The following is a 109,935-nucleotide window of genomic DNA, read 5'->3' as shown; positions in this document are numbered from 1 at the left end:
ACTTCATAATCCCTTGTGTGTTTATTCGGAGGTAAGCAACGGGTGAGCATACATAGGACAAGATTAACAGGCCTTGAATCTCGAACTGACCAGGACATATTTTAGTGCCCAAGCTACAGAACACCAACAGCCTTGTTGCTTACAATAGGGTTTCCAGCAGGAGCTTCAGTTCAAGGGGCTAGGCTTGCTGCTGCTGCACCCTTGATAATAGTATTCCCACCTATCCATTTCACCCCAGGCTGGATGCAAAGCAGCTAATTTCTGTGGGCATGCAATGGAGTGCCAAGGCAACCGTAGTGGGGCTTGGGGGGGGGGAGGATCTTCTGCCACGGCTGACAGTCAGTAGTTGGTCTGGCGTGCGAAGGAATTCTCAGATCATCTCTTGGCTGTGGGTGGTGCAGAGAGTACGGCCCCCCTTTTCAGATTCTTCCACCTCAACAAAGAGAAGTGGATGCACCAGGGTGTCGAATGAGAACGGGTTTTGAGATGCTGATGTGAGGTGTGTTGTGCTCTCTGCTGAGAAATAAAACATGCAACTGCACCAAAAAAAGGGAAAGATTGAATTCTGACTTGTTGATTACTCAGATCCAATCAAAATTACACGTGCCCTTTGTTTGAATAATGAACACTTACAGCAGAGGGTAGGGGATCTCAGGCCAGGGAATGGTTGGATGTGACGCTCCAGGCCCCCTAGACCCTCCCCAGGCCACACTCCATTGCTGTCTCTGCTTCAAGGTCTCCTTGAGGGCTCTCATGGACAAGAGGATGGAGAAATTAAGGCACAGAAGCCTCTCAAGGTTTGCATAGCTAGAAATGTAGCCTACTGCACCTATCCATTCTTAAGGAAATCAGCCCTGAGTGCTCACTGGAAGGACAGATCGTGAAGCTGAGGCTCCAATACTTTGGCCACCTCATGAGAAGAAAAGACTCCCTGGAAAAGACCCTGATGCTGGGAAAGAGGGACAGCACAAGGAGAAGGGGACGACAGAGGACAAAATGGTTGGACAGTGTTCTTGAAGCTACCAGCATGAGTTTGACCAAACTGTGGGAGGCAGTGGAGGACAGGAGTGCCTGGCGTGCTCTGGTCCATGGGGTCACGAAGAGTCGGACATGACTAAACAACAACAAGTACAAATGAAAGAGTTGTATCCATTGTCCTGCCCACTTTTGCCTCTGGTGCTGCCCACCACTCGCCTGCAGCTCCCAGAAGGCTGCCCACAAAGGGATGCAGCCCTTGGGCCAGAGAAGGTCTCCTTCCTTGCTTTAATGTGTAGGACTGTAGTCTCAAGAGCTGAAAATTACATTCAAAGAAAGAAATAAAGAAGAGCAAGCAAGCAAACTTGGGTTACTGAATGCTGTGGTTTTAATGTGCTTATGCAGGGCTCGGCAAACTTTTTCGGCAGGGGGCTGGTCCACTGTCCCTCAGACCTTATGGGGGGCCGGACTATATTTTTTTTTGGGGGGGGGAAATGATGCAAGAGCCCCATGAGCCCCAGTGGCTGCTTACCTGTGTCTTGTGAGCGACGGGCTGGCGGCGGCGGGGGGACGATGAGCAATGTGCGAAAGGGCTCTGGAGAGGGGCTGCTTAAAATGGCCGCCACTCGAGCACTGCTGCTGCTGGCACCAACAAAGCCTGTCCGCCTTCCTCCTCTAGGCAGGGCGGGGAGAAGTCAGGAGGGAGGGAGAGGTGCCACCGGTGCCATGAGAGGGAGAGGGAAAGAATGTGCATGCTGGTGATCCACGCGGCAATTCCCGGACCGTCTGTGGGCCAGATCCAGAAGGCAATTGGGCCTGATCTGGCCTGTGGACCTTAGTTTGCCGACCATATGCTTATGTGAAAGCGGGCTGAGGCATTATCTTTATCCTTTTTCAAATAAACATAGGTTTCATAGACTCTTAGGGCCGAGGGCTCCTTGGAGGTCATCAAGTCCAACCCTCTCTGCCAATGGAGGAAACAACTTCAGTATCCACTGGTATTCAGCCTCTGCTTAAAGCTGCCCAGCAAAGGAGAGCCTACCACCTCCTAAGGCACTTTGTTCTTCTGTCCAACAGCTCTCGCTGTTAGGAAGTTTTGCCTAATGTTGAGGTGAAATCTGTTTCCCTGTGATTTCTACCCAGTTGGTATTCAGCTAAGTGGATCCACTGGCCCCAACTTAGTCGCTAAGTGCAAAAATTCATTTTGTATACATGGTTAAGTTTTTTAAGAGGAACCCCATGTAGCCAGAACAGTGCAAGAAAGAGAAAAAAAAACAGAGAGAAAGATGTCTGTTTAGACAGTATGAATGAACTACCATGCTGTAGTCTATGCTGTTGGATTATTGCTTAAATTAAGAAAGCATGAATATCAAAGCCCTGGAACTTCAGTCCTCCCCGGAGTAATACCTAATCTTGTTGGCATAGCTGGTTAGAAACCGCAAATGTACTGTTTTCTAGGGAAACCTGCTGATGGCAAAATAGCCATCAGCAGCAGAGGTTACTGTCCACTGAGACTGGTAGAGCAGAAGGCAAGGAGTCCAGACAGCAGTACACTCAATAATTAGTGGAGCCAACTCATCTTAAGCTTTGTTCCTGTTCTCTTCTCTGCTGTGTTTTATAAGGGCAACACTGAGACTACAGATGAGGGAGATGATAGGCAGTTCCACCACACTGGGCTCATTGGAAGATGGGCTGGTGGGGGCTGGCTGAGGGCAGACTAAGGTTGGTGGAGCAGTGATTCATTTGCCCATATGGACTAGCCTCCACTGACCATTAGAAATATTACATTCAGTGTCTACATTTTGTTTGCATTTCTGTTGGCCTGGACAGGGGGAGTTGCTTGGAGATGTTTCACTTCTGCTTCTCATTTATTTCAAACAGTTTCCATTGTTCATAGTGCCACCCAGGCTATAAATAAAAATGCAAACAGACTATTGCTTTCGACACAGTCTCTGAAAGAGAGATTCTCATACCAGGCACACTTATTATTTACAAGTGATGTGCTCTTTACCAGAGCTATGACGAGTGCCGATGACTGCTGGACAGATCACTGATTAATGCGTTCTATGTTGGCTATCAAGATACCTCAATGCAGGCTTCAAGGAAGGAAACCAAGGCGCAAAATGAACACTCAAGTTCTTCAAGATCCTATTAAGTGGGATTGCTTCCAAATTACTCTTAAGGACCACCAGTGTCGAAGCAATGATACTTCAACATCAACTTCGTTGCACTGGTCATGTTGTGCCGATGCCTGATTATCGTCTTCCAAAGCAACTACTCTATTCCCAACTCAAGAATAGAAAGCGAAATAGTGGTGGACAACAAAAGAGGTTTAAAGACTTTCTCAAGGCAAATCTTTTAAAATGTAGGAGAAACACGGACAATTGTGAAACACTGGCCTGCGAGTGCTCCAATTGGAGAACAGCCTTTGGAGATCAGTCGTGGGCTTTGAAAACGCTCAAACTCAGGACGAGAGGGAAACATGTTAAGAGGAAGGCACATTTGGCAAACCTTCACTGTGATCAGTTCCCGCCCAGAAACCTATGTCCCCACTGTGGAAGGACATGTGGATCCAGAATTGGCCTTCACAGTCACTTACAGACTCACTGTTAAGACTGTGTTCATGAAAGACAATCTTACTCGGATACAACTGATCACTAAAGAAGAAGAAAATTTATCTTTCATCTTTTCCCCTGAAAGGGACTCCAGTCCTAGCGGCTTACGGATAAAACAGGACCAGCTAAAAACATAGGTATGAAAAAAACAACAAAAAACTACAACAATTAAGCATTGATAGATTCAAAACTATAAATATAGTTCCCAAAAATGTTGTATGTTACATCACAAAAGACTCCTGAGTAAGCTTGGCACCCATGCAACAAGGGGCGAAGTACTCTTGTAGGTTAGGAATTGGTTAAGTAGCAAAAACCAGAAAGCAGGAATAAATGTAGAAATGTAGAAGGTGGAGTTTCCCCAAGAAACTGTATTGGGACCTGTGCTTTTAACTTTTTCATATATCATTAGAGTGAGGGGTGAGCAGTGAGGTAGCCAAGTTTGCTGATGACACTCAGTTGTCCAGGTCCATTATAACAAAGAGAGATTGCAAAGAGCTCCAAAGAACCTTTTCAAATAGGCAGTAAAGCAGCAAATGCAATTCAACGTGCCCACCTGTGCGTACAGACAACATAGCTAGTAACTGCCATTTTAGACTACGTTATCGTGCAAAGGCATGCAGGATTGCAAACCGCTATGTACAAAAAATGCTATGACCCATGTGTGTTTTCAAAGGCTACGTATGTATATACAGCCTGGGGCTACAATCTTAGGGGGTTATTGGGTTGCTGTTTTTATTTTGATTATATATTTTGATTTTGTTCTGTGAACCGCTCTGAGACCTCCGGGCATAGGGCAATATATAAATTCAAATAATAATAATAATACCCATTTGCCAGGGAGTAAACTACATTGAATTCTACAGGACTTACTTCTGAGTAGACATGGCTATGACAATGTGCTGTAAGAAACTAATTATGGCGCAAGCCTCGGTGGACCTGATGAAAAGCTTATGCCATATAAAAAAAATAGAATTCTGTCATTTAAAGTGCCCAAAGACTCGACAACACCAAGGTTGGCAGAATCCCACTCCTACGATGCCCATCCCGGCTTTGGCTCCACCCGGAAGTCAGTCTATACTATAGTTCTATGTTTATTTTCCATCATGACATCACATCCTGGAAAACCGGGCGGACTTCCCCCCTCCCCCGCCCTCCAGGAAAGAATTCCGGAGTCGCCGGCGCCTGTGGTCGCCATGGAGACGCTCGAGAGCCGCCTGTCTGTCTCCGAGACCCTGGAGGCCTTGAACGCTGCTCTCCGAGGAGAGGCCGGGGTCGATGCTCGCGGCCCGGTCTGGTTCAAGGAGAGCAGCGCCCGGAACTTACGTAGCAGGGATTTCCTGGCTCCGCAGGCTGCCCTGATGGCGATGTTCGCGGACGGACAGGTAAGGGGGCGTGTCCTTCGCGAAAAGGGGGCGGGGCTGCCTTGCCTGTATCCATTTATTGGTATGCAAATAGTTAATTCCCCTGTGAGGTACCTGCCACCTCCAGCTGTCAGGTGGTGCTTTGTGATTTACTATCATTATTATTTCTGCATTACAGGGGGTTGGACTAGATGACCCTAGGGGTCTCGTACAACAATTCTATGGTTGTAATAATAATAATAATAATAATAATAATAATAATAATAAATTTATTATTTATACCCTGCCCATCTGGCCGAGCCTCCCCAGCCACTCTGGGCTGCTTCTAACAGAATATTAAAAACACAATAAAACATCAGACATTAAAAACTTCCCCAGCCTTCAGATGTCTTCTAAAAGTCAGATAGTTGTTTATTTCCTTGACATCTGATGGGAGGGTGTTTCACAGGGCAGGCGTCACCACCAAGAAGGCCCTCTGCCTGGTTCCCTGTAACCTCACTTCTCGCAGTGAGGGAACCGTCAGAAGGCCCTTGGCGCTGGACCTCACTGTCCAGGCTGAACGATGGGGGTGGAGACGCTCCTTCAGGTATACTGGGCCAAGGCTGTTTAGGGCTTTAAAGGTCAGCACCAACACTTATCACTCCATATTTTATTTATACTCCTCTTTCCAGCTATCTTAGACATTACTTGACTGGAGAAGTCACCTACTAATTCTTTCCCTGCAGCAGATTGTTTTAGTGAACTAGAGACCAGGTTTTGATACATCACCCACAGCATTTTAGCTTCGAAAGCCTAGCTGTGATCTATTTGTGCTTGAAACTTGGCTTGGCTTTTTTTTAAAAAATCTAACTACATGGTGAACTGCTTTGTTTCTGCTCCTGAACAGCCCAAACCAGGAGGAAGCCGACGCTCCTTGACTCTTCTGCCTTTTCTTGTATCACAACAGGTTCCCGATGGCGTTGCTGAGAGTGTGTCTTCACTTAAACGCCCAGGGTTGCCACCCGTCCGGAGTTGCCAAAAGAGCCCAGCTGGACTGACTGTGCAGTTAGAGAGGCCTGCTGTCTTTGAGCAGATCCTGAAAGCCATTCCTGTGTATGCGGAGCTCCCTCAGACTGCCCATGGGCAAAGCATCCTCCTGAACTGTGTGCCCCTGCACAGCTGCAAGGGCCTGAACTCGCTGAGTCTGAGTCACCTGAGAGCCATTTTGGTCACTGACCACCTCGCAGGCACACTCCGAGCTCAAGGGTTAGTAGATGCAACTCGATGAACCTATTCTAATTGTCAGTCACGGATCCAGGAACATGTGTGGCTTTCTTATGTGTTTATTACAACTTTACACACAATGAGAAGTAGATGCAACAATGTTCAGTGGGGCTGTCTTTTAAGTAGGCATGCAGACGATTGCAGCATTTGTCCTCCCCACAGTTCAAAGCTGCTTATATAGCTGTGAATGTGCTGTGTTTTGGAGAGAACAGTACAGTGGTACCTCGGGTTAAGTACTTAATTCATTCCGGAGGTCCGTTCTTAACCTGAAACTGTTCTTAACCTGAAGCATCACTCTAGCTAATGGGGCCTTCTGCTTCTGCTGCGCCGCCAGAGCACGATTTCTGTTCTCATCCTGAAGCAAAGTTCTTAACCTGAGGTAATATTTCTGGGTTAGCGGAGGCTGTAACCTGAAGCGTATGTAACCTGAGGTACCACTGTATTGTCCTTTCTAGGACTTCGGCAACATTCTGAGAATCTTACCTGCTTTTTAAGAGAGCTCTTGGTTCTGACCTTCATTTTTGTAGAGGAGAAGTTCAGTTTTGGAAAGCAGTGCTCTGCCGTCAAGCCTTTAAATACAGCACTCAGTCCATACTGGACCTTTAGCTGTTCTTTGTGTAGAATATGGAGAGTTTTTCTTCTGCTCACTTTGACAGTTGTATGGCCAATGTTATGTGTGGTTCTTTGCCTTTCAGGATGGATGTACACCTGGTCCCATCTTCGGTTGATGAGGAAATCCATAGATTCTTGCATCGGCTACGAGTTGAGTGGCCTTCAGGTTTGGAAGCCTCCCAAAGCCCTGAGGATATTCAAGCCATGAAGGAAAATCTTCGCCAATGTTCTCATGCCACTTTTGACCAGACGGAGCAGAATGCGTTTGTGTGCAAAGTGCATTTGAAAGGGTTCCTTAAGGAGGAACAGGAAGACTTGGAGGGCTATGACCCTAATGTGGACGTCTTTCTTGGTAGGCGCTTTATTTTATCGTTTTTAAACAGATGCTTGCCTTATCCCTAAGACAAGGATCTTTTTGTATCTACCTTCACAACAATGTAGGTTGAGGATTGAGAAGATGATTTGCCAAGCTAATATGGGAGCCACTGTGGTGTAACGCTTAGACTTGGACTAGGGGACCCGGGAGAAAAAGGTTTTAATTTTTACTGAGTGACCTTGTGTCTGTCACTTTCACTTAGCCTAACCTATATAAAATAATTGGAAACCCAGTCCAATGCTGTTATACCAAGTCTAGTGACCTGACGGGTGTTTTTATCAAGGAAATAGCTGTGCCTGGATCATGGTTAAATTAGTTCCACTTGGTTGCACTAAGCCCTAGGAAACAAGAGCTCTAGAGCTGCAGAAGCAGACAGAGCAGAAACTGAACCTCCATCACACAATATTTCTTGAGAGCCATTGTGGCATTGTGGTTGGAGTGCTGGACTGGGGCTTGGACCAGGGTTCAAGTGCTAACTCAGACATGAAAATCACTGGGTAACCTGGGGCCAGTTACTGACCCTCAGCCCAACCAACCTCACAAGGTTGTTGTGAGGATATAATGGGTTGGGGCGGGGCGCATGGGGACAACCATGTATCCCACCTTGAGTTGTCTGTAGGAAAGGTGGGGCTGGGGCATTGTTTGGGGGGGTTGTTGCTGTTGGGGTTTTTTTGTATTTTCATTTTATATTTTGTTGTGATTGGCATGGAAAATTTTCAGCTTGGTTTTGCATTTTTAAAATTTATCGGATTATGAGTACTTTTCTTACGTTATAGTTATGTATTTTTTTATATGTTGTAAGCCACTTTGAGTGTGGTTTGAACTGTGGAAAGGCAGCATGCAAATAAAACTATGTATAATAATAATAATAATAATAATAATTCATTCCTTTTCAGTGACAGAGGAAAAGCTGCGTCATGTGGCTGAGCTGCAGCGTGTGGCCCTGCAGTGCACAGTGAGTAGACAGGTGAAAACCTTCAGCCAGGGGTGAACTGAGCAACCCCCTTGTGTGGTCTCTGCATCTCATGTGAGCTGCTGCTCTTTTGCAGGTGGCTGCACCAGTAAAGCACTGTTGCATTGTGCATGTGGTGAGCAGCGAGGAGGCCTTCCAGCAGCAGAAGGTGGACTTGCTATTGAGGCTGCTAGCCCCACAAGTGCTCACAGTTTCACAGGTGAGGAGTGCCCTTTCTTTCTAGGTACAAGCTGTGTGTAAAGCTCTTCCTGCTACGTTGGGTTGCTGCGGGGTCAGATTGGGACCGTGGCTTAGGGGAAGGGACTTTTACCTTTGACCTCACTGCAGCTCCATTTGGAATTTCCTCCTCCGTTTTTTTTCTTTTTTAAGAGAGGAGGAAAGCTCCCATTTATACCAATTGGGGAGCTTTCTTTCTGTTGCAAAAAGCAGGCATGTGGTGGTTGCGGGCAACTAATGCTTTGTTATCTATTTTTTCCCTAGAAACACCTTGTCTGTGGGCCTGTCAAAGTCACTCGCTGTGCCTCTGCCATGGGTGCTCTTCAGTATTTCCAGTAAGTTGCTTCTCTCTGCCAGGACCCTTCCTACACAGGACCCTTCCGCTTTGCTAATAACAGTGGAGCGGTTATTTTTCTGCAAGGACAAGCTGCCGATGAAAGCACGCTCTTGCTTGCGCTTACCTTCTGGGTTTTCTGCGCTTATCTTTTGGTCGCTCATGGAAATCGCTGCATTACAGCTGCTTAATAAGCAGCTGGTTTGTGATGCTGTCTCAAGCACTCATACTTGACTTTGGACAAACAGCTTTGTTTCCAGAGTCCTGAGTGTGGTGGGGCTCCTGGCATTGTGGTCCAAAAGAATGCATTGAGAAACTTTGCCGGTACAGTCATACCTCTTGTTACGTTCGGTTCAGGTTACGTCTTTTCAGGTTGCGTCCCGTGGCGACCCGGAAGTACCGGAAAGGGTTACTTCTGGGTTTTACCACTCATGCATGCGCAGATGCTCAAAATGATGTCACGCGCATGTGCAGAAGCGGCAAATCGCGACCCGCGCAGACGCAGGTTGCATTCTGCTCATATTGTGAACGGGGCTCCAGAACAGATCCCGTTCGCAACCAGAGGTGCCACTGTACTGAGCCTGCACATGTGGATGGGGTCTCTCTCCCCACCTTTCCCCACCAGCACTAGTATTATTCAGCATTTGGTTTTGCACCCGTGGCACTGTAGGTATGACATGTTCTCTTTTCTGAGGGGCTGCATCATCTCCTTGCTTACAGGCTGCGGAACTCCCAGATGTATGAGGCTTCAGTGCTGAAATATGGAGACCTCTCTCAAGGTAAAAGTTTGTCTCTTCATTTGTTGCGTGCTCTTCTGTCTCCTTGTTTCTGCTTCTGGGAGGTTTAGATGTGTCCTAACAGCTGGCACGTTGGGAGTTGTTCTTCCTATTATTCTGAGTTTCTTGCCCACTTCAGTTGGATGTCTTGCCCAACTGCTTGAAAAGGCTTTATTATGAGTCTACTGGGCTTTCCTTTTACCCTATCGGACAGGGGAACCATAAGCATTTCCTCCTGGATGCGCCCCAGCTCCCAAGTGGTCTCTTCCACCGAACGCTCCAGTTCCACTGAGCTCCATTTTAATTTACAGTATTTATAAATTACTTATCCAACAAATTTATAGCCGTGCTTTCCCCCGCCATAAAGGAGTCAGTCAGAGCAGCTTACAGAAATGAAAGCAAACATTAAAACAACGGTTAACCCAGTCATTGAAACATATCAAACTAAGAAACAGCAGCAAAAGAGAAGAGCCCTTAAGTGGTAATAGAATCAAAAGCTTCTTTTAAAAAAGGAATGCTTTCAATTATCAATGGTTTTGTAACTGCTGGTCCGTTTTTTTGGCTTCCTTCCTTTAGACGACACCTGGACGGAAACAGTTGGCGTCTTGACATCAGCTGCCATCCGGTTTGAGATGCTGAGCACGACCCATCGGAACCAGGTAAGCGGAGGAGTCCCTTTCAGGTGTGCTGCGTTCGCAGTCAGGAGGCGATTGGGTTGCTCATGGGTGGAAGTGGTATAATTTCAGCTGCGTGGAACTGCTTTCTTTGGGACTACAACTCCCATCATCCCTAGCTAACAGAACCAGTGGTCCGGTATGATGGGAGTTGTAGTCCCAAAAACATCTGGAGGGCCGAGTTTGCCTATGCCTGGTTTAAAACATGACTCACGCTTCATGTTGTAGCAGTTACCACTCCCTCAGTTTACTGTCCCAAGTTACAGCAGCTGGGAATGTCTCACTCCAAAACAAAACAAAAGAAAACCCATAACCCTTTCTTAACAGAGTAATTAGGTGCGCAGGTATGGGGACAGTGGGCAGAGGCAGTGCAACACTGGGGAGTGTAGATGAATTTGGGGACTTAGGAAGATAGCAAACTGGCTTAGAGTGAATCGGAAGAATGCAACAGGCAACTTTGGGCCAAGGGAAGGGGGTGGTGATTATCATCACCTTGACAGATGTGGATGTGATGGGCCATGAATAAAGGACAGTTGCAAATGAACAGACAAAATTAGCCTTATGCAGGCGGATTTGTCAGAATCCCTCTCTTCCAGGAGGAGGGAGTCTGGGTTGGCCTGGGCAAGGCCACCCTTTCTGGAAAGTGGAAATAGATAGATGGTGGCCGGTGCTCCCTTCACTTTCATTCTTTGGAGAGGAGCACCTTGGTAGCTTGTAGGGGAGGCCAGGGCCTTCTTGGGAATAGGGCTAGACCTGACATTCTGCGCCTGCTTCCACTCCCCCCACCCAGCATTGATTTTTGCATCATCCTCAGGTTCTCCTGGATGTGGAGGAGACCAGCATCTCCACCAAAGGGACCAAGAGTGGAGCCTTTGTGATGTACAACTGTGCTCGGCTGGCCACACTCTTTGAAACATACCAGCGGGCAGTAGAGCAAGGTGAGAGCTCTCCCCTCTTCACGCAGGCTGTGCCACAGCGGCCATGATTCTGTGAATTAGTTGACAATTGGCCTGGACCTTCCCTGAGAAGCTGGGGCAGTACTTAAGTCGCCTGATTCAGGATTCAAGGAAACAACTTGATTGTGGAGCTGTCGTGCTTGTGGGGTCCCGTTGGTCCTGGGACTAGGAGCAGCCAGCCTGCCATGGTTGTTATCATAATGAATTTTCTGGAGCAGGGAGGGTCCCTTGCATTGGCCAGTGATTTGTAGCAGGTGGCCAGAAACTATGGATCCTTGGCTTGGTTAAAAGCATTCAGAAAGGTACCCGATATTAAAACTTTCGCCATGTGTGGAATTGTGACACTTTCCCCTTACACACACACACACACACACACACACACACACACACCCCTCCTGACTACAAAGGCAGACTTTGAAACTTGCACGCAGTGTCTCCCAGACTTAGAACCCAGAAGGGCAAAGTGGTAGCTCTAGCGGTTGAGGGATGGTGTGCCCACACACTGCCTTCAGCTCATTTCTACTCAGCGTAGACCTGCTGGAATTAGTGAATTTAGGTTAGTCAAGTCTATTAAATTCAGTGGGTCTACTCTAGAGCAGAGCTCGCATTGACTATAACCCTTTATGTCTTTCTCCACGGCCCAAGCTCCTGTTCCCTTTTATGCATTGTTTATTGCTGCTCTCCCAAAATGCCACGCAGCCCTTTATTTTGCCCTTTAGAACTCCTAAATATTGCAGCTTCCCCACCCACTTTTTAGTTGCAGTTGGAATCCATTACAAAAAAACTGAGCAAACTTAGGAATGTTGGTTTAATCTGCATGGCTATCTGTAATTGGCAGGTTTGCAGTTTTGCTGCAGGAAATGTGAATCCTCTGGTATGGCTATCATTGCGTCCCCCAAAAGGCTTTTGCCTAAGATGCTCCTATGGTAACAAATTTCTCCCATCCAATTCCAGGTCTGTACCCAGCCTTTCCTCAACCTTCGGAGCTGAACTACGCATCTCTCAGAGAAGAGGTAAACAAAAGAATACAGTCGGCGACCATTTTAGGCACATCCAATTGATGCGAGGTTTTCAGTGCGTGGATCCTTTTGGACCTGGAAGAAGGCAGAATGGGGGCAGCGGGCATGTATACATGCTCCGCTGACAAGCACAGGGGCCAGAAATGGAACCCCTGTGTGAAATGGTCACCACCTGCACATCTATCCAGGCCTGCAGGGCTGCTCCTGTAGGATCAGCTGGATTTGTTGGGAACACAAACATCATTTGGCAGGTTGAGCCAAGTTAGGGCAACTGCTAGAAAGCATGGAGGGGGGTCTGAAATATGCAGAGCCGGCCCACCCATGAAGCGGGGTGAAGCAACCGCTTCAGGCAGCGGAAAGGCAAGAAGCGGTTCCCCTACAGACGCTCTGTGCTGCCCCCTGCAGGAGCAACCCAGGTAAGGGAGGCTTTGGCCGGAGCAGAGCAGCCGAGTATTCCACTACCCATCTTTGCTGCCCCTAGCGAATCTAACCCCCCCCCCCAGCCTGGTAGGGTGGCAAGGCTTTGCAAGGGCTTTTCCTCGAAGGGAAGCCCTTGCAGAGCCTCGCGCCCTCCCAACATTGTGGGTGCAGCAGCAAGGCGTTTTGCCTCGAGGGCCAAAACGTCTCGGGGCGCCCCTGAAAACATTTGTCTTGTCCAAACTTTCTTCTACAAAACAGGCCTCAAGACACCTGCCTTGCACAAATCAGCTCACGGAATCCAGACCGACGTGTGCTTCTATACCACAGTCAGGTGCTTGTGCTTCTTGTGTCTGAAATCTCATTGCTTGGTTCCCTTCTTGCCGATTAACAAACTGGGGGATGAGTATAGGTCTAATGATGATTTGGACTACAACCCCCATCAGCCCCAGAAATCACGGCCAGTGGTCAAGGATGATGGGAGTCGTAGTCCAAAACATCTGGTTGGGGAAGGCTGGCCTACTGAGACTCCCACATGTGTCTTCTCTTTCTGCAGGGCGAATGGCTTTTGTTGTTCAACAGTATCCTGCCTTTCCAGGAGATCTTGGGCCAAGTGATGCAGGTGCCCATCTCCAGCGCTGGGCTCAGAGTCACAGCCAGCACGGAGTCGGTGAGCTGAGTTTTCAGATACTGTGAGGTGGGGCTGTTGGGCTGCCTTCCCCCCTCCCCTTTATCAGTTTGGCTTCCTCTTATGGGTGTGCCCGTAGGTGAATCTGGCATCGCTCCGCTTTGCGTTGCAGATTTGCAAGTTCCTGATCCAGCTGAGCATGGACTTCAGTTCCTACTACAACCGGGTGCATATCCTAGGGGTAAGTGCTCTGGGAGGAGAGTCGCTGCGATATACAGTGAGTTGCAAGTCCACACTGCATCGGCTCAGGCTATTTCCATATAATGAACACCTGGCCAGAAAGGTGCATTCGCTACAAGTCAGGTAAACTTGTAATAGGCTTGTTTTGAAACATACTGATCTTGAATCCTCAAATCTGGATTCAAGGCTCGGTTTTTGTAGAGTTGCGAAGCCTAGGGAGTGGCCAGCTTCAGGTTTGTAGCTCCCTGACTTCGTATGCCAGAAAAGGTCTTGAGCTCTGTCCACCTGCAGACTGCTCCTTAGCAGCTATTTCGCTCCTCCTTTAAGCCAGGAAACTGAAATTAACGGTGGTGTCCTGTTGTGTCTGAACTTGGAACTACAGTTAATGATTTCCAAATAAGCCACAATCTGCAACCCATCTTTGAGCAGCTTCACATCTTTGCTTGCTTAGAAACCATCAATCATGGTTTCCTGGTTTGTACAGAACAGGAAACTATGGTGAACTTTGGCTTCCTTGTTTGTTTAACCATTTTCATAAAGGGAAGAGTGAGGTGCAGCTTGGGCATAACTTGGCATATTTTATTTATTTCTGAGTCAGGAGGCTGTGTTGGCATCTTCAGCCATCCATGCTAAGGCTGTACTATACCTAGTGGAAAAAAGAAGCCCCGCTCTATTTTATATCCTCTGCATATATTTTTTCTGCAAGAATCGTGATAAAGAGGAAGGGACGCAGGTGGTGCTGTGGGTTAAACCACAGAGCCTAGGACTTGCCGATCAGAAGGTTGGCGGTTCGAATCCCTGTGACGGGGTGAGCTCCCGTTGCTCAGTCCCTGCTCCTGCCAACCTAGCAGTTCAAAAGCACGTCAAAGTGCAAGTAGATAAATAGGTACCGCTCTGGCGGGAAGGTAAACGGAGTTTCCGTGCGCTGCTCTGGTTCGCCAGAAGCGGCTTAGTCATGCTGGCTACATCACCCGGAAGCTGTACGCCGGCTCCCTCGGCCAATAAAGCGAGATGAGCGCCGCAACCCCAGAGTCGGTCACAACTGGACCTAATGGTCAGGGGTCCCTTTACCTTTACCTTTAGTTTTGGAGCAGAAGGCTCCAAAGACTTCTGTTCCCACCATGTGAAGCTCATTTCTGAAGCTTTGCTAGCTAGAAGCATCCATTTAGGATGTACTAATATTTTCAAAACGTTAACTAAGGTGAAGAGGTAGACAAAAGGATCAGCTTTATGAGCCTAAACCCACAAGTGTAATTTGCCTTTCAGTGAGAGTGACAGGCATCAATTTAATAACTCAGAGTCAGCTGATGCTGTCACTGACACCGCTGTCATAGCATAGAACGCTGTCAATAACATAATTTCCAGCACATTAGCCTTCGTTCCCACGAAATTCAGGTCTACACAGCGCCCTCTGCATGATGAAGGGGGCCCTGTTCGTGCGCACTAATGGAGAAATGCACCTATTAAGGGAAGGCACAAACCCGCCACTCAGCCCTCAGAGCAGCGGAGAGTTGCACCAGGCCCCTGTGACGATCCTGTTTTTGCTCCCAACAGGAACCACGTCCCCACTTATTCGGTCAGATGTTTGCCCGGTTGCAGCTGATGAGAGCAGTGAGAGAAGTGTTCTGCAGTGCCCTGGCCACCCTCCACTTGCCTCCTCTGAGCCAGATCTGAGCAAGCCTGCAGGGGGTGACTACAGGCAACCAGCCCCAGCCCTCCCATTGGCCAGCTCTGTTGCGAGGAGCAATGGACAGCGCAGTCACATGATCAAGAATGGGGAGAGTGCGTGTGGCCTGTTGCTGTTGGACAATCACCCCTCACAGCTCAGCCTGACCCGGATACATGCAATGTTTTGGACTTGAACCAAAGCGACCTGAGCATGATGCTGGAGAGGAGAGAGGGCACAGACTTCGCCTACATTCCGGATGGTGGGGGCCTGATGAAATTCTTTGTGGAGCCAAAGTTGCGACATTCCAGTTAGGAACATAGAGGCTAAAAACTCCCCCCGGGGGGCGAGCCACAGGTTAAGCACTGTAGTGGTTGCATTGCTTTTATCCCTCCCATTTTGCTCCCAGCGGGCCGAAGGCACAACAAAAGCTGGCATATGAGCAATCCAAAAGAAAGCACAGAGGATGGATGCAAATGGTGGTTCACTGGTTGTTTTTATTCTGTTCTGAGCTGACTGACACCCCATCTAGGCCATGTCCTACCCACATACGGAAAATCTTTGGCACCCGTATCAGAAAAGAAAGCTTGTAAACGAAGTTGCATAGCCTCACACCAACACAGATGTCTGCCTGCCATTTGGGCAGAAGGCAAAGTTGTTGCTTAGAGCAGGTGGGGGTTTGTTGTCTATGGCAGTTGCAAAGATTTGCTCTGTGCATGCCAGGGTGGGCAGAGGCTCCTGTCTGCAGCATCAGCTTGCGGCTTAGGACAAGGATAAGGGAGGGAAAGAGGACTCAGATGTTGCCAGTGTTGGCAAATTGTCCAGCGTCTCCTGTTAGCAGCTTCATTGTGGAGCAGCGAGGCAAGCTGATGGAATGGGGGCTGTGCGTATCATATTTCTGTGGGCCCCACCATAACCGGGAGGATGCTCTCTCCAAGGCTCGAAGCTGAATTTAGCATATCTTCCTGTGAGAGGTGGTGCAAGTTGCCCGTTCCACCCACCGCACCTGGCGGCCGTCCCTCTTGTTTTGCACCCAGCGCCCCACAGGTAGGCCAGGGCTCGCTACTGAAGCTGCTTCATGAGGAGGCGGATGAGCTGCTGTCGCTGCACCCAGTACTGGGGGCCCTGATGTGGAGGCAGCTCAAAGAAGGAGAAGGTGAAATTGCGGCTGAAGTTGAGGTTGGTGATGCTGGGCACGGGCGGCAGCTTCACCCCCTGCCACTTGCTCCGGAAGTGCCTGGGCGAGCCTCTGCTCCGGCTTGCCTTCTGCTTCGCCTTGCCTTGGAGCTGCAGGGTCCTCGGCCGCTGCCCCCCTTCGGCGGCCGGCGCCTTCTCTCCGAGGTGGTCTTGGAAGAAGCTGCAGGAGCTGGGAGTTCCTGCTGCCGAGAAAGGGACACTGTGCAAGAAGGACACCACAGGCTTGAAAAGGGCATGGAAGGAGGTCTCGGACTGAGAGGGCCCAGTCCAGGGCGCCATGTCAGGAGTGCCCAAAGGGGCTGCTTTGGCGTGGGAGAAGCGGGCAGGGAGGCCTGGCAGCTTCTGGCCTGGTTTCTCTGAGGCGAGAGAAATGGGAGCAGAGCAAGTGTTAGTGAGGCGCGAGGCAGGAGACTCAAGCCCTGGGCTCAAGTGTCAGCCTGCACCCCTTTCCTCTGAGAAACAGAGGTGCTCCCTGCTCCCTCTGTTCTGGCTTGCATTCCCCGCAAAGCCCCTTGCCCCTGCATATGATCTCTGTGCCCTCCACAGAGGCCAGGGACCCAATGGACGCCCCAACATTAAGCAGCCCTAGAACCTGCTGCGTTCCCCTCACAGCAGCCCAGCCTCCTTCCAACTACCAGCAAGAGAGCATTAGCCCAGCGCCAGGCTCTCTGCAATCCTGCCAGTGGCAGGTGGGACAGTGTCAGACACCAGAGCCTCACCAAAGACCTTGCCTCCTTTGGGAATCTGGGGAAGAGCCATCCTGTTTTGCCTTGGGGTTAAAGGAGTCTGGGGAGCAGTTTTATTCTGGTGCTTGTTTGCAGCTCCTACCTGGACGTGGGGGGGGGGAGAGATATAGGAGATTAAGTTTTGTAGTTCAATAAAGCAAACAGCAATCTGTGAGAGACGGGTTGTGACTCTTGGGGTATAACACCTGCACATACTAGAAGAAGAGTTTGGATTTGATATCCCACTTTATCACTTCCCGAAGGAGTCTCAAAGCGGCTAACATTCTCCTTTCCCTTCCTCCCCCACAACAAACACTCTGTGAGGTGAGTGGGGCTGAGAGACTTCAGAGCAGTGTGACTAGCCCAAGGTCACCCAGCAGCTGCATGTGGAGGAGCGGGGAATCGAACCTGGTTCACCAGATTACGAGACTACCGCTCTTAACCACTACACCACACTGGCTCTCTATTCAGTTTCAGTCCCAATATGCAGCTATTGTGAGTCTTGGGCAGGTGTAAACGGGACTATGTGGACCTCAAACTCTCTCTTATTGGTGGGCAACTGTTTTGATGTACAGCAGTGGAGTTTGTACTGCTGGTCAAAAGAAGAAGAAGAAGAGTTTGGATTTGATATCCCGCCTTTCACTCCCTTTAAGGAGTCTCAAAGCGGCTAACATTCTCTTTTCCCTTCCTCCCCCACAACAAACACTCTGTGAGGTGAGTGCGGCTGAGAGACTTCAAGGAAGTGTGACTGGCCCAAGGTCACCCAGCAGCTGCATGTGGAGGAGCGGGGAAGCGAACCCGGTTCCCCAGATTACGAGACTACTGCTCTTAACCACTACACCACACTGGCTCTCAAAAGTCTTAGGAGAACACCACGAGCAGAAAGCATGCATTGCCCTGCTGCAGGGAGGAATAATACATAATCCTGATCATTCTATCTATTCCAGCAACTCTGTAATGGGACTTCAGTAAAGCTGGAGCATCTCACACAGTCCTGCAAGTACATCCCAGCCTCAGCTAACACACCCCTTGTTCAGCCTTGTCAATGGCCGGTCCTTTCCTCTGCCCTGAAACCAGTAAACCAGAATGGAGGGATGCAGAAGCACCGCCGGGCAGCTTTCTTCTCCAGCACAGGCTCAGTACCAGGGCTAGCGCCATGACCTAGTGAATTTTAAAGCCCTAAGGGTATCCCTTGTGTATCCTAATTGCCTAATGACAAGCGTAGCCAAAGTTGCTGGACTGCAGCGCCCATCACCTCTAACCATTAAGTCTGGCTGCCTGGGAGTTGCAAGGCCAACACCACCTGGAAGGCACTGTCTTACTATAAAGGAGGAGTGAACATTTGGCAAACGGTGCCCTGGAGCCAGGTATCCACCAGCAAACACAGCTGTGCTGTGAAGGCAGGAATATTCATGGATGCTGGTCCTCTGCATCAATGCCATCCTGACTTCTGACCTGCCTGAGTTTAATTCCCTGCAGAGATACATCTGTCCCTGGCAATGCACCAATATCTCCACTCTGCCCCACCAATAGGGCTTTCCCTACCTTCTCCAGCCAGCCTGTGCACTTCCTTTTGGGAGGATCTTCTCTGGTCCTTGCATGGCCCTGGCACCTCCTGAAGCCGGGGGTCACACTCATCCTCATGGCGCAGCCGGGGTGGGTGGTGACACTGGCTGTGGGCAGGGCTGAACCTCGCTGAGCCACCGAAGGGAGCAGGCCTGTTGCTTCCAGGGGTGCCATCTCCTGTGGCTGCTCTGAGCCAGCCCCTCTCTGCCTGGATTTGGGGACAAAGTGCGGCTGGAACGGCATTTTTGAGTGGACCGAACTGTAGCATCCCAGGTTTGTTGGTGGCAATGACAAGGAAGCAAGGTGGTCCACACAGCGCCTGGAGAGGTCTGGAACGGCCTGGAGAGCTTGCTACTCGGCGTCCTTCTGGTACCTACACCACTGGGTGAATCCCACTATCAGTGCAGCTTGGGACGGCATCGCCCTGTTTTGCAGCAAGCTCAGCTGTTCATCCAGGAGCCAAATAGATGGAAGGCCATTGGGAATCGGCAGTGCGTGACAGCAGCGCCCACGTGCTGAACTTGCAGACAAAGGGGCCTTGGTGTGACCTCCCCGTTGCTGCAATCTGGACCATGAAATATGCATGGCGCTGCTGGGGGGCCAGAAACCCCAGCCACTCCAGGGCTCAACCGCTGAATTATTGAGTGCAGGACAGGAGCAGCATACTCCGCGCAACCGAGCAAATCCCTCTGAACAGGTGCCACAAGCGGCAGCAGCCGAAAAGTGAAAAGTCCTGACTCGGAAGAGGAATCTTGATTGGTGGAAATAGAAATTGTGTTGGGGGGTCAGAGAAAACTCAAAAGCATTTCCTATTGTAATTGGGACGGACGGACAGAAAGCTAACCATTTCCCTGCAAGTCTGTACCTCCAGGATATTCTCATTCCATCCCAATTCCTGCACCAAACATGGATCATATGATTGAACTTCCCACCCCAATTCTACTCCATATGTTTTGTGTTTTTCATCTTGCGTTTTTATGCTGTGAACCGCCCTGAGATCTACGGATGAAGGGCAGTATGTATACAACTCTATTTTATTTATTTATTTTTTAAAAAAACACCATCTCTCACCTGGGTAGACATTCTGTGAACATCCCCACTCCTCCGCAGTCCTCTTCTATCAGTGCTACAGTCTAAATGGATGTCATTCAGCAGATGCACACAGGAATGTCGCTGCCCATTGAACTGACTAGCACCTGACACTCCAGTGATCTTGTAGCAATTCTGAGCCTGTAGGCAGTGGGACAAGAAACCCTCCTCCGCAATGGGAGGATGGGTCTTTAAGTTCTGTGGGCCCAGGGGACTGCAGGCACCAGGTGATCAGCTCTTTCTCCAAATCCATGTGAATGGGATTCATCTGGCCATCCTGCAGGCTGGGATTAGGTCTCCTTAAGGAGTAGGATCACAGCTCAGAGGCGGAGAACGTTATTTGCACAGAGAAGGTTCGATCCCCGGTATCGCCAGTTAAAATGATCAAATAGGCGGTGCAAGGGGAAAGACCCTGGAGAAACCCTGGGGCAGTTGGACAAAGAAGTCTGTCCTGGTATAAAGTAGCTTCCTATGTTTCTCCGCGGTAATCAGAAGAGGAGGCTGAAATCCAGGACATATATTTGCAAGGAAAAGGCATTTTAAGCCATTTAACCAGCGGAGGCAGAGGGACTGGCATCGGGTGGGCTTGATTTATTACTGCATTTCTCATCACAGGCCCTCTGTCAAAATAGGTTGGCGAAGCTCCGGTATGACTGCCCACAAGTCACAAGGCAAAGAAAAGCAGGCAAGCTATATCGTATCAGGGACAGTATCTGCATGGTTATGGCGGAAGCAGTTTCTCTCTGAAGAGAGGGGCAAAGTATTTTTATTTATTTATTGTTATTCCCGTTTTATGCTGTATTTTATGCTGTTTTCTGCTGCATCAATTAAGCGTTTTAAATTTGTTGTTAGCTGCCCTGAGCCCGGTTTTCTGAACCGGGAAGGGCGGGGTATAAATAAAAAATTATGATGATTATTATTTATTATATTTCCTACGGCCCTTGCTGCTTTCGCATGACAGCCCTCTGTGCCCTGGTTGGTGTTGGTGCTGACCTTTAAAGCCCTAAACGGCCTCGGTCCTGTATACCTGAAGGAGCATTTCCACCCCCATTGTTCAGCCCGGACACTGAGGTCCAGCGCCAAGGGCCTTCTGGCGGTTCCCTCATTGCGAGGAGTGAGGTTACAGGGAACCAGACAGAGGGCCTTCTTGGTGGTGGCATCTACCCTGTGGATGTGAAGGAAATAAGCAGCTATCCTATCTTTAAAAGACATCTGAAGGCAGCCCTGTTCAGGGAAGTTTTTAATATTTAATGCTGCACTGTTTTTAAAACACGATTGGGAGCCGCCCAGAGTGGCTGGGGAAACTCAGCCAGATGGGCGGGGTATAAATAATAAATCATCATTATTATTATTATTGGTCGCTCAAACTCCTCTGCACCCCAACAGAATTAGGCGGCTGCACAGCCCACACTCCTTCATACACCATTTTCTGTTTCTGCACCTAGCACATCTAGGCTGCAGCGGAGGATCTCCAGCCCCTGCCCACAGATCACGCTGTGGCAGTCACGGGCCTCAGCCTCCCAACACTCCAGGCCAGCCACATCGGCCACGTGGCAGAATTTGCTGCTGACGAAAGACAGGCTGTCCTCGCAAAGGTGCCAGAGCGTCAGCCGCTGGTCCACCGAAACTGAGAGGAGAAAGTCCGGCTGCAGGAGCCTCACCCCCGTCACGTGAGCTGCATGGGCGCAGAGCCTCAAGGAGTTTCTGAGAAGGCGGATGCCGGTCCCGGCGACGGCTTCCTGGTCGGCGTCGCTTCCAGCATCCACTTCAACAGCGCTGAGAGAGATGGAGCCGTCATCGCTGCCACTGGCCACTAGGAAATGCCCGGCAGCTGCTTGCTGGATGTGGAGGCTGTTCACTCCACAGCTGTGAGCCTGGAGGGTCAGGATTGGGGTACCCAGGTCTGGAAAACACACACAGGCAAAGGAAGTGTACAAGGCTGGGAGTAAGCGCAAAGGGTGATATACACTTGAAAAAGAAGGAGGGTCTTTTTCTTATACGCGACATCTGCAGCAAGAATCCTGGAGGCTAAGTATTGGAAAGGGAATCAGTTACCCACTAGGAGAGAGTGGTTATGTAAGCTTTCAGAATACTTAGAATTAGCCAAATTGACAGACATAAGACAAAAACCAAAAAGTGAAGTAAAAAAAGAACGTGAGTGCCTAAATGAATACCTTAAAAGTCAAGGTTTGAGGACAGAAATCTGGCTGAGTCTGGAATAACCTTGTGAAGTGAAAGGATAAGAAAGAGGGATTTATATTGAGATGATAGGATAGAGATGATAAGGAAAACAGGAAGACACAATGAGAGCTAAAGGAGGTGCTGTGGGATTGGTGGAAGTCAATGTTTGTTTTTCTTTTTAGTGTTTATATTATTAGCTTGTAAGATATGGATTTGTTTTTTTGGTGTGTTTTAATGTTGGTTTTTGTGTTTTGTGTATTGTTATTTTTCTGTATCTTTCGTGTTGTTGTTGTGTGGAAAATACTAATAAAATTTATATATTTTAAAAAAGAAAAGAAAAAGGAGGGTCACAAACAGGGTGAGCAGGTACGGGGGACTCCCTGCTTCTGAATGGGGCAACTGTGCCCCTGAAGGACCAGGTGCGTGGCCTGGGGGTCATTTTGGACTCACAACTGTCCATGGAGGTGCAGGTCAACACTGTGTCTTGGGCGGCTGTCTAGCTGCTCCATCTGGTACGTCGGCTGAGACCCTATCTGCCTGCAGACTGTCTCACCAGAGTGGTGCATGCTCTGGTTATTTCCCGCTTGAATTACTGTAATATCCTCTACGTGGGGCTACCTTTGAAGGTGACCCAGAAACGACAACTAATCCAGAATGCGGGTGCTGGGACCATATAACACCGGTCCTAAAAGATCTAAATTGGATCCCAGTACACATTTCCGAGCACAATTCAAAGTGCTGGTGTTGACCTTTAAAGCCATAAACGGCCTCAGCCCAGTATACCTGAAAGAGCGTCTCCACCCCCATCATTCAGCCAGGATACTGAGGTCCAGCACCGAGGACCTTTTGGAGGTTCCCTCCTTGCGTAAAGTGGAATGCTCTTCCAGCAGATGTCAAAGAGTTAAGCAAATATATAAATTTAGACATCTGAAGGCAGCCCTGGTTTGGGAAGGCTTTAAGATTTGAATTGTATTTATTTTTGCTTTATTCATTCTTTCATTGGGAGCTGCATCCCCATAGTGGCTGGGCAACCCAATCACATGGGCTGAGTATAAGAAATAGAATCATGGTATCACAGAGTTGGAAGGGACCACAAGGATCATCTAGAGAGCCAGTGTGGTGTAGTAGTCAAGAGCAGTAGACTCGTAATCTGGTGAACCGGGTTCGCTTCCCCGCTCCTCCACATGCAGCTGCTGGGTGACCTTGGGCCAGTCACACTTCTCTGAAGTCTCTCAGCCCCACTCACCTCACAGAGTGTTTGTTGTGGGGGAGGAAGGGAAAGGAGAATGTTAGCCGCTTGGAGACTCCTTAGGGTAGTGATAAAGCGGGATATCAAATCCAAACTCTTCTTCTTCTTCTTCTTCTTCTTCTTCTTCTTCTTCTTCTTCTTCTTCTTCTAGTCCTACCCCCTGCAATGCAGAAATCTTCGGCCCAACATGGGGCTCAAACCCACAGCCCTGAGATTAAGTCTCATGCTCTACCCCAGGCTTCCTCAACCTCGGCCCTCCAGATGTTTTTGGCCTACAACTCCCAAGACCCCTAGCTAGCAGGACCAGTGGTCAGGGATGATAGGAATTGTAGTCTCAAAACATCTGGAGGGCCGAGGTTGAGGAAGCCTGCTCTACCCACTGAGCTGTCCCGGTTATATAATAAACAATAACAACTTTAAGGGTGCACGAACAGGGCAGTCAACACAACCACCTACCCAGAAGCTTCATTTCTGTGCCTTCCGCCTTCAAGGCCTCTGCAGCAAGCTTAAGAGTAGGGGCAAGATCCCAGAATGCAATGCTCCCGTCGGTGGCAGCGCTGCTCAACAAGTGCCTTCTATAAAAGAAAGATGAATGGGTAAAATTAGCTTTCTAGGGCCTGATGGGTCGGCAGTAGTAAACTCAGGGGAGGTGCATCTCAAGCACACCGGGGGTGGGGTGTAGCCACTCCATCTCACCTTCCTCCACCTGCTGTCTTACATGCAAACGCCTGGACCTTCAGGACGCAGTGCTGATGGTGAAAGGATTCTGCCACAAGCCGCAGCTTCTGGGCATGCTCAAGCAGCAGGAAGAGGCTATGCAAACATGAGAGCAGTGAAGTCAGTACAAGGAAAAGAGTCTCCAACTTTAAAGAGGAGGAAAGGGCCACATCCTTTGTACCAAGGGCTACAGCTTCTTTTCTGTTCATGTTCCCTTCTCTAGTTTGGGGAAAGTGCTGCTCCGGGAAACGTAGGAAGAAGCATTTACTCCATTCTGCCCCTCGTCTTCCCATCTCTGGATTTTTGCCAGGCAGGTGGGAAAAGCCCACCCCAGCTATACAGGCCCCTAAAAGGGAGAGCCCAACCATCTTCCTTACCGGACAGAGCCATCACTGCAAGCAGCAGCTAGGAACAGCAAGGGACCAGGAAGCTCTGGGTTCTCCACACCAGCCAGGACCTCAATAGACATATACCTGGAACACAGAAGTTATCAGTTACCTTCTCTGAGACACACTATCCATACCCAGAGCAGTGAAAAAGTTACAAACACACACACAAAAGCTGGAAAGTGGCACGTGTTCCCTACTATGGACTCGGCGCCCAAAGTCCTCCCTATTCTCTCTGTACTAATGTATTCTTTAGCACGAGTACAGCAGAACAGGGAAGGGGGGAATTCTGAGACTGGAAAATTAAGCAAACAGACCTTTATATATTTTTTGCTGCTGTTATTCACATTGTTTTATCCTACTGGTTTTGTTTTTAATCTCCTGTTGCTACAATATTGTTAGACCCGTCTCCGTATTTTGGATTATTATTATTAATTTGATTTCTCACCCGCCTGTCATCATCTGATTTTGTGCTTTTTAATAATACTGTGAACCACTCTGAGATCTGTGGATGAAGGGCAGCATACAAATTTGATAAATAAAATAAAATAAACAAGATCTGAGGGCGGGTTACAGCCATTTAAAAATATGTTAAAATAAGTTTAAAACAAATTGCAGCCAAAATAATTGGGTAGGGTCTAGTCTAGTCTATGTCTGTCTGTCTGTCTGTCTGTCTGTCTGTCTGTCTGTCTGTCTATCTGTCTATCTATCTATCTATCTATCTATCTATCTATCTATCTATCTATCTATCTAAAGTCTTCCAGGCTGGATGTGAATATTGTGCCCACTTGTGTGACAATAGGAAAAGCCTGTGTGTGTGTGTGCTTGTGTGTGGGGGGGGTGTTTGTTGGTAAAGGGGTTAGCAAGAGAGGGTGCAGGTTTCACATTCCCTATATGAGCATCAATAACATCCCCAGTGTGGGTTGACTGCTCTTTGAGAACCCAGGACCCTTGCCTAAGAATACACATTCCTGGGAAAGGCCACAGCTACTACCTGGTCTCTGGGTCCATTTTGACGAGCTTGTGCCTGTTCTTCCTGCGGTCCCACTGCTCATCCAGGCGGTGAGAAGCCACGTGGACCAGCTGATGGACCACACCGCCGCTAGAGCCATGGCTGGGGCTGAGCAGAATCCGGTAACACTCAATCTGGGCACGTCCTCCAGCTGAGAAGAGGATGGCAGAGATCCCTCCTGCCTTGGGCTGAGTGTCCTTGGCCACAGCCAGAGCTCTCACGCTTGAGATGTGGTCTCCCAGAGCCGCAAGCTGGGTCACCGTACGAGACTGCGCCCTGTAGGTCAGAATATTGACCGTGCCGTCCTCGCTGCCGGTGGCAAGGGTGCTCAGCGGCTCCTGCCCGGGTGCCTGCAAAACCCCGATGTGGCAAACGCATGTCAGTTCCCGCCCGTGCAGGGACTCCTTGAGGATGCGCTGCCCGCCTTGTGCGTCTTGACTTTGGTGCACCACCACATCCCCGGATTTGACGTAAGCAAAGGTTCCCACCTGGAGGCAGTGGGCGTAGCTCCAGGAGCGGTGGCCGCCACCGCAGGCGACAGACAGCAGCATCTCGTTGCTGCTGGCGCTCCAGAGAACAAAGCAGTCAGCGTGGAAGCCCAGCACCCACATGCTCCCATCGGGGCCGAAGCGCAGCTCCTCCAGCCACTCCAGGCCCTTGCATGGCCTGTGCTTCCTCAGCACGCGCAGCTGGCGGCCTTGCACCTGCAGCTGGCGGTAGCAGCTGTCCCGGCCGGTGCTGTAGACGAAGTCCTGGTGGCAGGTGATGGAGGTGACGCTCAGCTTTCCATGTAGGCCAAAGAGCAGAGAGACGGGGCCCTCAGCGAGCGGCTCTTCCCCTGTGAGAGGAAAGGCCGGGCCAGGCAAACCGGAGACCTCCTCTGGGTCCGAGGAGCCGACTCCTGCTCCTCTGCTCAAGGCCTGAGCTGGCTTGCACTCAAACAGCATGAGGGAGCCCCTGCGGTCGCCGCAGAGCAGCCGCTCTCCCTGGGGCGTGAAGGCGGCGCACGTGTGCCATCGCTGCTTGCAGAGCGGCAGGCGGAAGCATCGCTTCACCATCACAGCGACTCCCTCGGGTGGGCCAAGAGAGACCTCCAGCCACAGCAGGGAACCGGCTGCTCCAGAAACGAAGAGGCTGCAAGCGCCAGGATCCTGCCCTGTGTAGGAGGCCCAACTCAGGCTGTGCACTTTCCCCTCGAACAGCTTCAGCTCCTTGCTTTCTGCAGGGCTGCAGAGAGGGAAGACTTTAACCTGTCCCAACAGGTTGCCCATGGCACACACCGCGACGCCGCTGATGAGCACGGAGACTTCCAGGAGGCTGTAGGACCGATACGCAGCATCTTCAAGGACCAACGCCCAGGCTTTAGAGGTCAAGTCATAGGCGTAGACGGCCCCAGCGTCCGTCATCACAAGGAGGTGGTTTACATCCACCAGCTTCACCGCTCTGGGAGATCCTTTTCTGCGAGGTGAGGGGAAGTCCAGCCGCACAAGGCTGTTCCCGCCGTCGCCCTGCCCTTTAAGGAGCCACTGCCTGATGCCAGAATCGGCCCCGCCTGTGAACACCCAGCCCCGCCTCTTGTGGGCGGCGACTGCCCGGAGGCCGCGCCCCTTGTGCCCTTTGAAACGGTGAACGATCTCGCCCTGGTAGTTCCACACGAGGCAAGCGGCGTCTTCTCCAATGCTGAGGATGTAACTGCTGAGCAGGCGCACCGCCCAGACCCGAGACTGGTGCCCGTAGCACACCAGCAAGCATGGGACAGGGTCAGGGGGCGACCTGAGGTCGCCGACGCCCCACAACCGCAGGCTCCTGTCATCTGAGGCCGAGGCCAAGATGCTTTTGCTCTCAGAGAAACAGATGCTGAAGATGACGCCCTTGTGCCCGTTGATCCTGCTTCGGGGCTTCACCCTGCCTGTGTCGTCCGGCGGGTCGGCTGCGCGCCAGACCACCAGCTGGTTAAAGACTGTGCCAGCCACCAGCACCAGCGTGTCCCAGCTGCTCCCAACCAGGTGGGCTGAGTAGAGGATGCACTTCTCCTGGCAGTGCACTTCTCGAAGGGTCCTCTGGCCAGCGCAGTCATACAGTGCCAGTGAGTTGTGGCCCAGGGCTAACGCCACACAGCCAGGTGCCTCCAACCACTGCAGGTCCCAGATCCAGTCGTGCAGCTCGCGGAAAGGAAAGAGTTTGGCTAGTTTTGCCGTGCCGCCCTGGAAGCTGAGCTCTAAAACGACGAGGCCTTTGCCTCCAAAGACAGCTAGGGTGGTTGGTCCTGGGGCCGCATCCTGCTGCTCCTTGATACCATGGACATTATGGTTTCGAAGGACCTTCTTATGGCATCTTGATGACTGGCTGGCATCAGGCTCCAGGGAGTAGATGGCAAGGTAGGGTCCTTCACCTGGAGGAAAAGAGGCTAGAATCACCTCATTTGATCTATATATATAGTGTACTCTTCCCAGTAGCATCCATCCTCACAAACATGATCCACACACAACCTCCATACCAGGCCAGGTACACCTTCAGCAGCGCCTGGTCCCAATATGAAAGATACACCAAGGCCGAATCTGGTATTGCTTCTGATGGAGGTTTCGCACGGCCTCTTGTCAAACTGTCCCTGTGGAATCACGTTACCCACAACTTTTGCCTTGCTTGATATGGGAACAGGTTTCTGATAGATCCCCCACTTCCCATCATCTCTAGGAGCATCATTTCCCCAGCAACAGGACTTATGAAATCCAATAAACCAGCTTGCAGGAGCTCTGGGCTCCTCCCCTGAGTTGGTGCCTGCCTGTCCCACTGTAATGCACTATCTTGCTGTGATTCCTGCTCTGCTTGGCTATTCAGCTGGGTAGAACCTGGCTTTGAAACAAGCCCTCCATTATCATGTTTCATTTCACCAAGTGTTCAGTGCCATGGTGTGGTATCTGACACACTTGACATAATGTTACCCATTGCCCACCGGAAAGGACTCTGCTCACCAGATGTTGCAACTCACACCACCCCTGACCACAGCTGCGGCTGTTGGGAGTTGGGACTCCAGCAACACGGGAAGGCTACCTTCTGGGCTGCCATTGCCCCAGGATATTCTGGCCCTACCGCATACCTGCAACAAGGTGATCATCCACAATCTCCAGAGCTGTGATAGGAGCCAGCAGCAGTTCAGTTTCCATCGCTGAACAAGGATCGGAAGTGAGGGCTCCTGTCGATTTGCTTCCTCTTACATAAGACATCTGAGGAAGAAGGGGGTGGGAAGAGTAATAAATGCTGCAGATATTCCACAGCTTGAGGTGATGGATACAGAAGTAAGCTGCTTTTTGGCTTGGAAGGTAGAAATTGTTTGGAGCGGGATTAGAGCTACTCCAGATAAAAGTCAGCATGGTCTAGCTAGCAGGTAACTCACATCACTGAGCACTAGGGATGGGGTGGGAAACCTTGTTCCCTGGCCTAATTTCATGCAGATAGGAAGGAAGGAAAAATGGAAGAAAAAGGGGTAGCCAGGAAGAAGGAAGCGAACCGGGAGAGAGAGAAGGGAGTGCATTGTCCACTTTTTGCTCCAATTTTACCCACCACCACCAGCCATGTGCCCCCCCCCAACTACCCCTGAGGGAATGCAGCCCTTGACAATAAAAAAGGTCCCCACCCCTGGCATGCAGGGATGAGATGCCACCTGCTAGAGAGAGAGCAAATGTAAATGCTGTTCTCGGTTTAGATCCGAGAGGCCTCTGTTCAAATCCCACCTCAGCCAAAGTCTTGGATGAAAGATGCTTTGCTGGTTCTAACCAAAATCTGTACAATGGGAACAAGCCAACTTTGCTCAGTTCTTATGACAAAGAAATGATTTAACCTCCGAAGCACTTGGTAAACGACCGGGCTTTTTATTTGATAGTAAAAGTGGTCTGAACAGGAGTGTACTTGCCCGTTCTGAGAAGCCCCTGGATGCCGCTGCACAACAGTATTTTTTGTGTGTGGCAAACTTTTGGTCAGCTTCTTATATTGGCAGATACGAAACAAAATCAGGGAGGGCCGTTGATTGAATATATAAATGGGAGAGACTGGATAAATGAGCGCGCTCGCCGTGGAGGAACAGCAGGCACAGAACGAATGGGATGCTTAAGCCGGAGAAACTGCGGATTTGTTGGGACACATTACTGCCCGAAGTGGAAAGGGCAACACACTTATTGTGGCAGAAGCTTCCACAGACCAGGGCTTGCAGGAGGGAAAGTGGGCGTGCATGCGGCAGTGCGGAGGGAGGCTACCTATAGTCGGCAGCTGCATGAGGTTCAAGTCAGGGATGGGGGGAGTCTTGACCCAGCAACACCTGGGCGCCCCCAGGACCCCGTCCTGGTTTAAGCCACAGAATGCTTCTAGCCTAATGCTTAGCGAAGCGGGGGCGCTGCAGCCAGAGCTTCGTGCACAGCCTGGGGAAGAGGCAGGGAAGGTGCGCGCACACGCTCGCAGAAGCCAGACCCGCGTGGCAGCGCCGGGAGGGAGAGAAGCAAAGCAGGGGCCACCATATCGCGAGAAACCAGGTCGCCCTACCTCGCTCTCTCTCGCGCGCGGGCGCAGACCCCATGAACCAATTGGGAGGCATCTTCCGAGCTCCGAAGACACGGAGGGATGCTATTGGCCAACGGAAGTTCTCTCCCAGGCCGCCGAGACTGATTGGTAGTTAAAGGCCGGCAAAGGCAGGAAGATAATTTCTTAAAGCCACAGCTCTATCTAAATAGATAAATACTGTATATACATAGCTATATTAAGGCAAAAGGTAAATAGAAAACCTTTATAGCTATACACACAGTACACATAATATGTACACACACACACACACACACACACACAGTATGTGCATATATGTGCCAAAACAAGAAGAAAATAAAATTTAAAATAAAATAAAAGTAAGGTTACCAGCTGACATTAACAGTGATAATTTCCCATCAGTGGGGGGGGGGGGGGGTTTAAGTTACTTGAAAGAACACTGTAAACAACTGAAAACATTGGCAGGTTTTTAAAAACACTTGCAACGAAGTGAGAATTATGATAAAAATTGAGATTTAAGAAAATATGGAAAATATGATATGATGCAGTTTGAAAAGAATATCTGGGGAAACTACGGATGGGGTGGAGGGAAGTTTGGGGATTCTGAGAATCCTATTTGTAAAATTATTATGATTTGTGTATGATGATAAATGTTAAAAGTCTTAATGATATTTTTTTAAAATCCCATCAGTTAGGGTTGCCAAAAACCCACAACTTGCCAAAGATCCAGAACAAGCTGCTGCCTTCCTGAAATTCCCCTTGGATGTCCCTTCCGCCCTTAAAATCCTGGTAATGTATGGATGTATGGCAGCCCTACCATCCATCCCAATTTAAACATATAGGTAGGCAATCCATGTGTCCAAATAGCTATCTAAATGAGATTGACAATGGCAAGCCATGCATTCAAATGTATAAAGGGCGCTGAGATATTGAGACCACTGAGTAGATGATGATAGGGGTTTTTTTTTGTCCTTCCAGCATTCTGGTATATCTCAGCCACCACCGCAGGGTTCCCCCCCCCCCCCAAAGCTCCCAAAGTTCTTATTCAGGCAATGTTTTTATTAGGCCAACCAAAAGGTCCACAAGATAGCAAGTTTTTGAGTTCTCCAAAACTCTACAGAAACTCCCAGAGAGTTCATCCAGCTCAACCACCAGCCTATGCAAGAAAATCAACAGCTCTAGCATGCCTCAAAAGTGGGCAACTATTCCCTGCTTAAAAACCTCATAAGGACGCAGTGTTACCTTCCAAGACATTCTCGTCCACTGTTGAACAGCTCATACGATCCCATTCATAGTGTAGAACCATTGAAATTAATCAACACACCTAATTTAGGTCCATTCATTTAAACGGGTCTTCCTCTGAGTGGAACTTGGGCTATCTGGGAACCAGGTGCCGCAGGGTTCTTGCTGGGTCATCACATCACATGCGATGAAGCGGTAGCTACCACAGCCACATCTCCAATACCTTGAGTTCATTAACTCCCTCTACATGTGAGCGGCATGTTGATGTTGCTTTCAGTAGTCCCTGATTTGTACTGAAGGAGTTTCCAGGGACACGTGGGGTTGATTTTAGTTTTCTTACCTGTATGTGTTTTCCTCTCCTGTTCTGGGTGGAACACACATTGGATATAGTGCAGAGACAGTATCTTTCTGATACTGGCATAATTTAAATACAGGATTTATCTGGCTGTTACTTATCAAAAAGGTGACCTAGTTGACTATGTAAAAAGCCATAAAAACATTCCCCATGCAGTTTTCATATCAAGACATGCATTCGCAGAATATAACCAAGATTGTGACTAGATTGGAGCTAATAAAAGTGGGACCAGGGTTGAAAAACTGTCAACCTGTCATTTCCACAATATAATCAAAGGCTTTTTTTTTTATAGCCTGCTTTAACTTTGTGTTTGAAGCACTAGGACATGGCTCACAATAAAGGTCTACAAATGGAGCATTTGCTCCTAAAACTGGATCATGGTTCCAGTTACAGATGGGTAGCCGTGTTGGTCTGCCATAGTCGAAATAAAAAAATTCCTTCCTGTAGCACCTTAAAGACCAACTAAGTTAGTTCTTGGTATAAGCTTTCGTGTGCATGCACACTTCTTCAGATACACTGAAACAGAAGTTACCAGACCCTTCTATATATTGAGAAGGTGGGGAGGGGTATTACTTAGAAGGGTGGTGGGAATCGGAGATTGGCAGATAGCTGAGATGAGCCTGTTGACGACTCTTAACGACTGTAATAGGTCTTACAGGAAAAGGCAAGGGGTGAGAAGGTGAGAAATGGCTTAGTCATGTATAATGAGATAACACAGAACACTGACCACCAACTACCACTGAAAAAGTGTTACACAAAAAGGGACTCCACATGGACCCCTCCTGATGGACGCAATACCACACTGGACTTGTACATTGACTGCTTCCGCCCAGAATCCAAACAGATGTAACCAGAAAACACCATCGCTTACAACAAAATCTAAACCATGCTGAAAGGAGAGCCATAGATAATCTCAGAAACAACCCAAACATTATAATTAAAGAAGCAGACAAAGGGGGAGCTGTCGTCATCATGAACAAAACTGACTACATTCAGGAGGCTCGCAGACAACTTTCCAATACCGCCTTTTACACAAAATTGGACTCAGACCCCACACAAGAATACAAGAAAGAACTGAACAAGATTGTTAAGGAGCTACCCCCACACATCCAAGAACAGATCCTCACCAACACACCAACAGAACCTCGACCAGGAACTTTCTATCTTCTACCTAAAATACACAAACCAGGAAATCCAGGACGCCCCATCATTTCAGGTATTGGCACTATTACAGTGGGTGTCTCCGGTTATATGGACTCTGTTCTGAAACCATATGCCATCAGTGCTCCCAGCTATGTACGTGACACCACAGATTTTCTGAGGAAAATACAATCTTTAAATAATCTTCCCAACAATACTATACTAGCTACTATGGACGTGGAATCTCTGTATACCAACATCCCACACAACGATGGTTTACAAGCTATAAGGAACACCATTTCAGATAAAACCACAGCGGACCTTGCCACCAAACTCTGCCAATTTGTCCTTACCCACAACAACTTCAAATTCAGTGATGACCTGTTCCTTCAGATCAGCGGCACAGCAATGGGCACCCGCATGGCCCCACAGTATGCCAACATCTTCATGGCAGATTTAGAACAACGTTTCCTAAACTCCTACCCACTCAAACCTCTCTTGTACCTACGATACATTGACGATATTTTTATCATCTGGACACATGGTCAACAGACCCTGGACACCTTTCACCAGAAATTCAATGATTTTCACCCCACAATCAACCTTACAATGAATCAATCTATGCAAGAAATACATTTTTTGGACACTACTATAAAAATACAGGATGGACACATAGACACCACCTTATACCGTAAACCAACTGACCGACAAACATATCTACATGCCTCTAGCTACCATCCCAAACATACCAAACAGTCCATTGTATATAGCCAGGCACTACGTTACAGCCGCATCTGTTCCAATTCTACAGACAGAGACTCTCACCTAAGAGATCTACAGCAAACCTTCTCAGAACTAAAATACCCAGCAGATGGAGTTAGACAACAGATCAACAGAGCCAGACTGATACCCAGAGAGAACTTGCTGCAAGACAGACCCAAAAAAGAAAATAACAGAACTCCACTAGTCATCACATACAGCTCCCAAGTTAAAACAGTTCAACGCATCATCAGAGATCTACAACCTCTCCTGGACAATGACAGTTCTCTTTCTCAAGCTCTGGGAGGAAGACCTTTCATTGCCTACAGACAGCCACCCAATCTTAAACAACTCCTAACCCACAATAATACTACAACCAGACTTAACACGGACACTGGCACCAGAGCCTGCAATAAACCCAGATGCCAACTTTGCTGCCACATACACCCGGACAACACCATTACTGGCCCCAACAACATCACACATACCATCTCGGGACTATTTAATTGCTCATCGTCTAACATTGTGTATGCCATCAAATGCCAACAGTGTCCTTCAGCTCTCTATATTGGACAAACAGGCCAAACCTTACGCCAAAGAATAAACGGACATAAATCTGACATCAAGAATCACAAAACAGAGAAACCAGTAGGAGAACACTTCAATCTCCCAGGACATTCTATACAAGATCTCAAAGTAGCTGTTTTACTACAAAGGAATTTCAGAAATAGACTGGAAAGAGAAGCTGCTGAATTACAACTCATTACCAAACTTAAAACAATGGAGAAACCTGGTCTGAACAGAGACATCGGATTCTTATCTCATTATACATGACTAAGCCATTTCTCACCTTCTCACCCCTTGCCTTTTCCTGTAAGACCTATTACAGTCGTTAAGAGTCGTCAACAGGCTCATCTCAGCTATCTGCCAATCTCCGATTCCCACCACCCTTCTAAGTAATACCCCTCCCCACCTTCTCAATATATAGAAGGATCTGGTAACTTCTGTTTCAGTGTATCTGAAGAAGTGTGCATGCACACGAAAGCTTATACCAAGAACTAACTTAGTTGGTCTTTAAGGTGCTACAGGAAGGAATTTTTTTATTTGGATCATGGTGTAAGAGACATACAAGAGATTTTATCTTTCATGAGAATAATAATAATAATAATAATAATAATAATAATACCTTTATTGCCAATGTACAACCTGTGTACAATGAAATTAACCGAGCCTCCCTCTTCTCCCCACAAACACTCAATCTCATTGCACTCTGTGTGCTTGTAGCACAACACACCAACCCCTTTAGTCAGTTGCACTATATTATTTTCCGTTCAGCAGCCTAACAGCCCACGGATAGAAACTGTTTTTTAGGCTGTTGGTACGACTGATTATACTTCCATATCTCCTGCCCGAGGGTAGAAGATTAAAGAGGTGCTAGCCGGGGTGTGAATCGTCCAAGAATTTTTCTCATTCTCCTAAGGCAACGATCCCTTGCTATGTCATCTAGCGGGCTCAGGCGACAGCCCATGATATCATGGGCTGTGTTCACCACCCTCTGTAAAGACTTTCTGTCCGTGGCTGTCAAGTCAACGTACCACACCATGATACAATATGAGAGGTCATCAATTGTTCTTTAACATTGTTATTTCGCAAGACCCTGAGAAAATGGAGTCTCTGTTGGGCCTTCCTAACCACCTGAGTTATATTGTTTTTCCAAGTGAGGTCTTCACTAAGGTAAACTCCCAGAAAAAGCTGCATCTGGCTTTATCTTAATTTTGTAATTTAAATGCTTTAGGAATAACACCACTGGATATAAAGGAAAACGGGCAAGAACATCATCACTTTAAAAAAATAAAAATCTTATGCTTATAGAAAAAGCATTTTAATCACTTACAGTCAGAGAGAGCAGAAAATAAATAGATGAGTGGGGTGGGGGGATTGCTTTCAGTTTAACGCCAAGCCTGGAAATTCTAGGCACCAAGAGACTAATGAACAGAGACTTGCTTTGGGCCCCACTACAAAATTAGATGGTGCCCCAGTTCTTAAGAGTAGAAAATAGTAATCTGTGGAATGCATAACTTCATACCCCAATGAGGAATGGGAGGCGCAAAGAAAATGTACAGATAACAGCTAGGTTTCAAACTTTTATTTGCAGGATAGACAAGCTACCTGACATCTGTGTGTGGAAAACAATAAATAAAATAAATATTAAATAATAAGGGGGAAAAAAACAACTTTTTGCAAAACACACAAGTGTAGGGAACACACAGAAATACAAAATCCAATGCTGACCAGTTACCTATCAATGCAACCGGCAACATCAAGTCACTTATATTAGCTAAGGTTAGCAAAGGGTTCAGCTGTGGGCTTGGATACGCATGTCATGCCTTTGGGGCAATTAAGGACATGATTCACAAAGCAAACCTCTCTGCTAACACCACCCTCCCCCCACTCCAGTACAGGTAGCTGAGCCCAGGCAAACATCCATGCGGTCCTGGGTGTGGGATACTGCACAATCCACAGGCCATGCAACTGCTTGCAGCGCTTCCCCATTCGTGGCCCAGGGGTTTTTGGTTTTGTAGATTGCAAACTGGAAAAAGGTGGCATCACATCCTCATCCAATTCATGGCTTCTTAAACCTCAATCAAAGCCCTACATTCTTCTACACTTCAAGTCTCTGCTAGTAAAATATAAATATCTCAAGTTAGAGGTGAATAGCCTCTCTAGCACACACACAAACACACTCAAAACAAGATTGCAAAGTCCTAGTTTGAAATGAACAGCAAAATAGGAGGTCTATTTCATGTCCAGCCTTTTGGCATTTCATAAGTACTAAATGAGACAGGACCTTTGAGCTGAGTCTAGACTCTTCTTATTAAACAGTTTCTAAAGGGGACCGCTAAAAACTTTAAATTGGCTTGTAAACTATCTGCTATGCGGTTAAATTTCCAAAGTCATACCAGGGAAAGCAAGCCGCTTCAGGGATACTGATTCCTCGTTGTATCCCATCAGAAGAACACCTACTTCACTCTCCTCACCCCACAAAACCTTGCAGCGGGACTGCAGAAAAGTCGCAACCTTAGGCCTATTTCATTAAAATAACCTGCACCAAAATCAATGAAGCTTACAAGGGTATTGTGGAGGACTGGGGTGACATTTTTTCATCTGGCAGGGCCATGTAGTGGTCACAAGCCTTAACCTTTCTGCGTTATAAAGCACACTACTAAGGCTGATCTACACAACTCGTGACCCACCAAGCTGACTACAAGCAACCGGGACCTGCCTGGGACTACAAAAATAAGGTGGCAGAGTGGGGAAGTTTTTAAGCATGTGCCAGGTTGGTGGGCTGTGTTGGGCTTGGAAGGTCACAGGCTGCACAGGTCTCTAACTAAGGCAATCGACAAGGACCCCAGTAAAAAGGGATGCATGGGATGCACTCATTCCTTGGAATGGAAATTCACTTGCTGCCGACATAAACTGATACAATATATACAACAATCAACATTCCACAATAACATCAGTTTCTGTCTTCAGGGAGAGCTACCGTGTAGGAATGGCAACTTATCAAAGCAAGGAAAATGCCATAAAACTTAGCATCCTTTGGACAGCAATGGAGGCACCCGGCTAGATAACTAGCTGCAAGACGGCCACCTTAAAGGCAGCTTTGTCTACTTCAGAACCTCAAGGCATCAGGAGGAAACAATCATGTCAAAATAAAAATATTTGTGCGGGCGGGGGGATGAGACAATTATATATTTGCTCATCAGGATGGAGCAGCCAGTCTGGGATTTCCAACACCAGCACTGAGAGCTACATGGCAGATAGATCCATACATTTTGGGTTAAATGTGGATAGCTTTCCTAAAGGATACAACTTATTACAAATTATGAGCTGCAAGGCCAAAGCCTCTACAGTGATGGCTACAACCAAACCCTGCATTTTGCATTATGTCAAGATGTTGAACAGTGAGGGATTTTGTAACTGTAAATTATCTTTGTAAATTATCTTTCAATTATATATTAAAAACGCCACGCAATTAATCCCAGCTTTCCTAACAGCGATGAAAGTGTTTGTCTACAGTTGCAAGCTTCCTGTGGTCTCATTGAATGCTACAGGAACCTTCTCTGTATCTTACTGAAGCTCCACTGTACCTTTCCAATTCATCTCCTTTTCCAACACCACTTCCTTTTTATTACAGACACCTATTAGAAAGAAATATATCCTCAGGCCAACACAGAAGGGAAAAGGGCCAACTCTGGCTCACGCTTCAAGTTCAATTACAGGGGGAAAGCCTCTCTGATTAGCCTCATCTCAAAAAAGATATTGTAGAGCTGGAACAGGTACAGAAAAGGAGTGTTGCTTGGGTTTTGTTTTTTTTAGTTTGGGGAGCAGGGAATTGAGTAAGGGGAAACATGAAAGAGGTTTGTAAAATTATGCATGGTGCAGAAGAGATTCTGGACAAACTGAAGGGAAGTACTTCTGGACACAATGAATAATACATTTATGGCATTCAAGATGATGGCCACTGGTTTAGATAGTTTTATAAGGGGATTAGACAAATTCATGCAGGATAAGGCAATCAACAACTACCCATGATGGCTATATGAAAGCTAAGGGAGGAATTCAACATTGCACTTAGGTGATTACTCCATCAAGGCAAGAATTTTGGGTTGCCTTGTGGAATAATCCCTCCTTTTCTCCCTCCGCATGCTGTTCCAGGGGTTCTCCCAATTCCCCCAGAACTAATTTCAGAGGGTGCAAAGCGGCAGTCCTTGCACAGGGCTTCCCTTGATGGGACTCATTAGCTGAATCCCGCTCTCCATGTTCAGATGCCATGTGTCTCCTGAGCAAAAAGGTTAAGGTGAAATACCCCTGGATAGTTAAGTCCAAAGGCGACTATGGGGTTATGGCGCTCATCTCACTTTCTGGCGTTTGTCCACAGACAGCTTTCTGGGTCATGTGGCCAGCAGGACTAAACTGCTTCTGGCACATTGGAACACCATGACGGAAACCAGAGCACACGGAAACGCCGTTTACCCTCCCGCTGCAGCGGTACCTATTTATCTACTTGCACTGGGCATGCTTTTGAACTGCTAAGTTGGCAGGAGCTGGGACAGAGCAATAAGAGCTCACCCCGTTGCGGGGATTCAAACCGCTGACCTTCGGATTGGCAAGCCCAAGAGGCTCAGTGGTTTAGACCACAGCGCCACCCGCGTCTCTACTGTCTCTTAAGCAGCAACAATGGAAAAGGACCATCAGTTTCATGTCCCGCTTTTCAGAGGAATCTGATTGGCCACTGTGGAAAGCAGGCTTCTGGTACACAGGGGCCTTTAGTTTGATCCAACAGGAATCTTCTTACGTTCATGATTGTATATATCCATCTGCAAGAAGGAACATGATGTGAGTATGCTGTTGGCCCAAACCAGACACTAAATGGAGTGGTACATGTCTGGGGCTGGGAGAGAACTCCTTCCAAACAGACTCACAGAGGGGAAAAACCCAACTGAGCACACAAATCAAGTTACTGAAATGAAAAACTCAACAAACACAGCACACCAGCTGCTATTGCACACTTGAACACTCCCCCCCCCCCCGATAATCAACACAATAAATATTTCAGAACCATGTCCTTATTCAGAACCGAGTCTGACCCTGAGAAAAATTCTCCATGATGAGCATTAGAAATCATCCGGAATGACTCCAGCACCTTCAATCCTGAAACTTCCTTTACATACAGCTGCTCAAGACCCCCTTACATAACGTTTACCTATTATTATGTACTTATGATGACCTGTGCCTGTGAGTGCTAGGAGCGACAGCTTTGCCCCCTAGAGAACCACCTGGAATGAGAAGAGACACTTTCTGAGATCAGTTTTGCTGCTTTACGAGGAGATCTTGTGACAGCAGGTGGGAAGGGGCCAGGAAGATCTGCTTTACGAGGAGAGCTTGTGACAGCAGGTGGGAAGGGGCCACAGGGGGTAATGGCTCAGGATGAAGAAGAGCAACAAACTTGGAGGCTGACTGACTGCACATGCCATGGGGAAGGCTCGCTCAGAGACCTAGAACCAAAGCCAGACATTAAAAAAAAGACGCAAGTGAGAACTGCACCCTAACAACCCAGCCACGGTCACTTCTCCTGCCTCACCAGTTCTCTTTCACAGTGCATTCCAGACCATACCTCCCTATCCAGTCCCTTGTTTTCTCCAGTCTAGGCTGGAGCGCAGCTAGCAATCTCTGCTGAGATATGCGGGGATGGGGGGGAAGTGGGAGAAAGAGGGCTGAAAATGGCTAGTGCAAAAAAGTTTCGTCCAAGTCCACGAAAAGGCATCTCCAAGCACTACAGCTCCACATGTACGTTGCTGTAGGATTTGTCCACAGTCCATTCGCTTTGGTCCTCGTCCGCACTGTTTGTATATCGAGCCATCTCCTCTTGGAACTGGAGCTGTCGCCTCTTGTTGGGATCAACGTTGATCCAGTTGTTGGCAATCCACTTGGTTCCTTCAGTGACCAAGCAGCCTCCGTGCAAAGAATATTCATCTAGGTCGCCAACCCAGCCTGCAAGGAAATAAGAACCCATGAACCACTCCTGAGAGAAGCCAGGTTTCACACGACAACAGCTCAACCCCTGGGATTCCTCCAATTATTGACCCTTGGCTGGCAAATCGGCATGAAGAAGAAGAAGAAGAGAAGAGTTTGGATTTGATATCTCGCTTTATCACTACCCCAAGGAGTCTCAAAGTGGCTAACATTCTCCTTTCCCTTCCTTCCCCACAACAAACACTCTGTGAGGTGAGTGAGGCTGAGAGACTTCAGAGAAGGGTGACTGGCCCAAGGTCACCCAGCAGCTGCAGGTGGAGGAGCGGGGAAGCGAACCCGGTTCACCAGATTACGAGTCCACCGCTCTTAACCACTACACCACACTGGGCAATGCAGCTCAGACATCCTGGCAGACGATTGCCACGAGAGGACATATTACCTTCTCCATCTGACAGGTAGTTGTACCAGAAAACAGCAGTGCCTTGCAGGGGTTTTACACGTAGGTTTCCCTTATCACAGTGTTTACGAGTGTCACGTAGGTCAATATCATTCTGGATGAGAGACTGGAAGAGAAAAAGGGAAATAATCCTTATTGTGCTCCGTGCCAGGAACTTAACAAATCAACCACAAATAAATAAATCAAGGCACAGAACCTCCTATACTAGCATTACATATGTTCCCATTTACATAGAACAGCTCCATATTTTTTCAAGCCGTCTTGATTTTAAGGAGAGGTGGGATTTAAAAAAACAACAACCTCAGAAATGAAACAAACCATATGGTACATTTTATAGCTATAGGATGTTTGCATACTTCACCTGTCACGCTCAAGTACATATATTTTGAAGTATGTTCCACTGAAATTAATGGGGAGGTGTGCATTGCAGGTGAAATAAGAAATAAAGCACCTGGCCTTAAAAAGAGTGTGTATAAAATTCACAGTGCTAAGACACAGTGCTTGGTGGTGTTCAGCAGTTGAAGCGCCACTTCAGTGCTCTCATGTTTGCATGGTATCGTAAGGGAGCATTAACCTCAACGTCTAGAGAATAAAAAAAGGGGTGGGAATCTTTTAGGAGTTCAGAAAATAACATGGACTGGTGGGGAGGAGGGTGGAGCAAGGATTTGTTTTGCACATCCAAAATCCGTAGCACAAAATAGCCAGTACATTCATGAAACCATATGCCATGTAATAAGCTGCAATATTTCTAGAAACAAAATGTTGTTAACGGAATGCTGAGAGGAAGGGATTTCCTTGTAACGGGGTGTTATCTTGAATAAAACCATCTGGATCCCCACCCACCTACAACATATTAGTACAGCACAATGATTGTGCCATGAACTGAGACACCTGGAGCCATCCTTGGACTTCCCCTATCAGACTAAACACTTCCAATAATCTTGAACTAACTAAAAAGGTGCCCCATATCTAATAGCAGAGCTTTCCAAACTGTTCATGTTAGTGACACACTTTTCAGACATGCGTCATTTCACAACACAGTAATTCAGTTTTACATCACTTTGCGACACAGTAATTCAGTTTTAATAGCAAACCGGAGGTTAAACTAACCCCTTTCCAGCCCTGGAATGAGCGTAGGGAGCGTTTATGCGACATGCCTACACACTGCAGCCGACACACTAACGTGTCACGACACACAGTTTGGAAAGCTCTGATCTTTATCTATGGGCAATGCTAAAAATATACCATAAAACCATTAAAACAGCAGCAAAAGTGCAACAAGCATTGTAGTATCAAAAAGACAGGATCCAATTTAACGAACAGGGGAACCCGGGAGTGGGGAAACATCTTTAAAAGATGTCTGAAGCAGGTAACTGCTGGTGTTTCCTATATGGTATCAGGGAGAGCATTGCAAAAAACAGGGGCAACAGCAGAAGATGCCCCTGTAACACATTCACTAACTAAAGGTCTGCAGATTACCATACTTTTCCATGTATGACTAGGTTTTTTTCTTTTAAAATGATGCTAAAAAGTGGGGGTCGTCTTATACATGGGTAGTGCATAGGGTGGATGTTTGATTGGTTGCTGCTGTGGCTGTCAGCGACTATTGGGCATGGTATTGGTTGCTGCATCAAGAGCTGGTGTTGATTGGCTGACGCTGCGGCAACTGGGCAATCCTCCCCCCAAAAAGCTCAACCACTCTCCATCTCCCCCCACTTCCTTAAATTTGAGTCCCACAAAATAGGGGGAGTTTTTTTACATGGGGGCGTCTTATACACGGAAAATTACGGTTTCTCAGCCATCTACCAGGTGTTCATGTTTAACACAAGTACTCAAAGAAAATGGAGTTTTCCAAGAAAAACAGGCCACGAAGAAGGACCTTACCAGCTCTTCATAGGTCCTATTGTCAGCTATCGGAAAAGTGGTCTCTCCTCCTCCGGTCACGTTATTTAGGTAGAACAGAACTGTCACGTAGCTGTGAAAGGCAGGGGCCATTAGCACAGGTTAGGCTCCAAAGTTATTGAAATTGCTTAGCCCTCCCCTTCAGGTTTGCAATGCAACAGTAAAATACTATGCACATCTACTTGGAAGTTACGATTTCGTGCCCATCTACTCACAGGTTAACCCCCATTTTTGTGACCTAGGCTGCAATCCTATATGAATTCAGTGGGACTGATATCCTATAATTCCTACATCAGTTTCTCGGGCCAACTCACAGGTCAGAAAGTAAAAACATGCTCTGTTCTGTGCCCCCAACCTGAGCAAATGTATAAATCAAACAGCAAAGCAAGGGAGGTTACAGAAAAACAAACCTCAGGTTTAGAGCAGAACCATGGTTATAGCTATAGACTCAAATAATAATGTCACAGGCAGAGTAGGACTCAGAGAAATTTTGCCCCTGCCTATTGCCAACAGTCTTCAGGTGCATAAAAAGCCTCCACATAGAGAAGCATGATGTTCTGGAGGAATAGCTGACTGAGCATTCCTCTTCACTAACTTATAACTGGAAAGCACACATGCATGCTGTGTTCTTTGACCTCTCCATGGTTAAGTGAGGCCAGCTGATTTGCACTTGAATGTTTATGTCCCTAAAAACATGACGGAGTCTCTGTTTCAGAACAAAACATGGAGTAACAGGGAAAGAACAGATTACAGACGGTTAGTTTCCTCTTCAGGCTCTAGACTAACCGGCACGAGGTCTCGAATGGAGCAGTTTCATTGGCAATCAGTTTGGTGTGACTGCAGGCAGTCTCAGGGAACACCGGTCCACTGTCCATGTGGGCATGGTAGTGCCCGCCTTGGTCGTATCGCACTACCTGCAGGGGTTCACTGTGCTCCACAATCTCAGAAGGCAGACGGGTTAAGTGAATCACCCTAAAGGAGGAGAAGCAGAGACATGCCCGTTGAACTATTAAACTATACTTGCTACTATGTAAAGAGAGTGAAGGAACATTCTTCCACCTCTGGTGGACCTGCCCTAAAGTGAAGGCGTTCTGGGAAATGATTTATAATGAACTGAAAAAGGTACTTAAGTATACCTTCACAAAGAAACCAGAGGCCTTTCTTTTGGGTATTGTCGGCCAAGGGGTGGTAAAGAAGGACTGGACATTTTTTATGTATGCAACAACAGCAGCAAGGATACTACTTGCAAAGCACTGGAAAGCTCAAGATCTACCCACACTGGAAGAATGGCAGATGCAACTGATAGACTATATGGAACTGGCCGAGATGACCGGCAGAATTCGCGACCTGGGAGAAGAGAAGATGGAGGAGGACTGGAAGAAATTTAAGAATTATTTACAAAAACATTGTAATTTGAGTGAATGTTAAGCAGGATGCTAGATCATAAATAATTGAGCACCACCAAATTAGATAATTTAAGATAATAAGTGAGATTGAGAAAATATAAACCCTTTTGAGAATTATAAGATTATAAATATACAGATGGGACATAAGAATGTAAATAAGATAATAAATTGCTGGCAAAAAGTTACAACGATGAAAGTGGGAGCGGGAGATGTGAGGAAGTCCAAAGAAAATGTGAAATTATGTTAAGATATATGTTATACTGTTTATTATATTTATTTTTTATTGTAAACCCCAATAAATATTTAAAAAAAAAAAAAAAAACTATACTTGCTACTAAACCAATGTCCCCACATGCCACTGTCATCCCCTTTGTCCTGGGATAGGGTACCTGTTCACACATTACACTGAACGTAGGTATAAGCTGTCTCTACACATGTAAGAGTGCGTGCTTGTGGGTTTGTACAGCTGTCACTGTGCACTTAAGTACAGACTGTATACGTGTTGAATGTTACTAACTGTACAAATGCACAGCTCAACACAGATCATACACTTGTTGAATGTAACATGTGAACACCTCTAGGGACAGAAATGTTTTACTCGACAAGTTCAAGATGGTAAGCAACTGACATTCACAGCAGCTATCTAAGTCAAAGATATAGAATATAATTATGCTTTTTATTATGTTCTTATTATTGTGCTCCAAAAAATGTGTTCTTAATGTTGGACACTGCCCTGGGATCTTGTGATAAAGGGCAGTACAGTGGTACCTTGGGTTACATACGCTTCAGGTTACAGACTCCGCTAACCCAGAAATAGTGCTTTAGGTTAAGAACTTTGCTTCAGGATGAGAACAGAAATCGTGCTCTGGTGGCGCGGCGGCAGCAGGAGGCCCCATTAGCTAAAGTGGCCTTCAGGTTAAGAACAGTTTCAGGTTAAGAACGGACCTCCAGAACGAATTAAGTACTTAACCCGAGGTACCACTGTATATAAATTGAATTAACCATCATCATCATATTTACATTTGCTCCTCCTGTGGCGCGTATGTGTGTGTGTGTAAACATACATAGAGAGATATTTTCAATGTTTATTTACAAAACATAATTGAGATTCTTTTTTATAAGAACTGCCAGTTGACAACGGATTTGATCACTTGTATGATCAAATGGAAGAGAAGCATTTTTCTTTTGAATGCAGAAAACCCTGCCTCACATATAAAGAAGCATGGAAGTTAACCTCAGGAAGGACAGTCACTTTCACTATCATCTAAGCATTTTTTGCAAAACACACACACACACACACACACACACAAAACCACACCCAAAAAAACCCAAAAGGAGCAGGTGCTTTCAGGTTCCAGTCCTAAGGAGGCTTTCTAGGCAGTCTCAATGAAGTCAATGGGACTTACTTTAGCATAAACATGCTTAGGACTGCACTCCCAGTTCTGTAGGAAGAGGGTTCTACTGGTGTTAGTGCCAATTTTCTTCCCAGGGCAAATGCCTACTGGGCAGGGGTGGGGGTAGATTTGCACTGGAACTGCAGCACAGGAGGAAAGGGTTAAAACCTTTCCTGTGCACCACCGTCCTCCTACATTGGTTTATCTTAAAGTAAAGACAAGACCTGTTGAATGCACATACACATTTAACATACCGTCTAGTAGTTTGGCGCTGAGCTGCCTCACTGCCTCACTTTGGCTGTATCACCGTGTGGTTACGTGGTCAGGGAATGAGATTTTTTAAAAAAGCCTTTTCAAAGTATAACTGAGCATTTTCAAGTTACTATGCCCTTCTCAGTAATCACATTCTTTTAGTTGAAATAAAAAAATTCCTACCTGTAGCACCTTAAAGACCAACTAAGTTAGTTCTTGGTATAAGCTTTCGTGTGCATGCACACTTCTTCAGATACACACTTCTTCACATGCACACGAAAGCTTATACCAAGAACTAACTTAGTTGGTCTTTAAGGTGCTACAGGTAGGAATTTTTTTATTTCAACTATGGCAGACCAACACGGCTACCCATCTGTAACTGAACACATTCTTTTAGCACCTTTAAAGGAGCCCATGCGTGTTTAAATTTTAATTGATAACTGAAAAACAACAACAGGCAATTCATAATACAGAAACGCTTTTTAATCAGTTGAGAACTCTCTAATATAATAAAACTGAGTGGGATCCAAGTATGGCTGCAAGGAATGGCGAACCTCTCTCTGTTTTAAATATCTGTGAGTCCCTCTTACCTTTGCTGTATGGAGCGCATGACGTGGTGGGCTCCCTCGCCTTGATACAGCCACGTGTGCTGGCTGTTCCGCACCAGGTCACTCATCTTCACTTTTTGGCTGCCCATATACTTGTGGAAATCCCGAATGTTCAGCTGCTTAAACTCCTCCAAGCTCAGCACACCTAACGGAAGAATGAGAAGAAAGCACAGGCTTAGATTAGCCTCAACCAGAGCCAGGACCTTTTCAACACTGGCTCCGGCCTGGTGGAACGCTCTGTCTCATGAGACCAGGGCCCTGCGGGATCTGATTTCTTTCCACAAGGCCTTTTAGACAGAGTTGTTCTGCCTGGCCTTTGGCTTAGAATCAGGTTGATTCTCTCCCCCTCTTTCTTTTTCCTTTCTCCTCCTGTGAAGAGGCTGCATCTTAATGTTTTAATGTTGTATTTTATCTTGTTTTTTAAATTGTATTTTAATCAACTTGTTTTTATTATTGGTTGTTAGCTGCCCTGAGCCCGGTCTTGGCTGGGGAGGGTGGGGTATAAATAAATTACATTATTATTATTATTATTATTATTATTATGATGTTGCAGAGCATTCAGGTATTTGTCAACATGCTGCAACGGTTGACGCCAAATCAGAGCCAACCTTCTAGCAACCACTACCATAATCCGCTCTGCCTTTAGCAGGAGGAAAGTATACCAGTTTGGATATGTGTCACACATATGGCACCTTTTAAATGATAGCTGATGCACCACAGATGCCACAGGGAAGCTCTCATGAGGGCAATAACTATTTCTGACTGGGGGGAAAACTTAGCAAAGACGTTATGACACCAGACGCCTTAGCAAAGACGCCTTAGCAAAGACGTTATGACACCAGAAGAAGAAAAAAGCCAAGTGAAAAACTAAAGCCAACAACTTGAGGGGGGAAATAAGACAAAACCCCATCAAAGAAAAAGATTCCTACTGCTGCTGTCACAGCAGTCGGCAGAGAACTGAGTGGAAGGGCTCTTTCCCCTCCCCTTGGAAAGTGACAACACAACCATGACTTTTTAGCTGAAGGGAGCCAGAGTGCCTATTTCCCAGCTAGAGGTCTAGAAGGTTCTGAATGGCAGTTTAGTTAGGCATTGCTTGACTGCAGAAAGACCACCGAAGGAGAAGACTGCCCTTCCAAATGAAGAGGCTGGCACCTAGTTCACAGCTTCCAGGTTACAAATACTACAGGTGAGCACAGAGGGACCGAAAACACAACTGAAGATCAGCAGTACATGCCCAGGAATCATTTGCATTATGACTGCTCCCAAAATCACGAAGACACCAAGACGTACACATAAGGCACTGAACCATGCTGGCTCTCCATTGCGTATCGCAAGGTAATGGAACTATGCCATGCTTCTGACATGAAAAATATATGAAGAAAAGAAAAGGTTTGCCTGTTCCAATGTTCGCTTGTGGTACCTCTGAAAATGATCTCTTTCAGCTTCTGCCTTCTGGGAGAAGGTACAGGGTTATAAAGACTAGGACTAGCCACCTGAGAAACAGTTTCTACCCAAATGCGATTTTGGTTTTAAACACATTGTAAGGAGTCTGTATGGGAGTATATTGTATTTAAAAATGGAGTATCAGAGTTTTTAGGGGGCTAACCAGGTTAGGATAGCTGGGATAGCAGGCTTGTTGGTTTTTGAATGTCTTATGTAGATTTTTCAATTTCGTTGTTCTGTATGGGACGATGACAATAAAGATTATTGTATCATAAATATATTTTAAAACTGGCAAAACACTCATTTGGGAAAACTGTATACCAATACTTGAATTTAAAATGGCACATGGTCGAAAGGAATTTTTTACCCTATCTGTGTGTCTGTCTGTCTGTCTGTCTATCTATCTATCTATCTATCTATCTATCTATCTATCTATCTATTTGATGGTCCTTGAGAGACTGGTGATCTTAAAAGTTTCCAATATTATCGCTCAGCTGATTGCTTCTTTTCCTGTAAGACCTATTACAGTCGTTAAGAGTCGTCAACAGGCTCATCTCAGCTATCTGCCAAACTCCCATTCCCACCACCCTTCTGAGTAATACCCCTCCCCACCTTCTCACTATATAGAAGGATCTGGCAACTTCTGTTTCAGTGTATCTGAAGAAGTGTGCTTGCACACGAAAGCTCATACCAAGAACTAACTTAGTTGGTCTTAAAGGTGCTACTGGAAGGATTTTTCTTATTTTGACTATGGCAGACCAACACGGCTACCTATCTGTAACTGATTGCTTCTGTCAGCCAAACAGGGAGAGAAGCAATTTTCAATCGTTCCCCCTTCTGGTCAGCAGCCTCTCACACACTCCCCAAATGTGCTTCTGGGGGACGGGAGACCCTTTAGAATGGATTGGGGAGGCAGGGGGCTCACCACTGCATGTTGTCCATTCAAGCAAAAGCTGCCAGTGTCACATAAGGAGTCACATAAGGAGAGACATGTGCTCTCCTGCTGAAGTGCATGGCCTTGACGGTTTGCCTCTTTGCCTGTTTTCTCACTGTCTGTGACACATCAGGAGAAGGTGACTAGGTGAGAGAGCCAGCTAGCAGAGGCTAGCATCATAGGTGGCTTCCTCAGTCACTCTGCTAGAGCTGCCCCTTTCCCTTCCCAGTGCACTGTGACTGAACGCGTCCTGGATTAAGTAACCATAATGAGCCATTGCATCCAAACCAGGAACTATGGTTATAGGGCTCAAAACAAACCGGGATCATAAACCAACCAGGCTACTAGCCACAATGGCTGTTTCTACCTCCATAGTCGGAGGCAGCATCCCTCTGAATGTCAGCTGCTGGGAATCACAAGTGGGCAGGCAGAGTGCTGCCACAGACATGTGGTTGGCCACCGTGCAAACAAGGATGGAAGACGCAGATGGGGCATTGACGTCATCCAGAAGGCTCTTCCGATGTTCTTAAGTTTCTGGTTATTCTGAACCTGGTAACCATCGTTTCCTGGTTCAGATATAATAGGAAAATATGGCTAATCAATCTGTGTGTGTGTGTGTGTGTGTGTGTGTTCAACCACAGTACACGAAGAAGGGAGGCAAGAAGGGACTCTGCAAGGACAGAGTGCTCAGGCACAAGACTTGTGTGTATCTCGGCATAATAAGCTAGATATTTGAGTTGGTCCTATACTTCAGTACTGCAAGTTTGGCATTGGTGGCTCAAATGCTGTGCACACATGAGTAACTAAAATAGGAAACTGGCAAGTCTAACAATGAATGAGAAACACTGAAAGCTTCAAGTCTGACTAACTAACTAACTACCATTGTATGTGCATAATAAATGGGAGCATCATATACAGGGAGCACCCAAATGCTTTCTCTGTGTACTGGGCAAACAAATATGCCTCTCTAGGGAGTACTGGGGGCACAATAGATATTTTGGAGGAAAAGGGACATGATTAGAGGCTTAGATGACGGGACAGCAATGTAGGTTATAGAAGCACTGCCCTTGAGCGCTGGAGTCCTACAGACACTTCCATGTTTCTGTTCCAGCCTCCTCCCCACCAGAAAGGCTAAAGGTTTTATAAACAAACATAAACCCCAATTTTGTTCTAGTCGCTAAATTCTAAGCAAATTGCCATGTACACACAAACACCAACAGAACAACAGTCCTAGTCTACACTTAATTCCCTTAAGCGAAGGGAATAGATTTGGGAGGAGAGGTCAGCTTAGGACAGCCATGATCATCCTTTATTTCCAGTGCACGCACACATTTTCTACCCACTATTCCATCATCAGCTTCAGCCTTCCATGATCTATCACCACATCCAGGTTATGACCCTTGGCTTTCTTGCTGCCACGTTGCTTACAATGGAAACAGCAGCCCTCAGAAAGTGAGGACACCCTAGACGGGGCACCGAGACCTTAATTGAAGCTCTTTAGTTCAGTGGTGTTTACAGTGCTGAAAAAACCAAACAGTGCATCCTCCCTGGTCTCTGCCAAAGACGTCACAAGCCCAGAGGGCACCAGGGCGAAGGCTTACACACCGGATTTGGAGCCCCGTCCTCCATTCACCAAAGTGCTCTTTCCCATTCCAAAGCAGCCTCTCCAGGGCCGTGCAGATCATCAGGCAACCTGGCAGTAAGTGGGTGCACTCTGCCCGCTGACTTAATTTGATTAGGAAATGGAGAGGCGTTCAACTTGAAGGCACTCTAATTAGAGCAGGAGAGATCGCAGCGCACATCCGGGCTGCAGGAGGTCTGAAGAGGCCAGCGGGATGCTTGGAAGGCTCCTGGAACCACCGAACCACTAGCCTAAAGCTGAGGGGCTGGAGGGAAATCTGATGGAGAAAATTGACCTCTGCTTCCAACTGCCCAGCAAGAAGCAGACAAAAAGGCACTGTCTCAAAAGAGTGGACCTTCTGTGCTGGTGGAGTGCATGCTGAGAAGCATACTACATCTCCAGGCAACTCTTTTACTATTGAAGCAAAACAAATATATGATTTTGTACGCACACTGTACACATTACCGCTGAATTTATACCTTGCCCAGCCTGCCTCAGTCAGTGCCTCTCTCCCTCCATATGAAGCTTCTTTCTATTTGTGGTGTGTTATGGGGCGGGGTGGCGCTGTGGGTTAAACCACTGAGCCTAGGGCTTGCCCATCAGAAGGTCGGCGGTTCGAATCCCCGCGACGGGGTGAGCTCCCGTTGCTCGGTCCCTGCTCCTGCCCACCTAGCAGCTCGAAAGCACGTCAAAGTGCAAGTAGATAAATAGGTACCGCTCCAGCGGGAAGGTAAACGGCGTTTCCGTGCGCTGCTCTGGTTTGCCAGAAGCAGCTTAGTCCTGCTGGCCACATGACCCAGAAGCTGTACGCCAGCTCCCTCGGCCAATAAAACGAGATGAGCGCCGCAACCCCAGAGTCGGCCACGACTGGACCTAATGGTCAGGGGTCCCTTTACCTTTATGGGGCGGGGTGGAAAGATGCAGCAGGGCCTTCTTGGTCGCAATTCCAATGACCCGGAATCCCCCTTCATGCAGAAACCAAAGCCCCGATCTGCACTTGCCTATAATCATTTATTAAATTATATACCGCTTAGATGCCCAAACAGCTTCTAAGCAGCCTACAACTATACAATCAACACATCATTAAAATACACAACACATCCATTGGGGCATTTAAGCATCCTTAATATACACAACAAAACAAAGAAACAATTAGGACAGCTACAATGCACAGTCTATCAGAAGGCAGCATTAATCTCACCGTTGCCATCTGGGTCTGCTTTCACGGCAGAGTACATCTCCCGGATACTCTCAGGCGTCATCCACCTGCCGTTTCCTAGACGGGTGTGTGTCAGTACCTGAAATTGCAAAGAGTTTGCTTTCTTGGCAACCATGGGTGAGAATGTAAAACTGAATCCAGTGTATATCCACGCACACAAATACTGTACTTCGGAGAACGTGTACTGTGTTGCAGGGTGGGTGGATGAAAGTCCAGGGGAAGCCTATGCTTGTTCCCATAGCACTTATACTATGGTTTAGCACTACAACTGGCCATATGCGGTGGGCTTCCAGAAGGACAATAAAATACTGGAGAATGGTAAGGGCACAGATAATTATTTTTTTCGGCCTGATTTGGCAATCGATCCAGCTGTGTTTAATTAAATGTTGTTAAAGGTTTAAGATCCACATATAAGCAAGCATAAGTTTTATATATTCTAACAATTGTCAAACTTTATTATTCAAAAACTTGGAAAAGTAACTGAAAACCAAGAAAGCTGGCAAAAAAATGACGGGAGCAAGAAGTTAATAGCACATCTAAGAAACCCAAACAAACAAGAACAGATGCTGAAAAGCTGGGATTCAATGATATGACAGTTAAGAGTTTGCCAATAAGGAGAATAAATGTTAGGCGTTATGAATCAAGAATATCAACCCATCCTCTTCTCAATACCTCCTTGAGCTGTAGCTGTCCATCCTGGTTGTGGTCCAGTAGATTAAATATATCCATCTGGCTGATATCTATCATTTCGATTGCTTCCTCATAGTCGTCTGTGGGCAGAATCTGACTTTTCTGTAGCCCTTTCAGCTGAGCCAAGTGGATAATTAACTTGCATTCATCCTCACTCAGGAAGTCTGGAATTTCTACCAGGAGAGAAAAGTGAATTTGTTTATCAAAAGGTGAACACCAAAAAACACAAGCAGCTTTCTTAACATTTTCGCATTGCAAGGGAAAAATATTAACAAGAAACTAATACACATATAACCACCATCTTTGATAGAATCAATGAAAAATTTAAAAACAGACACAGGGAACTAAACCATATGCTTGTCAAACCAAAAATGTTTTCAATTCATAGTGAGGATGCCTGCCTAAAGATTATTTCCCTGATTTGTACCTGGGACCTCTGCACATGAAATGAAAGCTGTTCCACCTGGCTAGAGCCCCTCCTGGTATCTATGCTTTGGGCTGGAGAATATGACTGCTCCATGATGTGTCCAACTGCTGGCTGCTTGAGGCGATGGGGAAGGGCAGTGCTCTGTGGTGATTATACTGCCTGTGGGTTTGGAGTCTCAACCTCTCTTGCCCCTAACACAATTGCTTTTGACCAAGCGTGTGAGTGGAGCTACATTTGCTTCTCCTGGTGGGGCTCAAACTTCCTTCTCCTGCCTCTTGCCCTACAGAGTGAGCCCCTGGAGGCGGCTGCTGTCAACGTCTCCACTTGCTGCGTGTGCTGCTCCTTCAGTTCACTGGCAAAAGTCTACTGTCCTTGTCCCAAGAGGGTTGCGTTCCCGCTCTGCAGGCCTCCTGCCCAGGGTGCTCTGTGGGTGGGTCTCAACACAAGGATGTCATAAAACCCAGAGATGTTATAAAACATTCTAATGGTCCGTTGACTGCAAATAAATGTTGACTGATAATGCAGGGATGGGGATCCTCAGGTCCAGGGTGGTCCACCAGGCCTGCCTGTCTAGCCCATGGGATTTCCCCCAGGCCACACGCCCCTCTCTTCAAGTTGCACGCATCCCCAGCTGTGCTCAGCATCCTCTTCTAGGGGTCTGGCATGGCTGGAATGTGTCCTTGAACTCTGATGCCTTTAGCTTGCGTGGATGAAGGAAGGAGAGATAAGGGTGTGCACAGAACCTTCTAACTACAGTGGTCCCTCGGGTAACAGACGCTTCAGGTTACAGACGCTTCAGGTTACAGACTCCACTAACCCAGAAATAGTACCTCGGGTTACAGACGCTTCAGGTTACAGACGCTTCAGGTTACAGACTCCACTAACCCAGAAATAGTACCTCGGGTTAAGAACTTTGGTGAAGGATGAGAACAGAAATCGGGCGGCGGCAGCGGGAGGCCCCATTAGCTAAAGCGGTACCTCAGGTTAAGAACAGTTTCAGGTTAAGAACAGACCTCCAGAACGAATTAAGTTCTTAACCCGAGGTACCACTGTACTGTATGGCTGGAAGAATGCAACTTGCTGTACAGAGAACAGCCACATCCAGTGGTCTGCCCAGTGTTTTGCCTCTGGCCATGTGCGTCATTGGCAAGCTGCTCCCACCCCACACATGAAGGAATGCAGCACCACGCTGGAAAAGGTTTGTCATCCCAGCCTTGCCTTGTGCCCCCAAGCTGTTGTTGTAAGCAGCATGAGAGGAATCAGACTCCTCTCTGGAAGGGATACCTGGGGACTGGCAGTGGAAAGGGCTGCTGCTGCTGCCTGAGTCACAGGGCTGGTGGATTATGGGTGCTGCACTGTGGGTGGTATTCAGCTATGTTTTACTCAAGAGAGAACCATGGCTAAGTTAGGGGCATTAATTTCAAAAGGTCTGGGTGAAACGTCCACTGAATACCACTCCGTAATGCAGGAGTTTGTTAAGGGGTTCTCTGGCTCTCCCCCTGTGTAGGCAGCATGTGGGCATCATCACTAGCTCACTGATGAACTTTGACAGTGTTTCCAAGAACACTGGGGGCTTGCTTGGAATTTTAAAGCCATTTTTGGATATCCTGTGTTTTGTATTTTCCCCTCTCACACTGAGCAAGCACACTGCATGCTCCAAGAGCATATACAGAATTCCTCTGCCTGGTATTAAGATTGAAACAAGAGGCACTACTAAAATTTGGCACTTTTTATTGCTTTGCTGTTTTTATTTTGTCCATCCTTAAGACTATCCTATGAAATGCATCTTAACCAGGGGTAGGCAACAAGTGGCCCACGGGGGTCATTTAACCAGCCCACGAGCCACCCCTGATCTGAGCTGCCCGCTCGGCAAGTCCCCGCATGTTGCACTAAACCGGCGCCCCATGGTGCAGGGACTCACTTCTACAATGCCAGAAATTGCATCTGTGGAGACACAGACGCCTGAAATCGCGGTCGTGCGCACACGCGTGCACAATCCAGCCCACAGAGGGATCTCTGCTGGAGTGAACCGGCCCAGGCGAGGTAAACCTTGCTGACCCCTGATCGTAACCACAGTGGTACCTTGGGATGTGAACGGAATCCGTTCCGGAGCCCCATTCGCATCCTGAACATAACGTAAGACACGGCAGCGGGTCGCGTCTCACGACTTCCGCGCATGCGTGTGACGTCATTTTGACCATCTGCACATGTGCGAGTGGCGAAACCCGGAAGTAACACACTCCATTACTTCCAGGTCGCCACGGAGCGCAACCCAAACACGCTCAACCTGAAGCGTATTTATCCCGAGGTGTGACTGTATTCCCACTTGGTGAGCGGGGCTTGCGGGTGGCAACTTCTGCAATTCCTTGATGGATGCAGAAATTGAACTCAGATCTAAACCAAGCATTTTATCTCCTAATCTACATTCGAAGAAGGTGAGATGCACAAAGATGAATTCCTCGTGCATCCTGATAAAAATTTTAACTGAGATTTTACTTGGCACAGAGCTAGGGAAGTTGAAAGACTGCTACCTACCTCATGGGAAACAGAAAAGCAGAGCACGCAACTGGCTATGGCCACGTTAACCCTTAACAGAGAATGCTTTCTGTTGCAAGGAGTGTGTAATCCTCTCCTCAGCTACCCCCAGCTATTAGTCAGAGTGGCATAAAACAAATTAACAATGAGCCAACACAACAAGCAATGCCCCCTAAGGCTCTAGGAGACCTACATTAAACTCCAATGAGATGACAATAAACGTTTTCGACAATTACCCAGGAATAGAGCTATCCACTCGTGTTTCACAGCAGCTCACTTCATGCCAAAATAAGAAGTACACCACCATCCACAATTAATTTCCTGTGGCATGGTTAGAAAATAAAAAAGTTTGCCAATTACATCCTGTGTGTAAACAATGACCCCCAATGTTAAAACTACCCAAACTGGGGGGAAAGGCCTCCAAAACAGCTAACAACCAGAATCCATGGGGCTGGCACTCCCCACCCCCTTGCCTCTTTAAACAATGGCTAGAGCTCAACAAATGTCTCTTAATTAACTTTGTGATTGCTTTGCCACAAAACACAATAGAGAGGAAAACAAGCGGTGTTTAGAAAATAATGACTAATCCCTGGGTAGGGGCAAGGGGGTGGGCCTGAGGGAGTCTCAAACAATGATTCAGTCAGAACTCCAAGATATTGGTAGGGGGGAACCATTCAAGCTGATTTGACTGCCCTCATTTCAACACCTGCTAGCCTAAGCCAAAACCTCTGAAAAAAGGCAAACAATCAGGGGCCACTGGCAAAGAGAAGAAAACAAAAACCCAGTGACACGGGAGCTTAATGAGAATGCACGAATACAGAGGTGGCCTCTCTGCTATAATAAACCACAACCCGACCAGGAAACCCCTCAGTCTAGATTCCCCTTTGGGAAGGCAGAATTTTAATCGGCCACATTTTGCTGGGGAGGGGCAATGTTCGGAGAGATGAGGAAAACAGCACATCACCCCATGATGCTGGGCGCACAACAGCCGCTTCTTGTCCTTTTGGGTTATCTGCTAATCTGGGACTTCCCGGGGGTTTTTGGAAACTACAGAAGAAGCTCTTCCAGATGCACATCGATTCCAAGAAGCATGGCTTTGTGTTATGACATTGGGTACACCGAGATGAGACTCCCCAACCTGCTGGACCATGAGACTATGGCTGAAGCAATCCAGCAATCCACCAGCTGGCTGCCCTTGTTAGCCAGAGAGTGCCATCCGGATGCCAGGATCTTCCTCTGCTCCCTCTTTGCCCCAATCTGCCTGGACAGGTAAGGGCATTTCAGAGTTTACTGTTAAGTTTCATTTGCTCTTGTTCTATCTTGTCCCTCTACCCCAACCAGCTTCTGACCTTGAGATAGCTGCATGGACATCCCATCTTCCACATCCCCAATCCTGAATCTTCCTTTTGCCCGTTGCTTTATATGCTCCAGAGACTGTTGTAAATAAAAATATGCCCTTTTCCCTTATGGGGTATCCAAGAGCCCATATAGAGTCCTTACATAGGTTCCCTATTGGTAGGAGAAAATAACAGAGGCCAACCAGAGAATATTGAGAAGCAAAGCAGCTAGTAAGCTTGATCTTTATTGATCTGTTGCAACAGGGTGCTCCCCTCACACGCAGGAGAGGAAGAGGACCCCCAAAAATGCTGTGCAATGGCTTATAAAGACTTTTGAAATTCCCATCCTCTAGATCAAGACCACCCCCAGAAACATTATGCATACATCACAGAAGGGGTGTAACCTAAGACCACCCCTCAGATACATCCCACCTACATCACAGAAATTTAAATGTTGTTTTTCTCCTGTCACAGTTTATCTCCTGTCTAGCAAGTTACTTGATTGGATTGCCTGGGGAGCCTGGCCATTCTTTTGTAGTGGTAAAATACTTATTTCCTGGGCCAGGTCACAGGCTCACACCTTATTCAAACAGACATATCCTTGAGACAGGATTTGTGAGGAAAGAGACAATGGGGAGGCTTTTCCATCTTTACCATGCAGAGAAACATTTGCTCAGTTTAGGAATCAAAATGGTTCCAGGTTGGCCTTCCTGTGCTGATCCATGTATGTGTGGTTATGAACGTTGCCATATATCTAAAACCATAAAATTCCTATCACAAGACGCAGGTGGTGCTGTGGGTTAAACCACAGAGCCTAGGACTTGCCGATCAGAAGGTCGGCGGTTCGAATCCCTGCAACGGGGTGAGATCCCGTTGCTTGGTCCCTGCTCCTGCCAACCTAGCAGTTCAAAAGCAAGTCAAAGTGCAAGTAGATAAATAGGTACTGCTCCGGTGGGAAGGTAAACGGCGTTTCCGTGCACTGCTCTGGTTTGCCAGAAGCGGCTTAGTCATGCTGCCCACATGACTTGGAAGCTGTACACCGGCTCCCTCGCCAATAAAGTGAGATGAGTGTCGCAACCCCAGAGTTGGTCACGACTGGACCTAATGGTCAGGGGTCCCTTTACCTTTACCTTTATATGCTCTGGCTATTTTCCCATACACTGACTTCAATCAGTTTTGGCTTTAAGCAATCTGCAATGAGACTGTAAATGCAGTATTAGCTACATTTGATACCTCTTCCACATTTGCAGTATTTGGCATAATAAGTCATGGATAATGATAAGCGCATTTAAGCCTTGTGTAAAAATGCTTGTGTGTAATTTATATGTAAACACTTCAGCCACTCTGTGAATAGAGCCAGCAACTGCCTTGCTGATGACTCAGCTCCTCTCAAAATCACAGTGTGATTTGCAATCAGCTAACTCAATAAATCTAAGACAAGCACAAGACATTGCTGTCTGCTCTACAATAGATTACTACTTGAAGAATACCCAAAGTGCAATTTGCACCAACATTTTTATTGTTTTGGCACCAAGACAAGACCGATCAGTTTGCCCAGGATTCGATCATTCAATTGATCAATCAGTCAAATCTGGAATGGTGTTAGATGAGCAAGCTTTTCTCACAAGAGAAAAATGTGTTTTGAAAAAACAGATTCCAAAGATCCATGCACACACAGCTGGAAATTCTGAAACCCTGCCAGTCATTGCAGACAACACTGAGCTAGATTTGTTTGTTTGTTTGTTTGTTTGTTTGTTTGTTTGTTTACGTAAGTAAGTAAGTAAGTAAGTAAGTAAGTAAGTAAGTAAAGGACTTAAAAGCCCCACTAAGGACACATTGCTCTAACAAGGTGGTGTACAAGAGATTCAAAACAAAACATCTTTATATAACACCAGGATGGGGGGCATTTTTAGAAAGCGGTTTGCTCCTTTTAAAATGAGGAAAAGCAAGGATTTAAAACATAGTCAAAATTTAAAAAAAAATCTTAAGAGTTCTCTCAAAGGTAAACAAAGATGGGGATTACCTATTTCCTGAGAGAGAGAATTCCATAAATGTGACGACACCAGCAACTTTATGCATCTTACCAACAGGCCAAAGAGCAGGCCTCAAATGCTGATTCTTCAATTCAGAAATGCTTATACAGATGTAGATGGACTGCCAGGCAGTGCACAGTGCTGAGCTACCGTATTTTTCGTTCTATAGGACGCACCGGTCCATAGGACGCACCTCGTTTTTTGGGGGGGGAAATGAATAAAAAAAATTATCCCCCCCCCCGCGGCTGCCGCCCCAAGCCTCGCGTGCTTCGGGCTGCAGGCTACCGCCCCAAGCCTTGCGCGCTCGGCGGGACCTCCTGCCGGGCGCGCAAGGCTTGCAGACACTCGCCCGAAGCAAGGGGAGCCCTCCGGAGGGCTCCCCGTGCTTCGGGCGACAAGCTGCAGCCCCAAGCCTTGCGCGCTGGGCGGGACCTCCTGCCGGGCGCGCAAGGCTTGCAGACACTCGCCCGAAGCAAGGGGAGCCCTCCGGAGGGCTCCCCGTGCTTCGGGCGACAAGCTGCAGCCCCAAGCCTTGCGCGCTGGGCGGGACCTCCTGCCGGGCGCGCAAGGCTTGCAGACACTCGCCCGAAGCAAGGGGAGCCCTCCGGAGGGCTCCCCGTGCTTCGGGCGACAAGCTGCAGCCCCAAGCCTTGCGCGCTGGGCGGGACCTCCTGCCGGGCGCGCAAGGCTTGCAGACACTCGCCCGAAGCACGGGGAGCCCTCCGGAGGGCTCCCCGTGCTTCGGGCGACAAGCTGCAGCCCCAAGCCTTGCGCGCTCGGCGGGACCTCCTGCCGGGCGCGCAAGGCTTGCAGACACTCGCCCGAAGCACGGGGAGCCCTCCGGAGGGCTCCCCGTGCTTCGGGCGACAAGCTGCAGCCCCAAGCCTTGCGTGCTGGGCGGGACCTCCTGCCGGGCGCGCAAGGCTTGCAGACACTCGCCCGAAGCACGGGGAGCCCTCCGGAGGGCTCCCCGTGCTTCGGGCGACAAGCTGCAGCCCCAAGCCTTGCGCGCTGGGCGGGACCTCCTGCCGGGCGCGCAAGGCTTGCAGACACTCGCCCGAAGCATGGGGAGCCCTCCGGAGGGCTCCCCGTGCTTCGGGCGACAGGCTGCTGCCCCAAGCCTCGCGCGCTCGGCGGGACCTCCTGCCGGGCGCGCAAGGCTTGCGGACACTCGCCGGGGCTGCAGGCTGCTGCCTGCAAGCCTTGTGAGCCCGCGGGAACTCCCACCGGGCTTGCAAGGCTTGCGGATAGCTTCCTGAAGCCTGGAGAGCGAGAGGGGTCGGTGCGCACCGATGCCTCTCGCTCTCCAGGCTTCAGCGAAAGCCTGCATTCGCTCCATAGGACGCACACACATTTCCCCTTCATTTTTGGAGGGGAAAAAGTGCGTCCTATGGAGCGAAAAATACGGTATATGGATCAATGGTATGACTGGACATAAGGCACCTTCCTAAAGGTTCAAGCACTACAGCAGCAAAACCAAGCTAAAACTCTGTAATACTTAATTGCTCTGTTTCTCTGCCTGCACAAGAGTGACAGACACCAAAAGCTAGAATAATGTGTTCCTCTCTGGAAGAAAATGAACATTTATCAACTCAGTAACAATATTGCATTGGAATATGTAACGTAACGCATAATGCCAGAAGATAGGGGAAAGAATTATCCCCATCTACTGTGGAATTTGGCTTCATCCTTCAATACACTAAGCAATATGCTTGCTCCTTAAATTTCTAAGCTTGAGGGCATCTGATATGTCCCAAGTGTTTCCATTCAGTGCAAATTGGTACAAGGGTAATCACAATGAGGATCACGGGGATGGTCTACAAAACATATGGGGAACCTGAGTAACTCTTAACTCAAATCTGAGCATAGCTGATTGCTGTTAGTAAACAATAGAATGTTGCTATCAGAATGAACAACAATGATACCACATTGAAGTGGGTCAAGCAGTCAATGCTAATTTTAGAAAATACAGGCAGGTAGCTGTGTTGGTCTGACGCAGTAAAAAAAAAAATTAAAAATTGTCCAGTAGCACCTTAGAGACCAACTACCATATTTTTCGCTCTATAACACGCACCCGACCATAACACGCACGTAGTTTTTAAAGGAGGAAAATCCGTAGGCATGCCACCCGTAGGCATTCCCTCCATAACACGCACAGACATTTCCCCTTACTTTCTAGGAGGAAAAAAGTGAGTGTTATGGTGCAAAAAATACGGTAAGTAGTTCTGGATATAAGCTTTCGTGTGCATGCACACTTCTTCAGTTTCCCCAGCCACTCTGGGCAGCTTCCAACAAAATATTAAAATAAAATAGTCCTTCAGATATTAAAAGCTTCCCTAAATAGGGCTGCCTTCAGATGTCTTCTAAAAGTTGGAATTTTGTTGGAAGCTGCCCAGAGTGGCTGGGGAAACTGAAGAAGTGTGCATGCACACGAAAGCTTATACCCAGAACTACTTCGTTGGTCTCTAAGGTACTACTGGACAATTTTTTTATTTTTTTAGAAAATACAAAACTATTCAAGTTTTCAAATGATTTCAGAATCATGGAGTAAGATGGGGCCTGCTCCAATCTCTGCTCCATTATGCAGAACATCCAGAGCTAGAGCATCCCCAAGAGGTGGCTGTCTAGCCTCTGTTTGAGGGCGTCCAGCAAAGGAGAGCCCCTCCCACCTGCTGTAGGTAACTGGATCCAGTGTTGGCCTCCTGTCAATCATGAAGAAACTTATCCTAATGTTCAAACCTGTTTTATTAAAATGATGCTTTGCTCTCCGAAACAAACCCATCAAGGCTGGCACTGAAATACTCTCTAACTAATGCAAACAATTTTGTTCTTGTTTTATTATAAACGCGGGGAGGGTTGTGTGACCAACCTAGCTTCCCAAAGTCACACGTCACAGCAGGTTACTGAGAGGGAGAAGGGAAGGCAGTGGGGAGCTCGGTATGAGCGCAGTGGAAGAAGAATCAGACTGTCTCCACTGCTGCATCCACACTGCACTCTCTGTTGCCTCCCTGTCCCTAGTTAAGTGGCAGAGACACAAGTGTCGGGAAGCCAGGTCAGCAACTCAGCCCTGCCTGCACTACTGCGGAAGCAGTGATGGTAAACAGAGACTAAGGCAGGGTGGGGAACCTCTGGCTTGCCCTTAGCTGCTAGTGGTTGCTCTGGGGTAGCTTAACAGGCACTTGGAATCATAGAATTGTAGAATTGGATGGCACCCCGAGGGTCTTCTCATCCAACTTTGCTCACAAAGTTTTGAAATGAGTTCATCTTTCTCTCTCTAGGCTCATCTACCCTTGCCAAAGTTTGTGCAAAGCTGTCAGGAATAGCTGTGCCCCAGTCATGGCTTGCTACGGCTACCCTTGGCCTGAAATCCTGAACTGTAACAAATTCCCTGAAGATCATGAGCTGTGCATCTCCTCAATCACTGATGAAAGTGCTCCGAGCAGGAGAAGTAAGGCTCTTTGCTGTTTGTACTTGTCATGGAACACATATACCCTGTCACAACCGCACAATCTGGACAGAAATCTACAAAGCTGGGAAGGTGGGAGGGTGTTTGGATTCTATGTGTTAAAGCTTAAGTTTGGCTTTTTCTCAATTCAGAGGAACCCATAAGAGCCAAAAAGTGTATGAAGTACCAACATCTTTTAATCAGGAAACTGAGAAAAAACCATTCAAAACTGTACTGAGGTTTTGAACATAGATTTTACAGTTAGAGCTGGAAAAGTAACCTCTGAAGTTAGTTCCTCATAGCCTCCCCTATTACAAAGGCTCTTGGCAGACACCTGAGGGAGGTAATAATTATATCTTTTTAAAAAAGTTTTTTTTTTTGCCTATTTAAAGTTGAGAGATAAAAACTTACCCAAAGTCACACTAATTATTTCACATCTGAGTTGAACACAGTGTATGAAGCCACCAAGATAGCAAGCTACTGACCTATTTTCTAGAACAGGCAAAGGCAAACTCGGCCCTCCAGATGTTTTGAGACAACAATTCCCATCATCCCTGACCTCTGGTCCTGTTAGCTAGGAATGATGGGAGTTGTAGTCCCAAAACATCTGGAGAGCCGAGTTTGCCTATGCCTGTTCTAGAATCATAGAATGACAGAGATGGAAAGGACCACAAGGGTCATCTACTCCAATCCCACAAAATCTGCAACCCTGAGAACCCAAAATTCTCTGGGTTACATTAGGCTCAAATGAATTCAGTAACTTACTATGTGTTCCAGCAGTGCCCCAGGCCAGCTGCAGGGACTGTGAACTTGAAGAACCCAACTCTCCCAAGGAGATCCTGGAAAACCTTTGCACCAATGATTTTGGTGAGTAAACCACTGCTCTCTGCCTCTTAACCACTTGGTCTGAGAAAACAGTCCTCTAGTCTCAGAATACAAGTCCATCGGATCACCACATTTTCAGCTATAGAAGAAAGGGCAAAACTGGATGTGAGAAGAAAGATCCATGACTGGTTCTCCTCTCTCGATAAATGTTGGCAAATACCAGTTGCTAGGGGAGAGGGAATTACAACAGTGGCAGCAGATGAGGGCGAGAATTAAGTCTCTGGCCCCATGTCATTTTCCTAATGCAAATGTGCACTCCTCACAAGCTAAAACTTTCTACATTAGGGAGAAGCTATGGGAACAGGCTGTGTACACACACATTTTATCTAACAGGAGAAATAGCAGCTGGAGGGGGACTTTCAGTGGGAGCATGGGGTAGGGAGAGTTAGCTCTCACAGCATCACAATCTGAGCATGGATCACTCCCTCAATTCCTGACTTCTACTTGCTAAAATTTGAAGAGGTGGGGAGTATGATTCTGGATCTCTAGCGTGTTGTCTAGCACGGCTCCGAAATTTGCAGGATCTGTTCGGAACAATGAGTTCCTTCGTACTTGTTCAGACCTGTTCTTCCACCTGCCCCCTGTCATTTGCACACACTCTTCTCTTAAAGCAGGAGTAGCCTGCTGGACTACAGCTTCCATCAGCTCAAGCCAACATAGTCAAGGATGATGGGAGCTGGAGTCCGGTAACATCTTAAGGGCAACACACTGGCTACCCCTACCTTAAAGCTATGGAGAAATGGCAAGCTGGTCCTTTATGCAGACTAAAGCAAAGGACAACCAGAAAACCTTCACAAAATTAGCAGGCTCCTTAAATTTCAGCAGAACACCCACCTGCTTCCTATTAAAACATGAATATGAAAAGTTAAGGGTTGAAGTTAAAAGTGCATTGTGGTAGTGTCTAGCACTATTTTAATACGCAGAAAACACGGGGCAATCTTACATAGTGCTTTAAAAAAGCAAGCAAATTATCAAAGTGTGTGTGTGTGAGAGAGAGAGAGAGAGAGAGAGAGAGAGAGAGAGAGATGATGCTTGGTCATCTTTGTTATCAGTGATCATCAGCTAAACTAATCTTCCTAAAATGAACTTGTTTTTGTAACAGAAACTGGGTAATAAATTCTGGAGATATGAGAATTTCACTGGACTAGAACCATTGTCTAAGCTTGCTACACGAAGTGCGGAACAAAGGTGTACATCACCAGGAGTGGGGAACCTTTGGCTCTCCAGCTGAACTACAATTCCCATTATCCCTGGTCATTAGCCATGCTTGCTGGTGGGTCAAAAGTTTCCCAACCCTAGTGTAGGTTGCAAAACAGTGGGTAGCATCCATTCTTTGCATCACTAAAACAGTGAGGAAGCAGCTAGTTACCTATTTTATTGGTAGTTTGATGTCTCTGGTCTAATGTGCATTTGTTCCAGCTGTGAAAATAAGGATCTCCAGGAAGAACAAGACCTCCACCATTGCTGACTTTGACCTTGACTCCAGGCTGGAAGTTCTGAAGCATGGCCCCCTTCTGAAGACTGAAACCCACTCCAAACTCCAGCAGTGGCTGAACTTAGATGCTACCTGTGTACACAACATTATGAGAGGCACAAACACAGGCGTCTATCTGATCTGTGGTGAGGTGCAGAATGACAAAGTTGTGGTGGTGAACAAGGCCTATGCATGGCACAAGAGGAACCGAAATCTACAGGCTGCTGTGCGGCGATGGAAACATTACAAGTGCCGGGCCTGAACTGCTTATAGCTCTGGTATGAAATGATAGAAAGATGCTCTCTTGTTTGTATCTGAAAGGTCTTCTTCAGCATATCTGGAGCAGAGTTTAAAAAGTAATAGATATAGTCTACTTAGTAAAAATCATACACCACTGCACCAAGAAAGTAGTTTTCAAACGGCTCTGAGGAGCCCTGGAGTTTCCTACAAGCCTAATCGGGGTTTCTCAACGAGAAAGTCAGTAATGGCTCACAAGCTTCTTTGAAAGACAGTTTGTCCACCATTGCAGATATTCTGCAGTGCTGGATTCTTTGCTGCATGGGAAGCACAGCAACCAGGAAACAAATCACAAGTATTTATAGTAATAGGCTGGTTTGTTCACTTCATCTCCTGCAAACCCACTTTCCTGACCACTTCTTTCATCCATACCATGCAGGAATGGCTCACCCGGTGGAACCAGAGATTCAACAATAATCTTGTGGCAGCAGTATTGCAATGGCTTCCTGGGAGAGGGGAAGTGGCAGCTAGGCTGGGGCTGAATGGGTACACTGATGGGTGCACGATTGGCTTTAGCAGTCTGCCTGCACAGCCCTGACCTTGCTGCTACCTCACCTCCTCCCACTACTGGTAAATGGCAATGACTAGGCTGAGCTGCCACAGGCTAAGCTACTGTGGCAGCTCCACCTGACCTGTCAAGCCGCTCCTGACTCCCCTTCATCTTCTACCCATCAGGCTTTTGCCATCACCCATCCTTCCCTCACTCCAGGACATTTTATTTTGCAGTTTTACACAAAATATGTAAAAAAACAAAACCCATACACTGCCTGAGGGACACCCTTGCGATCTGCAAGCTATGAATACTATGTATTTAGAAACTAATGACAGCAGTGTGTGTTCCTTAAAAATGCTGGTTGCATTAAAAGGATTTAACAAGAAAGTTGTTTAGTTTCTCATTAAGACTTTCCTTTGAAAAAACACAATTAACAACACAGGAATCTTTTATACAGATTTTTTAAACAAAAACAAAAACAAAACCTGTGGAATATAACTGTGCTTGCTAGGAGCTCCCGCTTCAAGTTAAATGTGTTTTTGTGGAGTGCCTGTCATATTGCTGCTGGTTCTGAACCTCAGGCAATGCTGCGGTTCAGAAACAACTAATTCATCAGGCAATGCTGACAACAGCTGACAACAGCAGAACTTCCAAGAGGAGGATGAAAAATGTGTGTGTGTGTGTGTGTATTTTCTTGCTGGCTACAGAAATTATTGTTGCCTATCAAGCTCAACTGCAATTTGTAAACCCTCAGTTAATACTATTACCTGACGTAACCAGTTCAATCCAGTAAAGACTGATCTACAACTGGTGGAAATGGATTAGTCAGGCACCAATGTAAGAGGAGTCAAGCATGTGTCACACCACCATTTTCTATCTTTGTACCCACCCCCATCCACCCACTTTCTCTTAAGGAGCAAAGAAGGGAGGAGCAATGAGAACTGTGGAGTTTTTACGAAATTTCAGCTGTTGACACTTTGTGCATTCCTGCATGAGAAAGAGGCAAAATCTGCTCTTCTACACAGCGGTTAAAGGCAAAGGAATCTTGTCTTCTTTTGCACCTGGTTACTCTAGAGAGAGCAGGTGAAAGACCATAGTACATAGTAAAAAAAAATCAATATCAGTTGGAGTTAAGAAATAGATCCTGGGTCTGAAAAATTAACAGACTACTGCTGTAAAGGATGTTCACATGTGCTCGGGAGCCACAGTAATAATTACTGTCATGAATGGGACAGAGTTTCTGTGCCCAAAGGCAACTAAAGATGAGGCAATAAGAAGCCGCCAAACTTAGATATATGGTACATCTCATTTCCTCTTCTACCAATAGGTCATCTGGATATATCTCCAGTATCCTTTTTCTTACCAAAAAGGAGTGGTTTCAAGCTGAGTGTTTTCATGACATGGATTTTGTTAGGAATCAGCTCCACCTTCTGTTTATGGCCCACCTTGAAAAGAAAGTAAAATAAATTAATTTTAACTGCTATACACCAAATATAGTTAGTATATATAGTCCAGTATATGGTATCATTGGAGGCCTGTGGTCAGTATCTTTACATACACAATGGCCTGCTAAATCATGACATGACAAATTCTGAAATACAAAACACCACAAATCTCATCTACATGGTTCAAAACTATATGACATCAGCTACTAGCAAATACAGGATATAGTTCTAGGCTCAGTGTGGAAGCAGCACTCATCAAAGAAGGTTTAGAGTTCTTCTGTATTATCACTTCTCTGCACAATAAATGCAGGGTTTACTCATCTGCCGTCACAGTGTGTGCACGAGAGAATAACACATCTTGCTAGCACTCAAAATTCATTAACTGCCACTCTGTTCCCTGGCATCTGAAAATTTCACAAGGGGCTGCAAAAGAATGGTTACTGCTGACCCACCTGCATAGTTTTGACTACGATTTTTTAAAGTATTTTTTTAAACTTTTACTTTTTAAATTACTGAAATTCTTTTGCTGTGCAAATTGAATATAGGAGCTTTATTTCTTTAAAGAATGGATATTGGCAGCAAAATTAACCTCCATTGCAACAGCATAGGGAACATGTCCATCCATAATTATTGTGTTAATTCTAGCTGCTGCTGATGCACTTTGTTTTAAAAGGCAGGCAATCCCAATCTGGACCAAGGAACAGACAAAGTTGCAGCCTAGTGAATTTACAATGAAGTCATATTGATGTTGCTCATATTAAATCCTACTATACCACTCTAGAATTTAGTATACTGCGCTAAATCTTATTAGGCCAACCCAACATCAATACAGACCACATCAATCAGGCCAGTCTATAGTACATCACATTATGTACCAAGATGTGCCAATGTAGATCAATCCTAGCCGTGACAAATAGACAAACTCAACCCACAGTTTAAGTACTTCTCTCAATAATGCACAACTGCTCAAATTATTTAAAGGCAAAGGCAATAAAAAGTTTTTTAAAATAAAATAACTCCATTATAAAATAAAATACGGGGGGGGGACTGCCCCCCCTCCGCTATGCCTATTATGCCTAAATGACTTGTGCAATGATGTCCCTTGAGACTGGAGGGGGGGTAAGTAACAGGGATGGGGCGGGGGACAGAGGCGAAAACTTTCCTTCCCCTGACACAGTTAAGAGCCGCATAAAAATCAGAAACTCAGCAAGTGCAAAAAGTTTTCATATCACTGCATCAGCGTGCTGGGGAAAGCATCACCATGGAGGGGCTAGACGGCACTTAGCCCATTATGCTTCTTTTAAAGATCCACGAGGGCTTGCCACTTATCAGAACTAGCAGCCGCCGAAGAAGGAGCCGGCCCCTGTCGGGGCTGCAGCAGCAGTGGACAGGGATATTATATAAAATAATGTATATTTCCAGACCCCCCCCCCTTTGTAGGGTAACATTTTCTACAGGAACAGAGTTGAGTTGACACCCCTCGGTCGATTTCCTGAAAAAATCCCCCTGCAGCCCCATTACAAACAGAAACACAACAACACCAACACCCACAACACCCTAAGGGGCAACTCTAGAAAAAAGCCAAGGAGGCAAAAAGATTGTAATAATCACCATGAGACGAGGATGTTGCTGCACACCTCCAAATACGGATATATGGCAGCTGAAAGCTGGGAGGGCAAGAAATAATTTGGGGGTAATCGCCCCCGAAACTGCTGTTTTTTGCACAGAAGTCTTGGGAGGGAGGAAGTTTTTTCTTTTCTTTTGAAGGGTCGAGGAAAGGGGGAAACTCGCCCCGACCCTTGAAACTTTAAAAACAGCCGCCAAAGGGAGACCTGCCCTCTTGAATGACCCCCCGAGAACAGCAGTGCTTGTTTCCATCCTCGCGCAAAAGGGAGATTTCGGGACGCTACTTGCCTTGATGCCCTCGAGGCGAGGCAGGCTGTGAGGGCGAGAGCCTCCTCCCGGGGAGGAGAAGGGCGGCGCGGGCGGGTCCTGTGCGGGGCCCGGGGGTCCCTCCTTGCCGGGCTCCGTCTCCCCGTCGTCGGAGCTGATGTGCACGAAGAGCAGCAAGCCCAGCACGTTGAGCACGTAGAGGTGCGCGAACACCATCAGCACCACGAAGTAGGGTCGGGAGCACACGGCCCTCCGCCCGAAGGAAGGCCCCGGCAGCGGGCGGGGGTCTTCGTCCGGCGTCGCCGTCGCCGCCGCCACAGCTGCCCCCGCCGCAGCAGCCATGGCTAGGCCCGGCCCGCTCCGGCCTGGGAGCTGGGCACCGTTACCACGGCAACCACCCCGCGAACAGCGGCGGCTTCTCCGGGCGGGCTCCCCTTACGTCATCACGCACGGCGAAAGAGCGCGCGGCCGGGTCCTTTAGTTTGGCCTGGACGAGTGAGGGGAGGAGAGCGGAGGGAAGGCGACCGGACGGCGCTGGCCGGGACGAAGTCCGAGAGGGTGCTGGCCCGTATAAGGGATTTTAAAAAAAGTGTTTTGGCTTCAGCATCTCTGCCGGCCATTTTAGGTCCTGGCAATTTTGCCTCTCCTCCTCTAGCAGTGTGATGGGAAGCCATTTTGAGGAAGGGCACCGGCTCCCCCCCCCCTTGCGGATGAATATGAAACTGCAGCCATTTTTGATAAGGGCAGAACGTCCACCGCTGTCCTGACGTAGTCGTTTTGTTGCCCGAGCAGTGGCTGGTTTGAAGGCTTATTTTAAGCGAAGTGAATTAGCTAGTTCTACTAATACTTTTTTTATTAAAAAACACACACGACATTTTAGCCTGAGCTTTCCCCCCCCTTTTTTTGGAACTCGAGTAAAGTGCTCCTAGACATTCACAGTGGTGCCCCGCAAGACGAATGCCTCGCAAGACGAAAAAATCGCTAGACGAAAGAATTTTCCGTTTTTTGAGTCGTTCCGCAAGACGAATTTCCCTATGGGCTTGCTTCGCAAGACGAAACGTCTTGCGAGTTCGTTTCCTTTTTCTTAAAGCCGCTAAGCCGCTAATAGCCGTGCTTCGCAAGACGAAAAAACCGCAAGACGAAGAGACTCGCAGAACGGATTAATTTCGTCTTGCGAGGCACCACTGTACAGAGTGCCTTTTTCAGTCGTAATGAATCATCGTAGGTCTAGGGTGTTTTGCTAAAGAAGCTGGTAGGCTAAGGCCACCACCTGGTTCTTGAGACACTTCTAAAGGTTTAAAAGCTCCTGCCTTTCAATTTTATGTATAAAATAGAATATAGAACAGCTGCTCTCAATTTCAGTAATGAAAGGCAGTTGAACAACATGTAAAGCCCATGTAGAGTATGTAAAACCAACATTTGATATCATCCCCACACCTTATGCAACCAGTGCCTGGGAGCTACTGGGAGCTTTTGCATAATTCTCTGTGAAATTTATTTATTAACTTCAGGATTATGAAGTAGATCCAACAGTATAAATTCAGGTTTTGTTTTAAAGAGGAAGGGCAACACCTTTGCCCAGATTATTTCCTCAAAAACTTGTACATCTTGAAGGAGATCCAACTTCACAGCCTTTTTTTTTTTTTTTAATGAGGGAACATGGCAGCTGGTAAAGAACTTCCCTCCCCATCCCCTTTTCCTTTTGTATAAGTGTCTTTTTACAGAGCACATTCCCTGACTTCAGGCTTGCTATTTGACATGTAAGCCACTCTACAAACCTTTTTAAGTTAGTGAGCAGGCTATAAATGCTTTGAATAAATAAACGAGGAAGTTGAACACAAAACCATGTTTTGGAGAGAACAAAAAAACTGGATTGGGGACTGGCTTGCTTGCATGCATGTGAAAGGCTGAACCTATTTTAATAGGTTGCTGGAAATCGGTGGTACTGTTCAAGCAGCTCCCAGTTTGTACTAAAACTCTAAACATTTCTCTTCCTCACCCCCTTTCTCACTGTATAATGGGAAATGCTGCATCAGTAAGGGAGAGAGGAAAAAAAGACACTACGCACATTTAAAATTAGAAATTCACAATTTATTTCAAATAAACAATTTCAGGAGAGGGAAACTGCAAGGGCTCTTTCCTTTGCCCCTTCCCCTCCTAATGCCGGAAAAGTGTTGGCAGTTTCTTGAGGTTGCTTCCCCCCCACCCATACCTCAGTGAGGGACAGAGCAAAGGCAGCCATGATAATGTAGCACTCTGCATAATAATAAAAAGCTCCCATAGCAGAAGCTACTACCTGAAAACTTGGAACAGTCCAGACTTGAGTGAGCACACATAAGAACTTTCCTAGAAAAAGCTATTGAGAAATGAAATCTGGTTTTTGAAACAAAAACAAGTTTTGAATGAATTGAGACAGTGCAAAAATAAGAGAACTCTCCAGTTCTTCCTGAAGAAGTCGCATGGCACACAGCTGACATAAATTTAGGTTGTCAACAGAAAACTGGTCGCTGCTGCAGAGGAAGGAGTGCTATAGAGAGAGCAAGTATAAAACTTGATTAGAGTAGGGATAGGGAACCTTTGGCCATCCAGAGGCTATTGGACTCGCAACTCCCATCAGTCTCAGCCAGCACAGGCAATGGTCAGGGATGGTGTGAGCAGCAACATCTGCAAGGCCAAAGTTTTCCCATCTCTGGATTAGAGGATCTCTCTCCTATTGAACAGCCTCTTTTGGTGTATGTATGCAAGCTTTTGAGTTACAGAGACTTCTGTTTGCCAGGAGATGTGGTGTAACTTGAGAGCTCGGTTTGTTCAGTATCAGAAGTTGTGCAAAGACAGTTTTGTATCTCTTTTATATAGAAAACTGTGGCAGGTAATACTAAATGTAAGCGAAAACCAAAACAAAGCCAGCATTGAAGGTGAATCAAGCCAAGTTTTAAAAAGTAAGAGTGATAGGATGACAACAGCTGCCAGGCTGGCTGAGAGTCAAGCCTTACAGAAAGAGACAAAGAGCTCCCAGTTTAGGATGTTCGCCTGGTATGAGGGAAATGCACCTATACTCTGAGCTCAGATGCTGCTAATTCTTCATTGCTGTCTTGCTGTTGCTACCAGCTTGTTGCAGAATGGCAAGGATTTTCTGAGGCAACAAACTGTGTTGAGTTCTGCTTTAGAACCATTAGCTTCTTTTTCCAGAGTGAAGAGGATACTTTCCTATAGCACAGCCTATTCTTATCAGTGGCAAAACCTCTCTGGCAAAATGATGGAATTCTAATACAGGGAAGCCTGTATCGGGGGAAGAATAAAAATGCTGATCTGTCAACTGTCTGGGACTTAAAAGTGTTAGTTTATACATATATGAATGCTACCTGCTCTAAACTGGGAGGCAGCTATTAATACGTGGTGCAATACTGGCTTAATATAGCACATCTAAAAGCACTGTACGGGGTTGGTGCCAGCCATGTGGAGGCTACAAGTTTAGAAAACATGACTTTTTAACATTGAAAGTTGTCAATGTGCTACCATCAAGTTGACCAGCTACAACTGGATGTCAGATGTAAGTGCAAGCCGCACATCACTCCCTTTCGCACTGGACAGTTCTGAGCTACAGAAAACATGTGTGACTTAACTTCTCTGATTCAATGAGACCCACCGCTCAGTCTGAATGCAAAGTTTAAAGATAAAAAGATCCTCGTGTCCTTCAAAGGCTGAACACTGTGTTAAGCTAGCAAGGAAGATCAGGTCAGCATTTCACAGGAATAAGTCGTAAGCCATACCCTCCCACAGCTCTTCTGGCCACAAGGCTTATCTTTATCCAACTGCAGCTGGGTTAATGAAATAATCCCGTGCTAGCACTTTACGCACATCTCATCAAAACAATAACAAAATGAATGCTAACATACTGTGCAATTAAAATCACACACGCGCCGAACTTCTTGCACTTTCCTAAAAGGTTTTCGTCTGTTTCTATATATCAAGGCCCAGATTGGACTTCATGCAGAGAAATGGAAAACATCTACAGCCAAGAGAACACAATCACATGATCTCCGCTTACAGCAGGTAAGACATGGGTTAAAAGGAGCAAGCCTGATGAAGTCATCGTGCCACATCAGCTACAAGAGACTTATAAAAGGTGAACAGAGCAGGAAATGGGGGGGGGGCGGGGAGAGAAGAGTTTCTCTTCACGGTACTTTTTCTTAGCCTAGTACACACACCCCTTCAAGGTCCTGCTTGCGTAATCTGTGGTTAACTGGCAATGGGGTAGGAAGAGAGTAATATTAAAAAGGTCCTGGGGTCATTTACTAAGGAAGCAAGCAGGTAGTGGGTATAATCATTTTCCTTGGAGTGCTTGAGGTAGTATTAGCAGCACGTGAAGGGTGAAAGGGTGGCATGGCAGATTGCCTCCCCAAGAGCTAGGTCAACATCCAGAAATGCTAATTAAATAGCTCCCGCTGAAAGGCCAGAAAGGTAGGTGCATAAAGCACAGAGTAATGATCCTAGCTTGCCAGTCCTCCCTTGTCCAAACCAAAAAGATCATCAATCAATGTACAAACAAAAGTTCAGTGCAACATTATTTTTTTTTGTAAACAGGTAGCAAGGTGTTCTTATTTCAAATTGAATCAGAGTAACTTCAGGAGAGGGCCAGCTGTTCCGTCTTCTTTTCTAGGTGGATAATCAACTTAAGCAACCATGTTGACCATGCGCTGTACATAACCTACACTGCACTTTTTTTACTGTTTCGAAGCTGACCTCCCACATGAATGGAGGAAAAATTGACCTTTTACACATTCAAGTGTACTAATAATAAGCCACCCGTGAACGTAGGTTTGTACCTGACCAAGTCCTACTGAAATTAATGGGACTAAATCAGGCCCATCAATTTGAATGGTCAACTTCAAGCAGGACTAGTGGTGGATACAACTCCTTAATATTCATTAAGCTTCATTCTCACCAATTCTGCTAGCTGTTTTTCAGCCAGCCGCAGTTTCTAGGACAGTGGTGTAAGTTTACCATTGGCACATGTTTCTCAGGACTTGTCTTAGGCTGCCAAGTTTTTGTTAACCCCCTCCACCCCACCCCCCTTACCAAGCATCAAGTTAAGTGTAACAGCTTTCCCTCAATACACAGTGAGGAAGTCTGGTCTTGTCAGGGCAAGACGGGGCCAGACTTGACGTATCACCTTACAGCCATGTCAAGGATCAGGTTGTGTATGACTGGACTGCACAGATACGCAAGGCATGGATGGAACGTGGCTTGTCCTTTTGCCTCCAAGCAAAGCCAGTGCCTGCTACAATGCTACCGAGAGGCAAGGTTGTGTGTTCCCATAACCCCTCAAATGATTTTAGTTTTGGCAGATGAGATCAGTCCAGAGAAACAAAGCGACTAATCCACGCAGGAGACAACCTAAAGCTGATGGGACAGCAGGACCACGACTGTTTCCCATGCTGGCCTGAACTTTGCCCAACTGCCCTTGCATAGCTAGGGAAGAATAGGAGAGCTACTCGACCGTACGCTGACCTCTGGCCGCTGCTGTTGTCTCCTAGGCTAGCACGGTTCACCTCATGTAGTCACAGGGCAAGCAGCAGAGCGCACATAAGAGGTGCCAAACAGACAGCTGGACTATATTTCATAGCTTTCAGCGCAAAAGAGGATTTGGAGGGAAAAGAAGAAAAGCAGCCATTTAGTTTACAAGCAGCTTATTAAAAAGGAAACACTCCAATTCCAATTTATTTTTTAAAAAGGGTTGTGTGTTATTCTAGGGTTTGTTTTGTATAATTGTACAACCGTTTGAAAATTACATATGCTTGTAATGATCTAACACTATTAACAGCCATTCGGGGGGAGGAGGAGGAAGAAGAAGAAGAAGAAGAAGAAGAAGAAGAAGAAGAAGAAGAAGAAGAAGAAGAAGAAGAAAAATAAAATAAAAGAACTCCTTCCCAGAATAATCCAAGAGACGGGGAGGAAAACGTCCCAGAAAAAAAAGGTGCCAAATCTGAACTCCAGCCTCTAGCCTGGCAAAAACGAAAAGCAGAAAGAGAAGAGAAAACAGAAGACTAAGCTGTGGTGCTAGCTCGTGTCTGGCTTGCAAGGGGAGGCAGCAGTGTGGTCCTCAGCCCTTCTCTGTGGTGGGGGCGGGGGCCAGCTTCTCATGTTGCTTCTGCTGCTGCTCTCACCGCCACCTCGCTCTTTGCGCTCACCCCTGCGCCCTGACATCTCCTGCTACTTTATGTGTCATGGAAGTCCTTCAGCAGGGTCCTTCTCCTCTGCTCGGCTATGTGCATCTGATTTTCCAAGTCCTGGGTGGGGAGAGAAAGAGGGCGTAAAATCAGGTTTGTTTCTAGTTTGTGGTGGCAGGGAAACGGACCCACAGACTTGAATGATCAGCAGAAAGGAGGGAAGGAACACCAGCCATCCCTTTTGGTCCCAGTCTCCTCACAGAAACGAGCCCTCTTCAGGTATTCAAGTCTAGATCAGGAATAGTGTGGTAGTTTGATAAGCAAAAGTCAGGAGTCAAGAGGGCTTATCTAGGATGAATACCTGAATAGGGCTAAGGTTGTGAGAAAAATGTGTGTGGTTTAGGGTAGGAACTCAAAACTTCCTGGTCCCAGTGCCTTGCTCCATTAATTACATCAAGTAGTTAAGAAAATAACACCTAACTGGTGGTCCTTATAGAAGCCAAAAATTAATATCCATTAAAAAATTCACATGCACCAGCTTGGATATAGAATTACAACAACTGGAACTCCGCCAAGAAGATACAGAAGGAGTCTGCCTACTGAAAAGCTGGTCTAGATAGTTGGGGGAGCCCCCCAGTGTACTTGGGGAGGTTGTGTAGAGGGGGAACTGGTGAGAACTGTCTCCCCTCTTTTTCCTCAGAACGGAAGTTGCACTGGATCTCATTCTCTGAACAGAAAGTGGCCTCCCATTCATGGAAGGAGCACTCTAGGTAATGGGTAGGCAAACTAAGGCCTGGGGGCCAGATCTGGCCCAATCGCCTTCTCAATCCGGCCCGCGGACGGTCCGGGAATCAACGTTTTTACATGAGTAGAATGTGTCCTTTTATTTAAAATGCATCTCTGGGTTATTTGTGGGGTCTGCCTGGTGTTTTACATGAGTAGATTGTGTGCTTTTATTTAAAATGCATCTCTGGGTTATTTGTGGGGCATAGGAATTTGTTCATCCCCCCCCCCCCCAAAAAAATATAGTCTGGTCCCCCACAAGGTCTGAGGGACAGTGGACCGGTCGCCTGCTGAAAAAGTTTGCTGACTCCTGCTCTAGGTTGTGCCTATCTCAGTTGTCGAGGTCAATCCAAAAGTATGTGGGCATTTTCCGCTAACTGTACAGAACCTCCAGGTGGCAAGAATCAAGGGATCTCCTCCAGTCCAATGCCAATTCCTCTGCTTCCTCATAGGATTTGTTTAAGCCCTTCTGTGCAGGTAATGAGCTCCTGGGATGAGAAGATGAGGTGGCAGGAGGTTGAACAATGCTTGTTTACTCACCCCTCTATCATAACTATCTGCTCTCTCCACCTTCCATGAGAGGTTTTCTATTTCCGCTTCCAGCTGAGCCTGTTGGTATTCAAACTGAAAACATGAAACAGATTGTTGAGGGAAAGAGATGCAGGAACAGCAGCTTCTCATCATCCCCATTCTACCCTACATCTGCTGTTACCATTCACGCCAGAAGGCGCTTCCGAAAAGAATGAAATGCAAGAAGCAAAAACCGAAGCACGTTCAATAGATGCAAAGCCACAACAACACAGCATTTCGCCCTTTCTGATGTGCAACAGTACAAGAGCACCAGAAAGCTTATGGATTCAAAGCTGGGCAAGTTCCCAGTTCAGAGCTCCCTATGTAAAACCTGAGGGATATTAAATTAATGGTTACGTGGATGACGGAATCCAGGAATTTTAATACTAATACTAATTTATCATTATTTATACCCCGCCCATTTGGCTGGGTTTCTCCAGCTACTCTGGGCGGCTTCCAACAAAAGATTAAAAATACATTAAAACACCAGTCATTAAAAACTTCCCTAAATAGGGCTGCCTTTACATGTCTTCTAAACGTCAGATAGTTGTTTATTTCTTTGACATCTGATGGGAGGGCCTTCCACAGGGCGGGTGCCACTACCAAGAAGGCCCTCTGCCTGGTTCCCTGCAACCTCACATCTCGCAGTGAGGGAACTGTCAGAAGGCCCTCAGAGCTGGACCTCATTGTCTGGGCAGAATGATGAGGGTGGAGACGCTCCTTCAGGTATACTGGGCCGAGGCCATTTAGGGCTTTAAAGGTCAGCGCCAACACTTTGAATTGTGCTCGGAAACATACTGGGAGCCAGTGTAGGTCTTTCAAGACCGGTGTTATGTGGTCCCGGCGGCCACTCCCAGTCACCAGTCTAGCTGCCGCATTCTGGATTAGTTGTAGTTTCCGGGTCACCTTCAAAGGTAGCCCCACATAGAGGGCGTAAGACTTTCGTAAGTTAAGACTGCAATGATGTAAGAACCAGTCAAGCGCTGAAGGCTGTTCAAAATGAGGATGGCTCTTATTCGATAGCTACATAAGATGTGCTAGTAATTTAAGGTTTCCTATAGGGCTGTGGCAGTGGTGCTTTGATGGAGCTGTGGAGTGGCAGCTACTGGGGCTACCACTGCCACCAACCTGGAGCTCCCCTGACCTTGCTGCCGCCTTTCCCCATCCCCATTCTGAAGTGGCACAGCATCTCCACCAGCACAGAACACCCTGCCCCCTTTATAAGTCTCCGTTGCTTTTCCAAATTGGTAAAATTGGGAAGATTAACAAACACAGCTTAAATAGCACATTGACTCATCTTTTACTTGCCGAATGCAATTTGTTTTGCATCCCCCTCCTTACAAAACAAAAGCAAAGCAGCTGACAGAAGCAGCTATGCAGCTCTGAAGAAGAGGAGAATACAAAACTAGGAGGCTTAAATAGTGACAAGGAAGAATCTGAATTAGCGAGTCATCTCCCTGTAAATAAAAATAACCATGGAAAGCAGGTTTGATCTATATAGTTCTAAAAATGCATATCCCACCACTGCTGTCAAAAGCATATGGTAGCCAGCAACTCACTAAGTAATTAAGCATACACTACTTAATCTATTGGGACGCGGGTGGCGCTGTGGGTTAAACCACAGAGCCAAGGACTTGCCGATCAGAAGGTTGGCAGTTCAAATCCCGGTCCCTGCTCCTGCCAACCTAGCAGTTCGAAAGCACGTCAAAGTGCAAGTGGATAAACAGGAACCGCTCTGGCGGGAAGGTAAACGGCGTTTCCGTGCGCTGCTCTGGTTTGCCAGAAGTGGCTTAGTCATGCTGGCCACATGACCTGGAAGTTGTACACCGGCTCCCTCGGCCAATAAAGCGAGATGAGCGCCACAACCCCAGAGTCAGTCACGACTGGACCTAATGGTCAGGGGTCCCTTTACCTTTACCTTACTTAATCTATTACATTCTGTACTGTTCTTCCTCTGCAGAACTCAACAGTGGTTTACATGTGGTACCCAGGTGGTCTTCCATGCCAACTCTGCAGTCAGAACCCACTGAGCTACTGCAGTTGCAGTTCCCATAACGTGACTTTGGACTGTTTCTAGCTATCGGCAGGAGGCCTGACATTTCCCAGCTCAGTCCTGCAAGAAATTTAGGTGACCATTAAACACAGAGCCACAGGTCTTACCAGTTTCTTTCTGGGGCCAGACTCCATGTAGTAGGCATATGGATATGTGTACTGCAGCGTGTAACGACACTACAAAGAAAAGAGAATGAAAGGAAGACAGCTGTTAATGTTGTGTGCCTGCACAAAAGTTCTCCATGTGTCTTCCAAATGTTGGGGGCACCCGTTTGTCAGTTCTGTGAAGACTGTGCTCACCTTCAGCAGCTAAACCTGCCCAATGTGCAATGCCATCATGCAACACAGCGAACAGAGGCAGAAATAAAATACACGCTGTCAGATGTGCAGGGTGGTTGCTCGTGAGTTACCAGGCAAGACTCCAACCTGTCTTTTTCAGGTTTTATTGGTGCAAACTATTTACAGTGTCCAACTCCAAAGTTCATGTCCGTCTTAATGACTTGCAGATTCCGGGAGTGCCCCTTTCCGGTTTCTCCCCCAGCATAAGAACTCAGACACCCCAAATCTCCGCCTCCCCTCCTTATGTTTCACCCCTCTGCGCAAGCAGAGCGACAGAAGCGGTGTGCCTGCCTCCTGGCCGGCCGGGCTAGGTAAGGCGCTTGGGCTCTCCGTAGCATCTTTGAGCCCTCCCTTCACCCGGCTACTCCCCTCCCCCTCGGCTCTGCTGGAGTTGTGGCTTTCACCACTGCCGGACAAGGAGCTGCTTCTCAGAATCACCGGAGGCTCCCTGTATCTCCCTGCCTCCCTCCCCATTTCCGATGGCAGTCCCCTGACACACTCTATACACAAAATAAATGGCATGCCAGAGTGGAGCTTCCCAAGGGATGAAGTAGCCACAGAGCTTCCGCAGGCTGTGTGAAAAAGGGGAAAGGTCCACAATACGCCCCCCCACCTCCCCACCAAGCAGCTCCAAGTGGTGTTAAGTAGGGTAAAAACAACCCACCCCCTGATCTATAATCCAGCAAACATCAACCCAGAGTGCTAAGACAATCTGGCACCTTCCTTGGCAATAGCTTGCAGCTGATGCCAGGCACCTGATTACTATTTAAGCCCTCGCAATCAACACAGTTTAAGACCGGCAGGTCCCATTACCCCCCCCCCCCAAATCTCACCCCATCCTTTCTGCTCACAGTAGAAAGCATCTTACAATTAACAGCTAGGCACACCCACCTTAGCTAGCAGCTTTGCTGCATTCTGTAGATACTGCCAGTCTATCCACGTTCCCAAGTTGTTCATCACCCTTTCTTGTATCTTCTCTTGAATTCGCTGGTATGTCTGTGCCTCCAGCTGTAAGCTCTTGTTGTGGTTTTCCCACTGTGAAAATGGTGTAAGGTGTAAGATGACGATGGAGAAGAAAGGGGAGGAAAAGACAGGCTGGGAACCGGTAGGCCACAGCAACGCATTGGAAAAGACTTCACAGAAGCACCTTAGAATGCAAAGTCCCTCCTTCGGAAAAGGCAGGATGTACCAGAAAGCAAACATATCCTTGCAGCTTTCTAAAAAATATTACCACATTATCTTTCGGTAAGTGACTCCAGAAGAGCTAAGACAATTCCATTCACATTAGCATTCCCACTTCAAATCTGCAGCGAGATCAAACTGGAGCAAGGTTTTGCCACGTTTTAAATAGGAAAGCTTCCTGAAGCATTGTCTAAAGAAAGCAAGGTTTTTCATATATGCTCTTTTTTAATATGTTACGTGGAACACACACATATATGCAAAAATCTTATTTCCATAATATATTTTGGAGGGGACAATCTAGGTGTTTACACAATGCAAATACTTTATTATACAGGGATTAAGAATTACAAGCCAAGAGGCAGCTTTAAGCAGTTTTGGTGCAGAGTTATGTAGATTTACAGAAGGCAAACTGTACACTTGTAGGAAGATTCCACAGCAGAGCACAGTTCAGCACCAGAAAATTTAAAGCAACCTATTGCTGTTGGCTTCAAGGAAAGAGCACTCTCATTACAGGACTGGCAGAGATTATCACTGAAAAGGAGCTTGCTTCTGGAAGAATAACCTTGAGGAATGATCTTGATCTGTGGCTACAGAATGTTTTGTTCAATGAGGGCTTTCTCACAATCCTCATTAGCATTGCCCTTTGCAGAAGGTGGGGCTCACGAAAAAGGCTACCGTTAGCTCCAGCCAAGGAGATGTCTCCTACCCTTTCAAAATAGAACAAGTACTTCTTAAGGGCCTCCCTGGCCTGTGCTTGCTGACTCTGGTTTACAATATCAGGATTCTCTTTGTACCGACTGCATTCGTAGTACTCGCTGCCGTGAGTCTTCCAATCCCCCAGACACATCCAGCAGAAGTCTGCAGAGGGCAGGAGAGGAAACGTTATTGCACAAGGCAATGAATAAAGCAATGCTTCTTTGAGGAACAAGATCGACACCTCTTCCTCTAAGGGGCAAAGATGCTACCAAAGAGCTTGCACATTAACTAGAAGAGCTACCATATTTTTCGCTCTATAGGACACACCAGACGATAAGACGCACCTAGTTTTGGGGGGAGGAAAACAAGAAAAAAAAATATTTTGAATCGCAGAAGCCAGAACAGTAAGAGGGATCTGGCGTCTGGGATACCGTGTGGCTGTCCTGGCTTCTGGGATAACCGCGCCAAGCCTCTTCAGGGGCAGCGGGATGAAGGCTCCCCCTGCCCGGAATAGGCTGCGCATGGCTAAGGCAGAAGCCAGGACGGCAAGCGGGATCACTGCGTAGCGATCCCTCTTGCTGTCCTGGCTTATAGGATAGCCGCACGCAGCCTCTCTCGGGCAGCGGGATGAAGGCGCCCCCTGCCCGAAGAGTCTGCGTGCGGCTAAGGCAGAAGCCAGGACAGGCGCGTCGCTGAAGGGGCGCTGCGCAGTTCTCCCTCTCTGCACAGCGCCTCTCCTGCAAAGGAGTCCCTTCTGTTCCTCCTCCGGCTCCCAGGACAGGCGCGTCGCTGAAGGGGCGCTGCGCAGCTCTCCCTCTCTGCACAGCTCCTCTCCTGCATGAAGCAGGAGGAGGAACAGAAGGGGCTCCATTCCTCCTGCCACTTCGCTGAAGGGGCGCTGCGCAGCTCTACCTCTCTGCGCAGGCCATGCACTCCATAAGACGCACTCACATTTCCCCTTACTTTATAGGAGGAAAAAAGTGCGTCTTATGGAGCGAAAAATACGGTAGTTTGGGATAATATCCAAATCAGAAGGATAAACATTTCTCCCAATTTTAACACAAAAAACCTGGTGCTGTCTACTTACCATGTTTGCATTTGGAGCATTGCTGGAGGAGAAAGAGAGATGGGAGGGGGAGAGAGAAGGCATTAATAAGAAGCAGGCAAAGATTTCGCTTATAATTAAGCAGTATAGGATTTCTGATCTTGTCCACAATCTACTCACCATGTGATTGCAGCCTCCATTCTTTTCAATACAGATATTGCACTTGGGACACTGGAGGGAGAGAGGAAAAGAGAGAACACACCTTAGATTGTCCCATGTGTTTCAACAATCAGGAGTTTGGTCTTTGACAACTCTTCGTACTCCTCTCTCGCGCAAGAATTCTCAGGCCTGCCTATGTCGTCAATCCCTTTCCCCTCTCCTTGCTTGGACGCAATTATATTTCAGTCTTGTTCTTCTTGGGAACATAGGAAGCTGCCTTACACCAAGCTTTGCCTGCAGGTATTAGGGTTTGAGGGACGCGGGTGGCGCTGTGGGTTAAACCACTGAGCCTAGGACTTGCCGATCAGAAGGTCGGTGGTTCGAATCCCCGCAACGGGGTGAGCTCCCGCTGCTCGGTCCCAGCTCCTGCCAACCTAGCAGCTCAAAAGCACGTCCAAGTGCAAGTAGATAAATAGGTACCGCTCCGGTGGGAAGGTAAACGGCGTTTCCGTGCACTGCTCTGGTTTGCCAGAAGCGGCTTAGTCATGCTGGCCACATGACCCGGAAGCTGTACGCCGGCTCCCTCGGCCAATAAAGCGACATGAGCGCTGCAACCCCAGAGTCGGCCACGACTGGACCTAATGGTCAGGGGTCCCTTTACCTTTACCTTTATTAGGGTTTGAGCCTTGGTATCTCCAGTGAAAGAAGCCACAGATCCATGCTAGGGAAAACTTCCGCCTGAGACTTTGGAGACCTACTGACAGTTATGTTATACGCTACATGGCTAGATGGACCAATGGATAGACTATAAAACATCTCTTTACTTTGCAGCTCTTCAGTGCTATCCCATGCTGCCCAATATTTCTTCATTAGTTTCTCCTTACATTCGATTCACTTCGCACATTCTTCACCAGCACTACAATTAAGATGCCTTCAGGTTCCTTTTACATTCTGCTCACACTTCCTTTCTTCTAGAGTTCAGGGTTTCTCAAACCTGGGTCTCCAGCTGTTGTTGGACTACAACTCCATCATCCCTAGCTAGCAGGACCAGTGATCTGGGATGATGGGAATTGTAGTCCAAAAATAGGTGGCGGCCCAAGTTTGGAAGACCCTGTTCTAACTTGTCCAACTCCTCTCTGGTGTGATCTGAAACACGTAAATAAGATCTGGTTCTCCTTTCTGGGCGATCGAAGTGATAGGCATCAGGTATGCCAACAGGAAGTTTAGACCAATACTTTCCACCCACCCCTTTCACTTTCTTTCCATTTTGTGTAACTGTGCCTTTAGTCTGCTTGGTGGGCACTGGTGAGTCATGTATTAGGAGGAGATGGAGATGAGAATAAAAGAAGGGAGGGCACTAGATAGGGGGCGAAATGTTCTATGCTCAACATTCTCTATTTAGAACACAGCACACATTAGCCATAGAGACTGGTTTGAAAACAGTTTGAGAGAAAACTATAAACAAACATCTAGCATGTAAGAGCAGCTTGCTGCAACCCCCCACCGAAGAAACCTCAAAAGGAGCAAAGTTATAAACGGAAAGGTCACTCCAACACACACACACACTTACATCTTTAGTGTGAGCACTGATATAGTTGGCTGTTTCAGAGTCATCTGCACACTTGGTGAGCCATTTTCGAATGGTGGCACAATCTGTGGGAGCATGGTACATCTGCCGACACTTGAAACTTAAAACAAAGAGAAAGGCATGTCCACTTTCCAGAAATCGTATTGCATGCAACCAAAAAAAAAAAAAAGTAGCAGAGAAGGGACTCACACATATCCCATGAAAGACCTGTATTTGGTACTGCAACAAAACTTAGTATCTTGCAAATCTCAATTTTAAAAAATGAAAGAATCCAAACTCAAAATACATTTTTAGCTCTTTTTTATGCCAAGGTAAGCTTGGGGCAGGTTATGTGAGCAGTATCATGTATCATGTAAGCTCTGGGGAAGGGCTGAGTGAAATTTCCAGGAGCCAGACAACAGGGCTACAATGACCCTCCTCACTCCATGCACACACTCCACCCTGAACAATTAGGAAAACACAGGGGGAGGAATTCATTGCAGCGCTATGGCAATCATATAGTCTGTGCAAGCGTTTCAGCTTGCCAGATGGAACAATTCCACCTCGCTTCACTCTGTGCATTGTTCAAGGGGTTCACCTGCAGCCCCCATCAAGGAATTTTTTTTTGGGGGGGGGGGGAGGGAAGCCCTGTCGCACTAGCAGAAGTCCTTTCACCCCTACTCCATCCTCTGACGGCAGTGTTCTGGTTTTTTTCTGCAGTGTATTCACAGCCTTACCTATTTGTCACTACATACAGTCGTAACTTGGAAGTCAAACGGAATCCGTTCTGGAAGTCCGTTCGACTTCCAAAACGTTCGGAAACCAAAGCGCTGCTTCTGATTGGCTGCAGGAAGCTCCTGCAGCCAATCAGAAGCCACAGAAGCCACGTCAGACATTTGGGTTCCAAAGAACGTTCTCAAACCGGAAGACTCACTTCCGGGTTTGCGGCACTCGGGAGCCAAAACGTCCAAGAAACAAGGCATTTGGGATCCAAGGTACGACTGTATTGTAGTAAAGTACTGCTGTCTTCCTCAAAGTCCTTATAAGCACTTCTTCTCCCTACTCTTCTTCCATCCCTCTGGTGACAGTTCACTGAGGATAGGTTATTTGAAGACTGCGCCATCCAATCAGGGAGGCTTGACTGTGAATAGCCATCATGCACTCCTGGCAAATTATTTGTACTGTAGCAGAGGGATGGGGAAACTCAGAGCTGGAGAACAAAACACAGCCCTACCTGGTCCTCAAGACTCTCCCAGGTTACAGCCCTCAGCAGCCCTGCTTCTGCCTGCTTACAATGTGTTACTGAGCTGCAACAATGCCTCCCGCTTGTCTGGATGGAGGCTGACAAGATGTGTGGAGTTTTGGGGGCTGGAACGTAGTCGACGTGGTACAAAAGACAGGAGACACACCCACTTTTGCTCCTGGCCCTGCCCAGGAGGTTTACCATGAGGGAATGCGGCCCTTGAGCTGAGAAAAGGTCCATACCCCTGTTGTAGCATCTCCTTTGGGTGTTCATTCAACGCTCACAACTTTAATGGGGATTGTCTGTAGCTCAGTGGCAGAGCACATACTTGGCATGAAAAAGGATCCAGGTTCAATCCACGGATCTCCAGGGAGGGCTGATGAGGACTCCATTCTGGAGATCCACTGCCAGTCAGTGTCAACAATAACAGAGTTAGAAGGACCACTGGTCCAACTTGGTGTAAGGCAGTTTCCCGTATCCCTGATACATCAATTTGGCCAGCCACTGAGAATTCTGCCTTAGAGGTAGCTGTGTATAGCTGTGTTTGCAAGCTTCTTCAGCCACGAGGGACACTCCAAAGCTCGACTGGAGAAGCAATTTGGCATGGGTAATTTGATCTCACCAAGTTTTATTTTCATATACTTTGCATTGGATGCCCTAAGCAGCTTTTTTCAAGTCTCCCTCTCTGGACTATTCCGGTCCCTTGACTAAGGAAAACTCATGCCTTGCTGTCCTCTGCTCACAACTCAAGTTTAATTTTCTTACCAGAAAACTTCATTGCATCGATTGCACTGCACTCTGCGAGCTTTGGGCTCCTGTACCTGTATGACCATAGGGCAGTCTGCGCCGGGACAGAGCTGCAGCTGGAAATGGCTCTGCAAAGAAACCCACCACAAGCCTGTATTAGAAACTGGCCCAGCTGAGAGGGAAGGAACCATTACTTCTGATTTATCATGTGTAAAAAGGTCCATCTTATCATATTGGAAATCTAACCTAAGGAAGACCCAACGTAGGTCCTTGTTATCCTTGTGGGGGGAAAAAGGATGGGAAATTCTCCTGCACACTTCCAAGAAAGATAAAAAGCTTTTTAATGTGCCCTGGCAGCCAGTCTGATCCATACATTATATTTACACTGTTTTCTTCTAACTGCTTTATGAAACTGATATTATGCCCTTATTTCTTGCTACAGTTGTTTATATAGCATCCCTTCAGGTCAGTTGTAAATTCATTCAAGAAATTAAACTGATTTAAACAACTGCAATTCTTCTCTTTATCAAGTGGAAGAAATAATCAAGAAATGGTATTTAAATCTCTTGTAGGGGTATAGATCCACTGTATTTGCTTTTTTCATGTATATCAGTGGTTTGGGTTTTTTAAGAAAAAAACCAAGGATTTTTTTTAAATATAAGGAAGCCTTGATAAAATAAAAAGATTGGATAACTTTATATCTTATTGTATATTTATTTAACTTTATATAGTGATTGAGTAAAACTGGAGCATTTGGCAGCTAAGTGAATCTGTCAGGATAGAGGACAATGAGTTTTAATGAAATGATGCTAATTCACAGAAAGGTATTACAGTGGTACCTCGGGTTACAGACACTTCAGGTTACAGACTCTGCTAACCCAGAAACAGTACCTCGGGTTAAGAACTTTGCTTCAGGATGAGAACAGAAATCATGCAGCTGTGGCATGGCGGCAGCAGCAGGAGGCCCCATTAGCTAAAGTGGTGCTTCAGGTTAAGAACAGTTTCAGGTTAAGAACGGACCTCCAGAACGAATTAAGTTCTTAACCCAAGGTACCACTGTATGTGCATTCCCATGGCATTGAAGAACACGCAGAACACCCTGATGGTAAAACAGCAAACAATACCTCAATGTAATCCCTGAAGAGGTAGCGTCTGTATTTGTCTTTCAGCTCCTCGCTAGGTAGCAATGGAAACACAAAATCTTCTGGAGTCCGGAGCAGGCAGTCCTGAGCCATGCAGGAGACACCTGTTTAAAAAGCCAGAGGAGCTATTGCATGTGACGACCTCATTACTGTGTCACCAGCGACAAAGAAGAAGATGATGAAGAAGAGGAGTTTGGATTTGATATCCCGCTTTATCACTAGCCGAAGGAGTCTCCAAGCAGCTAACATTCTCCTTTCCCTTCCTCCCCCACAACAAACACTCTGTGAGGTGAGTGAGGCTGAGAGACTTCAGAGAAGTGTGACTAGCCCAAGGTCACCCAGTAGCTGCATGTGGAGGAGCGGGGAAGCGAACCCGGTTCACCAGATTACGAGACTACCGCTCTTAACCACTACACCATACTGGCTTATGTTTATATTCTCTCTCTCTATCTCTCTCTCTCTGTCACCAGAAGTATTGAACCAAGAGAACAGAGAAGACTGAGACAGTTGACTGTATGACTGAATCTGTGGGTGGAGACCAGGAAGTTACAGAAAAGGCTGTGTGGGACTGACCGATGTCCCACAACAAGTTCTGTAACTGCTGGGGTGAAAAACATAAATAAATGCAACTTAAGGCATTGGATCAGCCACGCTCCATGTATCGGGGATTGGAGGGTAGCAGGCTCCCCACCTCTGCTCACGTAAGATTATGAAAACATTTTAAAGTTGAAAGAAGATGGGCGGGAAGAGACACGTGAAGGGGTACAGAAGGGGTACATTGCTCTGAGCTCACCAACTCCCACTCCATCCTTGACGAGAACTGTACAGTGCTGCTCCCAGCAGCTGCGGCAGAACTGGTGCTGACAAGCCAGAGACAACAAATTTTCCTTTCGGACAAACTGCATACACACAGCGCAGTGCTGGGAGGAATGTACCATGGCCTGGGATTCAAAAAGGGGGAAGGGAGGGAGAGAAAGCTAAAATTACTGACAAGAGCCCAAACTGCAGTTTGCAGCAAACAGTCTGGACGAGTTGCGACGTCTCTCGTTTCATCCTACGTGGGAACTGGCAGCAAGAATGGAATGCAATGCAACACGTTGTAGTTTCTTGGGATGCATTCACACTTCGCTAGCTCGTAGATTACTGCACCCATTTAATTTATGCTGTTCACATGTCACTTTGAGCTTCTGACAACTGCTTCTCACTGTTCTTTTCAGAATCGATTTAACGGCTATCCCCCAAGGGCTTGGCCAAATGGGAGGATGGATTAAAATCAGGGAGGAGGACAAACTAGGTTTCACTCTGTGGCCAGATCAAAGAGGGAGCCATTTCTTTACGCTGCTCATATTACAGAATAAATCAGCAGCAAGAATGATTAGAAGGGGGTATTCCTTTATTAGCTAATCCTCAAACTCAGACTTGATCATCAAAGAGTGAATATTGCAGCAGTGATAATTGGATCAGATAAAAACATTGGAGAAACAGTTGTAAACAAGCATATCAACAGAGCCACCAACTCATTCATTTGACAACTCATTCATTAAAGTTATGTGGCCTATATTAAATGCACGTTTATTAGCCACACATCTCCAGCTCACGTTTGAGACACTTTGTGCCCAGTTATATCTTGTTGTTAACAAGTCTCCAGCATTGGATAATATACATGGGGTTCTACATATTGATACACTTTTCTTGATAGCAATGTATGTTAAGTGAGCTTAAGTACATGGAATCTAATTGTGATCCGTGGAGACACTTGTACCAGTTAGGCCCACTTATCTGCCAATGGCAAAAGAAGCTGTTCCTCTCAGAGGTCTCTGGATTTGCAGTTTCCAGCAGTTACCTTAATTACATCAACACTGCAGGGTAGCAAGTGGCCAATGGATCAGCTATTGCAACAACTATATACCACCCTGTTCTAAAAATAATAATATTGCTCTACATCAGGGTTGGGGAACCTGTGGCCCTCCCTGATTTTGGACTCCAGCTCCCATCGACGCCAGCCAGCACAATGTTCAGGGATGATGGGAGTTGTAGTCCAGCAACGTATGCCGGTTCACAGGTCCCCCCCATCTCTACAGGGTAAGACATGTTGAGGGCAACTAAATATATTGCAAGTAAAAGGGGAGAAGCAATACAAGGCCTGATCTTTTGGACAGTGAAGAGCTGAGCAAGCTGCTCAGCACAGTATTGGGTGCTTTCTGTGAGACAGTAGGGCAGCGAGGCTGGTTTTCATCTCAGGGCAATTACATACATTACCAACAAACTCATTTATGGTTTGGAATGTAGCTCAAAAAAACCCCTCCAACTTGCACATCCTGTTTAGAGCATGAGAAAGATACCTTTCCGCTCACAGATGGGCAAATGTCCCAACCGCACTTGTAAAAAGGTTAAATCTATGAACCAGCAGCTTATCTAATCCATTTTCCAAGTCAACTAGGCCAGGTTTTTCCTAATCAGAGAGAGCTTTCTGGATACACAAGACCTTTCTGCTTGAAAGTGAAAAAGCAACCTCTTTCCAGAGCTGGTAGCTTGGTTAGCCATACTCTTAAAACAACACAGTTCAGGGTAACTTTCAAGAATTGTTGATGATACCAGAGAACTAATCCTTTACTATGCAGATTAAACCCTACAGATCCTGACCACCACTGCTGTACAACCGGCAGCTGAAGTGCATTTGACTGCTTCCTGCGGCAAAATGCCAGAGATCCGACCAGATCCAAAAGGTCAGGATCATAGCTTTACGCCAGAATTTTATTACTGAACCCACAAGAGCAGCACTGCATGAGCTAGCAGAGAGCAGGCAAGGAGGCAAGAACTAGTCTCTGGGGAACTATACAAGGAGTTTTAGCATCAAGCATGCCGGAACAGTCCGTTACTCACGTGTTTGGATGAGGCAGGCTGAACTCGTGCTTCCACTAGCAACTGGACAGAATTGGACTTGTGCCTGAAGGAAGAGTTAAAACTTCAAATCAGCGCAGAACCATAGCTGCAGAGCTGGTGAAACAAGAGCTACAGATTTCAGCGGGAAACGTGCAGAATGCCCTTACAGGGTCCTTGCCACGGGATCACATTCATCCAGTGCTTTACTAGCTGCACTGGCTCCCGGTGGAGTACAGGGTCAGGTTTAAGGTGCTGGTTTTGACCTTTAAAGCCCTATGCGGCCTAGGACCCATGTACCTACGGGACCGCCTCTCCTGGTATGCCCCATGGAGGACCTTAAGGTCCACAAATGACAACACTTTGGAGGTCCCAAGTCACAAGGTGGTTAGATTGGTCGCAACTAGGGCCAGGGCCTTTTCAGTACTGGCCCCGACTTGGTGGAACGCTCTGTCACAAGAGACTAGGGCCCTGTGGGACTTGACATTTTTCCGCAGGGCCTGCAAGACAGAGCTGTTCCGCCTGGCCTTTGGTTTGGACTCAGCCTGACTCTTATGTTTCCCGCCCCTTACGGTCTTGATTTATCAGCTACTTTTAAAATGAGGCTGCATTTTAAATTGTATTTTAACTTGTATTTTAAATTTTTTTTGTCCCCCCCCCTTTATTGTTTTTACTGTGATTTTTTTGGTGTTAGCCGCCCTGAGCCCAGCTCTGGCCGGGGAGGGCAGGGTATAAATAATTTTTATTATTATGATTATTACATTCATAATTTTATTCAGCATCACAGCCACCAAGGAAGGCAGGTCATTATGATAAACAAAGTATAAGGTTGGTGGGAAATCCTGTCCCAAACCAAGGCTATGCACGAAAAGGCTGATTTGAAAAATTAAATTTATGTGAATACAGTGGTACCTCAGGTTACATACGCTTCAGGTTACAGACTCCGCTAACCCAGAAATAGTGCTTCAGGTTAAGAACTTTGCTTCAGGTTGAGAACAGAAATCGTGCTCCAGCAGCGCGGCGGCAGCGGGAGGCCCCATTAGATAAAGTGGTGCTTCAGGTTAAGAACAGTTTCAGGTTAAGTACAGACCTCCAGAACGAATTAAGTACTTAACCCGAGGTACTACTGTAGTAATGTATTCAGCATCAAACGCTAATGAGCAAAAACAACCAATTAAATTTGTGTAGAAGTATAGCTTGAGATACAAAAGGATCTGGCATTAAGATCAGGGCACCAGGAAAGTTTTTTTGTTTCTGTGAGGCTTGTATGATCGTAGGATAGGTAAGCAACAATTATTTATGTGCTTTATTAGGTGAAGTGATTATATTATGGCTGTAGTAGCTTTTGGAGTATTTTTATATAACTTTTATTGTATTAATGAAATTTATTATTTATATCAGCAGGGCCTTGTGGTTTTAAATTGTTTATAGGCAGTACCGGTATATTGAACAGATGTTAATTGTTTTGTGTGTTTGGCCTTACAGCAAAATGTACATACACTGATGAAGGATGTATTTGGAAACGGGTGTTTTATGCTAGCTACTACTATTCACATAAATTGAATTTTCAAATCAGCGTTTTTGTGCACGTTTTTGATTTTTTTGCTTTAGCCTACACATGGACCCCTTGTTTTTTGTCCAAACCAAGGCCGGCCAATGAACCATATTCTTCATCAGCCATGGATCATTATCCCTTTTGTCAATTTTCAAAGTAGCCAACATCTGCTTGCTTGAAAATTAAACCCCAGTGTGCAATACCAAGTGTTCATAGGATTGCAACTCTGGTAACGGCTCAAAGAAAAAGAAAATATGATACTCCAAGGGCAGTGAAAAGAAAACCACAGTAATAATGCTCCACAGCTTGAAGACGTGCTTACCTTTCCAAAATTTCTGAGATTTGCCAGTGGAAGCTAACTAATACAAGTTTAGCAACTGCATGGGACACCTAAAGAAAGAAAGGAAGGGGAGAAACCAGATTAAATTAACGTGTCAAACATACCTGCTGCAAGGACATATCTACCTTCCATATCTACAAAACAAGGCCAATTTGTATTTTCACAATGATACCAACATTCCCGAGGAAAAGCAAATCTCTACCCCTCTCAAATGTTCTTCCCCTTAGCCACCATGTTACTTAGTTTTCCACTTATGTCTCAAGACCAAGAACAAAAGCATGGGCAGGATTCAACTAACGGGTCCCACTAGCGGAAGATTTCCCAAACTTGGGTCTCCAGCTGATTGTGGACTACAGTTCCCATCATTCCTGACAACCGATCCTGCTAGCTAGGGATGATGGGAGTTGTAGTCCAAAAACAGCTGAAACTCCAAGTTTGGGAAATCCTGCACTAGCGAAAGCCCCTTACTCCAGATTTGATAACTGAAGTATTGGAAGAATTATGCAAGCAGAAGAATGCATTTCATAAGGTTGACTGTGCCAAGTAAACATAGTAGCTCTGCCCAAGACTCCATTGATTCCAGTGACATTCAAGGGAGAATAAAGTACTCTGCAATGGGTGGTTTAAAAAGGCTTCATATCAAAGTGTACCTGCAGGGTTGTATCTGCACAGATTTGGGAACCAGCTCCTCTCATAGGAGGTAGGTGCCTGCAAAATTGATTAGCAGGAATTAATAGGCAATGGAAGAAGTTTTTGCTTCTTTGGATTCTTCCTCATGCACTGAAACAGGAACAGGGCCCTGAGAAACATCACTGTGGCTTCTTTTAGTTCCTCAGTCTCCTTACAGAAAAGCACCCCACAACTTGCAGCTCAATTTCACGCTCAAAGCCATTCCTCCCTGTTTCTCCGGATGTTGCGACATTCAGAAGAATGAGTAACTAAAAATTACTCCGTTTAATACAACCCATTGGTATGAAATTTTTTTTTTAATTGTAACCACTATCAGCAGCAATTCACAATTCAAAACTAGAGATTAACTGGCAAACTGTCGACCATGTGGGAAAAGGGCAGCCATAAAGATGAGCAGCAGCTGAGCAACTGGACATGTGTTGGTTTTGTTTATTATTATTATTATTATTATTATTATTATTATTATTATTACTACGACTATCAGCATTTGTCAGTTGCTTTATACAAAACAAAGGCTCAAAGCAACTTAAGATAAAATGCAAATAGATAAAATCAGTTAAAAGCTGGAAAATTTTAAACTCAATGTCCAATAACAAAACTCCTAAAATGCTCATGCAACAGCACAGTAAGTAGGACACGTTCTACCCCACCCTAGAGGCTACCTTAACTACCAAAAATCTGGGTAAATAGAAATGTCTTAGTCTGGTGGTTTGGGTGCTGTTGTGCAGAGACAGGTTCCATAGGGCAGGATTCAGCAGTTGCACTCTTTGCATGGCTTCCGTGGCATTTGTGCATGATATTTTTGCTGAGGTTGTCCTGGGTTTCTTGCAGTTGATAGCAGGTGGCTTTGTTTTCTTGTTAGAGGATAAAATCAACAAAATATATGCAAATAGTATTTATAAGTGAACGGCAAAAATTTGTTAGCTTGTTTTTAGATCCATTCTGAATTTTTTTTAAAGATGGCAACATTTGAATTATGTATTTTATTATGCAGGGTTACTTATTTACCTGCTTTTAAACATTTATATTTCTTGCATGTTTTTAGTTGTGCCTGGTTTTAAACTAATGTATGCTGTGAGCTGCCTTGCTTTTGAGTCCTGCCCTGGAAGAAAGGTGGGATATTAAACAAACAAATAAATAAAATGCAATTTTGTAATTTTAACTTATGAAAGTATTTACATCACCCTCTCACAAAACATCACAACAGGATAAAAAAAAAATCTTTAAAGGCAGTACAGGCTGTTTCTATGGGTTGTAAACCATATTTGAGTATAGTACTATAGTAAAAATGCAAAAAATGAAGTGACCACTTGGTCCCAACAACCAGGGATAGAGATGCTTTTACTCCAGCTGCTGCTTACACTCTTTCTGAGCCCAAGTCCATACGTCATGGAACAAATTAAATGTCAGCGTGACAACCATTTCTGCAGTTTGACCACTTGTGCACAAATGCTCATCAGCCTATTAATTCAGAGTAGAGATGGGTTCTCGTTTCAGTCTCATTGGCATTCAATCATAGGTCCATTCTGTCCTGTTTTGTTTCATGCGCAAAAGGTCTGCTGCCTTTGAAGTGTATGTATTTAATGTAGTTGTACACCCTAACTTGACACACAGCAGGAAAAATATGTGTTTGTTTCAGAATGCTTTAGTTTTTTAATTGTGGATCTGTTTACTGCCCTGGGCTGCTTCGGGAGGAAGGGCAGAATATAAATTTAATAAATAAAACAAAAATGATATGAAATATGTCAACTGCCGACAATGCCCCTTTGCATTCTACGTAGGGCAACCAGGCCACTTTATGTAAAAGCATGAATGGGCACAAGTCTTTAAACAGAAATGGAATTTTTTTTAGAAAAACCCCAGCAGTGGAACATTGCCCTGGATGCTATAAAGTCACAAACTTTAAGATGACCAGCCTTGAACAAAGGAACTTCAGAAGGAAACTGCAATGTGAAACCACTGAACTCAACACATCAAGAGGTTCAACCCTATCACTTGTGGACTGAAACCACACTGCGTGTGTTAATTGGCTTACCAATGCCAAGATAAAGGTAAAGGTACCCCTGCCTGTATGGGCCAGTCGTGTCCGACTCTAGGGTTGCGTGCTCATCTCGCTCTAGAGGCTGTGAGCTGGCGCCGTCCGAAGACACTTCCAGGTCACGTGGCCAGCGTGACGAAGCTGCAGCTGGCGAGCCAGCACCAGCGCAGCACACGGAAACGCCGTTTACCTTCCCGCTATAAAGCGGTCCCTATTTATCTACTTGCACTTAAGGGTGCTTTCGAACTGCTAGGTGGGCAGGAGCTGGGACCGAACGACGAAAGCTCACCCCGCCGCGGGGATTCGAACCGCCAACCATACGATCGGCAAGTCCTAGGCGCTGAGGTTTTACCCACAGCGCCACCCGCCTCCCTTAATGCCAAGATGCCTGTTGTTAAACACTGCTTTCTGTGAATGGCGGCTATTAATAACATAATTAACACAGTCTGTCATTTTCTGCATTCCACTACAAAAACCCCCAGCCATGAGTGTAAGAAAGCTTGTGCCAAAGCTAGGGCAATACAGTCTAAGACTGGCATTCTGCTTGTGCATGGAGGACTTCCCCTTCCTTTTCCTCCTGCAGCCCCCCAAACATGCTCTGTAGAGATGCTCAGAGCCAGTTGTGGAAGCTACAGGGGGAGGAGGAAGAACTTGCATCCACTGCCTTCTGATCTCACCCCTAGACTTTAAAGGTGCCATGAGACTGTTATGGTAGTGCTGCAAGAGACAAAAATAGCTACCCCGCTGGAAACTGTGTTACACAGTTATCAATACTCCATTACCTAGCCTAGCCATAAAATCAAGTTAAATTCCCAGGTTTGTCAAAAAATATGTTCCTGTGCTTCCCCCGCTCGCCACATGCTGCCAAGATCCAACTGCTGTGAGACAAGATTTTTACTTCTTGCAAATCCACAAGCCTTAGGGTTCCATAAATCAAAAGAGAAGTAGGATGGATTTTGAACTGCCTCTGTACACTTGTGGCTCATTTCCCCAGTCAAACAAGAAGGAAGTGAAAGGTATCAAAGTAGCCTTTGTGCAAATATAGCTACGCAAGATTGCTGGGTAAGTGGTGACCCCCCAGGAAGAGGCTCAGGTCTTCCCGATAGCACTATATTCAGGCTTGCCAAGGAAACAGACCAGACATCCTGATACTTTGCTTTACGAGACATTAAATTTTTCTTTATGCAGAGTGACGACAGCATACCAAAACAAGGACTAAGATAATGGAAAAAGGAAAGAACAGATCTCTTTTAAATGTTAGAATAAGGATAATTGTTGACCTTGAGGGACGCGGGTGGCGCTGTGGGTTAAACCACAGAGCCTAGGACTTGCCGATCAGAAGGTCTGCGGTTTGAATCCCTGTGACGGGGTGAGCTCCCATTGCTCGGTCCCTGCTCCTGCCCACCTAGCAGTTCGAAAGCACATCAAAGTGCAAGTAGATTAATAGGTACCGCTCTGGCAGGAAGGTAAATGGCGTTTCCGTGCGCTGCTCTGGTTTGCCAGAAGCAGCTTAGTCATGGTGGCCACATGAACCGGAAGCTGTAGACCGGCTCCCTCGGCCAATAAAGCGAGATGAGCGCCGCAACCCCAGAGTCGGTCATGACTGGACCTAATGGTCAGGGGTCCCTTTACCTTTACCTTAATTGTTGACCTTAGGGGAGGCCAACTCAACAAGGACCCTTAAACAAGTTTATCTAACTTGATTTCTGCCTTAAAAGTATAGTGAAACACAGTGTCTCCAGCTCCAATGTGTGCTCACTGCTTGTGAGGGAAGCCTGGCTCTCGTGTGCAGAGTCTGGGAGACCATCGACCTTCTCCCCTGCTGCCTTCCCTGGGCTCTGCATTCTGCGTTTTAAAAGTTCCAGGTTAAAAAGTCTTCCTAGTCCCCAAGTAAACATTCTTGTGGTCACCTATCCCAGAACACCTCACTTATTTGGCCTTTTCTCAGAGTCCAGGTTATGAGGAAGAGGCAGAAAAAGCTTTAAGTAAGAGGGGTGGGGGGGGGAGCAAAAGGAATTGGGATGCGGTGTTGGGGGGGAATAATGAGCTGGCTCTGTCGCTGCAAAGAGAAAGATAGGGAGGGCATTGAGCAGCAGCAGCAGCAAAGCACTGGTGGTAGCTGTTGGCCAGACCTGCCAAGATGCTGATGCGGACCCTGTTTCCAACGTGACAAATAAAGCAGCCAACCAAGGCAGGTCTCTGAAGGACCAATTTGGCAGCACAACACACTAGAAGCAGTCACAAAAGGATTAGCTCAGGATTATCAAAGCTGTTTAGGTGGCCATAATCACAGCACGGTTTAAGCACTGCTAAGAATAATTGCTCAAGGTATCTAAGGTGACATAGCGGTAATTGCAAAGCATGACACATTTGTAATTAGAAGGCTCCCGGGGTTCAGTGGAGGCTGCTCATATGATGATATCCAGAATATCATTTAGCCAAATGGGAAGTGAGCCTGGCTAAAAAGCACCAACTCCAATTAATAGAGGCTTTGCCTTCACCTCTTTTTGGCAGGCTGGAGAAAAGCAAGGCAGCACACTAAAACCATTCCCAGAGTTACAACTGCTTGATTTCTTCGCCGTGAATTGCCTCAAACTTGGCTTAGCCGAGAAATATATCCTCTTTCCTGCCGAAGGGAATGCAGCTTGACAATGCATTTGAAGAGCACAATGCCAATTAAGAATCTAGGTTATTTCCGCTGTCAAATCTAGATGGCAGTTCAAAAGTTGAGGAAGGAGACCCCTGAAAAAAACAGCTTCTAAAGAGCAAGTAAGATTCCACAATGAAGCTATGAACTTTTAAGTGTGGAAGTGGGCCATGCATCTATTAGCACACCTTCAGAGAATTCAGAGCTCCACCGTCCTTTCCAGGAACATCAGGCACTTAATGTGCGCATACAGAACAAGACTGCCGTTCTCAATTATGTCTTGATGGCTCCCTCGGCCTACAGAGCGAGATGAGCGCCGCAACCCCAGAGTTGTCCGCGACTGGACCTAATGGCAGGGGTACCTTTACCTTTAAGCTTCACAGAATTTATTGTGTCCAGAGTTTCATTTGGTTCATAACTCTTAGCCTGGTGAATATTAGGCGAGGTTTCAAGTGCCTATAGTGCTGTTAGAAGATGAGCAACAGAAACCTATTCTGTGCATTACTTTCTTGGTGATAAGATTTGTTAGTGGTTTAAGTTCATGGCAGTTCATTACTCTCTGTCACGATTATGCCAGATGGCTTGCACCAAGTGTCAAATGCTGGCTTCTGCTCAGAAATTGAACTGAGCATCTGCAAAAGGCCTTGAAAGCTTCTAGATTAAGGCTACTGCCCAAGCAGTATTAACCAAATACTTACAGATTATTGTTCTCTTCCCTTCAACACACATAGAAATTGTCTCCCCCCGCCCCATGAGCAATTAGTCACTGGTACAGCAGCAGGCAACAGCGCCTACTCTAACAATCCATTTGTCATGGTAATTATAGGATTTCAGGAGACCCAGTCTGCTTCTCCTGAAGTCTATGATTATTTCTCCGTAAGATGCACAACACATTATCAAATTGCTGAACTGGAACTTTTAATGTGTCTTTTCTCCATGTACTCACTTGGAATCTATTTTAGCTCCTCAGTTATTTGCATATCATCTTGGGCTTCCTCTTTTGCAATAACTTCTGGGGCCAAATGTGCATTGCAGAAGTAAGACCCAATTATGATGCAACAAAGAATTACAAATTCAGTGCTTTCTAGTTGCACTGAGAAGTCTTAAGCAACCCAAAATGAAGCTCAGATCAAGAGCTACCATTTTGCTTAATGCAAGCTAGCACAGCAAAACACTTTGCCTTATTTATTCTAGATTTCATCCTCTTAGGACAGGTGCAATTGACTTTCTCCTTTGAGATGCTTTGCAAAAGAAAGGGGTCTATGAAAGAGATAATTATGAAAGCAGTTCACCAGAGTTTATACCAACTGCAATACTGCTTTTTACAGCAGTCATTTTAGAAAGGACTTAAATGGCAGTGGCAAGTGAAGAGGAGATGCATTTGCAAAGATGTTACTACAGATAAGGAGATTAGCATTGAAAGACCATGGGAAGAAAGGGGAGCCACAGTATGAACAGTGACTAAAAGGGAGAGAACTCCTACCCCAAATCCCATTTGACCTTAAGCCTGGAACAGACACCACCACAAAAATATACAGCACTGAGCACTAGAAACTTTTTTAAACAAGAAGTGTTAAGTCAGGCATAGGCAAACTCCAGATGTTTTGGGACTACAACTCCTATCATCCCTAGCTAACAGGACCAGTGGTCAGGGATGATGGGAATTGTAGTCCCAAAACAACTGGAGGGCCGAGTTTGCCTATGCCTGTGTTAAGTACTAGGAAGTCAGTAAAGGAGAGTTCAGCCATATTTGGTGCCCACGAGTATTAAAGTACTTGTGCTCTGTGAAAAGGGGCACACACACAAAGCGAAACTGGAAACACAGCCACCCCAGATCCACAGCAGTTTTGGTCATGTTTCACTTACAGCTCTGATGGCAGACCAAGCGGTTCAAGTTTTCCTTGTCCGTTTTGCAGCCTTAAAGGTGCACCTTCATCGCATGCCACAGTGCTGCTCACCTTTAATGCAGAGGCCAAGCTGACCATGTGCTCATTCAGGGTACTCTCCGATTCCTTGTAAGTCAGGCAGGTAAACTGATATTCCTCAGGGTCAAAGGCATCTGCTCCCTGTTGCTCCACGTCATTTGCCACCCCCTCATAGTAATCCTCAATGTCCCCAGGCTCTTCGTCCTCTTCCTCCTCATCACAGTTTGGATCATAGTCCTCTTCATTGCTGTCAGAGCCCTGGCTGTTCATGTCCACAGACATCTTAGTGCTCAGCCAAACTGCGGAGCAGGAGAGTAACGTCCGTTTCTTTTTCAACAACTCTTATCGCTCTTTTGACTTCATTTGACTTCTCTGCCTCCTAAATTTGGGGCAGGGGAAGGGGGGGGGGAGAGGAAAATATATGAGTAAGTTTAATGCCCACAAAATGCTTGCAAATAGCCAGACAAGAACAACAGAATTCATATGGGGGGGGGGCAGCAGTGCGGGAATTCAACAAAGTTAAAACAGTAAGTAGTGATGTTCATACACAATGAAGGCAGACCACTTTTTTTGTAAGACACTGAATGCTTATTATTCCTATGCCCAGGTCGCTTCGGGAGGCATGTTCAGATTCCTGCTCCATGCCTCACTCCCCCTATTCAGTCTACCTCACAGGGCTCCAGCTGCTGCAAATCTGAGTGGGAAAAGAACTGCAACAGACTTTGTACTCTGAAAAGTGCCACAGAAATATATCCATCTTCTGTTTTAATTGTGCTAATTTGTATTTGTTTCAGTCTGTACCTTGTTTTCTAACAGGGAGAGAAAATCAGCTTACGAAAACTAAAAACTGTACACTACACCATACAGATGCAAACAGCCCAATTTAAAATAATCAAAACATAACAAATCTTAACAGCAGACATTCAAATTGCCCACCTAGAAGTGTTAAGGGTTTCCGGTATTTCAGCTCTCATTAAATTATTTCACAAAGGAAAAAAGTGTTTCTAAAGGTCTTCTAAACCTAACTCCACTTCTGATCCTTCTAAAGGAGTGGAGAGGGATGCCCAGAGGCCCAGTCGGGGCCAGGCATCTGATGGTAGCAGCACCCTCAGCTGTCTCTCATCGAAAGACCTGCAAAAACGGGGAGAGAACACAACGGAGAAAGCATTCCTTCAGGCCATGTACGCATAACTTTATGGATCAAAATTAACACTTTGAGTAAAGGTAAAGGGACCCCTGACCATTAGAGGTCCAGTCGTGACCGACTCTGGGGCTGCGGCACTCATCCCGCTTTATTGGCCGAGGGAGCCGGCGTACAGCTTCCGGGTCATGTGGCCAGCATGACAAAGCTGCTTCTGGCAAACCAGAGCAGCGCACAGAAACGCCGTTTACCTTCCCGCCGGAGCGGTACCTATTTATCTACTTGCACTTTGACGTGCTTTCGAACTGCTAGGTGGGCAGGAGCAGGGACCGAGCAACGGGAGCTCACCCCGCCGCGGGGATTCGAACCGCAGACCTTCTGATCGGCAAGTCCTAGGCTCTGTGGTTTAACCCACGGCGCCACCCGCGTCCCTTAACACTTTGAGTAGTGCTTCAAAAATAAGTGGTGCATCTCACTGACGATCAGTGCAATATGGCATGTTTGGCCCAATCTCGTTAACAAACTAGCCACCGCATGCTGGAGTAGTCGAAGTTCCTCAGCAGCCTTCAAAGACAGCCCTGTGTCAAGTCCATTACAGTTTGCCAGGCTGACTCTTCCTAGGGGGCAGAGCTGGTGTAGCTGAATAAGGAAATCCTGATGACAGCTGCCAAGTGTGCATCAAGTAGAAACGCAGGCTCCAAGGAGCTCCTCCAAGCTGAAAACCTGTTGATGCCTACTTGAGAGGAGATAAGGCAACCAGTCAAAGATGGCTTGTACTTTAGGAGGAAGGCAACTCTACCCAGGACAGGTTGTCCACATGCTTCCAAGTCGACTGGTTACACCCCTATCCCTATGGCCTGAACTTCAGTTTGATGCAGCATTGGGAAACTGGATCTGACCACAGGGCTGGATCCAGGATTTATTTTTCATTTTTTAAATTTCACTTTTAATTTGTATACCACCTTTCTATATTGCTATATGTAAGGATTCCAATATCTCACAATTGTTCAAATAAAATTCATTTTTACTTTCTTTGCACCTCCTCTCCATGGTGTTCTGTACACATACGTCTGTTCTCTACCTCCTGCTTACAAAAGTCACTTTTCGGCGAAGGCCTCTCTGAAGTACCGCCCCGTTTACCCTCCCCAAACTTTCGCATCTGCCATATACTTGCCTCATCCGGATGATAACCTTTCTGGGCAAAAACTGCACCTCTGTATAACTAATGGTACTAAATTCTACGCAGAAGCAGTGACAGTACATAACTCAGGTTCCCATGACCTTTTAAAGTGTCACCATCCCCTTGCTTCACAGCTGAAATGCAAGCTGGCTGAATTAATAGCTGAATGGTGAAATGGAGAGATATGCCTGCCTATTGCCCAAGGACTGAAAGATAAGCACACCAAAAGTTATCACATTAACACATCAAATATTCCAAGCTCAGAAGGCAGGAAATTATTAGCAAAGCAACTAATGAAGACCCAGGCTTAGCCCCTAATATTATCTATTTAAAAGCACACTAATCCTTAGGAGATATCAGAATAGCTAAAGGCAGAATTCTATCTATACCTATATTTACTTACTTACTTGTCTATTTACATTTGATTACTGCTAGCAACCATGACTAGAAGCATTCTCTAAAGAGCTCATCAGCAAAATGAGCAAATCACGGCTTTAGCAAGCTGCAACTTACATCTTCTGATCAACACAATAAGTAAATCAGAATTACGGATTAAGGTGCATAAAATAGGCCAGAATTAAATACTACACTTCTCTCACACTGGTCTAGTGGAGTATACACTCAGCTCCAGCCTCAGAGTTGGTTTACATCCATAAAAAAATAAACCATTTAAATGCAGGAAAACACAGTCAAATATCAAACACAATCTGATTCTATGCATGTTTACTTGGAAATAAATATCAGCTATTTCAATTAGACCAGGAAAATGTCCTTATGATTGCTTCCAGAGACTCTCTAAACTCCATATTACTTCTTGGCTTCTGATCCCCAATAATCCTCAAGGCAACTTAACAAGTTACACTGGAGAACATAATGCACCCATCTGACTATAAAACCATAGCAGGGACTTTCCTATACAAGGCAGTAATATTCTATTATATTTGCCTAAATAAAAGCTAGTCCATCACACACACATTAGAAACGGCACCTCTGTTTTAATGATTCTTTTAAATTCACAACTGTAAATTAGCCAGTAACAGCGAGAAATATAACTATAAAATTCCAGAATGCAAATCATGGGGAGAAAAATCTCAGTTAACGCATAGTATTTCCCATCCCTTAATTTTATAGTACCGGTATGTTAGGTAGGTATTGCGGTCACTCCAACATGCATTTTGATTTGCCCTGTCCTGAGCTCCGCCAGCTTCCTTCAGCTTAAGAGAATGAAGATCAAAAGATAAATGCTAAACGACCACAAATTTGTTCAAGTACCCTCAAAATGTGCCACAGCCAAATCCTTTATATCAGTCTTGCAAACAGTACTAAGGAGATTATCAGTCCCCTTCCTCACTCCCATTCATCCAAGTTCCTTCTCTTTTCAACCCCATTATTACAACCACCATTAATCAATTCCCCATGGCAGGAGTCAGCAAACTTTTTCAGCAGGGGGCCAGTCCACTGTCCCTCAGACCTTGGGGGAGGGGGGCCTGGACTATATTTTGAAAAAAAAATATGAACGAATTCCTACGCCCCACAAATAACCCAGAGATGCATTTTAAATAAAAGGACACATTCTACTCACGTAAAAACACACTGATTCCTGGACCATCCGGGAGCTGGATTCAGAAGGCGACTGGGCCTTAGTTCGCCTACCCATGCCCTATGGGGTTATCCCCATATACCTGCCTAGGAATAAAACTGTGGACTTACTCCATGTGAGAAAGGTGAAGAGGGAAAAGTCCACACACATACCCTATAACGACCTAAGAACAGCCTTGGAGGATTAGGTCAAAAGGCCCATCTAGCCTAGCTTTGTTCTCAGCATGACCAGCCAGGCACCTATGGGAAGCTCATAGGCAGCACATTAGTGCAAAAGCACTCCACTGCTTGTGACCCCAGCAAATGGTGTTCAAAGGCATAGAATGGTACCTCGGGTCACATACGCTTCAGGTTACAGACTCCGCTAACCCAGAAATAGTACCTCAGGTTAAGAACTTTGTTTCAGGATGAGAACAGAAATCGTGCTCCGGTGGCAGTGGCGGCAGCGAGAGGCCCCATTAGCTAAAGTGGTGCTTCAGGTTAGGAACAGTTTCAGGTTAAGAACGGACCTCTGGAACGAATTAAGTACTTAACCCGAGGTACCACTGTACTGCCTTCAAGACTGGAGGCAGTGCACCGCCATCATCCTTAGTAGCCACAGATAGCCTTATCTTCCATAAATTTGTTTAATCCCCCTTTAAAGCTTTCCCCCTTTCACTACATCTTGTGGCAGCTGATTCCACAGTTCAACTGCGTGGTGTAATGTCGTTTTTCCTTTTGCCTGCCTGGAATCTTCCACCATTTAGCTGCCGAGATTAATCTGGGGACTCTAGCGTAATGTAAGAGGGGGAAAGACTATGCATTGTGTCTGATTTGTACACCTCTTTCCTAAAGCCGCCCCAAAGGTTGTATGTAACCTTTCATTATAGTAGCGTTGCGCCAGCCCCTTGATCTTGGCTGTCCTCTTCTGAACTTTCCCCAGCTCTACAATATTCTTTTTTAAAAGCACAGATCTGTTTCTTGCCTAGCCTTTAAGTAAACTAGTTCTGTTTAAAGGCAGGGGTGGGGAACCTCAGGCTCAGGGAACAAGTGCAGCCCTCCAAGCCTCCCTATCTGGTCCTCAGGACTCCCCCCAGGCAGAGGGAGAGCATGGCCTACTGTACAGACCTAACATTTACACTTGTTGTTCTACCCACTGCTAGTTCCCCACCCATGGTTTAAGGCTAAAGAACTACACATAGGTAAGAGCTACACATAGGAGAGCAGCATTACATCAAGCGCATATGTTACTCTTTCTCTGTGGCAGTAGATATTTGTCAGAAAGCAGAAGAAAATGGATAATTACTAGCTTTTAGTATCACTCGCAATCATTAGTTACAGCAGTGGTTTTCAACCAGTGTGTTGTGGCACCCAGGGGTGCCTTGAATGATGGTCAGGGGTGCCGCAGGCAACACTGGCCTCCATCCCTCTTTCCTCCCATCCCTCCTCTGATGCCCTCTCGCATCTCTGCCTTCCAAAGGCTGGAGTGGCTGTTTGTTGCAGCAGCCCTGGCTACAAGGTCCCCAGACAAATGGTGCCCCTGGGGCTGGCCAAGGGTGAGGAGAGATGGGGAGGCTGAGGGAACACTCCACAAGGGGAAGTGTTTGAAAATAGGTATGGGGCTGCCAGCTCTGCAGGCAAGGGGTGACATAACTGGGCTTCTGAGGCTCGGAGCACATTTCCCCAGAGGGGAGCCACAGAAAGAATATACAGTGGTACCTCGGGTTAAGAACTTAATTCGTTCCGAAGGTCCGTTCTTAACCTGAAACTGTTCTTAACCTGAAGCACCACTTTAGCTAATGGGGCCTCCTTCTGCCGCCACGCCGCCAGAGCACGATTTCTGTTCTCATCCTGAAGCAAAGTTATTAACCCGAGGTACTATTTCTGGGTTAGCTGAGTCTGTAACCTGAAGCGTATGTAACCCGAGGTACCACTGTACTCCCAAGCGATCCGTTGGCGAGTGGCTGTTCCTCTTTCTTTCTCCAAAAAACACGGGGCTTTCTTCCTCCCTAAAAAAAAAAAGCTCAACAGCTTCGCCCTGATCACTGCCAGTTTTTAATCCTGTGAGTAGATCGCAGTCTCTTGGGAGTTGGCCACCCCTGGTATAAACTAATGGAATATAAAGGGGAAACATGAGAGAAATTTCTATTCAGGCTTCATGCTGTCGTAGAATATTGATTTATTTTTTTTGTCTAGAGCATACAACAACGGCAATACTATACCTGAAATTTTAACACACTACTAAAAAGGCCAACTTACATATGCTTTCCAAAGGCAGGCACTCTGAAAAAAATTAGAGCAACTGCCAGAGGAACTAGTCAACATGGAAACATTATGTGGGAAGGTCAGTTACATGGGAGAAAAAGTATTTAATACAATCCTCAACAATCCTCATTTTCTAGTAAAAGACTATTTGGATGCTTTCTCCCTTCATAATCCAAGCCTCTTTCAATCCTTTGTTAGTGAATAGAATTCTGTTGTATAAAAACTCATTATGCCACACTCTTTAGTTCATATAGTGCCCTGATCCTTGGAACGGTAATACATTTAAGATGCCTGAAGTACTGCAAAGTGCTACCCATACACGACTACAACAACCACACTGTCTTTGTAGTCTTTGGGATGGTGTGGCAGGAACAGCCCCCGTCCTCTTGGCCTGGACACTGTCTCCTGCTGCTCTGCTTCCAGATCTGATCTGGGAGACAGGTACTGCCAAGGTGGGATTGTTGTTTGTTGAGGCCAAGACAGCCAGAACTGCCACCGCCTTTGGCAAGAGAGGATGGTGGCTCCATCAAGCCCTCTCATGTGAAGATTCCAATGCCATTAAGTCAGCTGCTTGAGGAACTGTGCGCCATCCATATCTTTTGGCGTGGACACTGTCGCCTGCTCTGCTCCCACATCTGAGCTGGGTGAGGAAGAGTGCTTCCTGGGGAAGGACTTCTCTTTATCAAGGGCAAGACAGCTGGCATAGGCAAGAAGTTGCTGCTCTTCTGGACATCCAGAATCTTCACAGACAGAACCATGTAAGTGCATTATAAGAGCTTGTGCCTGAGTTTGCTTTCCCTGCTCTCTCACATTCTTTTTTCCTCCTATGCCATGTCTTTTTAGATTGCAAGCCTTAGGGAAGGCATCATCTTATCATTGGTTAAGTCAGTTGCTCTAAGAGCCTTTGTGGCTAAAGGGAAGTGAAGAAATGTCTTAAGTAAATAAAATAGGAATTAATTGGTCAATTTCCAGGATTCTACAGATTTTGTAGATTCCACAGGATTCTACTAAAAATTACATCCAATGTTTATTTACATGAGAGACAGTCAACACAGTGTAAGGGGACACAGATGCCCAATACAGGTGGCAACTATTTAGCACACATTCAATTGATGTGTGACCACTGGCACAGGGGTTGTTTTGGACCCAGAAGAGGGCAGAACAGGCTTATGTGCACTCCCCTGATGCACACAGGGGCCAGGAACACAACTCCCGCTCAAATCAGGGGTTGCTTGTACCAGCATTCTCCAACCTGATGTAATACTAAACATCTGGCGGGCACCAGATTGGAGAAGGAGGCCCAATACATTCACATCTGAATTCTGGGATCAGACACTTCCCCCTGCTCCAAATCAGTCTCTTGTCCTGCACCTGTTTGTTTTCATTACTGTCAACAGTAGCCGCTAGGAACTGATTAACTCTGTACTAGATTCAGTTGTCTTAGGCAAACTGTAGTGTGACATGAATTGGACCAAGGAATTCTATTATCCACATGGGTAACAGTAGTTCAGTATCTGTTCCCAAACCTAGGTATGCCAGATTAGGACATTAAGACTACTGCAATTATTTTGCTACAACAACTTGACTCGGATAGTGAAACAACTACAGAGAAACTTCGTTTTTTGAAAGGTCCTTTGGATGCTTTGACACAGCTCTGACATACAAGATCAGCTCAATGTATCATGGAGAATGTAAGAAATTTGTGTTGAGCACTTATCTACAGTATGAAATGCCCAGTTTTAAAAGAAGATTATACAATGCCTTCAGGAGACAGAACTACCCATGAATACTATATATATCCAGAAATAATTTGCGACAATTATGAGCCTTAGTCCAAAGCTACTTTAAGTAATATCCACACACAAGGGAAAATTTCAATCAGAGGCAAATAATTACATAACTCTTGAGAAGAAACAGTGAACCTGTGACTCTCCAAATGATGTTGGACTTCAGCTCTCATCATTTCCGGCCAGGGATTATGGGAGTAGCAGACCAGTAACACCTGGAAACCCACAGATTCTCTCCCCCCCCCCCCCGCTCTGTAAAATAACTCCTCACTAAATCAATAGTATTCCTTTCAGAATAGGGACCACCTAACATAACAAAAGCAAAGTGGCCTGCTCTGTAGCAACCTATCCCTTAACTACCCAAGTCCCAGCAAATTATGCAAATGTGGCTGGGACCACAGACTTAGTTGAAGTTGACAAAGATGTCTGTATGGCAGTTAACTATGCTCAAGAAGCAAAGCTCACACATTCAAACCTGCCTAGGCAAAAGCTTCCACTTAGAAGTGCCTTCTGTACCACATTGCAAATGCTACCTGTACACACAAAACATAAAAGTTAAATAATTTTCCGCACAGACCTCATCTGTTGCTAAATACTCTGTGGTGATACCCTTCCCCCATCTTATGAACAGTTAAATGTAGACTGTATGTCTACTGCAATACACACATTTTGCTTCCTTCCAAAAGATATTACAGTGGTACCTCAGGTTACATACATTTCAGTTTACATACGCTTTAGGTTACAGACTCCGCTAACCCAGAAATATTACCTCAGGTTAAGAACTTTGCTTCAGGATGAGAACAGAAATCGTGCTCCGGCGGCGCGGCAGCAGCAGGAGGCCCCATTAGCTAAAGTGGTGCTTCAGGTTAAGAACAGTTTCAGGTTAACAACGGACCTCCGGAACGAATTAATTACTTAACCCGAGGTACCACTGTATTTGCATAACCTGTACGCAGACTCACACGCAGGTGGCACTACTTAAGCTTCAGCCTACTCCAGCCTGCTGCCATCCCAGATTTTTTGGACACACGTGGGTGACTATGGTAGGTTGAGGGAGGCCAACTTAAAACGTTTAGCACCCACTTGCAGTAATACCTAACGCTAGAGCAGCCACTCTGATGCCGAGGCAGGTGCAGGGAGGGGGGGTGTAAATCAATTCGCATGCGAGTGGTGGTGGTGGGAAGGAACACAGTGCATGGACAAAGAGGCAGCTCCGGCACCAATAACCTACAACGGACCTCTCCCACCATCCCCCTCCCCATTTTCCCTTTCTCTAGGGAGGCTCAGGAAGCGCCCGAGCGCATAGCCGACATTCTTTGGATAATAATAATAATAATAATAATAATAATAATTTTGATTTATAGCCCGACCCTCCCCAGCCAAGGCCGGGCTCAGGGCGGCTAAGAAGCAATAAAAAAAAAGTTGAATGAATACAACTTAAAAACAAGATTAAAATACAACATTAAAATACGATGAAGCTGGCAGGGCCAAGTGGGCTGGTCCCAAAGGCGGGGGTGGGAGAAGGTTTCACCCACAACATTGCCCCCCACCCACCCACCCGCCTGCCTGTGGGAGTGGGGAGAGCGCCGGGACCCCCTCGCTGGTTCCCACCCCTTGTGGGTCTAAGGGGAAAGGACCCCCCCCAAAAAAACCCCGCACCCCAAGCCCTGAAACTCACCCTCAGTCCCCCCCGCCCAAAGGAAGGCGGAACCTCTCCCCGCTCGCCCTCCCCTTCCATGTAAACAAGGCCCGGCTCACCCCCCCCCGCTCCTCCTCCTCCTCCTCTGCGCTCACCCAGAGTGCGGGGAGGGCGGCGTAGAGGCCGCAGCGGCCGCGGACTCGGGGGAAAGCAGCTCCCGCAGCGGCAGCGAGCGAGGCGGGGGGGGCCGCCGGAAGCGAGCCGGGGAGGGAGAGGGAAATGGGGAGGAGAAGCAGAAGAAGAAGAAGAAGGAAAATCACCTCCCCGCGGGCTCCTCCATTGGTAGCCGGGCCACTGTGGCCTGCGCACCGGAAGCCCCGGCCTCCGGGCTGGCGTCACTTCCGCCGCCGGGGAAGAAGAGGCGGGGGCGGAGCCCAGCGTCCGTGACGTAGGAGCGTCCCTCAGGGGATTTAAAAAAACTAAAGGCGGGAAAGAGCCATTGTGCGAAGTCAGGAGCGGGGGGGGGGGGGTTGTCCGCGGGCTGAACCATTAGTGCGCGTGGCTGAGGAGGGGGGCGCTTTCTCCACTCTCGCCCAATTTTTCCTCGTGATAAATTGGTCTCATCCTCCACGAATTGCGAACATGGGAGAGTCACCAGTTCTGCAATTCCCACCGCTGCCACTTTCCCTTTTAGTGATTTGTAAGCTGCTCTGGGGAGACTCTTGGCTGAAGAACAGGATATTTTTTTAAAAATAATAATAATAATAATAATAATATCCTAAATCCCTGAAATTTATGCATCTTTATTTGACTGGCGTGGGAGGGGAATGGGGATGGCCAGCTCAGTGGCTAAGGATCTGTTTCGTGTGCAGACGGTCCCAGGAAGGACTAGATTATAACTCTGTGTCTGAAATTCTGGAGAGCCACCACCAGTCAGGGTAGACCGGGGCAGCCAACTTGGTGCCTTCCTCTCACTGGACTACAACATATGTCATTCTGGGCCATTGGCTGGCTGCGATTGATGGGAGTTGTAGTCCAGCAACATCTTGAGCACACACAATGTTGGCTACCACTAGTTAATAATAATAATAATAATAATAATAATAATAATAATAAACTTTTATTTATATCGCGCCCTCCCCAGCCAAAACCAGGCTCAGGACGGCTAACATAAAATATATAACATTGGTATATGACGCTGAGAGAGATGGATCGATGGTCTGGCTCTGTATAAGGCAGCTTCCTATGTTCTTAATGCCTGCAGATCAAGCTGCCTTTACTGGCACAGGAACAGGGGCTGTTAGGAAAGAAATTGTCAACCCCTCTCCCAAGAACACGTGCAAAGGACTGTATCCCATGCCTGTCCCCCCAGATCTCACCCTAGATACTTCCCCAGCAACCCAGAATATTATAATATCCACACTGTACTTCTGCAGCACATTGAAAAGGTTTAATTTGATCCAGACCTCAACAGAACCTGTTAACTGCCTTAAAGGCCCTTTGGGAATACAGTGGTACCTTGGTTTAAGAACAGCTTAGTTTATGGACAACTTGGATTAAGAACACTGCAAACCCTGAAGTAGGTGTTTTGGTTCGGGAACTTTGCCTTGGAAGCAGAACGTTCCGCTTCCTGTTGAGTGTGTTCCATGTGTAAATTGAGTCCCCCGCTGCTGTGGGAAAGTGCACCTTGGTTTAAGAACGCTTTGGTTTAAGAAAAGACTTCCAGAATGGATTAGGTTCGTAAACCAAGGTAACACTGTATGTGCCCTGGGCGCAATAATAGGCAAAACTCATTGGGAACAGAAGGCAGCCCTGTATCAGGAAGTTTTTAATGTCTGATGTTTTATTATTACACTCAGCCAGAATGGTGGAGTATAAATAATAAAATTATTATTATTATTATTATTATTATTATTATTATTATTATTATTACTTCCTCCCCCCAGGAATCCTGGGAACCGCATTTTGCTCAGGATACTGGGAATTATAGCTCTGTGAGGGGTAAACTACAGTTCCCAGGATCCTTAGGGAGAAAACCATGTGCTTTTGACGTGTGCTACCCACCATTTAAATGGCTGATCCATCATCTTCATTGCTTCGTCTCAGGAGAGTGTAGTGTATTCCAGAGCACGGGGTTAGTTTATGCAAACTATAGTTACACTTGTGCGCCTGCCTGGCCCCCCTCCACTAACTAAGACAGTAGGATTTGCCCTGGAATCTTCTGCAGAAGATCCTCAGCTGACAAATCCATGAAAAGTCAGGAAGTTTGAAAGCTACTATTTAAGACATCTGTTTGCGTTAACACTGAGCTGGTACAACAGCCTTGTTTCTGAGCTCTTGGCTACCTGCTGCACTCTCCTTATCAAGCTTATTTTGAATTGTCACTCATTTGCACCCTTTCTTTCTCTCTCTCTAACATAGGTAGCAGGTGGCAGATCAGGATAAACTGGTAGCTCTCTGAGTGATTTGAAGTACATAAATGTAACCCCAGGCAGGTGACGGCAGAGAGGCTGCAGCGGCAACAGTTGGTGCGTTGCAAGAAGATCAGTCTACATCCCAATCCCAAAGAAGGGCAGTGCCAAAGAATGCTCCAACTACC

At 46.6% G+C, this 109,935-nt stretch overlaps 6 protein-coding genes across 12 annotated transcripts; 2 read left to right on the top strand and 4 right to left on the bottom strand.

The window, feature by feature from the left end:
- The first annotated feature begins 4,712 nt into the window (after positions 1 to 4,712).
- Positions 4,713 to 15,578, top strand: DALRD3 (DALR anticodon binding domain containing 3). The gene is made up of 13 exons (XM_080995745.1): positions 4,713 to 4,972; positions 5,898 to 6,196; positions 6,910 to 7,178; positions 8,099 to 8,157; positions 8,252 to 8,374; positions 8,656 to 8,726; positions 9,446 to 9,504; positions 10,078 to 10,160; positions 10,990 to 11,113; positions 12,086 to 12,144; positions 13,124 to 13,237; positions 13,368 to 13,436; positions 14,990 to 15,578. Exons 1-13 carry the CDS (start codon positions 4,784 to 4,786, stop codon positions 15,107 to 15,109), a joined length of 1,638 nt encoding a protein of 545 aa, XP_080851871.1. The 5' UTR covers positions 4,713 to 4,783; the 3' UTR covers positions 15,110 to 15,578.
- LOC308471640 (uncharacterized protein) lies at positions 15,579 to 17,237 on the bottom strand (the record flags this gene model as incomplete). Its single annotated transcript, XM_080995911.1, has 2 exons — positions 15,579 to 16,654; positions 17,018 to 17,237. 2 exons carry the CDS (start codon positions 17,235 to 17,237, stop codon positions 16,164 to 16,166), a joined length of 711 nt encoding a protein of 236 aa, XP_080852037.1. The 3' UTR covers positions 15,579 to 16,163.
- On the bottom strand, positions 15,579 to 29,803 carry WDR6 (WD repeat domain 6). Of its 3 annotated transcripts, XM_080995637.1 has the most exons (9): positions 29,757 to 29,803; positions 28,321 to 28,447; positions 25,206 to 27,615; positions 24,203 to 24,298; positions 23,805 to 23,921; positions 23,565 to 23,683; positions 21,120 to 21,581; positions 18,569 to 19,340; positions 15,579 to 17,126 (listed from the first exon to the last, which is right to left on the bottom strand). In XM_080995637.1, exons 2-8 carry the CDS (start codon positions 28,445 to 28,447, stop codon positions 19,030 to 19,032), a joined length of 3,642 nt encoding a protein of 1,213 aa, XP_080851763.1. In that variant the 5' UTR covers positions 29,757 to 29,803; the 3' UTR covers positions 15,579 to 17,126; positions 18,569 to 19,029. The 3 variants fall into 3 exon arrangements, with proteins under 3 accessions (XP_080851763.1, XP_080851762.1, XP_080851764.1); XM_080995636.1 differs by lacking the exon at positions 29,757 to 29,803 and having other exon boundaries at positions 28,321 to 29,742; XM_080995638.1 differs by lacking the exons at positions 15,579 to 17,126; positions 29,757 to 29,803 and having other exon boundaries at positions 19,202 to 19,340; positions 19,661 to 21,581; positions 28,321 to 29,742.
- A 7,644-nt stretch (positions 29,804 to 37,447) lies between these two features.
- P4HTM (prolyl 4-hydroxylase, transmembrane) lies at positions 37,448 to 68,741 on the bottom strand. Of its 2 annotated transcripts, XR_013983000.1 has the most exons (10): positions 67,998 to 68,741; positions 66,002 to 66,083; positions 51,695 to 51,885; positions 51,005 to 51,101; positions 45,788 to 45,950; positions 42,932 to 43,117; positions 42,128 to 42,218; positions 40,226 to 40,349; positions 38,673 to 39,804; positions 37,448 to 38,630 (listed from the first exon to the last, which is right to left on the bottom strand). XR_013983000.1 is itself a non-coding variant. In XM_080995823.1 (9 exons), the coding sequence occupies exons 1-9, from the start codon at positions 68,316 to 68,318 to the stop codon at positions 39,587 to 39,589; spliced, it is 1,473 nt and encodes a 490-aa protein (XP_080851949.1). In that variant the 5' UTR covers positions 68,319 to 68,741; the 3' UTR covers positions 37,448 to 39,586. The 2 variants fall into 2 exon arrangements, 1 of the variants encoding a protein (XP_080851949.1); XM_080995823.1 differs by having other exon boundaries at positions 37,448 to 39,804.
- Positions 55,554 to 64,395, top strand: LOC308471665 (secreted frizzled-related protein 5-like). The gene is made up of 4 exons (XM_080995991.1): positions 55,554 to 55,943; positions 61,323 to 61,492; positions 62,270 to 62,356; positions 63,794 to 64,395. The coding sequence occupies exons 1-4, from the start codon at positions 55,606 to 55,608 to the stop codon at positions 64,108 to 64,110; spliced, it is 912 nt and encodes a 303-aa protein (XP_080852117.1). The 5' UTR covers positions 55,554 to 55,605; the 3' UTR covers positions 64,111 to 64,395.
- Positions 68,742 to 70,045: 1,304 nt separating the features above from the next.
- Positions 70,046 to 107,747, bottom strand: ARIH2 (ariadne RBR E3 ubiquitin protein ligase 2). 4 transcript variants are annotated; one of them, XM_080995819.1, is made up of 15 exons: positions 107,657 to 107,747; positions 97,780 to 98,125; positions 90,429 to 90,496; positions 88,555 to 88,618; positions 86,465 to 86,612; positions 85,654 to 85,775; positions 84,548 to 84,657; positions 82,543 to 82,660; positions 80,994 to 81,044; positions 80,856 to 80,877; positions 79,779 to 79,930; positions 78,782 to 78,925; positions 77,660 to 77,728; positions 75,470 to 75,553; positions 70,046 to 74,266 (listed from the first exon to the last, which is right to left on the bottom strand). In XM_080995819.1, the coding sequence occupies exons 2-15, from the start codon at positions 98,026 to 98,028 to the stop codon at positions 74,195 to 74,197; spliced, it is 1,473 nt and encodes a 490-aa protein (XP_080851945.1). In that variant the 5' UTR covers positions 98,029 to 98,125; positions 107,657 to 107,747; the 3' UTR covers positions 70,046 to 74,194. The 4 variants fall into 4 exon arrangements, with proteins under 4 accessions (XP_080851945.1, XP_080851946.1, XP_080851947.1 ...); XM_080995820.1 differs by lacking the exon at positions 107,657 to 107,747 and adding an exon at positions 107,492 to 107,650; XM_080995821.1 differs by lacking the exon at positions 107,657 to 107,747 and adding an exon at positions 99,452 to 99,615.
- Positions 107,748 to 109,935: the final 2,188 nt, after the last annotated feature.

This window comes from Podarcis pityusensis, assembly GCF_964106645.2.
Source record: "Podarcis pityusensis genome assembly, chromosome: 2".
Lineage (NCBI taxonomy): Eukaryota > Metazoa > Chordata > Lepidosauria > Squamata > Lacertidae > Podarcis > Podarcis pityusensis.
The sequence above is the reverse complement of the archived record's forward strand: the minus strand, read 5'-3'. Positions and strand labels throughout refer to the sequence as shown.

Excerpts from the sequence above, each read along its gene's own strand:
- WDR6 (XM_080995636.1), bottom strand. The coding sequence starts at position 28,594 with ATGCTGACTTTTATCTGGAGTAGCTCTAATCCCGCTCCAAACAATTTC. Across the intron at positions 23,922-24,202 it reads TGCAGTGATGGCTCTGTCCG|CCTCTTCCTGCTGCTTGAGC; the intron begins GTAAGGAAGATG and ends ATGTTTGCATAG. Across the intron at positions 21,582-23,564 it reads CACAGAAATGAAGCTTCTGG|ACCTGGGTACCCCAATCCTG; the intron begins GTAGGTGGTTGT and ends TGTGTTTTCCAG.
- P4HTM (XM_080995823.1), bottom strand. The coding sequence starts at position 68,318 with ATGGCTGCTGCGGCGGGGGCAGCTGTGGCGGCGGCGACGGCGACGCCG. Across the intron at positions 43,118-45,787 it reads ATGCGCTCCATACAGCAAAG|GGTGATTCACTTAACCCGTC; the intron begins GTAAGAGGGACT and ends CTCCTCCTTTAG. Across the intron at positions 40,350-42,127 it reads ATAGGACCTATGAAGAGCTG|TCTCTCATCCAGAATGATAT; the intron begins GTAAGGTCCTTC and ends TTTCTCTTCCAG.
- ARIH2 (XM_080995819.1), bottom strand. The coding sequence starts at position 98,028 with ATGTCTGTGGACATGAACAGCCAGGGCTCTGACAGCAATGAAGAGGAC. Across the intron at positions 90,497-97,779 it reads GCTTGGCCTCTGCATTAAAG|GTGTCCCATGCAGTTGCTAA; the intron begins GTGAGCAGCACT and ends TTCTTTCTTTAG. Across the intron at positions 84,658-85,653 it reads TCTTCAGGGATTACATTGAG|AGCCATTTCCAGCTGCAGCT; the intron begins GTATTGTTTGCT and ends GTTTCTTTGCAG.
- LOC308471665 (XM_080995991.1), top strand. The coding sequence starts at position 55,606 with ATGTTCGGAGAGATGAGGAAAACAGCACATCACCCCATGATGCTGGGC. Across the intron at positions 61,493-62,269 it reads AAGTGCTCCGAGCAGGAGAA|TGCCCCAGGCCAGCTGCAGG; the intron begins GTAAGGCTCTTT and ends GTGTTCCAGCAG. Across the intron at positions 62,357-63,793 it reads CCTTTGCACCAATGATTTTG|CTGTGAAAATAAGGATCTCC; the intron begins GTGAGTAAACCA and ends CATTTGTTCCAG.
- DALRD3 (XM_080995745.1), top strand. The coding sequence starts at position 4,784 with ATGGAGACGCTCGAGAGCCGCCTGTCTGTCTCCGAGACCCTGGAGGCC. Across the intron at positions 9,505-10,077 it reads ATATGGAGACCTCTCTCAAG|ACGACACCTGGACGGAAACA; the intron begins GTAAAAGTTTGT and ends TCCTTCCTTTAG. Across the intron at positions 12,145-13,123 it reads ACGCATCTCTCAGAGAAGAG|GGCGAATGGCTTTTGTTGTT; the intron begins GTAAACAAAAGA and ends CTCTTTCTGCAG.